Source organism: Rhinoderma darwinii, chromosome 1, assembly GCF_050947455.1.
Source record: "Rhinoderma darwinii isolate aRhiDar2 chromosome 1, aRhiDar2.hap1, whole genome shotgun sequence".
NCBI lineage: Eukaryota > Metazoa > Chordata > Amphibia > Anura > Rhinodermatidae > Rhinoderma > Rhinoderma darwinii.
The window spans coordinates 453,752,796-453,868,134 of NC_134687.1; the positions used below are offsets into that span (position 1 = coordinate 453,752,796).

General features: G+C 42.7%; 1 protein-coding gene across 2 annotated transcripts; it reads left to right on the forward strand.

The window, feature by feature from the left end:
- Nucleotides 1-22,386: 22,386 nt before the first annotated feature.
- TOP3B (DNA topoisomerase III beta) lies at nucleotides 22,387-99,308 on the forward strand. 2 transcript variants are annotated; one of them, XM_075832330.1, is made up of 18 exons: nucleotides 22,387-22,464; nucleotides 25,066-25,200; nucleotides 27,861-27,992; nucleotides 30,604-30,710; nucleotides 35,490-35,564; nucleotides 35,657-35,853; nucleotides 41,678-41,834; nucleotides 44,763-44,876; nucleotides 45,490-45,580; nucleotides 64,927-65,081; nucleotides 70,029-70,134; nucleotides 72,424-72,570; nucleotides 81,344-81,517; nucleotides 83,514-83,642; nucleotides 86,090-86,239; nucleotides 86,539-86,639; nucleotides 97,062-97,263; nucleotides 98,793-99,308. In XM_075832330.1, exons 1-18 carry the CDS (start codon nucleotides 22,419-22,421, stop codon nucleotides 99,260-99,262), a joined length of 2,688 nt encoding a protein of 895 aa, XP_075688445.1. In that variant the 5' UTR covers nucleotides 22,387-22,418; the 3' UTR covers nucleotides 99,263-99,308. The 2 variants fall into 2 exon arrangements, with proteins under 2 accessions (XP_075688445.1, XP_075688449.1); XM_075832334.1 differs by lacking the exon at nucleotides 22,387-22,464 and adding an exon at nucleotides 22,486-22,790.
- The last annotated feature ends 16,031 nt before the right edge of the window (nucleotides 99,309-115,339 follow it).

A 115,339-nucleotide genomic window follows, 5' to 3' on the forward strand; every position in this document is an offset into this window, starting at 1 on the left:
TGAAAGGTCTTTAAAAATAATTTTAGGGAACTAGGAGAGAAGCTAAAGTCCAGGACCTCCAAGGTAGTGTTCTCAGAAATACTACCAGTGCCATGAGCGTCACTAGAAAGACAGCGGGAGATTAGGGAGTTGAATAAGTGGCTTATAAATTGGTGCAGGAAAGAAGGGTTTGGGTTCATGGAGAACTGGGCTGACTTCTCTGTTGGCTACAGGCTCTATGGTAGGGACGGGCTGCATCTAAATGGGGAGGGGTCAGCTATGCTGGGGGAAAGAATGGTTAGATGGCTGGAGGAGCTTTTAAACTAGGATCTGGGGGAGGGAGAGTGAGGAAACACAAGCGGGGTTAGATAGAGTACATAGGGAGTGGGATACAGAAGGGGATAATGGTGATTTAGTGGGGGCTGGGGTTAGCAAGCCGAGTAGGGAGGTGACTACGAATAAATACGGACCTAAGAATATTAAAGGTGTCGGTAAGATTAAATGTATGCTGGCGAATGCAAGAACTCTTGCACGTAAAGTGGACAAGTTGGAGATTCTAATGACTGACATGGATTATGACGTAGTGGGCATAACAGAAACCTGGCTGGATGAGAGCCATGACAAACAAATGTGGGAGGGGCTATACCGTATTCAGATGAGATAGAAAAGATTTTTAAAAAGTTGAAGGGGTTTGTCTGTTTGTAAAATCCAGCCTAAGACCAGTCCTGAATGAAGACATTGGGGAGACTGTGACAGTGTGAAATCTTTATGGGTAAATATTCATGGAACGGTTAATGACGGTAAACTACCGATTGGAGTTTATTATAAGCCACCGAACATAGCGGAATAGGCTGAGGATGAAATGCTGCAACAAATAGAAAAAGCAGCAAATAATAATGGGGTCTTTATTATGGGGGACTTTAACTATCCTGACATTAGTTGGGACATTGAGGCTGCTGGATGTGCTAAAAGCTGGACATTTTTATACAATATTTAAGAGAAGTATTTCACTCAGTTGGTTAATAAACCAACCAGAGGGGATAATGCGCTGGATCTGGTCTTATCTAATAGACCAGACACAATATCAGATGTGGAGATCTGGGAGCACTTGGGCAATAGTGACCACAATATGGTAAGTTTTAATATAATTTTCAATAAAACAATATGAAGGGGAGCAACAAAAACTTGGAATTTTAGGAAAGCAAAATTCAATTGACTTAGGGAAACACTTAGTCTTGTTGACTGGGATCATGTAATGCTAAATAGGAATACTGAAGATAAATGGAGAGCTTTTAAAGATAGATTACATGAATCGTGTAGTAAGTTTATACCCACTGGTAACAAAATGTCTAGGAATAAAAGGATGAATAGAGTAGAAAAAATTGGGACCACCGGCGCTGCTATATGAAGGTGAGCAATATGAAGACTTAGGCAACCATCTAGATAAAGGACTATATTGTCAAACAGGCTACGCGTTTCAACACCGAACCGGTGTCTTCCTCAGGCCAATACAGACTGTGCGGTTCCAGCAGGTGACGTCTTCTCAGATTGAAGTCACTCACTTTTACCTTTTCTTCTTCATCCAGCCAAAACCGCAATGACAACTTCTCCCGGACACGATTTCCTAAGCCATAGAATACAGGCTACTCCAGCCTTAGTAGTCTCCAGTCTGAGTCTGGGGTGACAAAGGTGAGCGTAATTGTCACATCTATCGTGGTCCTTTGTTTTACCTGGCTTTTACTTTGCACTATGTGGCGCCGTGTTCTTTTTTCTATTTCATTTTAGTTTATATCAGCTGGACGTGTACACGGAGTCCTTTTGTGTGTTCGTTCCTGGCAATCGAGAAGCTCATCTATTGGACACAGTTTTCTGACTGTTTATGAGCCTCGGACACTGGCTGCCCATACAGTCCATCTTTATCCGTACACCTGCTGGAACCGCACAGTCTGTATTGGCCTGAGGAAGACACCGGTTCGTTGTTGAAACGCGTAGCCTGTTTGACAATAAAGTCCTTTATCTAGATGGTTGCCTAAGTCTTCATATTGCTCACCTTCATATAGCAGCGCCGGTGGTCCCAATTTTTTCTACTCTATTCATCCTCTCAACTGACAGCAAATTTCGTTTGGCTGTGTTTTGGACCTGGCTGCAGCTTTCCATGCCTTTATGACACGATACTGGTGTCCACTACCCGAGGTGAGCGTAATTGTCACATCTATCGTGGTCCTTTGTTTTACCTGGCTTTTACTTTGCACTATGTGGCGCCGTGTTCTTTTTTCTATTTCATTTTAGTTTAGGAATAAAAGGAGACCAATATGGATGAATAGGGAATTACTGAATATAATAAGACAAAAACAAAAATCATTCAAAACATTGAAGGCTGAGGGCTCAGCAAAAGCATTCCAGAGTTACAAAGATCTCAGTAGGAAATATAAAAATGAAATCAAGAAAGCTAAGTTATCTACAGAAAAACAAATCGCTAACGACATTAAAATAAATCCCCAAAAAATTTACAAATATATTAATGCCAAAAAGAACAAATCTGATAATTTTGGCGCTCTTAAAGATCAGCATGGGAATACAATTGTAGAGGACAAAGGGAGGGCTGAGATCTTAAACAAGTATTTTTCTTCTGTGTTCACTGATAAGCTGCCAGTACCAGATATTCAGGGGGACAGTGATAAAGGTTCCCCACCCAATATTACCTGCTTAACACAGGAGGAAGTACAGCTACATCTGAGCAAATTAAATATTGATAAATCCCCTGGCCCAGACGACATTCATCCACGAGTTTTAAGGGAATTAAGCTCAGTATTGGACAGACCATTGTATCTCATCTTCTTAGACTCTCTTGTAACAGGATCAGTGCCACAGGATTGGAGGACGGCTGATGTTGTACCAATATTTAAGAAGGGTAAAAAGGTGGAACTGAGTAACTAACATCAAGTAAGTTTGACATCTGTGGTATGTAAAGTATTTGAGGTTATTCTAAGAGATGAATTACAAAAGTATATAGCAGAGAAAAGTCTAATTACTGATAACCAGCATGGATTCATGAAAAACAGGTCGTGCCTAACCAACATGCTCGGTTTCTATGAGGAGGTAAGTGCAAATCTGGATGTTGGTCATGCGGCTAATGTGATTTATTTGGATTTTGCAAAAGCATTTGATACTGTTCCACACAACAGTCTTGTTCTGAAGCTACAGACACAGGGATTGGGGGAACTTGTATGCAAGTGGGTAAAGAATTGGGTAAGGGACAGAAAATAAAGAGTTGTTATAAATGGAACTTACTCAAAATGGGTTGAAGTCAGCAGCGGGGTACCACAAGGATCGGTGTTAGGCCCAATTCTTTTTAATCTCTTTATTAATGACCTTGTGGATGGGATTGATAGCAAGGTGTCAGTTTTTGCTGATGATACAAAACTTTGTAGGATACTTAAAACTCAGCTTGACTTTAAAATATTACAGAAAGATAAGTTGGCAGCATGGGCAAAAACATGGCAGATTAATTTTAATGTTGATAAATGTAAAGTAATGCACTTAGGATGGAATAATAGTATTAATTCATATACGTTAAATGGAATAAAACTGAACTATAACGGAACAGGAGAAGGACCTGGGTATTCTGGTAAGAAATAAGCTAAGCAGCAGCACTCAATGTCAGGCAGCAGTTACAAAAGCAAATAGGATTTTAGGGTGTATAAAAAGAGAGATAAAAACCCGGATTCAAATGTAATATTACCACTCTATAAATGCCTTGTAAGGCCAGATCTAGAATATGGAATTCAGTTTTGGGTTCCACATTGTAAAAAGGACATAGGAGAGCTGGAGAGGGTTCAAAGGTAGGTGACTAGACTATTAAATGGGATGGGAGATGTCGCTTACAATGAAAGGCTAGAAAAATTGGGCTTGTTCAGCTTGGAAAAAAGACATCTTAGAGGAGATCTTATTAATTTGTATAAGTATATGTGTGGTCAATACAGAGAACTAACACATGATCTGTTCCTTCCAAGGACTATACAAAGGACCAGGGGACACCCGTTGCATGTGGAAGAAAGACGTTTCAGACATCAATAGAGAAAAGGGTTGTTCACGGTTAGAGTGGTCAAGCTATAAAATGCCCTTCCCCAAGAGGTAGGGATGGCAGATACTATGTCAGCATTTAAAAAAAGGCTAGATGCTTATTTATTTCTGAATAACATTGAGGGTTATAGTTAATCAAGCAATGAATGACGGGTAATTTATTGAGAAAGGTTGAACTTGATGGAGCTATGTCTTTTTTCAACCTATGTAACTATGCAACTATATACAAGGGGGGTGGCGCTGTGTGGCACTATCTATAGGGGGGCTGTGTGTGATGCTATCTACAGGGGGCTGTGTGTGATGCTATCTACAGGGGGTCTGTGTGGCACTATCTATAGGGGGTCTGTGTGGCGCTATCTACAGGGGTTCTGTATGTGATGCTATCTACAGGGGTCTGTGTGACGCTATCTATAGGGGGCTGTGTGGCACTATCTACAGGGGAATGTGTATGGCGCTATCTACTTGGGGGCTGTGTGTGATGCTATCTACAGGGGGCTATGTGTGATGCTATCTACAGGGGGGCAGTGTGTGACACTATCTACAGGGGGGTGTGTTGCGCTATCTACAGGGGGTGTGTGTGATGCTATCTACAGGGGGGCTGTGTGTGTGACGCTATCTACAGGGGGTATGTGTGCGGCTATCTACAGGGGGTTTGTATGATGCTATCTACAGGGGGCTGTGTGTGTGGCGCTATCTACAGGGAGCTGTGTGCGGCGCTATCTATAGGGGGCTGTGTGTGGCGCTATCTACAGGGGGCTGTGTGTGGCGGTATCTACAGGGGGCTATGTGTGGCGCTATCTACAGGGGGCTGTGTATGGTGCTATTTGCAGGGGGCTGTGTGTGGCGGTATCTCCGGGGGTCTGTGTGTGGCGCTATTTACAGGGGGCTGTGTGTGGTAATATCTACAGGGGCTGTATGTGACAGTATCTACAGGGGGCGGTGTGCGGTGCTATCTACAGGGGGCTGTGTGTGGTGCTATCTACAGGGGGGCTGTGTGGCTCTATCTACAAGGGGAGTGTGGCTCTATCTACAAGGGGAGTGTAGCACTATCAACAGGAGGTGTGTGTGTGGCACTATCTACAGCGGGTGTGTGTGTGGCGCTATCTACAGGGGGGGTGGCGCTATCTATAGGGGGTGTGTGGCAATATCTGCAGGGGTGTGTGTGGCGCTATCTACAGGGGGAGTGTGTGTGGTGCTATCTACAGCGGCTGTGTGTGGAGGTATCTACATGGGCTGTGTGTGGCGCTATCTACAGGGGGCATTGTGTATGTGGTGCTTTACTTTACAGTGTTTAACGTAATTATATTCAGAGGCACAGTGTTTGGTACTATTTTATTCAGGGGTGCAGTGTATGGTGCTATTATATTTAGGGCAGTGTGTGGCACCATGATAATGTTATCTTCGTTTTGTCACGTAGGGTTCGTGGACCCACTGCACCGTACCGCCTTGGCGGTATGACAGCTGGCCAACAGGGCGCAGGTCAGAGTCTATAGTTTATATAGGGTACCTGTGGCAGCTCGGACAGTAGCAAGGCAGGCTTGGCAGGAACTAGGCAGCAAGTAGACGTCAGACGTGGAGAAAAAGGACAGGCGTGGTATACAGCACAGCACGGCTACAGCCAAGCACGGCACTAGATTTGGATACAGGTTACAGGATACAGGAACAGGGAACACTGGGAGCAGGAAACACTAGGGGACCATTTGCAAGACAGACTTGGAATACAACAACAAAGCTCAGGCGTGGGAGGATGGGGCTGAGACCTTCTTATAGCCCAGGATGCTCTGGAGCAATTGGCTCAATCACCAGCATGCGTGCGCTCTGGCTTCTTAAGTCTGGACTGAGCTCGTGAGCGCATCCTCGTGGTCACTGTGGAGCAGGACGGCCGTATGTGCAGACATCTCTTGAGAGAAGGGCGTCGACTGGATGGAAGGAGTTCGTGGTCAGCGACCACGGACGTTACACGTTTATAGGTGTGGAAATTTTGGAAAAGTGGGGAGCCATAGACATCTGAGAGGCAAATTATGCAGAAACGGGTCATGGACGGGAGAAGTCGTCATGAAGTCTGGACCGGATGGAGAAGAGGAAAAAATACGACTAGAATCTGAGACGTCATCACTTGTGAGTCACTAGATTTATAGAGAATCTGTTACCTCTCCTGACATGTATATTATAGGAAAACCTTGTATTTCACAAAAAGTCTTAGTGCAGTCCAGGACTGATAGACAAATGCGTGTTACCATTCCCCATGTCAGGAGGATGTGTCCCTGCACAGCGTGATACTGTCAATGATGGTTGGAGAATGTCAATATGTAGGGACACAGCCCTGTGACAAGGGGAATTGTAACACCCAATTGTTAATGCTTGCACAAAAAGGTAGTGTTAACAATAGTTATGGCGCGGCAGGGCGGCGGCGGAGAAGGGAGGCCCAAGTTTGGGTAACGGCCCAGGGCCTATGGTCTACTTAATCTGCCACTTGTGATGATGTAAGGAGGGGGTGATACCGGGGGAAAGACGATGCAAGGAGGGAGATGAAACTGAGGGGAGATGATGTGTGGAGGGAGATGATACTGGGGGGAGATGATGTAAAGAGGGAGATAAAACGGGGGGGGGGGGGGGGATGATGTGAGCAGGTAGATCTTGGCAGGAAATCAGCACATGTGCAGATAGATACCAGGAAGTGAAACCACATTCAGGCATGGTCGAGACTGGTCACATGCTCCTACATGTCATGAGGATGGACGAGAACAGCAAGGCAGATGGGAGAAAGGTTTCTCTTTACTAGGCGGCGTGTCTTACAATAGGATGTAAAAAACAGCGGAACAGGTAATGAAGGTATATTAGTATGTGTAATATTTTCCTGCCTGCCACAAATTAGAAATAAGTCCAGCTAAAGTGGCCAACCCCTTTAACATTGGTTATATTAAAGGGGTATTCTCAACTCACACATGTATAGCATAGCCACAGGATATGCCATAAATGTGAGATACCTGCCGATCCCACCTCTGGGACCCACATCTATATGGAGAACAGGGTTTCCCCAACTTGCTTTTATTCAGTTATATGGGAGTTACCGAAACTGCCAAGCAAGCGAGCTCGACTGTTTCCGTAACTCCTATAGAACTGAATGAAAAGAGCTGCGCACATGGGACCCCATTCTCCCCATAGGTTGGAATCCAAGAGGTGACAAAAAAATTATATTATTATATCTATCTAGTACTAGAACATAAAAAACCTTTGTTATTGACGTATTCATATCGACCCTAAGAATAAAGTTAACATGTTATTTATATTGGATAATAAACAGCATAATGACGCAAATAATAATGATGGAATTATTGGGTTTTTTTCCATTCCCCCCTAAAAAAAGAAGAAAAATTAATTAATAAATTATATGTACCCAAAAATGGTGCCATTAAAAACTGAAACTCAGCCCAAAATAAAAATAAAAAAGTTATGGCTCTTGGAATGCGGCAATAAAAAAAATAACAAAAAATTGCTTGGTCCTGAAAACTTAATGTTCCTTATTAGACTATAAGCCCAAGAGAATACCTGAAAACGAGTGTAGACAGAACTCGGGTGTAATTTCTGGGGTCGGTAACCCAGAACAGCACAGCATACCAGGAACAGACTTCAGTGGCACCATGCAGACTTGTCGGAGAAGAGGTTTGGCAGCAGGCAAGGGCACTAAATGACTGGGACCGTTATTGGGTTGGTGTAGGCTAACCTGAAGTACAGAATCTAAGCAATCCACCGTTTCTCACCCTTAAACCCCACAAGACGTTATGAAACTTGCCGTTAGGATTCCCAGGTTGTGGTTCCCCGGATAGTCCCCAATAGATGGGTTAGTAAATGGATAAATCACATCAAGCGGAGTCAAAACGAAAAGCACAAAGTAGGTATGTGGGACACTCACCGATCCTTAAGATCAATTATTTTATTCCATTATCTTAAAATACAGGCATAGTAGATGCATGATAACCTATATAAATATATTTCTTGCTAGTTCATTATACTCAAGATACCACAATATTCACATATTAAACCAAAAAAGGAAATCTTGATATCATGCAATTATATTCGCCAAAATACTATTTTATTAAACAAATTTACAATTTATTACACATCAGTACAAGAGTACAAAAATAACCCCCCTCCCAAGTATATACTATAGACATTTAAAATATATTAAAAGAAAGCCAGGTGACTCCTAATATAATATCGTAGGTCATGAGTAGTGATAACTCCTCACAAAATATATATACCCCTCAGGTAAAATTCAAATTGAATACCATGTGTGTTACTGTGTACACAAAGTACAAAACATGATCAATTATAACAATCGGAATATTTGATCCATAAAAATAGCGTGACCATACTAGTAATCCTATTTCAAAGCAGTGTAAGAAAAAAGATGACAGTACAATTGGTAACACACATCGATTTAAAGTTACTGGTGGTGATAATTCAGCATACCTGAGGAGGACATAATGAGAGTGTGGTAAGGCACCTGGACACCGAGCACCTCGACGCGCGTTTCGCAACCTTCGTCAGGAGTGTAATTGCTACTCTGACAGTTCCAGTTTAAATAGTGTAGGAAAACCCCAATGACCAATGGTGCATCGCGAACCGCTCACGCCCACCAACGTCCCACCGTCAGCGTCATGACGAGAACCACTGAATGCAAAGCATCAGCGATGTCCGTCATTATCCTGACTACTTCCGGTCTAAGAGTGGTGAGTACCGCAGCGCGCAACGCAAGCGCACCATAATCAAACATCATAATTATACAAATGCATCATTAATAGGGTGATATCAACAATATATCTACAAAAGATTATAAGACAAACATTGACATGAACATTTTTAGATAGTTAAATATATATCAATGCATCCCATACTATGCAGTCATTAGTATGCATAACTAGTTACGTAGTGCATATAGCAAGATTGCAGATGATATTATTAGAACTGGATTTAAAACCATATAGTATCAATTTACAACACACAGATGATAATCAATGTGTGGATATATTGATTTACTTGTGCCAAAGAAAATATATGCATATAAAGCATGTATCTACATGTATAAATAAAAATATATATATAGAATAATAATAATAGACAATACAACTTGATCATAATGAAAAAATAATAATGAAGTGAAAAAAATACACAATACACAATTTTATATACAACATCATTGTGTTACGAAAATTGGCTATATATTATATAGCCAATTTAAATTAATGACTAGTGTATGAAAATATGTTTATATATAAAATATAATTTAGTTTAATAACTGTGAAAATATAAATATGCAATAATTTCATGGTGAGACAAGGAATGCCGCAGTAAAAGCCATGAAAGTCCCACAAGGGGCGGACACACGGGATATCCACCAAGCGGGGGCCCTCCGCTCAGGAACATATACCGGGACCAACCCCACGCCAGACAGCCAAGCCATCGCCGAAACAGTCATATCCAAACCAAGAAAAAATATACATATAAAAGATATATATATAAAAAAAAATATCTATGTGGGGATGACCACGAGGGAGTTAAAAGTGCGCGTGATGGAGCACATTCGGGACATTAAGGGAATCACCAATGGAGAATTCGATCAAGGTTTTGGTGATCGGAATAAGCCATTGGCTAGGCACTTCAGGGACCACCATGACAGGAATTGGAGACAGCTCAAAATTAAGGGGATTGATCGGATCTATCAGGGGAATCGTGGGGGTGATGTCTTTAGGGACCTTTTGCGGAAGGAGACTAAATGGATTGTGATCTTGGATACTATGTCTCCTAAAGGCCTTAACGAATCTCAAAGTTTTGCATCCTTCTTGTAAGTATTGTGTTATATTTATGTTTTTTAATTGATATATTTTTGCTACTCTGATTAGATCCCGTTTGACTGACTCTGTCATGAATTCAGTTACCGTTAACCTATACTATCATTAAGCTATACCATAAGTCTGTTGTTATGCAATTTCATCCACGTATGGTACCTGTTTTTTGACAGAGTTGATATTCGTTTTGTTATTTGTAACATCTATTGCATAAAGTTTTGTACTGGATTGGCAATTGGCTATCATATGTATTCACCTCAATGATATTATGCTGTATCTGTTCATAATGTATTTGTGTATTGTGTGTGTAATGTCATTATTCATATTGTTACTTTTATATTTATGAATGTATATGCATGGTGTATACATATTTTTGTAATATCAATTTGGATTCTGTGCCTAAAATATGTGTATATATGTGTGGGTATTTATTATACACAATATAAAATAATAATTTTTTTGTGTGTGTTATTTTATTTTAATTAATGATGTATATTGACTATGTAATTTGTGAAAATACATTTGAACTAATTTCACAGTGGTATATGTGTATGGTATGTGCTTGGACTATGCACAACCATATATTGTAATTATATGTTTGTATGTATGTATCGTTTGGTGCACATTTTTCACTTAACACAATAATACAAAATATTATATTATATATATATATTTTATATATATATATATATATATATATATATATATATTATTTTTTTTATATATATCTTTTATATGTATATTTTTTCTTGGTTTGGATATGACTGTTTCGGCGATGGCTTGGCTGTCTGGCGTGGGGTTGGTCCCGGTATATGTTCCTGAGCGGAGGGCCCCCGCTTGGTGGATATCCCGGGTGTCCGCCCCTTGTGGGACTTTCATGGCTTTTACTGCGGCATTCCTTGTCTCACCATGAAATTATTGCATATTTATATTTTCACAGTTATTAAACTAAATTATATTTTATATATAAACATATTTTCATACACTAGTCATTAATTTAAATTGGCTATATAATATATAGCCAATTTTCGTAACACAATGATGTTGTATATACAATTGTGTATTATTACACTTTTTGTGTATATATATATATATACATGATTGATTTTTTGTTCACTATTTTTTTGTTTTTGTTTTTTTCACTTAATTATTTTTTTTTAATTATGATCAAGTTGTATTGTCTATTATTATTATATATATATTTTTTTATTTATACATGTAGATACATGCTTTATATGCATATATTTTCTTTGGCACAAGTAAATCAATATATCCACACATTGATTATCATCTGTGTGTTGTAAATTGATACTATATGGTTTTAAATCCAGTTCTAATAATATCATCTGCAATCTTGCTATATGCACTACGTAACTAGTTATGCATACTGATGACTGCATAGTATGGGATGCATTGATATATATTTAACTATCTAAAAATGTCCATGTCAAGGTTTGTCTTATAATCTTTTGTAGATATATGGTTGATATCACCCTATTAATGATGCATTTGTATAATTATGATGTCTGATTATGGTGCGCTTGCGCGCTGCGGCACTCACCACTCTCAGACCGGAAGTAGTCAGGATAATGACGGACATCGCTGATGCTTTGCATTCAGTGGTTCTCGTCATGACGCTGACAGTGGGACGTTGGTGGGCGTGAGCGGTGCGCGATGCACCATTGGTCATTGGGGTTTTCATACACTGTATTGTCAGAGTAGCAATTACACCTCCTGACGAAGGTTGCGAAACGCACGTCGAGGTGCTCGGTGTCCAGGTGCCTTACCACACTCTCATTATGTCCTCCTCAGGTATGCTGCTTTAAATCGATGTGTGTTACCAATTGTACTGTCATCTTTTTTCTTACACTGCTTTGAAATAGGATTACTAGTATGGTCACGCTATTTTTATGGATCAAATATTCTGATTGTTATAATTGATCATGTTTTGTACTTTGTGTACAGAGTAACACACATGGTATTCAATTAGAATTTTACCTGAGGTGTATATATATTTTGTGAGGAGTTATCACTACTCATGACCTACGATATTATATTAGGAGTCACCTAGCTTTCTTTTAATATATTTTAAATGTCTATAGTATATACTTGGGAGGGGGGTTATTTTTGTACTCTTGTACTGATGTGTAATAAATTGTATATTTGTTTAATAAAATTGTATTTTGACGAATATAATTGCATGCTATCAAGATTTCCTTTTTTGGTTTAAAATAGTAGATGCATGAACAGTACAAAGGGAATGGCCAGTTCATGTTAACCGCGCTTCCTTAGGACCTCTGAGGCAAAACGAAAGCTTGGTGAAACACAGGAAATCACATGGAACAACAGAAAAAATTACAGGAAACTTGCCCCTTTAAGGTCCAGGAGGAGTGGAGTCACAAGTCGCGCCACATCCTGCGGCTGGAACCGCACATTGCCAGCAGTGGTGATTTGTCTGCTTGTGAATATTTATGACGTGGCTGACAAAGTAGCACAAGTGAAGTGTCAGCTAGAAATCATTCAGTTCCTCCAGAGGATCTTCTTCTGCTTGGATGCCTTCCAGCCGGCACCTGCTCTACATCCAGTAGTACTTGCACCTTCCCTAGTCTGCATCTTCCTGCTCCCCAGACATACAACGGTGATCTTAAGACCTGTGTTCTCTTTACTTTGAAGTCTGTGCCGCGAAATTTCCCTCGAATAGGGCTAAGGTCACCTACATTATTTCCCTGCTCCCTGGAGAGACCCAGATCTCTGGAAATGTAATGACTCTACTAGCTCCTCACTACAACTTTCCTGATGACCTTCCGAAGGTTGTTTGAGGAACTTGCGTGCACATTTAGGCCCCATACACATGACCGTAGATTCTATCCGTAATTACGGACCCATTCATTTCTATGGCCGACGGACACCTTCCCGTATATTTACAGGAAGGTGTCCGGGCCGTAGAAAGTTTCAGTGAAAAATAGGACGTGTCCTATTTTTTTATTTTACGGACCGTGCTCCCATACTTTATAATGGGAGCACGGCCTGCAAATGCGGGTGACTATTCGCGGTCGGCTGTGCCCATAATCACAGACCATGATTACGGGCACGGTCGTGTGCATGGGGCCTTAGAGCTGCTTTTGCGATGTTTCATATCAAGCAAGGACCTTTATCTGTAGGGCAATATACCATCAAATTCCGTATCCTGGCTTCTGACTTATCCTGGAATAATGAAGCTTTAGTGGCTGCCTTCTTTGAGGGGCTGGTAGGCCATATCAAGGATGAACTGAGCGGCGTGATATTCCCTCTTCCCTGGATGACATCATTACTCTAGCCACCCGGGTTGACATCCTCTTCAGATAGAATGCTCAGGAGAAGCATTTCTGTCGCTTTCCATTTCTTTCTCCTTTGACACGTCCGACTCCTGTCCAGAGGATCCTACCGCCCATTATAGATCCTCAATGTATGATAGCTCATTACCTTCCTCCTAACGGTCTGACCTTTGTACCACCTGATTTGTGCTGGGCACATTCCTCCATGTTGTCTTGTCACCCAGGCAGGTTATACCCTACGCATCTCCTTGCAAGATTCCATTGGTGGCTCCATTGGAGACGAGATGTTACAGACTTCGTTCCATCTGTGCCCAAGTCAAGCCTTTATAAGCCGTTTTAAAAGTATTATAACTGACAGCCAGCACGGAATTACTAAGGACAGAAGTTGTCAAACCAACCTCATTTGTTTTTATGGCAGAAGTGCTTGTGTGAGCACTGAGTCGTTTCGTTAGACCGCTATATTGATTTCCTGGAAAAAGCCGAACAGAAACAAAGCGGTTGAGCACTCACACGAGCACTTCTGCCGCTCCATTTTAGCAATTGGTGGGGGTCTCAGTGCTCGAACCCCCATCAATCAAAACTTCTGACGTGTCAGAAGTTTGTTGAAGGTTTAGTTATCCTTTAAAAAAATTAAACCTATTTAGCCTTTCCTCTGATACATCGCTATATTGAATTGCTGATTTATTTTGTATTCACAATGGACATGTTGTCTATACATCTCAATGCTCCGTATCTACCTCTGATGTTTTACAATAAACTTTAATTGTGAATTTAACAAAAACCTGATTAGTCTTGAAAATAGATGACTAAAGGGGGGGGGGGGGCATGATTAACTTGTATAAGTATATGAATGACCCATACAAGAAACATAGTGAAAACCTGTTCCATGTAAAATCAGCTCAAAAGACAAGGGGGCACACCCTCCATCTAGAGAAAAAAAGGTTCAATCTCCAGATGCAACAAGCCTTCTTTACTGTGAGAACTGTGAATCTATGGAATAGTCACCGCAGGAGCTGGTCACAGTAGGAGAAGTAGATGACTTTAAAAAAGGCTTCGATAATTTCCTAAAAAGAAAAAATATCAGCTCCTATGTCAATGAACAGAATTCTTGTTTAAATGTTGATCTAGCCAGATTGCCACTTGGGATCAGGGGGGAATTTTTCCTTTTTAGGGAAGATTGATTACTGCCTTACAGGTAATTTTTATATTTACAGTGAAGGAAATAAGTATTTGATCCCTTGCTGATTTTGTAAGTTTGCCCACTGTCAAAGACATGAACAGTCTAGAATTTTTAGGCTAGGTTAATTTTACCAGTGAGAGATAGATTATATTTTAAAAAAATAAGAAAATCACATTGTCAAAATTATATATATTTATTTGCATTGTGCAGAGAAATAAGTATTTGATCCCCTACCAACTATTAAGAGTTCAGCCTCCTCCAGACCAGTTAAACGCTCCAAATCAACTTGGTGCCTGCATTAAAGACAGCTGTCTTAAATGGTCACCTGTATAAAAGACTCCTGTCCACAGACTCAATTAATCAGTCTGACTCTAACCTCTACAACATGGGCAAGACCAAAGAGCTTTCTAAGGATGTCAGGGACAAGATCATAGACCTGCACAAGGCTGGAATAGGCTACAAAACCATAAGTAAGACGCTGGGTGAGAAGGAGACAACTGTTGGTGCAATAGTAAGAAAATGGAAGACATACAAAATGACTGTCAATCGACATCGATCTGGGGCTCCATGCAAAATCTCACCTCGTGGGATATCCTTGATCCTGAGGAAGGTGAGAGCTCAGCCAAAAACTACACGGGGGAACTTGTTAATGATCTCAAGGCAGCTGGGACCACAGTCACCAAGAAAACCATTGGTAACACATTACGCCGTAATGGATTAAAATCCTGCAAGGTCCCCCTGCTCAAGAAGGCACATGTACAGGCCCGTCTGAAGTTTGCAAATGAACAGCTGGTTGATTCTGAGAGTGATTGGGAGAATGTGCTGTGGTCAGATGAGACTAAAATTTAGCTCTTTGGCATTAACTCAACTCGCCGTGTTTGGAGGAAGAGAAATGCTGCCTATGAACCAAAGAACACCGTCCCCACTGTCAAGCATGGAGGTGGAAACATTATGTTTTGGCGGTGTTTCTCTGCTAAGGGCACAGGACTACTTCACCGCATCAATGGGAGAATGGATGGAGCCATGTACCGTCAAATCCTGAGTGACAACCTCCTTCCCTCCACCAGGACATTAAAAATGGCTCGTGGCTGGGTCTTCCAGCACGACAATGACCCGAAACATACAGCCAAGGCAACAAAGGAGTGGCTCAAAAAGAAGCACATTAAGGTCATGGAGTGGCCTAGCCAGTCTCCAGACCTTAATCCCATCGAAAACTTATGGAGGGAGCTGAAGATCCGAGTTGCCAAGCGACAGCCTCGAAATCTTAATGATTTACAGATGATCTGCAAAGAGGAGTGGGCCAAAATTCCATCTAACATGTGTGCAAACCTCATCATCAACTACCAAAAACGTCTGACTGCTGTGCTTGCCAACAAGGGTTTTGCCACTAAGTCTTGTTTGCCAAAGGGATCAAATACTTATTTCTCTGTGCACAATGCAAATAAATATATATAATTTTGACAATGTGATTTTCTTTTTTTTTTTTTTATATAATCTATCTCTCACTGGTATAATTAACCTAGCCTAAAAATTCTAGACTGTTCATGTCTTTGACAGTGGGCAAACTTACAAAATCAGCAAGGGATCAAATACTTATTTCCTTCACTGTATTTATTATTTTTAGATTTCATTTTTTAAAACCTTCCTCTAGATCAATAGGGGTAAAACCTTAAGTTCTACAATTTCTCCCTTCCCTTTCTCCAATCCCCTGGTTGAACTTGATGGACATACTGGTCCTTCTCAATGAATTAGAATATCATCAAAAAGTTAATTTATTTCAGTAATTCAATTCAAAAAGTGAAACTCATATATTCTATAGATTCATTACACACAGAGTGATCTATTTCCAGCATTTTTTTCTCTTTTAATGTTGATGATTATGGTGAACAGTTAATGAAAACCCAAAATTTAGTACCTCAGAAAATTAGAATATTATATAAGCCCAATTTCACAAATGATTTTTAATACCGAAATGTTGGCCTTCTGAAAAGTATGTACAGTATTTGCCCTCAATACTTGGCTCCGACTCTGCATCAATGCGGCGTGGCATGGAGGCGATCAGCCTGTGGCACTGCTGAGGTGTTATGGAAGCCCAGGTTGCTTTGATAGCGGCCTTCAGCTCGCCTTCATTGTTGGGTCTGGTGTCTCTCATCTTCCTCTTGACAATACCCCATAGATTCACTATTGGGTTTAGGTCAGGCGAGTTTGCTGGCCAATCAAGCACAGTGATACACTATGGTTATTAAACCAGGTATTGGTACTTTTGGCAGTGTGGGCAGGTGCCAAGTCCTGCTGGAAAATGAAATCGGCATCTCCATAAAGCTTGTCAGCAGAGGGTAGCATGAAATGCTCTAAAATTTCCTGCTAGACAGCTGCGTTGACTCTGGACTTGATATAACACAGTGGACCACCACCAGCAGATGACATGGCTCCCCAAACCATCACTGACTGTGGAAACGTCACACTGGACCGCAAGCAACTTGGATTGATGCCTCTCAACTCTTCCTCCAGACTCTGGGACCTTAATTTCCAAATGAAATGCAAAATTTACTTTCCCCTGAAAACAGGACTTTGGACCACCGGGCAACAGTGTTGGTCCACTGTGTTATATAAAGTCCAGAGCCAACGCAGCCATCTACCAGGAAATTTCACAGCACTTCATGCTTCCCTCTGCTGACCAGCTTTATGGAGATGCTGATTTCATTTTCCAGCAGGACTTGGCACCTGCCCACACTGCCAAATGTACCAATACCTGGTTTAATAACCACAGTATCACTGTGCTTGATTGGCCAGTAAACTCGCCTGACCTAAATCCCATAGAGAATCTTTGGGGTATTGTCAAGAGGAAGAGGAGACACCAGACCCAACAATGCAGACGAGCTGAAGGCTGCTATCAAAGCAACCTGGGCTTCCATAACACCTCAGCAGTGCCACAGGCTGATCGCCTCCATGCCACGCCGCATTGATAACACCTCAGCAGTGCCACAGGCTGATCGCCTCCATGCCACGCCGCATTGATGCAGTAATTCATGCAAAAGGAGCCCCGACCAAGTATTGAGTGCATATACTGTACATACCTTTCAGTAGGACAACATTTCGGTATTAAAAATCATTTTTGAAATTGAGCTTATTTAATATTCTAATTTTCTGAGACACTAAATTTTGGGTTTTCATTATCTGTTCACCATAATCATCAACATTAAAAGAAAAAAAATGCTGGAAATAGATCACTCAGTGTAATGAATCTATATAATATATGAGTTTCACTTTTTGAATTGAATTACTGAAATAAACTTTTTGATGATATTCTAATTCATTGAGAAGGACTAGTATGTATTTTTTTGACCATACTAACTTTGTAACTATGTAATATGGGTAGTGGTAGACTGTTCTTCATGGATGGCTCATTTTATTCCCCTGCAGAGATTACCTTCTTCTCCACAACTGGCCAAAAAGTTATTTCAAAAGACATTTCACATTCATGGCATTCCACAACATATATTTTTATCATCAGGGAGTCCAGTTAGCTTCTATGTTCTGGAGGTCCTTATGTAAACGTCTAAATATATCTCAAGTTATCATCTTCAGACCAATGGGCAGATGTAATGGACCAAGCAGTCGCTGCAAAAATGTGTGCGCTCCTACAACATTGCACACCAAGATAACTAGCCTGATCACCTGCCAAGGTCAGAATTTGTCCATAATAACCATGTCTCCTCAGCTTCAGGCAAATCCTCTTTCGAGGTGGTTCTCTAAATCCAACCTGGTCTTCCTCTTTCTTTGTACCGTCAGTCCACTTTACCCACGGTCAATGCCCCTTGCAAGGATCTAAGCGCCATCTGGAAAGAAGTACATCTGGGACTACAACATGCCCCAGTTCAAGCAACAACAAAAAATCTGCAGATAAGCATCGTCGGCCTGGTCTTACCATTTCTCCTGTGGAGATTGTTAATCAACCAAAAATATCAAGCTAAGAGAACCCTCCTTCAAGCTGGCACGCCATTTCGTTGGTCCCTTCGACCAACACGTTAATCCAGTCATTTATAGTCTTCAGCTCCCTTACAATTTTCCGCATTCCGACAGCTTCCATATCTCTTTGCTACAATTTCTGGTATTGAACAGGTTTTCAAAATCTTCCATGACTTCCAGACCAACAAACACTATCTCCTCTTCCAAGTTTGAGATTAATCGGATCCTTGACACCAAGTTTATGCGTGGAAAACTCTACTCTTTTAACTGATTGGAAAAAGATACAGTCCTGAGGAAAGGTCGTGGGCACCAGATAGAGATGTCCTCTTACCCTTACCTCAGGAGACAAAGAATGTATTGGGAAGGACACGAAGAGGGGGGGGGGGGGGATACTGCTACATACCTTTCACAAGCGCCAGAGATGCTCCTCTGTGTCTCACCAGCATGTGCAGCGCGTTGCCTGAGTATCAGTTCCTGTTCTTGGATACTGTCTCTAGTCTGCATATATCTTCTATAGCCTGCCTGTTTTGACCCAGCTTTTAATATTCTGGATTTTGCCTCTCGTCTAGCTCCTTGGATTAGGGGGACATAAGCATGAATTAAGCGTACTTCCCCCCCTATGGTATCACGGCACCCCCCTCTTTCCTTTGATTTATTTGGTAGGTTCCGTTCCCACATCTGCTTTTGGTTTATACTTACCAAGTCAAATTCAGGTCATCGGTGCGGACAGCATGCAAACCCTTTAGAATGTTTCTGGCCGTCTCAAGCGAGATTCTGATTGGATGTCAGATGTCCAGTGGTGGGAATCCAGTGGATAAATAGGAGCAGTTTAAAACTGGATAGTGTTCGCTTTAGAAGACCAGCAGCTGGATTACACCCAGACTTCCCTCATCGCAGCCCCTATAAGGGAGGGTTTAGCCACCCAGCTTTACTGTGCGGAAATGTTCATTTTATTTTGATGAGATTAAGTTTATTATTATTTTAATATGATATTTATATTAACACCTTATTGACCAGGCCTGAAAAGACCTTAATGATGATTTTTTTCATTTTTACCTCTCTCTACATTTCACACTAAATAACCTGTTAAATTAATTATTTTGGTTATTACGGTCATGTAGATGCCTAATGTGTAGGTTATTTGTAATGTCTGGGCAATAAAATATATTTTATGCAAAATAATGACTTTTTTTTTGTTACATTTTTAATTCCATGAAGGGATAACTTTATTTTATACTTATAATGTAAGCATACTCCTGTATGTTAATACATTACACCCGTGTCACTATGACACAGCCTGCTGTTAGGACAACACATAGTGTACCTTAAAGAGGCTCTGTCACCACATTATAAGTGGCCTATCTCCTACATAATATGATCGGCGCTGTAATGTAGATAACAACAGTGTTTTTAATTTAGAAAAACGATCATTTTTGACGGAGTTATGACCTATTTTAGCTTTATGCTAATGAGTTTCTCAATGGACAACTGGGCGTGTTTTACTATATGACCAAGTGGGCCTTGTACAGAGGAGTGTATGACGCTGACCAATCAGTGACCAATCAGCGTCATACACTTCTGTCCATTCATTTATACAGCACATAGCGATATAGCTATATCGCTATGTGCAACCACATACACAAACACTAACATTACTGCAGTGTCCTGATAATGAATATACATTACCTCCAGCCAGGACGGGATGTGTATTCAGAGTCCTGACACTTCTCTGCACGTCTCTGTGATTTACAGCACAGCAGGCGTAGTTTCGCGAGATTACGCTGTAAACTGTAATTTACAGCAAGATCTCGCTGTGCTGTGCTGTGCTGTAAATCACAGAGACGTGCAGAGAAGTGGCCAGGATTCTAAATACACATCCCGTCCTAGCTGGAGGTAATGTATATTCATTGTCAGGACACTGCAGTAATGTTAGTGTGTGTGTATGTGGCTGCACATAGCGATATAGCTACATCGCTATGTGCAGTGTAAATGAATGGAGAGAAGTGTATGACGCTGATTGGTCACTGATTGGTCAGCGTCATACACTCCTCTGTACAACGCCCACTTGGCCAAAAAGTAAAACACGCCCAGTTGTCCATTAAGAAACTCATTAGCAGAAATCTAATATAGGTCATAACTCCATCAAAAATGATTGTTTTTCTAAATAAAAACCACTAATCTACATTACAGCGCCGATCACATCATGTACAAGATAGGGCACTTATAATGTGGTGACAGAGCCTCTTTAACAGCAGGCTTACAGAAAGGACAGCCCTGGGGTCCTTTCTAGGTTCCCAGGGCAGACTGCAGAGGGTTCCCCCAGTCTCTCATCGTGTTACCGAGTTTCCCGTGATGTGATTGAAAAGGGGAGTCTCTTTTGTTTATGCCGCGATCACGTACCGTGGCGATCCTAGGGTTAAACAGCTGGGGTCGGAAGTGTGCGCTCATATGCCTTATCTACAGCTACGCCAAAAGACGTACATGTAGACTGGGGACCTGCATCGCCCGTTGTCAAAGGACACCGGGCAGTTGTTAAGAGATTAAAGGTTCAGTGGCTTATTTGAGGTCAAGTCATGATTCAATTTAGAGGTATAGTGTAACCCCTTAATAGACTGCGGCCATTTTTATCCAATTAATGGTGTCCGTGTTTTTATATATTAAAGTGAAAATCTATGGTTTTATGAAAATTTTAGGTTGTGGCGCATGTGATACCAAATAGTTTCACAATTTCCCTGAAGATTTGAGAGGTTTGAACTGCTGCTGGGAGACCCTTTAGGGAAATTAAAAGAGCCATCTTAGTGAACTGGTCAACAACCACAAAAATCACAGTATTCTTGAACAACTGGCAGATCAATAATAAAATCCATAGAAATTGAGCTCCGGGTTTTGAAAGGATCTGGAAGAGTTAGGAGAAGCCTGAGCAGTCTGTAATGTGAAGACCTGTTCCCAGCGCAGACTAAACAGGACCTGATGAATGATCTAGATTCAGAGACTAAACAAAACGAGCAAAAGGTTCTGAAGACTAGTTTGGTGGTTTTCTTGATACAACCAAAGTATTCGATTTTAGAAAAACGAAATTTCAAGGTGAATATTTTAAAAATTAATTAAAAGGGTGGAATAAGGCTATGTTCACACGGAGTATTTTGGGGGAGGAATATCTGCCTCAAAATTCCGTTTGGAACTTTGAGGCAGATTTTCCTCTCCCTGCACGCCGATTTTCGCGCCGTTTTTCGCCCGCGGCCATTGAGCGCCGCGGGCATAAAACAGCGCGAAATACGCTTTCTCTGCCTCCCATTGAAGTCAATGGGAGGTCAGAGGCGGAAGCGCCCGAAGATAGGGCATGTCGCTTCTTTTTCCCGCGAGGCAGTTTTACTGCTCGCGGGAAAAAGACGCCGACGCCTCCCATTGAAATCAATGGGAGGCGTTCTCGGGCCGTTTTTGCCGAGTTTTGCGACGCGGTTTCCGCGTCAAAAAACTCGGCAAAATACTCAGTGTGAACATAGCCTAATAAAACAGCAGGCGTGAGAGACCAGTGTACACTATTAAAAATGGCTACTGAGCATCTAAGCTATATGTCAAATAAATTAGCAAAGGTCAAAGAAAGAAGAAAATACCATGGTTTACTAGAGAAGTAATATAGTAAAAGATGTCTGCCTATAAACTGCGGTATTATGCAGCATTAATGTATTGTGGATACTTTTCCACCGCTCCCGCCACTTTCTAAATAATGGGCTGAGGATAGTAAAGGGGGCCACACGGATCAGCAAATATACCATTATTCACGCCGAAAGTGGCGGAAGTTATAGCGCAAATCTACTTGTTTGTAGCTGGACCGGATTTGACTTTCTGGCGCACAGAAATGCGCTTAATTTATTAAGAGGCGTGCAAATGAAACGCTAGTCATAATCAATTTCCCCGTGTTTTTTAAGATGTTCACTCGCTGCAGTTGTTCAGGGGGGGCTTTGAGTGGTGACATATTGGGGAAAAGGTAACCTTGTTGCCATAGCAACCATTTCACTTCCAGTGCAGTTCAGAAAATGAAAGATGAACTCTGGTTACTATGGACACGAAATTCCCTTTTCTGGGACAGGTTTGTGACTTATTGCTATGTGAGACTCTGTATATCCTTGTCCTCGGTTACACCCGCCTGGTCTCTACTGTGTCACGTTGTGTCGCCCGCTACCTACAGAGCGACATCTTTCTGCTACATGTATTAGTATAGTACATGTGTTGCCACCACTGTGAGGAGCCAACGGCAAGGCCGGATGTACGTCCCAGGAAGTGATGTCGTTCAAACATGGCTGCGCCCTTGTCGCTGAAGAATTTCCTGGCTTTCCTGTGCGATATCAGCGCTACTGTGAGAAGCGCATGATGTGTGAGGGGAAGACGCACCAGTGAGGAAAAGCCGGCACATAAGTAAGAGAGTGCTGCGTGTACGAGCGTGGAGAGAGACTGGCGTAGCTGCTGGGTGCCGGGATGTCTCGCCTCATAGCTTTAGCGCCACATGGTACATGCGTGCGCCTAATGATCTCACAGGAGAGGTCCTGAATAGATCGGATGGCGCTAACGTATACATGCTCCGATATTCCGCCAATAAAACTGATCATGAGAAGTCCGGACTATAACACACGTCTGTGGCGATGGCATGAACGTCATCAACTGATGGAAACCTTTTCCATTGTAGTCAGTGTTATGAAAAGAAAGTGTGGGGACATTTTATCCAACACTATAAATAAGAGAAACGTGTATACACCTTTACAACCATTATTTATGTTGCTCCAATGCATCTAAAATTAAAAGAATTGAAGCGACTTTGCAAATAGTCTTTATTAAAAAAAAGTCATACCGTTTTGTGTCTACAGCTCCTATTCAGTCTTATGTGTCTCCATGGTTACAGACTACAAACAAATGCTGTGCAGTCTGATCCTGCCATACTCACTCGTGATTCTTTCATTGCTCAAATAAAATTACATAGTAGATTATTACCAATCATGTTAAACAGGTTTTCTGGGAATAATGTGAAATCAGTGGGGGTCCAACCCCCAGGTCCCCCACTGACAAGCAAAAAGAGGGAGCCCTGCGCGGCTCATCCTTATGTCCGGTTTTACCTGGTCCTGCAGCTAGGCACTATTCAAGTCAATGGGGTTGAGGTGTAGTACCAGGCAAAGCTGCATGCAAGGTCTGACTGGCCTATCAGAGGACCAGGGGATGACCAGTCTATGACACAATAATGGGCTCCTAATATTACAAGACCCCAAAGGTTCAGCAGAGGACAGCCCCAATTGAAACTGACTTTGAAGCCAATCACTTACCACAGGGGGATTTATCAACAGGTGTACGTTAGCATTATGGGGTTAAAAAGACGCAACTTATGGGGCATTCCATGTTTGCGTAAGAATTTGCGCTTTTATGCTATGTTTACGCCAAATCTGTCCTTTTTTTAAATAAGGGGGCGGGCCACGGCCTGACATTCACTATACTTTACGCCAGCGTAAATTATGGTGGAAATCTACGTTAGATTGTAAATAGATTTTCCTTCCTGCCGCACAGACGGCCAAAGATGTGCCTAATTTATTATGAGGTGCGCAATTGAAACTCCAGTCTTAATAAAAAAAAAATCCCCACATAGCGTGTGTGTGTGTGTGTGTGTGTGTGTGTGTGTAAGTTTTGTGTTTTGGTGTTTGGAAGAAATATTTATTTTTGTATGACAAGCCATTAGACTTTCAACAGAGATAACTTATAGCCCAGGATCACACACGCGGTTTTTGGCTCTGTTTTTTTTTAGCCAAAGCCAGAAGTGAAGGAATGGTGTAAAAAAAAAAGACTGATGCATCTCCTTTCTGTTGTGTCCACTCCTGTGTTTAGCTAAAAACCCAGATACAAATTGATAGTATATTCTGTACTTATGACTACATTATATGACAGCTGCTGTGTGCTTCTCTGCATGGCAGGAACGTTCTGTGACTTCTGCTGGGATAGATGGAGCTTGATGCAGCATCTAGGTTCATGCATTTTGCACTGGTTGGAAGCAACGCGTCACCAAATGCATAAAGGGCCGGGAGAGATACCCTGTCACTGGGATATGATTTTCCAGTTGATGAATGTCTAAGGATCTGTTCACATCTGCGTTGGGGTACCGTTCTGACGTTACGTCGGAGCCCTCCGTCAGAACGGGACCCTGAGCAGACACGAACTGACCCAGACGATTTCCGTTTCCATCACCATTGATTTCAATGGTGACGGAGTCGGTGCCCGTGGTTTCCTTTTGTCTCTTTTGTGCACCGGATCCGTCGTTTTGCCAGAAGCAATAGCGTAGTCAACTACGCTATTGCTTCCGGCAAATCTACGGGTCCGGTGCACAAAAGAGACAAACGGAAACCACAGGCACCGGCTCCGTCACCATTGAAATCAATGGAGACGGAAACCTCTTTTTTCCGTCAGTGTCAGTTTGTGTCTCCTCAGGGTCCCGTTCTGACGGAAAGCTCAGACGGAACGTCAGAACGGGACCCCAACGCAGATGTGAACAGAGCCTAAGATTGTCATATCTTGTCCATGAAGTGTATGTAAAGTAGCTTTGATTTTCATTACGTCTAAGAGAAAAAAGGGGACTATTGTCATCTGTGGAAGATGTTTCATTAGTTATTCATATAAATCATTACTGTATTTATAATGTTTATGTTTTGTTCCTAAGGATATTTGGATATCTGTAAAACCAAAGTAATCATTGAAAAGTGGGGAAGTTGCTTGCCTCTAAGAATGAAGACCGTGCTTATGGTAGCAGAAAAACCTTCATTGGCTCAGTCTATTGCCAAAATCCTTTCCAAAGGTAAAGAAAACATTGTTGGAATAGTTAGGGTATGTTCACACGCAGAGTCATAAACCTCTCAAAATACGAAGCTGTTTTTCAAGAGAAAACAGCTCCTGATTTTCAGGCGTTTTTTGTGCCACTCGCGATTTTTGCTGCGTTTTTCGCTGCATTTTTTACGGCTGTTTTACAGCCCGAAAATAGGCCGTGAACGTACCCTTAGATTAAAAAATTCATACTTTATTCTGCCCAGTAAGGCCTCATGCACACGGCCGTGCCCATAATCACAATCCGCGATTGCGGGCATGGCTGGCTGGCAGTGGCCCCGGGCCGCAGCCCGCATTTTCGGCCCGTTCTCCCATACAAAGTATGGGAGCACGGCCCGTAAAATGCAAAAGATAGAACATGTTTTGCGGTATTGTTCCACGGCACAGATACCTATCCGTAGCGATACGGAAAGGTGTCCGCGGCCAATAGAACCGGGATATTTTTTACGGTCATGTGCATGGGGCCTTAATGTCTTATCGGGTTAATATAGTGTATGTATAGTTGTTATGTTTATTGGTTGCATACAATTGTACAAGTTCATGTTTCGATATCACTTGCCAAATATCCTTAGTCTACAGTACACCTACATATATATGAACATTTGTAGTAGGATATTGAGAGGCGATAACTGGGTTATAAAACGAGCAAAACGAATAGAATAGCCATGATTGTAATGACACACATATGACTACAGTGGCCCTACTTTTCTCTATCCAGTTTTTAGCACGCTTGACAAAAGTAAATTCCATTGTCCATCTCTGTTCTACAAAAATGTATAAAAAACAATGGAACACGAGTGTCGGGCGGTCTAAAGACAACCGGACACCTGCACTAATGGGTGGGATCGATTTCAACATTGATCTCACCTGTTTAACCCCTTAGATGCGCTGCTCAATAGCGACTACTGCATCCAAGTGGTTTTGGAGGGAGGATGCTCCCTCTCTCACCCCATCGGCACCCTGCGATTGCAACCGTAGGGTGCCAATGGCTTCTTTGGCAGCCGGGTTCCTAACAAAGGCCCCCAGGTCCGCCTGTAGTGGATGCCTGCTAGGCCATGCCTGAGGCATGACCTAGCAGGTGCCTGTCCGTTTTACACTGATGACCTAGCAGGTGCCTGTCCGTTTTACACTGACAGGGAATAATATGCTGTAATACAGAAGTATTGCAGTGTATTATAAAAGCGATCAGAAGATCGCATAGTAAAGTCCCCTAGAGGGGCTAAAAATAAAGTTATCAAAAAGTTTAATAAAGTTAATAATAAATAAATAAAAATCCCAAATAAAAAAAATGAAAAACTCACTTTTTCCCTTATAAAATACTTTAATATGGAAAAATAAAAAATGAAAACATTACACATATTTGGTATCGCCGCATCCGTAACGACCCCACCTATAAAGCAATTACATTATTTAACCCGCACGGTGAACGCTGTAAAATTGCTGTTTTCTGTTTATCCTGCCTTGAAAAAAATGTGATAAAAAGTGATCAAAAAGTCGCATGTACTCCAAAATGGAAGCAAAAAACAAAAGCCCTCATACAGCTGCATCGGCGTAAAAATAAAACCATTATGACTCTTAAAACATGGCGACACAAAAACAAATCATTAAAAAAAAACGTTTTTACTGTAAAAGTATTAAAACATACAAAATCTATATAAATTTGGTATCGCCAAAATCGTAATGACCTGCTGAATAAAGTTATGTTATTTATACCACACAGTAAACGGCGTAAATCTAAGACGCAAAAAAAGTGTGCCGAAATGTATGGGGTTTTTTTCCATTACCCCCTCAAAAAAGTTAATAAAAGTTAATCAATAAATTTTATGTACCCCAAAATGGTGCTATTAAAAAATACTTGTCCTGCAAAAAACAAGACCTCGTACAGCTATGTCAACGCAAAAATAAAAAAGGTAGAGCCCTTGGAAGGCGACGAATGAAAAATGCAAAAAATAGCTTGGTCATTAAGGTCTAAAATAGGCTGGTCATTAAGGGGTTAATTTGTTGGATTTTTGTTTTGTACATTTTATGTACCTTTTGAAAAAAATAAATTCTAGTCCCCTTGAACTTGTAATCTCCTGATCGTTTCTATAAGACATTGCAGTACTTCTGTAAGGGGTAGTCCCATGCCGAACATTTATGACATATCCACAGGATAGCTCTGGGACCTGCTCCTATTTTAAGAACGGGGGAACCCCGACTTTGTCCCTGCCTGGTGAGATAGCTTCTGGCTTCGTTACTCCCAATCTCCGAAAACAGTGTAGCTTGCTGCGCTATATTGTTTCCGTAACTACAATTCATTTCTTCAAGAGTTACGAAAAAAGCATAGCTCTGTAAACCCGGCCAGCTGGCCATTGAGTTTCAATCTGGATGCAGCGGCCAGCAGCCGCCTCACCAGATCTGGGACCCGCATCTATCAGACATTTTTGGCATATCCTGTAGATAATCCATAAATGTCTGAGATAGGAATACCCCTTTAAGATCAATGGTTCTTACTAGATATCTCTCCTTGCAATTGGAAGTTCACCACATTAGGCAGTTGACTACGGAACAGTGTCGGTTGAAAGCATTTCTTGTTTCTCGACTAAACAAGTGGTACAGGGGTGGCACTCTCATTTTGGTTATCTTTCTGTCTAGGTTGTGCGACCTCTCGGAAAGGCTTGAATGGAGCATGCTCTGTACACGAGTACACAGGATCTTTCATGGGACAGAGTGTGCGATTCAAGATGACATCTGTCTGTGGCCATGTCATGAGCTTGGACTTTATAGGTATGTCATACAGCACGTTTACCTGTACATCATAATAAGCTCACCTGAGAGCTCTGAGACATTTTTGGAAACATTAAAAAAAACTGTTGTTTTGTGTCAACAAAAAAGGCTCCGATTTTATTTTACATGCATCATATTCTTAAGGTGTCCATACACATTAGACTAACGTTGGCTGAACCCGCAGATTTCGGCAGGACTGGCTTGTTATCTAATGTGTATTATATGTTTTTCTGACGTCCATGTCGGCAGATGTCGGAGGAAAAAAAAGAATCATAAAAAGCAGAATAAAGCTCCCTGTATTTCCATAATACCCAGGAGGTTCTTGAGAACATTTTCCTTATTACTACAAAGAAAAACCATTGGGCATGTTGAATTTCAACATGCCCAATCCTTTGTTCTCATGGGAGATAAGCCACTTCCAGAATTCTTTGGCAGAGGCTTATTCCCCTTTCCTGGGAGGCCGGGAGGAATAGTTGTCGTTGTTCGGCCAACAGATATTGAAGGTGTATGACCACCTTTAGAAATAGTGCACAGACAATATGTATCTAAAGGCCCTTTTACACTGGGCAATTATCGGACAGACAAGCGTATAAAGAACACTCGTTCCCGATCATTGTCCTGTAAACAGGGCAGCGATCAGTAAACGCTCCTTCATCGGCTGATTGTATCGTTCATGAAGCCTAAAATATTATCATTGTCGGCAGCACATCTCCCTGTGTAAACGATGATAATGTATGGGGACGAGTGATCGGAGTAACGACCACTCGTCCCCATACATAGCTCCTTGGGACAGGAGCAAACGAGCGCCGATCAACAAGCTGTCTTGTTGAACGGCGCTCGTTGCAGCGGCCAAAATTGGCCGGTGTAATAGCGCCTTTCTTTACCCTCCCATTTGTCCCCCTTTCCTTCTCCTCCCCTTCGCTCCCTATGTTATACTAAATACTTTGTCAAAACTAAATAAAAACATTTAAAAAAACAAAATAGTGCACAGACAATTGTGAGTTTAGGACTACTTTTTATTGCTGTGCACAAGCCATTGACTTCGAAAACATAGAATGTTGCAGCAAACGGTAGCAGCAACAAAGCTATCAAATAAATATTTTACAGGTATGTCGGACATGGTTGAACATTTCGATCATACCTATGTGTAAGAGCAAAATCATTTATATAGTTATTTGGCACTAAGAAAAAAAAAATCGTGTCTGCTCCATTTTTGAATGACCCGCCCTGCTGTGTCTTTGAATCTCTGACCCTAGTCTCTACATACACAGGAAGCCCGAGCTTCTGACTTCCAAACCGTTTCCCGTATTATTACGGAGATGACTGACCTCTTAAATCGGTATAGCCCATTCGAGGCCCCGCTATCATGTTGTACTGCACGGCAGTTTTAAAGGGATTCAGTGCCAATATCTATTTTTAACAATGTTCAAAACTAGTGGTACAGAATTTTCTCCGTCTATTATCGTGGTTGATATAATGGTATAAACAAAACAAACCATGAAGCCATTAGCATACATCCATGCATCTCAAATTATAAAATAAAAGTGTAATGTAAGCACTTTCCCTGCATTAATTGTAGTGTGACCACAGCTATTATTCTAGTTGAGCAGTAAGCATGGTGCGGAGGCAATTACTTTGCTGCCTTGCTTCCCATGCATCTCTGTGTAGTCTACGTGCAGGAAGCACAGGAAGAGGTTTAATGAGGTAGCTCAGCATGTAGCAAGGCCCTACATGAGGTCTTAATAAAAAAGGAAGGGCAGGTTTCGCAGCCACGTGTTGCATGTCTGCAGAGAGAAAGAGGCAGCAAGTCACAATCTGTGAGGTGTACAGATCTAATGGATGGGAGCGCCCTCTACTGGCCCAACCATGTTCTCTATAGATACTCTAATGGAATAGAACAAAACTATGTCCAAAGTTCTATTTATATATCGCTGTACAATCTGGTGGGTTATTTGCTGGTTGGAGGCACTGCTTGTGTAAATATTCATAGTTGACAATTTTGGGAATTATATGAAATGTGTAAGATATAATTGCCACATTTGATTATAATGCGTTTGGTTCTCTTTTATGCTTTCCATTCCAATAAATCTAGACTTTATAAGGTAATCACACTGAATTGAGTGCTGGTTTACACCCGACCTTGTCATTGGCTGGATTAGTATTCCAGACAATATAGGCTGCTGATTGAAAAAGAGAAGTTTCTAGGTATAACACTTTATTATAGAGATTAGGGCCTGTTCACACCTGCATCTGTGTATTTCGTTGTTTTGCTCCGTCATAGGAGCAGAACGACGAAAATACCGGAAGCGCCGGTTACGTTGTATGATGGACGCCATTGGTGCCAGACAGAACCCATTGACCCTAATGGGTTCTGTCGGGTTTTCGTCATGGTGTCCGTGGTTTTACCGAAAGCAATAGCACAACATGCTAAACTATTGTATTTTTAATCGAACCTGTGACGAAGGCCCCTAATGGAGCCTCTAACGCAGACGTGAACAGGATCTTAGTCATTAGACCCAGATATTTTTTCACTTTTTTAATGCTATCTACATTAAAGGTTTTATGTGCCTTGCTGATCCAGCATTGTATAGCTATGAACTGCTTGTTTCAGGAAAATATAACAACTGGGATAAAGTGGACCCAGCAGAGCTGTTCAGCAAAGCACCCACAGAGAAGAAGGAGGCCAATCCCAAACTCAGCATGGTGAAGTTCTTACAGGTGGGTAAATGATACTCAAACTTTGCTATTGGTTAATGTACAGTCCCATCAAAGTCTATCGGTGCTGAAGGGTTACAATGTCCAGTTGAAAAACTGGAGGTACACTTTAAAAAAAAAAAAAAATGCCACTTCCCTCAGTTGTACATTGCTGCCCCAGTTACAGGAGACAACTATAGTGTTATAAGTAACAGTTAAAGGGGTTTCCCAAAATCAACAGTTATCACTAGGTGATAATTGTCTGATCGCTGGGATCCCCACTGATCGCAAGAACTTGTTTCCTGAACCCCAAGATATTCCTCATTGCACCCCCCCCCTCCACAGACAAGAGAAGCTTGAATGGAGCGGCGGTCAAGCATGCACCCGTCGCTCTATTCAATGATTATGGCACTGATGGAAACAGCCGAGCGCTGTACTTGGCTGTTTCCGTCATTCCCATAGAAGTAGCGTGGCAGTGCACATGTTCCACCGCCGCTCTATCAATTTCCTCACTACTGTCAAGCAATGAGGTGGAACAGGGGGTCTGGGATCCCCGTTCTCACAATTAGTGGAGTCCTAGCAGTTGGGACCCCAGCAATCAGACAATTATCACCTTTACGGTGGATAGGTGATAATTGTTGATTCTGGGAATACCCCTTTAAAGAACATCTCAGTTGCCATAGATCAAAGAACTCTGACATAATAGTGATGTACTGAACACATGATCACTGGGAGTAGTACTGTCACGGGGCCCGTGGATAGAGACACTATCATGGGGCCTACAATGGTTTGAACCCACAGTGTTGCCAAGGGATTTACATGGGGTTAAAACAGGAAGCAGAGTCTAAGGGGACCCAAGTTATTTACCCTCTAACCCCGCTGGACTTCCCTGCTGTGGAACTCCAGGTCACTAACATCGGAGTAGTTTTCCTTGGCAACGGCCGACAAAAACAGGTGTGGTACAGAAATAGCAGACAGTATCCACAGTCAGGTATAGCAAAAGTCAGGGCTGGCGGAAGACTGCCACTCATGGTTGGTAGAGAAAAAGGTCAGGGCAGGCAGCAGAGGTTCGTCGCGGGTAACAAGCAAGAGGTCAGGGCAGGCGGCAAGGATAGTCAACGATATAGGCAGAGGTCAATCACAGAAAATCCAAGCAAAGTATAGTGCAAGGTGTCAATAGGAAGGAACCTAATTGCTCAGGAAGTGTGTCTAGGAAAGGGCGGTCCCTTTTTACTTAGGGAAAGCGGGTGGAGTCACAGAAGCCAGGCCAAGTGGTGAGCGTTAGCGGTGTGGCAGGACTCGAGCAACAGAGACCAGAGGAGAGGAGTGGTGCTGGCCAGGAGCCAGAAGAAGCCAGGATCTGGTAAAAATACACCAGCGGCTGTTACAAGTAGAGGACGTGGCAGTATTAAATCATGTACTCTATACACTGCTTGTATATTAGGCGAATAAGAGAACAAGGGGTTAAAAACGGATTCTACTTCTCTGAGGTCAGACTATCACTGGCAGCCCACCCTATTATTTGTGCAGAGGTAGCCACATCTGAATAAAGCCCCAGCCTGACCACAGGTATCAGAGGCTTATTTCCTGATATTATTGTTTCTGTCAGCATGTGCATATTCACCAAATGGTTAATGTGTAAAACTGGCATTAAACAGACGCTTTGAATGGGTCAGCACCCAATAGATCTTCCAACTGTACTTTTGGCTGCTGCCACTGCAAAAATACATTAAATATATATTACATTCTGCAGGAAACAGACCATAAACTACATGCTACGGTCAAATACAGTCTGAAAATATCTAACATGACATCAGAATTTTGACAGATTATCGTTGAATAGTTGTTTGCATGTAAAATTTTGGCCACGTAAGGACAGATAATTGGGGAAGCACTCAAAATCAGCCATATCCACTGACATTTATTTCATTCACATGGCCAGTCAAAGGCTGTCTTCCAACCAGTTGCATATACTATAGGCATCCAATAGATAACTCTATGTAAATTGCCACAAAGTCTTATGATAGTGAAACTTTATTTAAAGATATACATGAATACATGTTATAGGGGTTGTGCAGGATTAGAAAAGCATTGCTGCTTTTATCAAAAAACCACAATACATCTGTCCATAGCTTGTGTTTGGTATTGAAGCACATCTCTACTGAAGTGAAAGAGGCTGAGCTGCAATACCACACAGAACCTGTGGACAGGTGTGGCATTTTTTTTCGTAAGAAAGCAGCCATGTTTTTAGAATTCTGGACAATCCCTTTAAGGCCTTATTCACACGAACGTATAATACGTCCGTGCTACGCGTGTGATTTTGACGCGCGTCGCACGAACCTATGTTAATGAATGAGGCCGTTCAGACTGTCGGTGAATTTCACGCAGCGTATGTGTGCTGCGTGAAACTCATGACATGTCCTATATTTGCCCGTGTTTCGCGCTGCACGCACCCACTGAAGTCAATGGGTGTGTGCAAATCGCGCTCGGCGCAGGGAAGCACTTCCGGGTGATGCGCGCTACAGTAGTAAAAACTATGAATGAAAACAGAAAAGCACCACGTGCTTTTCTGTTTGTAAACATAAAAACAGAGTGTCATAATGATGCCGGCTGCGCGAAAAACACGCTGCTGCGCACCATATGCTAATGACACACGGACCTTCTGCGCGCGCAAAACACAGCTTTTTTTGCGCACGCAGAACGCACACGCTCGTGTGAATCCGGCCTAAGACTGAATAATAGTAAGATGCTCTCAAAGTAGCAAATTTTGTCGACCTATAATGCTGACTCACCGGCAATACTCTATCGGTGTGATTTGTTTCATCTCCGCTCAGCTGCATCCATACATTTTTAAACCTTCTCATTATGGGCAGCTGTGTCATGTGATCTTAGTCTAAACACCAGACCAGAGCATGTAAACCGGAAGTCAGTCTCCTCTGTGTGACTGGCATCCTGTAAACTACAGGATTACATCAGCATCCCTCATGCCCCCCAACGCATTTAGACAACTCCCCTCCCTACCAAGTTCTGCCGCCTTTTTTCCTCTGTATATGTTTGTGTGACCATGCATAGAGTGTTGCTGATTATTTCTGCTATTATTAAGTTATCAGGAGTGCAGTGATATAGTAGTGGAGTTCCAGAGTTATTAAACTCTCCTGACTTACACTGCCTTTTTCTACAATCTGATGTGTGCCAGAAGTTCAGTGTATTCATATGAGATTTCACACTACTCTCCCCTGCCTCCAGCTTGTAAGCCTGAGGCATGGGACAGCAGCATAAAGCTGCATCTCATTGGATTCCACTGGACTCTGCACAGAGCAAATAGCAGAGAAAGGCAGTGTGAGTCAGGAGAGTCTAATAACTCTCATCATTCTAGGCTGCTGCCTCCTGCTTGTGAATAATAGGCATTTCTTTGTCAGCTCTTACAAGCAGTAGGCAAGGGAGAGCAGTGTGATGTGGCATCTCATAGGAATACACTGGGGATTTTGCATACATCACTCACAGATATAAGAGAAATGCAGTGTGTCTTAGAAAACTTTTATAACTATCATCATCCTAGGCTTATGATTGATAGGATTCTCCCTGTCAGCTTTTACAAGCAGGAGGCAGGGGAGAGCAGTGTAAAGCTGCATCTCATATACAATGGAGACTCTGCAGTGTGAAGCAGCATCTCATAGAATACGGTGTAAGTCTGAGAATTTTAAAGGACAATAGTTCTATGTCAGTAAGCTCTATAACTTGCTGCACTTATATAGTACTCAGGGCAGAGCAAGTGCAGTTTAATGAGACTCTGCCCCCCCCCATTCATTTCTATGGGGCCATGCACACGACCGTGGTTTCCACGGTCCGTGCATGGCCCAGGAGCTCATAGGAAATAATGGACAGCCCGTGATTTGCAGGTGACACTCCGTGGCCGGCCGACCCGAAAATCACGGCCGTGCACATGGCTACGGCCGTGTGCATGAGGCCTAACATTTGCAAAGATCCTTTATTAGATTAATCTGAACAAAAGTTGTTTGCAGGTATAATTAATAACATCTTGTTAATTTTTTTTAGACTTAATAATTTTCTTCTAAGACAATTTTTTTTTACTTAAAATGGTTTTCTGGGATTTTAAAATTGATGGCCTATCCTTAGATTGGTGGTGGTCCGACTCCCTGCACCCCCTCCAATCAGCTGTTTGAAGGGGCCGAGGCACTTGTACGAGGGCTGCAGCCTTTTCAATGTTTACATTGATTTAATTTTTGTTCGTACTTGCACATGTCGTTACATTCATAGCAGCTGTGCAAGGTATTGCAGCACTATAGCACAGCGCTTAGGATAGGCCGTCAATTTTAAAATCCTGGATAACCCCTTTAACTTAAAATATGTACGTTTGATATCTTCTTGGATGTAAGATTTAACACAATATTGTTTTATTGCAGATTGTCTGTGTATGTTTAGACAATAATGGCCACATGGGGCAGTTTTTGACACAGTTTTTTCAAGGAACAGCACCACCATGTGGCTGAATTATATTGTAGCTGGTTAGCTAATAAAAATATATCATACCTACAATGCTTTTGTCTTTTTTGACACAAAAGTATTTAACATTGCATAATTGTTTCTGGCTAACACGTACTACACTATTTTTTACTGTACTACTGTAGGGAAAGAAAGGATTTCTTTACATAGCTAAATAGTTCCTTTTTATAAAGCATCTTTCACACATATGAGGACTCTGTCGGAAAGTAATACAAGCAGATCTTTTTTTCCCATAGTAATAGATATATAATATAGATATATATTCCCCCTTTTACTCAGGTGGAAGGACGTGGATGTGACTATATAGTCTTGTGGCTGGATTGTGACAAGGAGGGAGAAAACATCTGCTTTGAGGTAACTTCATGTCATTCCGTCAGCTCTTTAGCTTTTATTGCTTCTGTTCTATTCTTTAGATTTATATTATTTTGGTCTTTACTTTGCTTTAGGTGCTGGATGCAGTGCTACCAGTGATGAATAACACACACTCAGGGGAGCTTACCGTGTACCGTGCTAAGTTCAGTTCCATCACAGATACAGATATTATGAATGCTATGAACAGACTTGGGGAGCCCAACAAGAATGAAGCACTTTCTGTCGATGCTAGACAGGAGTTGGACCTCAGGATTGGCTGTGCCTTTACAAGGTGCCTTTATGTTCTTTTACCTTTAAAGGGCTTATCCCAAGATTAAATGTTATCCCCTAACCACAGGATAAGTGATAACATGCTAATCGGTGGGGGTCCGACTACTGGGGCCCCCACCGATCACAAGAACGGGAGTCCCATTACTCCGATTGAATGGATCGACAGGTCGAGCACGTGCCCTGTTGCTCCATTCATTCTCTATGGCACTTTCGATATATGGCTATCTCGCCGTCCCATAAAAAGTGAATAGAGCGGCAATGCGCATTCTCAATCTGCCACTCCATTCGTTTGGAGGAACTGGACCCCCATTCTCATAAACGGTGAGGGTCCCAGTGGTCGGACCCCCACCAATCAGCATATTATCACCTTTCCTATGGTTAGGGGAAAACCCCTTTAAGGAATTGTGTGATTGTTGTTTTTTTTTTTGCTGTATACTTTTTCCACACTCAGTACAGTATATAGGAAAATTGAGGTTCCTTTACATTTTAAAGGAGTTTCTTGATTCTAGTTTGTTTACTTGCATACAATATAAATGTGAGGCACTTACTTATAATGACTGTGTGATCTTGCTCCTGATCCACACTACAGAATACCTGCATCATATTTGGGCAATAAGGCTAGGGGTAAAGCTCATTCAGAAGGGTTAGCATTTTCCATTGCCCTAGACTCTGTAGGCAAGTCTACTCATGCGCTAAAGGGTTTCATGCATGTGCTTCAGCATGGCCTGAGATAATCCACAATGCAGTTACATATCTTTATTACATGGCCATTACATGTGGATTCCATATGAATGACATTTACCTGTTGCCATATTGTTTATATATGGCATAGATCTTTTGCAATGTGGACCATGGGCAAAATGAAAACAGTTTATATTAGTAAGCGTTTTAAAGAGATTAGAAAAAAGGGTCTGCTCCCCCCCCCCCCCCCCCGGAAACAATACCACGCTCAGCCCCATTAACTTAACCCCTTCAGGACCCAGCCTGTTTTGGCCTTCAGGACACACGATTTTTTCAAATCTGACGTACTTTATGTAGTAATAACTCTGTAATGCTTTTACCTATCCAAGTGATTCTGAGATTGTTTTCTCGTGACATATTGTACTTTATGTTAGTGAAAAAATTTGGTTGATAAATTTGGTATTTATTTCTGAAAAACACCAATATTTAGAGAAAATTTTCAAAAATTAGCATTTTTCTAAATTTAAACGTATCTGCTTGTAAAACAGATAGTAATACCACACAAAATAGTTACTAAATAACATCCCCCATATGTCTACTTTATGTTTGCATCGTTTTTTGAACATTCTTTTATTTTTCTAGGACGTTACAAGGCTTAGAACTGTAGCAGCAATTTCTCATATTTTAAAGAAAATTTCAAAAGGCCATTTTTTCAGGGACCAGTTCAGTTCTGAAGTGGCTTTGAGGGCCTTATATATTAGAAAATCCCCATAAATCATCCCATTTTGAAAACTGCACCCCTCAAGGTATTCGAATCAGCATTCACAAAGTGTTTGAACCCTTTAGGCGTTTCACAGGAATTAAAGCAAAGTAGAGGTGAAATTTACAAATTTTATTTTTTTGCAACTCAATATTTTATTGCCCAGATTCTGCAGTTTTTAGAAATATCCCACATGTGGCCCTAGTGTGGTAATGGACTGAAACACCAGCCTCGGAAGCAAAGAAGCACCGAGTGAATTTTGGGCCTCCTTTTTTTAGAATATATTTTGTCAGGTTTGAAGAGGTCTTGTGGTGCCAAAACAGTGGAAACACCCCAAAAGTTACCCAATTTTGGAAACTACACCTCTCAAGGAATTTATCTAGATGTATAGTTTGCACTTTGGCCACACAGGTTTTTCGCTGAATATATTGGAATTGGTCTGTAAAAATGAAAATCTGAAAATGCACCCCAACATTTGTAAAGCAATGTCTCCCGATTACGGCAATACCCCACATGTGCTAGTAAACTGGTGATTGGACCCACAGCAGAGCTCAGAAGGGAAGGAACGCCATTAGGATTTTGGAGCACAGATTTTGCTGGATTGGTTTTCGGTGCCATGTCGCATTTGCAATGCACTGGAGGGACCAAAACAGTGGAAACCCCCCAAAAGTGACCCCATTTTGGAAACTACACCCCTCAAGGAATTTTTCTAGGGGTATAGTTAGCATTTAGACCCCACAGTTTTTTGGCAGAATTTATTAGAATTAGGCCGCAAAAATGAATATCACAATTTTTTCCACTAAAATGTTGAATTTTCTCATTTTCACAAGGGATAAAGGAGAAAAAAAACAACCAATTTTTGTAAAGCAATTTCTCCCGAGTACGGAAATACCCCACATGTGGTCATATATTATTTTTTTTTCATTAGAAATGAATTAACCCTTTCAGGACTGATCCATTTTTTTTGCTTTCTTATTTTCGGTTTTCACTCTCCACCTTCCAAGAACCATAACTTTTTTCTTTTTCCGTCATTAGAGTGGTGTGAGGGCTTATTTCTTGCGGGGGGAGTTGTAGTTTCTATTGACACCATTTAAAGTACCATAAAATGTACTGGGAAACTGAAAAAAAATTATTTGCGGGCTGATATAGGAAAAAAAATCTGATTCCATTTTTTGGGGGTTTTGTTTTTACAGTTTTCGCTGTGAAGTAAAACTTTTCTTTATTCTGCGGCTCAATACAATTACGGTGATACCAAATTTATATAGTTTTTTTTTTTATATCATACTGCTTTTACAAAGAAAAATCGAATTATTAAAATAAAAATTGTTTTGTTTCTTCCTACCTGCTCAGCTGGGAGAGGGACTTGGGCCTAACATTTTCTGCAGAAAATTAGGACCGTTTGTTTACAATGACACATAAATCCTCCATGGCTAGCAGATTTCAGGAGGCGGGATTCAAGATCTTATCGCGATGGTATAGAGTGCCTTCCAGATTGTATGCAATGATCCCTGCGGTCTCACCGTTGTGTTGGAGATGTGGAGAACAGGTGGGCACGATTTGACACATTTTCTGGGAGTTCCCGCAGCTGACAGATTTCTGGTCAGAGGTGTGACGAATCTCCTCCAAATTCACGGATTGCCCCCTCCCGTGCACGCCGGCCTTTTTCCTGCTCCATCTGTACGAGGTTACATTATCTACGTACCGACGCTCTGTGGTTCGCCATCTGGTGAACGCAGCTAGAGCGTGTATTCCTGCGCTGTGGAGACAAACTTGCCCTCCATCGGTTGGCATGTGGTTCGGCAAGATCCAGGAGATTATGAGAATGGAGGATCTCACGGCATCCATGATAGGGACTCATGCTAAATTTCTCAAAACATGGTATCACTGGGTCAGATTCCAATCTTCTGTTGAGTTCAGGAGCATCGTGACTTCTTGAATATAATCCCGAGGTATAGGGGGCTATGTCAGTTTTCTTCCCTCCCTTTTTCTCCCTCTGTCTCATCTCCTCTTTTGCTTCTCTCTCTTTTTCTGATATGTCCACTCACGGACCAATGTGCATGGCTGCGTGTTCAGGATGCATAGGTCGTCCGTTTCAAGTACTGTATCAGCTGTGCGCTGTTGTTCTTCTTGCACTTACTGTAGAAACATATACTGGCCTGCGAGCCGATGTTTGTGCTGCTTATGTTTGCACAATCGTGTTTGTGTTGTGGAAAACGGAAAATAAAAGAATTAGAATTTTTTTTTTCTTGTTTCACCACATTCTGAGAGCCGTAACTTGAACCAGCGATCATTGGATCGCTGGTACAATATACTGCAATACTAACATTAATATAGTATTGCAGTATATTGTTATTTTTACAGGCTTCTGTAACCGCACGATCGCTGTTCCTGTCCGTTAGTCCCGGGTGTCAGCTGTAATACACAGCTGACACCCGCAGTGTATGGAGCGGGCTCAGCACTTGAGCCCACTCCATACATCAACCCCCGCACCATGACGTGCAATTAAGTCATAGTGCGCAAAGGGGCTAATGCACAGCGGATGGTTCAAAGTGAATATTGCAATTTTCCACTGATGTGCCATTTTAATGCATAATATGTTGTGCCCAGTTTGTGCCACTGAAGACAAATACCTCATAAAACGTTAAGCGGGTTGTCCCGGGTATGGCGATGCCATATATGTGGGTTTTGCTTGGTAGTAGTTTTGTTTGGGGTTTTACTGGTATTTCAGTTTATAATGTGGGGGCATGTGTTATCTGTGCGGAGTACATGAGGGTATAATAATGCGGTAAATAAATAATATTCCATAGATATGTGGCCGATGTCGCACTGATAAATGGCGCCCGATCTTATCCGCTTTTGGAACACTGCACATTTTGCATAGCCATATTCTGAAAGCCAGAACTTTTTTATTTTTTCTCCACCGGAGCTGTGTGAGGGCTTTTTTGTTGCGGGACAATCTGTGGTTTTCATTCGTACCATTTTGGGGTACATGCGATTTTTTTGGTCACTTTTTATTCCATTTTTTTGCAATCCTGATCAAAAACCAGGAATTTTGACAATGTTTTTTAGTTTATTTTTTTGCGGCATTCACCGTACACTATAAATGAAATTTTTACTTTATTCTGCGAGTCGGCACGCTTACGGCGATACCATATGTATATGGGTTTTTTTATGTTTTGCATCGTTTGCACAATAAAATCACTTATTTATAAAAAAAAAAAAATTTTGTGCACCATATTCTTTTTAATTTTTTAGTCAAAAAAAGCTGTGTAAGGGCTTGTTTTTTGCGGGACGGATTGTAGTTTGTATTCGTACTTTTTTTGGGTACATGTGACTTTTTGATCACTTTTTATTCTTTATTTTGGGAGGGGTGGTGACCAAAAAAATAGCGATTCTGGTGTAGTTTTTTATTGATTTTTTTTTGGGGTGTTCATCGTGCGGGAAAAATAACATTGTTTTATAGTTTGCGTCATTACGAAAGCGGTGATACCAAATATGTGTACTTTTTTAACGTGTTCATTTTTTTCCTATAATAAAAGTCTTATTAAAGGGGAAAAAAAAAAGCATTTTTTGTTTATGAAACTTATAACTTATTTTGATACTTTTTTAAAAACATTTTTATCACCTTTTTTAAACTTTATTTACTAGACCAACTAGGGGACACTTAGACTTGCAGCTTTGATCGCTGCTGGAGTACATTACACTACCTATGTAGTGTAATGTGTTATAACTGTCATTGTGACTTGACAGTCACACTAACAGGAAGCCTCGGAGGACCCGCCCGAGGCTGCTTCTCCGAGGCTTCCATACTTGGCAACCCGGAGGCTATTGTCTGGCCTCCGATTGCCGCAACAAGCATCGGCAGCCCCCACAATCACTTCATGGGGGCTGCCGATGTGCTTCAAACTCCTTAAATGCGGCGAACGCAATCTGTCACCGCATTTATGGGGTTAATTGCTGAAATCAGCGGCGATGGTCCGCTGACCGGCAAGGCTGGAGTGTCAGCTGTCGGGGACAGCTGACCTCCCGGTTCCCGGACACTGTCCGTTAAGACAGTGGGCGCCGGGAACCGCTCCCCTACTGCACGTCCTGGTGCGGAAAGCAAGCCTTCTGCAGGACGTACATTTGCGGCGCAGCGCGGGAAGAGGTTAAATGGGATTGAGCTATAATAACAGACACAACCTATGGACAAGCATGGCACTGTTTCTGGAAAAAAACAGACCCTTCTTCCTAATCCCGGACAACTCCTTTAATATTTAACTATATGTTGATAGCAAAAGATTTTTATAGAAAAGGAAAACACCTTTAATTTTTTATGTATAACATATTACTTGATACTAGCCTCATATTCTTCGTCTAGTTTATGAACATTGTTTTCACGCAGGTTTCAAACAAAGTATTTCCAAGGCAAATATGGAAACCTGGATAGTTCTCTAATTTCTTTTGGCCCCTGCCAAACCCCCACATTAGGATTCTGTGTGGAGAGACATGATAAGATCCAGTCTTTCAAGCCTGAAACATACTGGGTCCTTCAAGTCAAGGTGAGCCATCCATGGAATTATACTTCCAATATGCATTGTAGTGATTATAGTGTTTTCTGAGATATGATTGTGACAAATACTTTCAGGGTAGCTATCTTAAAGGCCCTTTAATACAGGCCAACGATTGGGCAAATGAGCATTCATTGGCTGATCGTATCTTTATGCAGCACACAAATATTATCGTTGTTAGCAGCACATCTCCCTGTGTAAACAGAGAAATATGCTGCTGACATGATGGAAATGCACGGGGACGAGCAATCGTAGCGATTGCTCGTCCCCGTATATTACTGATCAAAACTCCTTGTGAAAGGAGCAAACGAGCGACGATCAACGAGCTGTCTCGTTGATCGCCGCTTGTTTTTATGGCCAAAATTAACTGGTGTAAAAGGACCCTAACAGTGAAGATTGTTCATGTTTCTGTAGAATATTATGTACACTACCGTTCAAAATTTAGGGTCACTTAGAAATTTCCTTATTTTTGAAAGAAAAGCACAGTTTTTTTCAATGAAGATAACATGAAATTAATCAGAAATACACTCTATATATTGTTAATGTGCTAAATGACTATTCTAGCTGCAAACGTCTGGTTTTTAATGCAATATCTACATAGGTATATAGAGGCCCATTTCCAGCAACCATCACTCCAGTGTTCTAATGGTACATTGTGTTTGCTAACTGTGTTAGAAGGCTAATGGATGATTAGAAAACACTTGAAAACCCTTGTGCAATTATGTTAGCACCGCTGTAAACAGTTTTGCTGTTTAGAGGAGCTATAAAACTGACCTTCCTTTGAGCTAGTTGAGAATCTGGAGCATTACATTTGTGGGTTCGATTAAACTCTCAAAATGGCTAGAAAAAGAGAGCTTTCATGTGAAACTCGACAGTCTATTCTCGTTCTTAGAAATGAAGGCTATTCAATGCGAGAAATTGCCAAGAAATTGAAGATTTCCTACAACGGTGTGTACTACTCCCTTCAGAGGACAGCACAAACAGGCTCTAACCAGAGTAGAAAGAGAAGTGGGAGGCCCCGCTGCACAACTGAGCAACAAGACAAGTACATTAGAGTCTCTAGTTTGAGAAATAGACGCCTCACTGGTCCTCAACTGGCAGCTTCATTAAATAGTACCCGCAAAACGCCAGTGTCAACGTCTACAGTGAAGAGGCGACTCCGGGATGCTGGCCTTCAGGGCAGAGTGGCAAAGAAAAAGCCATATCTGAGACTGGCTAATAAAAGGAAAAGATTAATATGGGCAAAAGCACACAGACATTGGACAGAGGAAGATTGGAAAAAAGTGTTATGGACAGACGAATCGAAGTTTGAGGTGTTTGGATCACACAGAAGAACATTTGTGAGACGCAGAACAACTGAAAAGATGCAGGAAGAGTGCCTGACGCTATCTGTCAAGCATGGGGGAGATAATGTTATGGTCTGGGGTTGCTTTGGTGCTGGTAAAGTGGGAGATTTGTACAAGGTAAAAGGGATTTTGAATAAGGAAGGCTATCACTCCATTTTGCACCGCCATGCCATACCATGTGGACAGCGCTTGATTGGAGCCAATTTCATCCTACAACAGGACAATGACCCAAAGCACACCTCCAAATTATGCAAGAACTATTTAGGGAAGAAGCAGGCAGCTGGTATTCTATCTGTAATGGAGTGGCCAGCGCAGTCACCAGATCTCAACCCCATAGAGCTGTTGTGGGAGCAGCTTGACCGTATGGTACGCAAGAAGTGCCCATCAAGCCAATCCAACTTGTGGGAGGGGCTTCTGGAAGCATGGGGTGAAATTTCTCCCGATGACCTCAGCAAATTAACAGCTAGAATGCCAAAGGTCTGCAATGCTGTAATTGCTGCAAATGGAGCATTCTTTGACGAAAGCAAAGTTTCAAGGAGAAAATTATTATTATCATTATTTCTAACCTTGTCAATGTCTTGACTATATTTTCTAGTCATTTTGCAACTCATTTGATAAATATAAGTGTGAGTTTTCATGGAAAACACAAAATTGTCTGGGTGACCCCAAACTTTTGAACGGTAGTGTATGTGCTGGTTTGGCATAAAGACCAGCAATGGCTTTTTTGCTTAAAGAGGCTCTGTCACCAGATTTTGCAAGCCCTATCTGCTATTGCAGCAGATCGGCGCTGCAATGTAGATTACAGTAACGTTTTTATTTTTAAAAAACGAGCATTTTTGGCCAAGTTATGACCATTTTCGTATTTATGCAAATGAGGCTTGCAAAAGTACAACTGGGCGTGTTGAAAAGTAAAAGTACAACTGGGCGTGTATTAGGTGCGTACATCGGGGCGTGTTTACTACTTTTACTAGCTGGGCTTTCTGATGAGAAGTATCATCCACTTCTCTTCAGAATGCCCAGCTTCTGGCAGTGCAGATCTGCAGGTAAGTAGCTACATGGACTTACCTGGAAACGCCGATGCTGCTGCAGAATCATCTGTAGCCTCTGGTGCCGACACGATGCAGGACCTGTGAGTGACGTCACAGATCTGCACTGCCAGAAGCTGGGCGTTCTGAAGAGAAGTGGATGATACTTCTCTTCAGAAAGCCCAGCTAGTAAAAGTAGTAAACACGCCCCGATGTACACACAATACACGCCCAGTTGTACTTTTACTTTTCAACACGCCCAGTTGTACTTTTGCAAGCCTCATTTGCATAAATACGAAAATGGTCATAACTTGGCCAAAAATGCTCGTTTTTTAAAAATAAAAACGTTACTGTAATCTACATTGCAGCGCCGATCTGCTGCAATAGCAGATAGGGGCTGCAAAATCTGGTGACAGAGCCTCTTTAAGTGATTTTACTTACAGATATTGTAAGGAGTAACTAATATATTCAGTGAAGCGTACTGGGGCATCTTGTCAGTGTGTTAAAGTGTCAATTTACTTCTATTGTATTTTTTTCCTTTAATTCAGGTAAATCGCGGCCAAGAGCATCCTCTTACTCTGGACTGGGATCGTGTTCGGGTCTTTGACAGAGAAGTTGCTCAGATGTTCTTAAATCTAACAAAGACAAGCAGGGAGGCAAAGGTAACTGCACTATTTCTCTTGGGATATCAACACCTGTTAGAGTTTATAAGTAAAGCTAAACATTTTCTTATAAACACTGATTTACTGATGCACAAAGTATATTGGAAAATTATAGAAAAAAGAAAAAAGAAAAAATGATCCAGGAATATTGGAAAATTGTATAACTTTTTATTATACAATAAACAAGCTTTATTTGCTGAAACTGGAAATGATTAAAAACCTGCCCAGTAACCATCAATCAGAACACGGCGTACATTTCAAATGTAAACCCTTGCCTAATAATCTCGGGGAAAGGGGGGTGTAGATGCAGGTGACCACATCCTGGATGTCTCATCAATGAAGTTCTTTCCCATGAACATATGTACATTGGAGACCCCTTCCCTCTTTACTTGTATTACTCATGTTAATGTGTTTAGTTCTATTTTCAGCACTAAGTCCAATTCCTACCTCATGGACAGACTTGTTTGTGCCATATTATGTACTATGATGTATTTTATCTGTGTAGTATACTTTCAAATGCATTTAGCTAAACCCACTCCTTATCGCAAAATATTACGTTTTATCTGTGTTGTGCTTCCTGAAGCAAACTTTTAATAAGATGTGTTTCCTGCAGGTAGAATCTGTCAGCAAAAAGGAGAAGGCCAAGCAGAGACCTCAGGCATTAAACACTGTGGAAATGTTGAGAGTGGGCAGTTCAGCTTTAGGTATGTTCAATATAAGGGCAGAGAATTCTGTATGTTCTAGTACAAAGTAAAACCATGCATTGAAAGACTGGCCATTTAACTACTTGAAGGGGTTTTCCCATCTTTGACTTTTTTTTTTAATTCACAAATAAAGTTTATTGTAACATCAGAATCACATACAGAGTATTGAGATGTGTAAACAACATGTCTACTGTAAGTACAAAAGAACATAGTAATTCAATACAGCAATGTGACAGTGGAATCACAAGTAATAGCATACAAGGCAGTATAAGGCAAACAGGGTAACTGGAAGCATACGCTCCTCAAGCAATTATCAACCAGTGCGCAGAGCCTATCTCGGCCTAAGGCATAATATAAAGAATTAACTAGGAACTCAAAACAGTTTCCACAAGTACAAGTGTATAATATAACATAAGTATGATCAACAGGTAACATTCAGCGGATGATCAGGACCAATATCTATACAGCATAGAAAGTGAAAGTGTATATATGGATTGAAAGTAGGGTGAACTGAATATGGGCCAAGTAGGAGCCACGTCTGATAGAAAACAAATTCAGGGCTCGGGGGTGTGTAAAAGATCTATGTTGGGAGGAACAGACCGTGGCAGGAGACTGCAGCCATCTGTCCCAAATTTTGGTGAATTTGAGAGGACAGGTTCTATGTTGGTATAACCACTTCTTGTGAGGTAGCATACTACCAACAATGGATAGTCATTCTGCAAATGTAGGGGCACGGCAAGACAACCAGGTTTTGGCTAACAACTGTTTGGCGTAATATAATGTCTCCACAATAAAAGTATGGATATGACGTGAGTCATATTCCGCAGAGTCAGGAGTGAAGAGACAAGTCTTAGGGCACAGCGGGATAGGAGTCCCCATGTCAGCGTTCAGACATTTGATAACCTGATCCCAGAACCCGGCTACCTTAGGGCAGGAACACACCAGATGATAAAAAGTACCCAAGGTAAGCCTACATTTAAGGCATTTGTCAGGGTATTCAGAATGGAATCGATGCAATCTAGAAGTGGTATTGTCAGGGTCATTGTCAGGGTAACTTCCTTTTCCCTGTTATTTCACACCGAATAGCCACCTTTGTAAATTGGAAACTGAGTGCATGCATGGAAGAAATATACCAGGCAGACAAGTTGGTACACATCCTCCCTCAGTGAAGCAGGAAGTAAGATTAAACTTTATTGAACAAAGAATGTACAAATCTCCTCCCTAGAGATGTGGGACGTGCTTAAGCCCTATTGGCTCTATTCAGCTGTGAGTTCATCTGTACACTCCTCTTGCATTCCAGGGGCAGTGTCTCCATAGGCGTGTTCCTGATTCAGGCTCCATTTTGTTGCATTCGAGCTCTTTGTGGAATATACTGATATAAAGTAATAATGTTTTTGCAAGCAATATACAGGCTAATGATCCCTGACAGTCCCCACTAAAAATATTATTACTCTATCCCTGAGTCTTGCCCAGCAACCTACTACTGACCACTCGAACCAGGTGGGTAGGGGTTTTGGATTTCTTCACCAGCTTGAGACGCGCTACTCCTTATGAGTAACCCCCCCTTTGTACCTGGGCTTCCAAGGTTTCGGAGTGGTCCTAACTTTCCCTATTCTACTCAGGATACAGGATGGTTGTCTTTAAAGGGACTGTCGGTGTCCCCTCGTCTATTTGTGTAAAGATAGTGGGCACAGGTGAGGTGGGCCCTAGTTGGTCGGCTAACCCTTGTAAAGCATCTCGGGTATAATTTACAAACTGCTGCTGGTTGTAATATATATATAAATAATCCAGTCTACATTTTTATTAACGGTGATATTTGGGATAAGAGACTCAAATTCAAACTGGTATGTAGCTACGTGTCTATTAGAAGAACTATGCCAAAAAGTGGTCACCCCATCAGCCTGGGTGATTGCTACATGTTCCCCCTCAACACTCTGTGCAATAACACGAAAAAGGATAAGGATGTATATGGTGATAGTCATTCTTTGGAAGAGACCCTCTTGCAGTGCCATCCATGTTGGCCTTCCTTCCGGCTTAACTGCAGTGGGCGAGATCAGGAGGACCTAGTATGGACCCTCGAATCTGGCTTCTAAGCCCCTCGCATTCTTTACTGTTAAACCTACTAATATTGGCTATAATCCAAACTTCTCCTCCACGGCACTTGTATTGGTCATAATTGTCGCACTGTCACTTACTGTCCTAATGGGACTTTTACCCCTGCAGATATAACAGGTCATGGGCAGCATCTTCCTCAAACCTAAAGACACCCAGATAACATAACCTCCGGGCTCTCATTGCTGTGACAACAACCAGTGACCTTCACATCACACCTCCACATAAAACTCCTCAGATTGTAATTTGCAGTACCGTGGCATATTTACACACATTATAATTATAAACCTCAGACAATATAAACAATAGGGCCTCAATTAATAATATAATGTTATCACCAATCTCATGCTATCACCCTCAGGTTTTGGGTCCCATCAGTTCATTGCAAGTCCTGTACATCATCGTCTTCTTCTTCTGTCTTCTGCTCTTCTGTGGAGTCAGACTGTACAGTGGTGTCCAGTGGGGGATTTATTATTATCCTCCTTTTGGTCACTTACTTATTAAAACACTTGATACTGCTGACGGATTCGCTCAGGTCTTTGGTCTTTACTTCACTTTGCTGATGCCATCAGGACTTGGTTTTGACCTTCTCGTCTGTCAGACACCGTCTCTTTTAGTATACGTCACCGGGCTGTACATAGCACCTCATGCTGTGAGCCTGTGGTGAGTTCCCACGTAGACGGAGTAGTGGAGTTTTATTGTGACTACCACAATCCCTCCGCATCTGTCCTCTTCCTCTGGCAAGTTACTTGTCTGGGCGGCTGCTTAGAATTGTGACACTGCCGTCAGTTCATGATAAACGCGTTGTACTGGCTCAGGCTGCGCCTGCCGCATCTCAGTGATGGAGTTCATCATATTAAAAGTCTTCTAGTTCATGTTTACTGGCACTTGCTGGGGACCCCCAACCCTTGTCAATTGTTAAAATAAATACTAATCTGGTGATAACATCATCCGCATACATTATAAACGTTGTTCTAAGTACATACAATAATAATGACAGGCCCTTAAACGACATCAAACAAACAGCTTTATGTAAGAAAAACGTCTCTGTTCCACTGGACAGGGCACCTAGAAGATGTGTAATTACTGGGTACATTGTATTTGCACTTGGTGTTACACTTTTCAGCAGGATTTGTGCCTTGATCTCAGCTGATTACCTGGAACATCTCCTACTCACAGAAATATACACAGATTTCACATGTTTATCTGACAAGTGTCTCAAACCAATTTTTCTCCCCCTACTCTGGTTCGTTTTACCTGAGAAGGCCTCTCAACGTCTGTTCTCTTCGTAGGAGGAGGGTATAATAAGGTTGGCACCGGGCTGCCAGGACTGTTCTGTAGGCAAATCAAACCGCTCTAACAGAATTTACCAGCCTCAGCTGTAAAGCCTGGGACATACCAATTAGATCTTACCACATCGATCCTTGCAATCTTGGGGCATATGTGAGGTCATACACCATCAATGCAAGTGCCATCAAGAATGCCTTGGGTGCTACCGATTTACCTTCCTTTATCTGTCCACATTCTGTCAGAATCTGGTTCTCACGCCTTCCGCTCCCAGTTGGACACTTCCTGTGGAGAACAATCTTTTCATCGCATAATCAGTAATTGATCTTAATCAGATAATTAATTTGAAGAAAAACTAACAAATAACATCTTTACATTAAACGTTCACACTGAGCAATAACTAAAACTGATACCTACAAACTGATTCTCTATCTCTTTATATACATATATTCAAATGGGAATCTACTTGCACCAAGAAGTTATCATCTACACAAACATAATACTGACGCATGCCTACCATATGCTGAGGCTGGTCCAGAACTTTACATAAAACTTAACCTGAGTATTTAATATTCTCACAACACTTTCTAAATATCGTTATTAAACAAACTAACTTTGGAATAACATCTGGAGAACTGCTGACATCTTATCATTGTACAAACACCAGGTCAATACTTGGGATAAGCACTGTTCCCCTGTCACAACACACAATGTCTGCAGTGGGGAAGATACCGGGCGGGCTTCAGGCCCCCCTGAGAACAGGTCTACACACACGAGCACATTGTCATACACTTCTACCTCGGGTAGTTGTATGTTTTGCAGTCGCTGGGACAGGTAATCTGGCCGGGCTGCACTTTTCACAGGTACCTTTACTGTTTTACTTATGTCATGCCGTGCGCATATCATGCAGGCTGCTACAAACCTAGTGGTGGCATTATTGTATCCAGGGACAAGCCAATTTACTGATACCTGGCTGCGCATACTCTTGTTGTAAGTTCTGTCTTCTCTTGCTCTCTTAATTGGCTTACCCGATGATCCAATATAGTTCCTACTACCAATGGGCCCATAATTGTGGGCGATGCCAAAAGCGTACCTAGAGTCAGTGTAAATGTCGGCCGGCTTACCTTCTGCCAGGTTACAAGCCTCAGCAAGCACCTCCAGCTCTGCTCCTTGAGATGAACAAGAAGGTGAGAGTGGTTTCTGGATGATTTACCTGGTGCCTCGTATCCTGTCTTGTTCATACTGTATATGATGAAGTATTTCTACATTACAAATTTACATTAAAAACCCATGTCACATATAGATAGAACATTTCAAACGGATGGCATCTTCATTCTCTAAAATAAAAACAAATGTTATACACTTCTCCACACTCATCTGATAATCCAGAACACTTTGAGAATCTCACTTTTATCAGGTTCTGTAAATACTTGATTAATACAAAAACAAATATAAATTATTAAAATCTTTACATAAAATTAACAATGCTTAGATAATTTTCACCTCCTTCCCTACTAAATCTGTAAAGACTCATCTGTGAGTGACCTCGGCCTCTTGTGTAAATTTGCTGGAGGGGAATGGTCTCTTACACATTTTGTAGATCTCCTGGAACAAAATTCATTAATTCAAAACAAACCAAAATTGTACCCGATCAGTCCCTTCACCATTCCCCCCTTTTTGGACTCTGCGAAAGTAATGTAGCAGAGTTCAAAACTACATCTCAACATAATAAGGTTGGACACTCTATCTGGGGGGCACAAGTTTAACCCCCTGTAATACACAACAGCCTGGAACAAAAATGACTTCTGACAAAAATACATTTTATCTTAAAAATGACTTGCAATCGTTTACCTGTAAAACATCATATTATCAAAAATAACATTTAGGCCACACTACAGCACGCGCCTCGTGTGAAAACAAAAACAAAACAATTGTAATTAGTTATCAAATAAAACAGAAAATAATATATCTGCTAATATTAATTACTGCAAACCAATAAACTGTATATAAAAATAGGGAACAGTGGGGGTATATACATTTTCAAGACCCCATGTCTCACAATATCCGTATTTTAATTCATTTGAATTAACATCAAAACATTCCAATATGAAATCTTATCACATCATAACACATAAATGTGCAGCGTAACTTTTATCTTTTTGCAGACAAATCCAGCGGTCTGTAATATTTTCCTCGCTTGGTGTAGTTACGGACAACAGCTCATGCGCAAAGATAAGAAACTTTCCTTTACCCAGAAAAAAAATAAACAGATTTTAACCCCATACACAAAACACTAAGAATATTTTAGACTTTACTGCTGTTAAAAATAAGAGCATACAATATAGATCTAAAATCAGTGCAATATTGTAATCACTTGTCTCATCAGTCCATGCTCTATATACAAGCTTATACCAGTCTGCTTCTCAGACTTCACACTGCACACGTTACATCAAATTCTACAGGGGGGGGGGGGTCACGCACTCACTCTTCACAGCTTCTGTTCTCACAATCTTAACAATTTCAATGCCGGCAAAAATTCTCCCATACAATGAACCTCCAAGAGTCACACATCTGTACAATAACCCAAGAAAACGTACATATCTAAAATCATTCATCACACTATTATATAGGAATTATCTACGTTCAACACATCAAACACATAATCTGTAACAGTGTCCAATCTGTCGGTCACTATCTCTATATTATGATGACGAGTCTTTTCACCAGTGCACAGTGTCCTGCACCCCTGGGACGGAATCTAGAATAGAAGAAAACACTGCAGCATGTGTTACTGTCAAGTCTTTACTGAGGGAAATTACAAAATTAACAAGGCTATCATTTCATACTGATTTGGTTGGGCCGGGCGTGACCTCATCAGGGGGTGGGGGTGCGGCCTCTCCCACAGGAAACACATTGCTCAGTTGTGAGGGGGGTTTTGCTGCCCACAATGAGGACACACCCAATATGAGGGACTGCCGCCATTATAGGGCGGTGGCTGATCCTGTGGTTTCTAATACATATAACATAATACAATGCCTTTATTATTTCCAACTTCCCTTTGTTCTCTCTGAATACCTTTTGCCCAGTCTCCGGCTTGTAGCCGCTCTCCCCTATGCAGCCCGCACACTTCCATCAATTTCTTCGTTTTACTCACATACGGTTTCCCTTCGCTTCACCAAATCATACGAATAGGATCGTCCGGGTACGGGTGATCCTGATGATTTGAATATGGACCGTAAACCATCCATTCTAACCTTCTATATCCTTCACGTAATTTATATAACAATTTTCAGTCTGCAACTCTCTAGGTCTGGCCGGAATATTACAATTTCTCAGTCTGAAACTCACTAGGTCTGGCTGGAATATTACAATTTCTCAGTCTGCAACTCACTAGGTCTGGCTGAAACATTACAATTTCTCATCAGACGACTATATCGTGTCCCTGTATAAGACAGGTTATATTTTCTATCTAGTCCTTAATTACCCAGAGGATGGTTAGTCGGGCGCGACTAATTTCGTACGGGTTCGTGACCACACAGCTGGGATGTTGCTCCTGTCGCCTGAGCTAATACAGGCAATCAACCAGGGTTATACAGATTCCCACAAGACCGTCCACTAACACAGATAAGTCGAAGATTTATAAAACCAACTGACTTAGCGTGTTATTGTGGAGGTGATCAGGCTCTTTCAGTGGGCAGTCCCGGGTCGTCTGTTTCACCCTGTGATTGTCGGTTGTCCGGATTCCGAGATCCCCTCGAGTGTGGCCCCACGTTTTGGGTGCCAATTGTCAGGGTCATTGTCAGGGTAACTTCCTTTTCCCTGTTATTTCACACTGAATAGCCACCTCTGTAAATTGGAAACTGATTGCATGCATTGAAGAAATATACCAGGCAGACAAGTTGGTACACATCCTCCCTCAGTGAAGCAGGAAGTAAGTGTAATGGCAGGGGGTAGGGAGACGGACAAGTGAGCCCTAATCTACCCGCCACTCTGTCCCTGCCTACTTGCAACGACCCGCCCTAGGCGACGGGGTACAACTGGGCGGCGGTCCCTGCGCTCAGTAAGTGCACGACAAACATACAAGGAACACAAGCAAGGAAAAGGCCCCGTTGCCCACGGCAACACCGTGAGCAACCAGAGTGGTGAACGAGCCGAGTCAAGCCAGGAGTGTGCGAGGTACAAAACGAAAAGCAGAAGAGTAGTCGGTAAGCCAGGGTCTGTATGGAGCAGGATCAAAAATAGCAGGAGCTGTAGCTGGGCCAGGAAACCACAAGGAGGGAAACACAAGCAATAACAAGCACCGAGGGACAGGAAGTGCAGGCTTAAATAGACCGAGGGCGGGAGCTAGCTGAGTCTGGCCAGGTTACGATAGGCTTAGGAGTGGGAGAGCCTGCCAGCCTGAATGGTGGAAGCAGGAGTCAGTCTCAGGGATGTATTCTCAGGTGCTGACTGATTAGTTCTGGGAGTTAACCCCGCTGTGCCTGGCAGATCCTTTACAGTAAGATTAAACTTTATTGAACAAAGAATGTACAAATCTCCTCCCTAGAGATGTGGGATGTGCTTAAGCCCTATTGGCTCTATTCAGCTGTGAGTTCATCTGTACACTCCTCTTGCATTCCAGGGGCGTGTTCCTGATTCAGGCTCCATTTTGTTACATTCGAGTACTTTGTTGAATATACTGATATAAAGTAATAATGTTTTTGCAAGCAATATATAGGCTAATGATCCCTGACAGTATAATAAGCCCTATGTAGTATATAAAATTGTGTGAGTCGCTCATTATAGTTGCATGATACAGATTTAGTGTAGGAGAGAGCTCTATCCCACTCATCCTCAGTCAATGGACCCATATCACCCTCTCGTTTTACCTTCAGTGGGGAGAGCATAGATTCTCTAAATAGGCTATAAAGATTGGAAATCAAGTGTTTAGCAGGGGGAGAGAGCATAAAGTTGGGAAGTGGAAAGCTTTGGTACGATATCTCTCCGGGGCCCACTCAAGAACATGTTTGAATCTCAAATAGGAGAACAATTTGAAGGAGGGGAGAGTAAATTCCTCTTATAGCTCTGGGAATGTCTCGATACCATAGTCAGAATACATACGGGAGTGATACCAAATACCATTTCTATGCCAGATGATATCAAGGGAGAGCTGCAATAGTTCTGGGAGAGCTTTACAGTGCCATAAGTGTGTATGCCAAGTGAAGCCAGTGGAGTAGAACATGCGCTGGGACACATCCCACACCAGTAAGGCCTGTTTCAGGATCGGGTGGTCACGTAAGTTTCCACCAGTATATTGTCGGCCACAAAAGAATATATGCAAGGGGTGGGTATAATGGATACCGAATGGGGAAATAAGTAGAGTCTGAACTCTCACACGTTCGGCTGTGCCCCATCTCGCTAGGTGAGATAACGGACTAGCAATATAGTAGCATTTAACACTGGGGAGAGACAAACCACCTTCATCCCATGGGGTGTACATATGCCAGCTAGCAACCCGGGATCTGCCATTGTTCCAAACAAAGGAAGTGAGAATAATATTGATACGCTGTAATAAATGGGCTGGGAGGTATATGGGGGATTGCTGAAGAATATACAGGATTTTAGGAATAAGGTTTAATTTAACTAAACTCACGTTTGCAGCTGTAGATAGGAGCAATTGGTTCCATCTGGCAATCTTAGTGCGTAAAAAGCCAATTAAAGGGGTATTATTTAATGCCTCAAATTCAAAAACTGATCTGGAAATTTGTATACCAAGGTATGTAATAGAAGTTGACCAGAGCAATAGGGTAGAGATCGCCGATGCAGCAGGGGTCGATATATCTAATGGTAAAATATGGGACTTAGACCAATTAATGGATAAACCAGACATTGAACCAAAACGTGTCATTATAGAAAGTACTATGTGAAGAGAAACCCCAGGGTTTGCGAGATTTAACAAGGTGTTATCGGCATACATGCTGACCTTTTCTTGTAGGGGAGGAAATTTAAAACCAATAACACTGGGTTCTTGTTTGAGTAGCTCTGCAAGAGGTTTCACTGCCAGAGCAAACAGTAAAGGGAAAAGAGGGCAACCTTATCGGGTACCTCTATACAAAGGAAAGGGGTCCGAAATCCAACCATTTACTGCCACTCGTGAGGATTGTGCAGAATATAATAATTTAACCGATTTTATAAACTCGGTTCCAAATCCAAGTTTCGCAAGAGTTAAAAATAAGAAGTCCCATTCTATTGAGTGAAATGCCTTAGCAGCATCCAGGGAAACTACGTCACGAGCGCCAACATCTCCATGAGTGGTTTGCAAATTAGTGAACAGCCGGCGAAGATTGATGGCTGAAGCTTTGCCAGGCATAAAGCCTGTCTGATCCGGGTGTATCAAAGACATTATAACCGTGTTAATTTGTCTCACCAAAAGCTTCGCCATGATATTTATGTCAGTCTGGAGGAGTGAAATGGGGCGGTAGGAATGACATAATAGAGGGTTTTTACCCGGTTTAGGCAATACAACTATTGTCGCCTCCAGGGTGTAACTAGGAAAGACTGGGACCCATGGCAAACTTTGGACTGGGGCCCCCCCTCCCCTGGGTGTCACACAACCCCCCCTTGTAGATAGTGCCTTTTTTACAGCCCCCCTGTAGATAACGCCATACAGCCCCCCTGTAGATAACGCCATACAGCCCCCCTGTAGATAACGCCATACAGCCCCCCTGTAGATAACGCCATACAGCCCCCCTGTAGATAACGCCATACAGCCCCCTGTAGATAACGCCATACAGCCCCCCTGTAGATAACGCCATACAGGGGGGGTCTGTATGGCGTTATCTACAGGGGGGTCTGTATGGCGTTATCTACAGGGGGGTCTGTATGGCCTTCTCTACAGAGGGGGCTGTATGGCGTTATCTACAGGGGGGACTCTGTATGGCGTTCTCTACAGAGGGTGCTGTATGGCGTTATCTACAGGGGGGACTCTGTATGGCGTTCTCTACAGAGGGTGCTGTATGGCGTTATCTACAGAGGGGGCTGTATGTCGTTATCTACAGGGGGCTCTATGGCGTTATCTACAGAGGGGGCTGTATGGCGTTATCTACAGGGGGGGGCTGTATGGCGTTATCTACAGATAGGGCTGTATGGTGCTAACGCCATACAGCCCCCCTGTAGGTAACGCTATACAGCCCCCCCTGTAGGTAACGCTAAATCTGACCTACAGTGTGTCCTACAAAAGACATGTATCCCCTATCCACAGGATAGGGGATACATGTGTGATCGCTGGCAGCGATAGGGAGAACGGGGGACCAAAAGTCCCCCGAAGTTCTCCATGACTAACCTCTGACTTCCGGAGTCTGCGCAGCTCAATAAAAATGAAAGGAGCGCTGGTCACGCATGCGCACAAGCGCGACCGGCGCTCCATTCATTTCTACGGAGCTGCCGACAAGTCCGAGGTTTGTGATGGAGAACTTCAGGGGACTTTCAGTCCTCCGTTCTCCCTATCAATGCCAGCGATCACACATGTATCCCCTATCCTGTGGATAGGGGATACATGTCTTTTGTTTAATGGCAGAGCGGGGAGATACCTCCCTGCTCTGCCGTAGTGTTCAGTGGCGTCCCGCTGTAGCAGCCATAGCGGCAGCTAGCGCAGCTTCCGGCCATGTTGGGGACACGGGCCCCCTCATGCCGCGGGCCCCGTAGCTGCTGCTACGGCGGTAGTTACGCCACTGGTCGCCTTTCTTATTGAACGGGGCAGTTCTCCACTGTCCAATGCTGCCTGGTAAGCATCCAGGAGACAGGCAGCTAAAAAATCAGCATGAGCCCTGTAAAATTCAATAGGCAGGCCATCACTTCCGGGTGATTTAGATGTCTGGAAGGAGATCATGGACTCCAGAATCTCCTGCACCGTAATGGGGCCATCCAAATAATCACTGTGAGCAGTTGACCGTGAGAAGAGGGTCCCCTGTTCTAGATATTCAGAGATTTCTGTGGAGGAGGCAGAAATATGTGAGTAATATATAATGTTTCATAATACGAGCGTAAGGTAGATAAAGTTACCTGTGGGTCAAGGGACTGAGTACCATCTGGGATCTCAAGCAGTGATCTCACAGGGGGTTGCCTATCACTCTTAGCTATACAGGCTAAAAGCTTACCACACTTTTCACCGTGTTCATAATATGATTGTTTTGAAAATAAGTCTTTTTTCTAAGCCTTATTATTTAGAGAAGTGTGGTACAAACGAACCTTGCAAAGCCACTCCGACTTATGATCCCGGGTGGGATCATTGACATATTGGAGTTCAGCTGCCAGAGCGTGATTAGCTACCTGGAGTTCATTATGCGCCAAACCCCTCTTCAAATCATTAATCACCACAGAATGTGCCCCACAAGCAAATTCCTTGAAGGAGTCCCACACAACTAAGGGAGAAGCGCTGCCATCATTGTCAAGAAAATCTGATGCCACTTAGTCTGAAAAGAATTAGATGTGGGAAAAATTTTCAGCCAGAAGGGGTTCAATCTGCAATTTTTAGGGGGTATATTTGGAAGTTTAATACATAAACGGCCGGGGGAGTGATCTGAAATGGACCTGGAGAGACACTCCGCAGTGTCTACAGCTGTAAGGAGGGATGTGTGTATAAGCATTATGTCTATACGAGATAGGGCATCAAATTGGGGGTGAAGCAAGAAAATTGTCGGGTAAGGGGGTTCCTAGCGCTCCATACATCTGTAATGTTAAATTCTAAAAGGAGGGAGTGGGGGGAGCTGGATGTACAGGGTTTTGGCCAGGGTGGAGAAATCTGTAGAGGTGCTTATCCCAGGTGGAATTGAAGTCACCCAACCAGATACTAGGTACAGATGGGTGACTTGTTACAAACGATAAAGTGACAATAGTGGCAAGGGAGGAGGACCGTAAACCCCTATGAGGAGAAATATTTTATAGTAAAGAAGAACAAATTTACCATCTGGGTCTAAAGTCCTATCGATCAGCTGAAATTGGACAGAGCATTTGATCAATATTGTTAAACACCTGGCCAGATTAGTGAATGTGGAATGGTATGACCACCCAATCCAGGGTCTATTTAGAAGACGAAGCCTGTCACCCATCATGTGGGTCTCCTGAAGGCATATAATATCACAGTCATGTTTTTACAGCTATCGAAATACAAGGGCTCTCTTAATTCAGTCATTAAGACCCATCACATTCCATGTTAAAAAAAGATATTACGTCAGCAGACATATTAAAGGTAAAAAGTGCATGTCTAGGCCCAACCATCCAGGATGGACCAGTGTATGAGTAGCAGAATATACCAGTGATCTAAAAAGAAAGATAAGTATGATAAGCATTGTGGAAACAAAGATACAAAAAAAAAAAACACGTAAAAACAATTCCCCTCTTCCCGCCCTACTATCATGCAGGCAGGCATGAAGTCTTGGATCCCTTAAACTAGAATTAGTCGTAACAACAGTAGCACAAACTGTAGAAGTTGTCAAATAGCATTTGAGAGAGGGGTGCAAGGGTGCAACCACCCCCCAGTAAAAAAAAGGATACAGGAAAATTAAGGTGTTCATACTGTGAACAAAAGATCTGCAGTTCCATAACAGAATGTCAGAGACTAGAAGCATTCCAAAAGTTTGCAGGATAGCAGAGATATACACCAATTAAACATCTGGATGTCGAGGAGAACCAGCTTGACCACGAGGATGAGCCTCCAACCAGTCGAGGACTTCCTGAGGAGTAGTGAAGAAATGCGATCTGCCATCCGCCAAATCTTTCAGCTGCGAGGGGTACATCATAGCATATTTGAGATCAAGTTCCTTGAGCTTATTTTTTGCAGTGAGGAATAGAGCTCTCTTATTCTGGACTTGAAGAAGTCAGGGTACACTGTGTCACGGCGTGGGGTGTGGACCCACTGGGCCGTACCGTGTAGCAGGATTGCAGCTGGTCAAACAGGTATAGGCAATGTCTATAGTTCTGGAAAGGGTACCTGAAGCAACGTAGACAGTAGCGGTGGTTTCAGGCTGAGACGAGGCTCCGGCAGTAGGCAGGCACCAGGCTGGGTGCAACACAGCAGATGCAGGCAGAGAGCACAACACGACCCCAACTCTCTAAGGTACAGGAACAAGGTAGCACGGGATACAGGTAGCAGGAACAGAGAACACTGGGAACTGGAAAACACTTAAGGGACCATTTGCAAAGACAAACTAAGGTAACACAACAACGCTCAGGCAATGAATGGAAGGACATAGCCCTTTTTATAGTCCAGAGGCATTCTGGGCTAATTGCATATATTCTGCATGTGCGCATACTGGCCCTTTAAGACCGAGCACACGCGCGCACCCTACGGGAACCAGTACCTTGATGCGGAAGTGAGTGCTGGCGTCTCCCAGGGGGATATGCTGCCCAGCACTCACTCGTCCATGGCCGTGGCCGTCAGGGGGTAAGTCAGGACGACGATCTGTGGCCATAGATGTTACATACTGAAATCAGTGAGTAGGCATATGGAATTGATCCTCTCTCTCTTGTGAGTTTAAGGATAGAATGACTGTGCATGGTGGAGCCCCTGGAGGTGGGGGTTTGGATAGAATAGGATATGCGCCCTTTCTACTGCAAACATCACAGAGAATTTCTCTCTGCCGAAGGTGGTAGTGAGCAGATTTTCCAGGAAGGATTCAGGAGAGGGGCCTTCCGTACCTTCTCGCAGGCCTATAAAGCGCAGGTTACAGCACCTTATTCTGTTCCCTTGATCGTCCAGATGTTGATGTAGTCTGGTGAGGCCTTGTTCAACGTCTCCAAGATGTCTAGTGAGTGGTGGGACTCGGTCCTCCAGGGTACTGACTCTGTTTTCAACCTCCGTCACTCTTTCTCTAGTGTGCTGCACATCTTGGCGTAGGAGGGAAATATCCTTTAATCTCCTCAATGCTCGTGGTCAGGGTGGTTTGGCATGTATGGATGGCCACCAGTACTTCCAATGTGTCCGGATTAGAGTCTGACAGGGCAGAGGTAGGCTGATTCGAATCAACCGGATCCATAGGCTGTAAGTTAGAAGAACTAAAAGCCAAGAAGTGTGCTCTATGAAATTGGTCCAGCTTACCAGATGATTTGGTTTGCGATTTCGGAGGCGCCATATCTGAAAGTTAAATAGCTGTGGATGTAGAAGTACGGAACACCAGTGTGCAAGTATAATCCTGAGTGGGAATTCGGCACCCAAATGATGTTAAGGTGTTACATTAGACTTTAGATATGCAGCTGTATAGGAGTCCGTTAGTCGCACTCCAGAGCCAGCAGACCGGGTCCCAGGAGCTCACTGGCCGCTGATGTTAAGGATTTACCGGAGCACTGGATGAGCAGGGAAGGATGTGGCGGCCACCACAAATTTAGGACGCAGCTTCAGGCCGATTAATAGGCCGCGAGTGATAGGGATGGCCAAAACGTCCGGTAGCCGGTTCAAATTGCCGGTGGCAGCGGGGAGGAATTATAACGGCACCATGGCCGAGTTGCAGCGGTGGATGGCTCCAGTTATGAGCTAGTGGTGCAGAGCCTTCACCATATGCGACCTTCCAGTCTTGCTGTCAAGCCACGCCCCCCTCCCATCTTGGACATTTATGGCATATCCACCTATCTCTGGAATGAGGTCCCCTAAACCCCGCTCTACCTTTCTCGGCTCCCGCTGCCTTCTGGCCACTTCCTGATTAGGTAGACGGGATTTACAGAATCACCCAAGCTCAATGAGCTACGCTGTGTCCGTAACTCCCATAGAAGTGAATAGAAGTTACGGAAACATCCTAGTATGGCGAGTTACGCTGTTTTGGGAACTCGGGAGCTACGGAAACAGCTTAGTTCGCCAGGCTGTTCATTCCCTTCTCCTGTGGAAAGTTATTGTCTTCGTCCAATCCTGGACTTGAGTATTTTGAACCACTTCATTCACATTTGATTGTTTCATATGGAATCGTTAAGGTCGGTCATCGCTATGCTTGAACAGGGAGAATTCCCCTCTTCCATCGATATTCGCAATGCATACTTTCATATCCCCATTGCAAGGACCCGCCAATGTTTCTTGCATTTCACGGTGAGTTCCCTACATTTCCAATTTGTTGCTCTTCCTTTCCTCTGACCTGTTTGTGAAGGCACCCTCCAGAGAGGACAATCTTCACAGTCTCCAAATCTCTCTGGACACCTTGAGAAGGTTCTGAGGGATCATCAAAGAGGAAAAATCCTCATTGGTCCCAACTTAGAGCATGGAGTTTTTGGGAATGATACTCAACACCAGGACAGCAAGGGTCTCCCGGTAGTCTCCATTTGCACCAAAGTGGCTCGTCTTCACCTGGATACTTTTTCATCTATCCGTTTTTGCATGTGAGTGCTTGGCAGAATGGTGTCGACCTTTGAGGAGGTCCCATTTCACAGTCCCATTTCAGATCCTTTTAGAGGGCAATCTTTGCACGTTGGGACAAGTCTTAGGAGTCGCTATCCAAATTGATTCTCCTGGCCACTCGGGTCTGTCAAAAGTTGCGATGGTGGCAGTTTCCTCTGACCATTTTGATGGGTCGGTCTTTTTCAACGGATGCCAGTCTGTCCTGGTGGGGTGCAGTTTTTGGTGCTCACACAGTTCAGGGAACTTGGTGGTAGGAAGAAAAGTCCTTGCAGATAAACCTGTTAGAATTGAGGGCAATCTTCCTATCCCTCTCCCACTGGACTCTTCTTCTTCAGGGTTGACCAGTCAGGATCCAGACCAACAACTCCACGGGCGACTTCACGAGCAACATACTCCATTTCTGTCAGCGGTCTACACACCAGAAGTGGACAACTCGACCTCAGATTTTCTCTGCCAAAAAAGACCACATCCAGAACAGTGGCCCCTAACCCAAGGGTATTTCATTAACTTTGCCAGGATATAGGGCTACCCGGATGTGAATCTCTTTGCAACCCATTTCAACCACAAGGTTCCAAACTAGGTGGCCAGGACACAGGATCTCAGGGCCATTCGAGCTGTTTACTCCATGGAGAGAATTCTCTTTCCTGTATCTCTTTCCTCCACTTCCACTCTTGCCCAGAGTGCTCAAAAGGCTCAAGAGGGGGGCGTTCCTGCGATTCTGGTGGCTCCGGACTGGCCGTGCCAGTACTGATACGCAGCTCTAAGCTACCGTCTTACAGACACTCCATGGCATTTTCCGCTTTTTCCTGACCTTCTTTCCCAAGATCCGATAATCCCATCCCATTTTACCTCAGATGCTTTTAACCCCTATCCACACCACGACGTAATGGCACATCGTGGAGGGGGGGGGGGGTGATGTTTGGAGCGGGCTCACCCACTCAGCCCCCTCCGTACTAAGTGGATGTCAGCTGTGTATTACAGGCTTAACATGAGCCTGTAAAAATGACAATAATCTGCAATACATTAGTATTGCAGTGTATTGTACCAGCGATCTAACTGGTTCAAGTCCCCTAGGGGGACTATTAAAATGTGTAAAAAAAAAAAGTTTAATAAAGTTTTTATCAGTATAAAAATATATATATATTAAAAGTAAAAAAAAACAAAAAAACCCTTTCCCATTTTTCCTCTGAAGTAATGTAAAAAATATACAAAATTGGTATCGCTCCGTCCGTAAAAGTCCAAACTATTACAATATAGCATTATTTTTTTCATATTCAATATTTTTTATTGATTTTAATACAAACAATTACACACACAATCGGGAAAAATGTGTCCCCATAATAAAAAGAACATCACAAGCCATAACAAGCGCAAAATACAGTCACGGCAGTCTGAGGAAGCTGAAAGGAATGAGCATAGTAACAAAAAGAAAAGAAAATACACCAATCCAGCCCCCCAGACCTCCTAAAATGTAATGGTAAAAGCATGTATGTGCAATCACACAATAGAGCATTATTTAACGTGCCCGGTGAACGGCGTAAAAAGAAAAAAATATAAAACGCCAGAATCGCTGTTTTTTGGTCACTACATATCCCACAAAAAATTTAATAGAAAGTGATCAAGAAGTCGCCCCGCAAAATATAAGCCCTCATGCCGCTCAATTGACGGAATAATAAAAAAAGTTATGGCTCTCCGAATGTGGCGACAAAATAGTTAGTTTTTCCTTGTAAAGTTAGTAAAACATAAAAAACCTATATAAATTTGGTATCGCCGTAATCGTATTGACCGGTATAATAGAGTTAACATGCCATGTTTACCTACGATGAAAGCCGTAAAAACAAAACCCCTCAAAAGATTGAGGAATCACTGTTTGTTTCCTATTCCACCCCACAAAGAATTTTTATCCAGTTTCCCAATACTTATGTGGTACAATAAATGGTGGTGTGCAAAACTACAACTCGTCCCGCAAAAAACAAGCCCTCAAAGTTATGGCTTTTGGAATGTGGGGAGGAAAAATAAAAATGAAAATCAAATAAATGGCTGTGACAGGAAGGGGTTAAAGGTGTGGCTGTTGAAGCCAAAGTTCTGGGGCTCAGGGGCTCTCTGAGCCAGTCATCCAGACAATGTTGAAGGACAGGAAACCTTAATCAGCCAAGGTGTACCACATACGGGGAAGGCTTATTTCCACTGGTATAAACACAATAATTTCCATCCTATGAAATGTTCCACACCTAGAGTCCCATCCTTCCTGCAATCAAGCCTTGAACAGAGACTTGGCTTATCTTCTCTTATCTTCTCTGATTTATTTCTCTACATTTTAGAACCTTAACTTTTCGTTCTCAGGTGAAGACTTTTATTGAGGTGGCTTATAAAGTCCCTCTTTTCTGAGCTTTCGGGTGACTCCTTTCAAACCTTTGAGAGACATTTCGCTGCGTCTCCTTTCCTGGAAATTAGCTTTTCTTCTGACTATTACCTTCATCATGCAGGTTTCAGGATTTGCTGCCTTGTCCTACAAGTAACCTTTTTTGGTTATCCATAAGGATAAGGTGGTGTTCCGACCTGTTCCGTCTTTACTATCGAAGGTAGTCTCTGCCTTCCATATTAATAAGAAGATTGTTCATTCGAGGGAGCGGGGTTTACATTGCCATGATTTGGTAAGAGCAGTCTGAATCTGTTTGACTGTGACTTTTCGTTTTCGGACTCCGATTATTTTTTTTCGTTATTTCTGAAGGGCCACATAAGAGTTAGGCAGCATCCAAGGCCAGTATTGTGTATTGTATCCGGTCTGTGATTTTGGATACCTATCAAGTCCAAGGGTAAAGTTCCTTCCCTTCGGGTTACTGCCTATACTACAAGAGCTGATGGTGCTGCAACTTGGGCTTCTGTGCACACTTTCACTAAGGTTTACCAGATTCATTCTTTGGTCTCTGCTGATGCCAGTCTGGGTCGCAGTGTTGCAGGCAGCAGCGTGTTAGGCCGGTCGCTTGGCTCTACTTTTAATTTGTTTTTTTCCCATCCTCTGGGACTGCTTTTGAACATCCCATGGTGCTGTGTCCTCCAATGATTAACGAGAAAACAAGCTTTTTGAACTCACCGTAAAGTCTATTTCTCGCTTAATCCATTGGGGGACACAGATTCTGTCCCCATGGTGCTGTGTCCCCAATGGATTCAACGAGAAGTAGATTTTACGGTAAGTACAAAAATCTTATTAATCTTATCTTGATTACCATTAAAAATTAAAAAATTACAAAATTTTTTCAAACTATAAGTCTAAAAATGAAAAATAAATTGAAAATTATGTGTATACAAATTATATGGAACAAATAAAACAACACCACAAAAATCAAGTTGCTCGCTAAACAAAGTTATAGTGATTAAACTAATTTGTAATAAAAACTGTAAACTGAGTCTGGTCTTGAAGACCAAAAATACCCTAGACCTGAACTTAAGCACCAATTTTTTGCTCATAAAAGAGAAATTGAAAGGTGAGAATTTGGGACACTGCCTAAGTTATTGCCATAGTAAGATGATCTTTTAGTATTAAAAAACCTACATGTTAAATGTTGTATCATTGTCTTTCATGTTTTTTCAGGTATGGGTCCTCAACATACAATGCAGATTGCAGAGCGATTATATACTCAAGGCTACATTAGCTATCCCCGCACAGAGACCACACACTACCCTGAGAACTTTGATCTGAAAGGTACCCTGAGGCAGCAGGCCAACAATCCATTCTGGAGTGATACGGTGAGCAAAACAAAAAGTAATAGTAGCTTTTCTTAATGTTTTGGGCGGTGCCTTTAAAGCCAGTTATTATACCCCACAATCTGCAGAATTGGATTAGATTTCCATGGCCAAGGAACCACACGCAAGCCTGACACTATGCACAATACTAAGCATCAGCTGTAGTGGTGTTAAAGTACTTGTTCATTCTCTGGATGAGATGAATAGCATATCACCATTTTGACAGTCTGAAAGACAAATCTCATCTGAGCCCCTTAATTCTAGTGAAAGGAAATCTTAAAGCTACAGAATGCAATGCCATTCTAGATAATTGTGTGCTCTCAACCTTGTGAAAATTATGTGGGAGGCCCACTTCTATTTTACCATGACCATTACCTTGTGCACAAAGCAAACTCCAAAAGAAAAAAAAAATGGTTTGCTGTGGTATAGAACTTGACTGGCCCGCACATAATATTCAACCTAAAGGGGTTTTCCCATAAGGGACATTTATGACATATCCATAGGATATGTCATAAATGTCAGATAGATGCGGGTCCCACCTCTGGGACCGGCACCTATCTCTAGAACGGGGCCCCTAAACCCCATTCTACCTCTATGTGTGTCGGCTGATTTCCGACCATGAAGGTGAAAACAGCATAGCTCGCTGAGCTACCCAGTTTTCATAAGCGCCATATAACGGAATGGTAGTTACGGAAACAGCGTAGCTCGCATTCTGCGCTACTTCCGTAACTGCTATTCACTGCTAAGGGAGTTACGGAAAAAGTGTAGCTCAGCGAGCTACGCTGTTTTCGTAACTCCCGACCATAAAGTCAGGAAGTGGCCGAGAGTCAGCGATAGCAGACATAGCTAGAACAGGGTTTAGGGGGCCTCGTTCTAGATATAGGTGCGGGTGCCAGAGGTGGGACCCGCATCTATCTGACATTTATGACATATCCTATGGATATGTCATAAACGTCCCTCGTGGGAAAACCCCTTTAAGTCCACAAACTATTTAAGATGAGTTAAAGTGAAATATGGGCAGTATCGCCGAACATCAGTCACTGACCTTACACTTGTGGCTGGAAGGATGCAAATGTCCTCAAAACAAAGAAATACCAGAAGAGTTAAAGGGGTTTTCCCATCAGAGACATTTATGACATATCCACAGGATATGTCATAAATGTCAGATAGATCTATCTCTGGAATGGGGTTCACTAAACCCCGTTCTAGCTTCTTGTGCTCACGCTGCCTCTCGGCCACTTACTGATTACATGGTCGGGAGCTATGCTGTTTCCGTAAGTCCCATAGAACTGAATAGTAATTATGGAAACAGCGTAGCTCGCATGCTACGTTGCTTTCGTAACTGGCATTCACTAGTATGGGAGTTAGGGAAACAGCGTAGCTCAGGGTGTTACGCTGTTTCCGTAACTCCTGACCATGTAATCAGGAAGTGGCTGAGAGTCAGTGGGACCCGCATCTATCTGACATTTCCGTCATGGGAAAACCCCTTTAAGGCTTTTATATCTTCACAGTGAGAATCAACTCCAGATTAATGCAAAGAGTCATATATGTACATGATGTTTGGTTGTCCGCATACTTTTGCCTGTGTAGCAGTGGCATAACTACCACTGTAGCAGCCATAGCGGCTGCTAAGGGGCCCGTGGCATGAGGGTGTTGCCCGTCGGCATGGCCCCCCCATGCCTGGTGGCGCCACTTGCAGCTGTTATGGCTGCTACAGCAGTAGCAATGCCACATTCAATAGTATCTGCGTCTTTAGAACGCAGATACTGTTGAACACTATGGCAGAACAGGCAGGTATCTTCCTGTTCTACCATTTACTAGGCTATAGGCCACGTTCGGCCTGCAGCCTGTCAGGTGCAGAGACAGGATCCCTGCGCAGGCTGGCGTGATGACGTCACTGTATCACGCCGGCCTACGCAAGGATCCCGTCGGGGTTGATGCTTTGGAGCAGCTATGTTAGTCACGGAAACGGGGCCTAGGTGAGTATGACTTTTTTTTTTGGCCACTATCTACAGTGGGGGTTGTTTGGCAATATCTACAAGAAGGAGGTGGGGGCTGTATGGCACTATCTGCTATCTGCACGGGGGGTTGTATGGCACTATCTACAAGGGGGAGGTGGGGGTGCTATCTACAGGGGGGCTGTATGGTGCTATCTACAGGGGGGGGCTGTATGGCGCTATCTACAAGGTGGCTATATGGCATTATTTACAAGGGGGAAGTGGGGGGGCACTATCTACAGGAGTGGCTGTATGGCACTATCTACTCGGGGGAGGGGCTGTATGGCTCTATCTACAAGGGGTGCTGTATGGTGCTTTCTATGGGGGGCTGTGTGGCGCTATCTACAGGGGGGCTGTATGGTGCTACCTACAGGGGGGTTGTTTGGCACTATCTACAAGGTGGAGGTGGGGGGCTGTATGGCGCTATCTACTAGGGGGCTGTATTGCGCTATCTACAGGGGGGCTGTATGGCACTATCTACAGGCGGCTGTATGGCACTATCTACAGGCGGCTGTATGGCACGATCTACAAGGGGGAGGTGGGGGTGCTATCTACAGGGGGGCTGTATGGCACTATCTACAGGGTGGGCTATATGGCGCTATCTACAGGGGGGCTGTATGGCACTATCTACATTGGGGGCTGTATGGCGCTATCTACAAGGCGGCTGTATGGCGCTATCTACAGGGCGGCTGTATGGTGCTATCTACTGGGTGAGCTGTATGGCACTATCTACAGGGGGCTGTATGGCACCATCTACAAGGGAGGCTGTATGGCACTATCTACAAGGGGGGTTGTTTGGCACTATCTACAAGGGGGAGGTGGGGGGCTGTATGGCACTTTCTACAGAGGGGGCTGTATGGCGCTATCTACGGGGGGTGTATGGCGCTATCTACAGGGGGCTGTATGGCGCTATCTACAGGGGGCTGTATGGTGCGATCTACAGGGGGGTTGTTTGGCACTATCTACAAGGGGGAGGTGGGGGGCTGCATGGCACCTTTCTACAGGGGGGACTGTATGGCACTTTCTACAGGGGGGCTTTATGGCAGTATCTACAAGGGGGGGCTGTATGGCACTATCTACAAGGGCAGTATGGCGCTATCTACAGAGGGGCTATATGGCATTATTTACAAGGGGGAGGTGGGGGGCGCTATCTACAGGGGAGGCTGTATGGCGCTATCTACAGGGGGACTGTATGGCGCCATCTACAGGGGAGGCTGTATGGCGCCATCTACAGGGGGACTGTATGGCACTATCTACTGGGGGGGCTGTATGGCACTATCTACTGGGGGGGTTGTATGGCACTATCTACAGTGGGCTGTATGGCTCTATCTACAGGGGGCTGTATGGCGCTATCTACAGGGGGGCTGTGTTGTTTTATCTACAGGGGGGTCGTTTGGCACTATCTACAAGGGGGAGGTGGTGGGGGCTGTATGGCACTTTCTACAGGGGGGGGCTGTATGATACTATCTATAATGGGGCTGTATGGCACTATCTACAAGGGGGGGCTGTATGGTGCTATCTACAGGGGGGCTGTATGGTACTATAATCAGGGGGGTTGTTTGCCACGATTTACAAGGGGCATGTGGGTGGGTTGTATGGCACTTTCTACGAAGGTTGGCTGTATGGCACTATCTACAAGGGGGGCTGTATGGCGCTATCTACAGGGCGGCTATATGGTGCTATCTACAGGGGGTGTAGGGCGCTATCTACAAGGGGGCTGTATGGTGCTCTCTGCAGGGGGGCTGTATGGCGCTGTCCACAGGGGGGCTGTATGGCGCTATCTACAGGGGGGGGCTGTATGGCGCTGTCTACCAGGGGTTGTTTGACACTATCTACAAGGGGGAGGTAGGGGGGCTGTATGGCACTATCTACAAAGGGGGCTGTATGGCGCTATCTACAACGGGGGCTGTATGGCGCTATCTAAAGGGCGGCTGTATGGCGCTATGTACAGGGGGCTGTATGGTGCTATTTACTGGGTGGGCTGTATGGCACTATCTACAGGGGGCTGTATGGCACTATCTACAGGAGGGGCTGTATGGCACAATCTACAAGGGGGGTTGTTTGGCACTATCTACAAGGGGAAGGTGGGGGGCTGTATGGCACTTTCTACGGGGAGCTGTATGGCGCTATCTACAGGGGGCTGTATGGCGCTATCTCCAGGAGGCTGCATGGCGCTATCTACAGGGGGGCTGTATGGTACGATCTACAGGGGGGTTGTTTGGCATTATCTACAGGGGGGAGGTGGGGGGGTGGCTGTATGGCACTTTCTACAGGGCTGGCTTTATGGCACTATCTACAAGGGGGGCTGTATGGCGCTATATACAGGTAGCTGTAAGGCGCTATCTACAAGGGGCTGTATGGCGCTATCTACAGGGGGGCTGAATGGTGCTATTTACAGGTGGGGTTATTTGGCAGGGGGAGGTCGGGGGGACTGTATAGCACTTTCTACAGGGGGTGGCTGTCTGGCACTCTCTACAAGGGGGGCTGTATCTACAGAGGGGCAATATGGCATTATTTACAAGGGGGAGGTGGGGGCGCTATCTGCATGGGAGGCTGTATGGCGCTATCTACAGGGGGGCTGTATGGCACTATCTACTGGGGGGCTGTATGGCACTATCTACAGGGGGCTGTATGGCATTAGCTACAGGGGGCTGTATGACAGAATCTACGGGGGGGGCAGTATGGCACTATCTACAGGGGGGCACTCCCGAGAAGGGGGGGTTGTGTGTCGCACACAGGGGAGGGGGGACCCAGTCAAAAGTTTGCTATGGGGCCCAGTATTTCCTAGTTACGCCCCTGCTGTGTAGTATACTATGGAATTGCTGTGTATTAAGTTCCCTTATAGGATCACCAAAATTAAACATACACTAAATAGGCACACCTATCCAAATTCATGGCACCTTTCCATTGATAATAGATCCTGTGTTGAGTTTTCACTACTCTGACTTTTCAGGTTAAAGCTTTGCTTGCTGAAAGTATTAACCGTCCCAGAAAAGGAACAGATGCTGGAGACCACCCCCCAATCACACCAATGCGTTCAGCAACAGAGGCAGAGCTTGGTAACTATTTGTTCCTGAGATTGATATATACATTTTTCCTTTTTTTTTAAGATGGGTTTCTTAAAACCTTATTTTGTGTTTTTATATCTACCCTTGAAATCTATTTTATTTTTTCAATCCAATTAAAAAATTCTGTGATGCTTAATTTCTTCATATATTTTTATAGCGGTCAGAGTTCCATTTTTACGTTACAGAGCTCCAAATCCTCTGGATAGACATAAATAATACAATTCTGGCCACCTGCAGCCACTATTAGGGGAGGCTTAATGCATATACCGTAAGTTATACATCAAGCTCTATAGTAAAAATAATATGCAGTAAGGTCATGTGAATTTTATAATTTAGATGGGTTTTTCCAGTCCTAAGAAATTGATGTCCTATCTTTAGGTGCATCGGCAATTCACAGTACGAGCAGATAAGAAATGAAGGGGAAGCAGCGCTCGCACAAGCGCCTTCAAAACAGCTGATCGATGGGGGGTGCCGGGAGTCGGCGCCAACTGATCAGATATTGATGGCCTATCCTGAGGATAGGCTATCAATTTCTTAGGACTGGAAAACCCCTTTAACAATATCTATGAAGGGGAGTAGTGGGGCTCTGTATCAGAAAAAGGTTTCCCACTTCTGTAAAGCTATATCATACAATTACTTAGTATAGAATGTTGGACCTAATAACTAAATGGTGATAAAAAGCGCACATTCACTTTAAGGTTGCTACATGAATTTCGAGATACTACTTTCTGATTTGTATCATTCTGACTACTATGGAGCCTAGTAACAAACATTATCAGGATCTCTACATCTACTTTTAGGTTTTCCATTTTTCCTAATATTTAACAATGTGTGTGATGTTGTAAGGCCCCATGCACACGACTGTAAAAATCTACGTAAGTCCGTCTACTTTGTCCCACAGTATTTTTGTAAATATTTCAACTGAGCTTACATGTTAATGTCAGCCAAACAATCACTCAGGTTACGGTTATCCTATGTCCATTCCAGCTTTTTTTACTGCAACTCTATCCCCGAAAACATATTTGGAACCAGTTTCAGCTTTGACCATTTTCCATAAGGCTCCATGCACACGACCGTATTTTCATCTATCAGTAAATACTGTCCGTAAATACTGATCCGTAGGCATCCGTATTTCATCCGTATTTACGGAAGGGTGTCCGTTAATACGGTCCGTATTGCATCCATATTCCATTCGTATATATGGATCCGTAAAAAAAAAGAGGGAGGCTGCAAATGATGTAATCGGAATGTTGCGTAACAACGCTTCCGTAAATACGGACGGTTTACGGATGCACATCCATAACCGTCCATATTTACGGAAGCTTCCATAGACTTTTATGGGAGAGTCTTTGCCGTAATTACTGACAAGAATAGGACATGTTCTATAATTTTTTCAGCACGGACACCTATCAGTAAAAATACTGAAATGTGTTCATGGCCAATAGAAATGAATTGGTCCGTAATTACTGATGAAGAATACGGTCATGTGCATGGAGCCTAAGGCTTCATGCACACGAGCGTACCCGTAATTACAACCCGTAATTACGGCCGCGGACAGCCGGCCGTTTTTACGAGCCGTGCTCCCATTATAAAGTATAGGAGCACGGTCCGTAAAATGGAAAAATAGGACATGTCCTATTTTTTTCTGCAGCTTTCTACGGTACGGACACCCTCCCGTAGACATACGGGAAGGTGTCCTTCGGCCATAGAAATGAATGGGCCCGTAATTACGGCCGATTTTACGGTCGTGTGCATGGGGCCTAATCAAGATCATTCTCCATTCTACGAACACCTTCAGGAAAATCAGTCTTACTATACATACTGAAATAATAAACTTTCTGCTGTCACATTGGACAACAAGACCTAGATTGGAGTCTTAGGTCACAATACTTTAGGCCCCATGCACACGACCGTGCCCGCGATTGCGGGCACGGCCGGCCGCCGACTGCCACCCGCATTTTCGGGCAAAATGCAGAAGAACGGACATGTTCCATAATTTTCGGAACATTTTTACGACACGGACACTCATCCGTAGCGCTACGGAAAGGTGTCCGCATTCAATGAAAGTGAATGGGTCCATTTTTGCGGTCCGTAAAAACAGAGTTTTTTTACGGTCGTGTGCATGGGGCCTCAAGCGGACTCACTTCAGACTCTCCTTCATTAACAACAAAATAGTGATATCCACTCATCAATCATTGTCTTATTTCTCTAACTCATGTAACAAGGTACATGTAACTTTCCATACTTTCATAATTAAATTTCCTTTTCTTTTTCGTTAAGGTGGTGATGCGTGGAGACTATATGAGTATATAACCCGACATTTCATTGCTACCATCAGTTATGACTGCAAATATCTCCAGACAACTATTTCTTTCAGTGTAGGCTGTGAGAGATTTACATCCACTTGCAAGGAAGTTATTTCTCTTGGTGAGTAATCGGCAAAAATATAGTTGTGCAGAATAAAAATATAAGTTTTTAAAAGTCTTTTTTTATTAATTATTTTTAATGGCTGTGTCTATTGCTGCAGTATATGGAAAGAAATAAAGGTAACAGATTTCCTTGACAGTGTTGAGTTGTTCCTAACACTTATGTGCAACATACAACAGTATTTATTATAAAGTATGGCTGGGAATATTACTTCATTCTTGGCATTTTAAGAATACTGGATTTATTTTGAGATGATTTTAAAACACAATTCAAATTCCGTCGGTTTTCTAAACTGGTTTGATTTCCTGGGCTATATAGGAAACTTTTTTTTTAATGTTTTTTTGCGTATATTAAGTATATTACAATGTTTGTTTTTGCCACAAATCCAAATGGTTTGATATACAGAATGAATATCCAATCTTTGCTAAAATAAATGTGACACAATTTGTGCAGATTCAGATAAAGCTTTTCTATTAGGTTTTGCAACTGTTTTCCACCCCCCTGGTAATAATAAGTCTCATTAAAGGTGTTCTTGCAGGAGAATATTCTTACCAAACCCAAGCTAGAGGCTCTGGATCTTTTAAAGTATAATATTTAAATGGGTTTTCCCAAAATCATAAATAATCACCTATCAACAGGATAGCTGCTAATTTTATGATCTCTAGGGATCCCACCGCTAGGACTCCCACCAATCATTAGAACGGGGCTCCCGTACCCCCAGAGCCTTCTCACTTCTCTACTGCAGTGAGTAGGACATTGAATGGAGCGGCAGTCGATCATGCGCCCTGCCGCTCCATTCAATGTCCATGGGAATGATGGAAATATCCGAGTACAACGCTATTATGTTTTCGCTATTCTCATAAAAATGAATAGAGCAGTGGGTGCATGCTCGACTGCCGCTCCATTCAAGCTTCTCCTTACTGAGGAGAGTGTATTGAGGAGGATCTGGGTGTTCGGGACCCCCAGCGATGAAAAAATTATCACCTATGCTGTGGATAAGGGATAATTTATGATTTTTGTGAATACCCCTTTTAAAGATGATTTTCATCCGAAATGCAAAATTGGCCATATATTAGTAAACTATGTGCCGAGTGTATATTTTTGTAAACCCTAAAAATGTATTGAAACGTATAGCACACGTACAGAAAGGGTCAAACTTAGACCAAAATAGCATCCGTTTGGTCTATGTTCGTCATGGTTTATGTTTTTTGAAAGTACTGAAAAGCATAGTCTGCTACGCTATTCTGTATTTCTCAAAAAGGATATACGCGCCGTAATGTTTTTTTTAAGCATTGATCTCAAAGGACGACGTATGCAAACGTAATGCTATACGTTGGTATCTGATTACAAACAATAAATCTATCCGTTTTTGTTTTTTTTCTATCAGCGTTCACTTACGGTAAAAAACTGACAGAAACGTTTACCGACGTAGGAGTATACCCTAAACGTACACGCTATAAAAAAAACAGACTTAAGCAGAAAATGGTACACGTTTGTATATGTTTTCAATGGTCCACGTTTTTATAAAAAAAAGTATACACTCGGCGGATAGCACAAACGCGATGTGAATGGGGCCTAAATCAGAAGTTTAACCCGTTAGTGACCGCCAATACACCTTTTAACGGCGGCCACTAACGGGCTTTATTCTGATGCATATGCCTTTTTACGGCACTGCATCAGTATGAGTAAACAGAGCAGGGAGTGTCAAATCTCCCTGCTCTCAGCTGCCAGAGGCAGCTGAGGGCTGGGAGCGTCCCTGCTCTGCCGGGTGAGATCGATATAAGTATCAATCTCACATGTTTAACCCCTCAGATGCGGTGCGCAATAGCGAGCACCGCATCTGAGTGGTTTTGGAGAGAGGGACGGAGCTCCCTCTCTCTCCCACCGACACCCGGCGATAAGATCGCCGAGTGTCTGTGTCTTCTATGGCAGCCGGGGGCCTAATAAAGGCCCCCAGGTCTGCCTGTCATGAATGCCTGCTAGATCATGCCTCTGGCATGACCTAGCAGATGCCTGCCCGTTTTAAACGGACAGGCAGTAATACACTGCAATACAAAAGTATTGCAGTGTATTATAATAGCGATCGCAGAATCGCATATTATAGTCCCCTAGTGGGACTAGTAAAAAAGTTAAAAAAAAGTTTAATAAAGTTAATTTAAAAAAAAATGAAAAACCCGCCTTTTCCCCTTACAAACTCCTTTACTATTAAAAAAACAAAATAAATGAAAAAAGTTACGCATATTTGGTATCGCCGCGTCCGTAACGACCCCGACTATAAATCTATTACATTATTTAACCCGCACGATGAACGCCGTAAAAAATTTAATAAAAAACTATGGGAAAATTGCTGTTTTCTGTGAATCCTGACTTTAAAAAAATGTTATAAAAAGTGATCAAAAAGTCGCATCTACTCCAAAATGGTACCAATAAAAACGACAAGTCTTCCCGCAAAAAAAAAGCCCTCATATAACTGCATCGGCGGAACAATAAAAACGTTACGGCTCTTCAAACATGGAGACACAAAAACAAATAATTTTGAAAAAAAAGCGTTTTTACTGTGTAAAAGTAGTAAAACATACAAAAACTATACAAATTTGGTATCGTTGCAATCGTAACAACCCGCTGAATAAAGTACAATATAGTGTCTGTGTACTGCCAGAAGCTGGGTGGTAACGAAGAGAAGTGGATGATGCTGATTCGTCAGCATCATACACTTCTATTCACAACGCCCAGCTAGTAAAACAAGTAAAAACGGCCAGATGTACACACATAATACACGCCCAGTTGGACATAACTTTAAACACGCCCAGTTGTACATAAGAAAGGCTCATTTGCATAAATATAAAAATGGTCATAACTTGGCCAAAAATGCTTGTTTTTAAAAAAAACAAAAAAACTTTACTGTTATCTACATTGCAGCGCCGATCTGCTGCAATAGGAGATGGGGGTTTGAAAATCTGGTGACAGACCCTCTTTAAAGGGCTAGTATTTAGTGGGATTCACTAGCTCGTGTCACCCACTCATACTACCTCCTTTATTGGGGTCACTAGGGTTATGCCTAGCTCCCCCACATATTCTTTGTATAATGCTTATCTATTTGCCTTTCTACTAAGTGTGTGTGTACGCGGTGATTCACGACACAATGTATTGTAAATAAAGCTTTATTATTATCACAAATCACACTAAGATATAAAACACAAAATACACAACACAGTAAATATATGTATATATATATATAGCAACAAAAGAAAACAGCAGCACTCACTAGAGAAGATGCACAGGTGCCAAGCAAGCCATGCAAGGACTAGGTAGTATATAAAAGTAGAGATCTTGCAGCACTCAAAGTGGTGAAAATAAAGTGGTTTATTCAGCCAACAAACAGCAACGTTTCTGTCCAACAATAGGACCTTTATCAAGCATGATTGATAAAGGTCCTATTGTTGGACAGAAACGTTGCTGTTTGTTGGCTGAATAAACCACTTTATTTTCACCACTTTGAGTGCTGCAAGATCTCTACTTTTGTATATATATATATATATATATATATATATATATATGTATATATATATATATATATATTCACGGGATAATATCAGTATACCGCAATACACATAATAACTTAATATGAATTAGGTATACTAATACTACATGCGACACAGTACTAGTACAATACACGCGGCACAGTACTAGTACAATATATTACAATACCATACTAACAGTACTCAATCCTATGCTACTACCCACCCACTTACCTAAACATGCATATAAAATACAGTACGCTTATGCTTTGATCTATGTCCCACCCCCACCTGACTCTAACTGTCCCTGTAACTAAGGGGTTAATCTTGTACACAAAAAGTGGTGTAGGGAAAGAGAGTTGCAGCTGTATGGCAGTGAAAGGGTTACAGTAGGGAGGTTTTGGTAGTGTAGGGTTAATACAGCTTCTGCTGTATTTGTGAATGTGCAGGGTTAGGGGAGGTTTAATGGTAAAACCAATGTGCAGGTAGTGTAGGTTTAATGTGCAGGGCTATCAGAGGTGAATATACCAGGGGACCAGGGGAAATGCTCGTGTATAGGGGGAGAGAAAGAGTTAAGTACAGCTGCTGGAGCACATGTAGAGGGCGAGGACACTTAGTGGTGATCCGGAGGGAGCAGGAAGTCCTTCATTGGTGGTGGTAGGGAAGCAAGAGAGAGCTCAGCAGGCCTGCCTGTCTTTTTAAACCCTCTCCGTGCACTTCTGTATGACATTACTGTGCTAAACTCATTCTCGGTCAGGGGCATATGTATTAAAACAACCCTATATCTGATGGGACAATAGATACATATACTTGGTGGTCACTCGAACCTTTGAATACTAATATATGGAACTTTTTCCTGTTTGGGTGCTTTAAAGTATTGGTTCATCTTCGATGAACCTAAATATATAAGGTAATTTGCTAGTATATACTTATCAAAATGAGGTGTTAAGTGTTGTGATAATAGAGCAGAACAATCTTATGGTAGCTACATAAGGCAGATAAGGAGGCTTTCAAGTGATACATATGATGTTTGTTCGCTGGAAACAATAGTTTAAAAGAAATAAAAATCTGACGGATCATCTAGAAAATGTATTGGCCCTGTATGAACATTTTCTTTGCCGGAAGACAGTTGTAATGAAATCATTGTGTATTATGGAACATTTAACCCCTTTAGGACACAGCCTGTTTTGGCCTTGTGGACACAGATGATTTTTTCAAATCTCACATGTGTCACTTTATGTGGTAATAACTCCGGAACGCTTTTACCTATCCAAGCGATTCTGAGATTGTTTTCTCGTGACATATTGTACTTTATGTTAGTGAAAAAGTTTGGCCGATAAATTCAATATTTATTTGTGAAAAACTTCACATTTTAGCAAAAATTAACATTTTTCTAAATTTAAATGTGTTAGCTTGTAAAACCGATAGTAATACCACACAAAATAGTTACTAGTTAACATCCTCCATATGTCTACTTTATGTTTGCATAATTTTTTTTCACGTACTTTTATTTTTCTAGGACGTTACAAGGCTTAGAACTTTAGCAGCAATTTCTCATATTTTCAAGAAAATTTCAATAGGCCATTTTTTCAGAGACCAGTTCAGTTCTGAAGTGGCTTTGAGGGCCTTCTATATTAGAAAGTCCCCATAAATCACCCCATTTTGAAAACTGCACCCCTCAAGGTATACAAAACCACATTCAGAAAGTATTTGAACCCTTTAGGTGTTTCACAGGAATTAAGGCAAAGTAGAGGTGAAATTTACAAATTTCATTTTTTTTGCCGAAATTCATTTGTAATAAAAAAAAAACCTGTAACACAGAAGGTTTTACAAGAGAAATGCAACTCAATATTTATTGCCCAGATTCTGCAGATTTTAGAAATATCCCACATATGGCCCTAGTGCGGTAATGGACCGAAACACCGGCCTCAGAAGCAAAGGAGCACCCAGTGGATTTTGGGGCCTCCTTTTTTTTAGGAATATATTTTAGGCACCATGTCAGGTTTGAGGAGGTCTTGTGGTACCTAAACAGTCGAAACCCCCCAAAAGTGACCCCCATTTTGGAAACTACACCCCTCAAGGCATTTTTCTAGGGGTATAGTTAGCATTTTGACCCCACAGTTTTTTTTACAAGGAATAAAGGAGAAAAAGCAATTTCTCCCGATTACGGCAATACCCCATATGTGGTCGTAAACTGATGTTTGGACCCACAGCAGGGCTCAGGAGGGAAGGAGCGCCTTTTGGATTTTGGAGCGCAGATTTTGCTTGATTGGTTTTCAGTGCCATGTCGGGTTTGCAACGCCCCGGAGGGACCAAAACAGTGGAAACCCCCCAAAAGTGACCCCATTTTGGAAACTACACCCCTCAAGGAATTTTTCTAGTGGTATAGTGAGCATTTTGACTCCACAGGATCTTTTTTAGAGCTAAGGTGACCAAAAAACAACGATTTTGGCGCTTTAAATTCTTTATTTCTTACAGCGTTCACCGTGCGCAATAAATTACGTTTTACTTTATTCTGCGGGTCGGTACGATTACGCCGATACCATATGTGTATAGGTTTTTTTTACATTTTGCAGCGTTTGCACAATAAAATTAAGTTTCTATAAAATAATTTATTTTCTGAGACATGCTATTCTGAGCCGTAACTTTTTTATTTTTTCATCCAAAAAGCTGTGGGAGGTCTTGTTTTTTGCGGGACGAGTTGTAGTTTTTATTGGTACCATTTTGGGGTAAATGCGACTTTTTGATCACTTTTTATTCTGTATCTTGGGAGGGGTGGTGACCAAAAAATAGCGATGCTGACATAGTGTTCCGTTTATTTGGTTTGCGGCGTTCACCGTGCGGAAAAATTAACATTATAGTTTCATAGTTTGGGTCGTTACGAACACGGTGATACCAAATGTGTACTTTTTTTTTTTAACGGTTTCATTTTTTCCCTATAATAAATGAGTTATTGTAGGAAAACAAAAACTTATTTTTACGCTTTTATAAAACATTTTTATTAACTTTTTACACTTTATTTTTTTGTTTATTAACTTTTCTTTTACTTTTTACACTTTATTTTTTTGACCTGCAGCTCTGATCGCTGCTAGAATACATTACACTACCTTGGTAGTGTGACGTATTCCAACTGTCACTCTGACAGTTGGTCTACGAGGATCAGCAGAGGCTGATCCTCATAGGCTTCTGTACATGGCAGACCCGGAGGCCGTTGCCTGGCCTCCGGATGCCATCACAAGCATCAGCAGCCCCCACGATTGCATGGGGGCTGCTGATGTTCTACAAACCACCTACATGCGGAGATCGCAATCGAGCCCAGCATGTAACGGGTTAATTGCCGAAATCAGCGGCGATGAGCCGCTGATCGGCAACACTGGAGTGTCAGCTGTCGGGGACAGCTGATCTCCAAGTTCCCGATGCACACCTTGTCGCCGACAGTGTGCATCGGGAACGACACAGTGACTTCCTGTCACTCTGACAGGAAGCCTATCAGGACCAGCCGAAGGTTGGTCCTGATGGTTTTTCGTCCATGGCAGACACGGATTTCGGACCGGGGTCTGCCGATATGTTAGAAACCCCCAAAATTCAGCGATTGCAACCGATCGCCGAATTTAAGGGGTTAATGCGCCGAAATCAGCGGCAAAGGACCGCTGGCCGGCAAGAGTGGAGTGTCAGCTGTCGGCGACAGCTGACCTCCTGGTTCCCGGTGCACACTGTCGCCGACAGTGTGCACCGGGAAAAACTCAGTAACTGTACGTCGTCGTGCGGGAAGTAACCTCCCGCGACAACGTACAGTTACTTCCTCGTGCGGGTAGGGGTTAATTTCCACAAGATTACATAGGACACAGGAATTTGCTTACAAATGGTCCAAATGGCTTGCTTTTAGTGGTTTACAGCTCCCCTCATAGATAGATAGATGGCGACCTTATAGAAGTTTATTAGGGTTCACATGTACATTTCAAAATCCTAGAGCAGGGATTTTATGTTTGTTTTTATTTATTTTCAAATATTGGATGTTTGCAAAACAGCTAAATTATATTTGTGGAGGTTTAGCTTAATGTCTATGCGACTTTAATATTCTGGTTACATTAATAATTATTGATACTATGTTTATTTCATTTTGTATCCAGTGTGTTTTCAATGCATGTATGTGTACATCGATCTTTGCATTGATTTTACATTTTTATGCTTTTGGTGATCTCCTAAGGCCTCATGCACACGAACGTATTTTTTTCCTCCCGTAAATACTGGTGTAAATACGGGTCCTTAGTCACACGTATTCGACCCATATTGCACCAGTATTTACGGACCCGTACCCGTAAATACGGGTCCGGTGTCACCAGTATTCCACCCATATTTACGGGCACGTATTCGCTGCAAAATTGTACTGTACTAATCGGCAGCCCCTTTTCTCTATCAGTGCAGGATAGAGAGAAGGGGCAGCCCTTTCCGCAGTAAAAGTAAAAGAAATTCATACTTACCCGGCCGTTGTCTTGGGGACGCGTCCCTCTTTCGATATCCTGCCCGACTTCCCTGGATGACGTGGCATTCCATGTGACCGCTGCAGCCTGTGATTGGACTGGAGGAAGAAGCAGGGAGTTCTGGGTAAGTATGAACGTCTTTTTTTTTTTTTTTTTTTTTTTTTAACAGGTTGATCTATATTGTGATCGGTAGTCACTGTCCCGGATGCTGAAAGAGTTACTGCCGATCGTTTAACTCTTTCAGCACCCTAGACTTCTATGGGCCTGCCTGTGCCATTATTACGGCCTGAAATAGGACTTGTTCTATATTTTTCAACGGCACGGGCACCTTCCCGTAAGCATACGGGGAGGCCCGTAATTACGGGCGTTTTTACGTTCATGTGCATGAGGCCTAACTCTGTAAACTTCAATACGTTCATTGTTTTTGTTTATTGTTGTATAACTTTGAAAACCTTCAATAAAAATTTTTTGTCTAGAAATCATTGTGTTTCTACTGCAGAATCTTCCTGCAGACAAAGGCTGTTTTAGAACGTTCTGCTCACTAACTTTCAGGGCAGGAATCTTGAAGTCCTCTAGCCCCCCTGAGGATTATTGTTGGACCATTCCCGCTTTAAAGAGAGATTAATAATAAGTATATATTTGGGAATTGCTGTTGGATGCAATTCCATGTAAAGGTTGTCAATGTCATATACTATGTTTAGTTTACGTTAAGAATCTTTTTTTTTTTTTTTTAACTTCGAGAGATGGAATGATTTCTTTACTATTTGATTTCAGGGTTTACGGAAATTATGCCTTGGATGGGTATCCCAATGGAGGAAAGTTTTCAGCCATGCGAGAGAGGGGACAAGTTCACTGTGGAAGAGGTAAAGCTTCTGGAAAAGCAGACGTGCCCTCCTGATTATCTTACCGAAGCAGAGCTTATTACACTGATGGAAAAACATGGGATTGGTAGGTAATTCTTTATACAAGTACACACAGACCTAGGAGCATGGAGTACAAAGTGCAATATTTTTGCAAAAATCATGATACAGATCATTTCTGTCAAAATACATAAATTACCAGTTAAAACATTCTTGTATTTGCAAAAATTCTATTGAGTTGTATGGTTTCTGGTGGATGGTTGCAATTACAGCTTTTAACCCATGACAAATCTGCAAGGTTATGCAACATTACACCCCTTCTACCCCAATCACTGCATAACTATGCAGATTTTACATTTAGAAGTTGGGTGACAAACTAGCTATAATGGCAGTTATTAGTGGCTGTCACCTGGAAAACAGTCAGGAATGAAATAACTAATACATGTGTGAATATGTTCCTTAAACACCATAAATCAGACATAACCAGTAAAAGAGGTTAGGTATGTTGTATTTCTTATTTCAAAGTTATGCTAGTATATTACATCTATTAGAGCTGCACGCTGGCTTAGGCTTCGTTCACATCTGCGTTGGGGTCCCGTTCTGACGTTCCGTCTGAGTTTTTCGTCAGAACGGGACCCTGAACAGACACAAACTGACACGAACGTACCAGAGGTTTCCGTTTCCATCACCATTGATTTCAATGGTGACGGATCCGGTGCCCATGGTTTCCATTTGTGTCTGTTGTGCACCGGACCCGTAGTCGACTATGCTATTACTTCGGCAAAACGATGGGTCCGGTGCACAACAGACATAAATGGAAACCATGGGCACCGGATCCGTCACCATTGAAATCAATGGTGATGGAAACGGAAACCTCTGGTTTCCGTTCGTGTCAGTTTGTGTCTGTTCAAGGTCCCGTTCTGACGGAAAGCTCCGACGGAACGTCAGAATGGGACCCCAACGCAGATGTGAACGAAGCCTTAGTAGTTAAAGAGGCTCTGTCACCACATTATAAGTGCCCTATCTCCTACATAAGGAGATCGGCGCTGTAATGTAGGTGACAGCAATGCTTTTTATTTAAAAAAAACGATCCGTTTTCACCACTTTATTAGCGATTTTAGATTTATGCTAATGAGTTGCTTAATGCCCAAGTGGGCGTGTTTTTACTTTAGGCCAAGTGGGCGTTGTACAGGGGAGTGTATGACGCTGACCAATCAGCGGCATGCACTTCTCTATTCATTTAGTCAGCGCATAGGGATCCTTTTAGATCGCTATGTGCTGTCTTATATTAACACATTAATGATACTGAAGTGTTTAGACCGTAAATAGACATTCCACGGGATGTCTATTCACAATCTCTGCACTTCGTTACTGTTTCTGTGGTAGTTACAGCAGAGCAAGCATAATCTCGCGAGATTACGCTGTAGATGACAGGTTACAACGAGATTACGCTTGCTCTGCTGTAACTACCACAGAAACAGTAACAAAGTGCTGGGATTGTGAATAGACATCCCGTGGAATGTCTATTCACTGTCTAAACACTTCAGTATTGTTAATGTGTAAGTATAAGACAGCACATAGTGATCTAAAAGTATCCCTATGCGCTGCCTAAATGAATGGAGAGGAGTGCATGACGCTGATTGGTCAGCGTCATACACTCCTCTGTACAACGCCCACTTGGTCTAAAGTAAAAATACGCCTACTTTGGCATTAAGCAACTCATGAGCATAAATCTAAAATCGCTAATAAACGTGGTGAAAATAGATAGTTTTTTTAAATAAAAAGCATTACTGTCACCTACATTATAGCGCCCATCTCCTTATGTAGGAGACAGGGCACTTATAATGTGATGACAGAGCCTTTTTAAGGTTACTGTTTTGCACTGCATCTTTAGCCTTTCATCCAGTTAGGCCTGTTGCAAATAGGACCTACCTTGCAAGTGACATGATGACGTCACCTGCTGGTGAGATTAAGGAGTCAGGGAGGCACGAAGGGCAAAACTTCTAAACAAGAGTACAAGGAGCTATTAGCATACTGTAATGTTTTAATTGCATGTAACAAATATAAAAATGTTACCCTTTTAGGTACGGATGCAAGTATACCAGTGCACATCAACAATATCTGTCAGCGCAATTATGTAACAGTAGAAAGTGGCCGCAGACTGAAGCCTACCAGTTTGGGCATTGTTTTAGTACATGGCTATTACAAGATAGGTAAGTACAATAAACGTTACTGCAATGACGAGTATACTGTGGTTGTTGCAGGAGGATGTTGACTCCTAAAGATAATTGCTTTCAATATTCATCACAATCCAATATTATGGAAAAAGCACACACAATAGGTGGCTATTCATTCCAGATTGTCCAAATGTATATTCCAACCACGCGTATACAGTCTAGTAGTATAAACAGGTACCAGCCAGGAAAGATTTTAAAGCATAACGACTAATTGATTCAGCCTAAGAAACAAATTCCAACAGCGTAAAAAAAAATGTTGACTCAGAGAACAGCAATTTTTGCTCCATCCCTTTCGTTAAAAAGATTGTCCCATGATTAAATTTTAATTTACTCTGCTGGGTCTTGCAAATCATAACAAATTTTACAATTGGAAACATTTGAAAAAAAATGCTCCTTTGTCTAGATCCTTTTACATACTTGTTATGGCGCCCCCTGGTGTTCTTTTGATTTTTTCTTAGAAAAACCACCTAATGTGTTGAATGCTGATGAGAAAAAGTCTGCTTCTAGCGTGCAGATTATTTTTGGCTGGTCTGCACAATAGCAGGAATCACTCCGCCACCCATGTACAAGATGATTCAGGCAGTGGGAATGAGTTACTGGGCGCGTGTGACCTACGGCACAGGACACATTGCGTGGATGTTCTGAGAGGGAACCAAAGATCACCAGGGGGGCCATAACAAGTTTCTAATTGCATTATCTAAAGACCGGAATGTTTTTAGTGACTCAAATGGAAAAAGTGTCATTTTTTGCAGTATCTAAGGCTTTGCTAACACGGAGTGTATTTGACACCTTTTTGATGCATTTTACGCGCCGAAAAACGCATGAAAAATTGTCATGCTTTTAAGCTTCCCATTGATATCAATGTGAAAATGCATTGTAGTGCATAAGACGTTTTTTTTTTACACGTGCGTGTTTAAAAAAACTCTATTGCTTGGTAGTTAATAAAATAGCTTTGAAGACAAATTTCTATGTGATGAAGACAAAATTCTATGTGATGGACCTGACAGAATAGTCCAAATTTTCCTACAGTGAAATTAAAAAAATGCCTAAAAAAACCTGAAAAGTTTTATGTATTTACCTCCTTCGCTATGAAACCCCTAAATAAAATCTTGTCAAACCAATTAACTTCAGAAGTCACATCCTTAGTTGAATAATCAAAGTGTCACATGATGTCAGTATAAATACACCTGTTCGGAAAGACCCCTGAGTCTACAACATGAAGACCAAGGGGCTCTCCAAATAGGTCAGAGACAAAGTTGTGGAGAAGTATAGATTAGGGTTGGGTTCTAAAATAATATCCCAAACAAACCTGACAGAAGATCGCCCACCAAAACTCACAGACCCGGCAAAGAGGACTATAATCAGAGATGCAGCAAAGACACCAACGATAAGACTGAAGGAGCTCCAAAGATCCACCGTGGAGATGGAAGTATCTTTCCATAGGACCACTATAAGCCGTACACTCCACAGAGTGGGACTTAATGGAAGAGTGGCCAGAAAAAAAGCCACTGCTTAAAGAAAAGTATAAGAAAACAGCACGTGGCAGACTCCCCCAGCACATGGAAGAAGGTTCTCTGGTCAGATGAGACTAAAATTTAACTTTTCACCCATTTTGGGAAACGCTATATGTGGCGCAAACCCAACACCTCCCATCACCCCAAGAACACCATTCCCACAGGGAAGCATTCCCACAGGGAAGCATGGTGGTGGCAGGATAATGCCGTGGGGTTGTTTTTCATCGGCATAGACTGGAAAACTGGTCAGGATTTCAGAAAAGATGGATGACCGTAAATAAAGGGCAATACTTGAGGAAAACCTGTTTCAGTCTGCCAGAGATTTGAGACTGGGATGGAAGTTCACCTTCCAGCAGGACATTGACCCTAAACGCTAAACCTACACTGGACTAGATGTGCTGAGCTATACCCCAAGAGACTTGCATTTCTAATTGCTTCAAAAGGTGGTTCCACAGAGTATTGACATTCAGGGGGTGAATACTTATGCACTTTAAGGTTATCTTTTTTCTTTTTGTCATAATCATTGTTTGTTTTACATTAAAAAATATTTTGTACCTTCAAAGTGGTAGTCATGTTGTGTAAATTAAATGGTACAGACACCCCCTCTTCCCGAAGAAAAAACACCAAGGCAAGTAAATAATTTTGCCAGGCACTGTGTAAAAGCTTTTGGATTTTTGTATAAAAAAAATAATAATTATTTACCAAAACAATGTATTTGGATAAATCTCATTCGCTGTGTGGCACATGTGCCCAAAACGTCTTACTGACATCTTACTGCTGGACGTTCTCTTTGCATCTTTTAAGGTCTCAACCTCTGTAACAGCCAAACTTCTGTAATAGCCAAACTTCTGGATTTTACAGCATATTTGTTTTTCACTAAATGTTTCACTGTTTGGTTCCTATTCTTAGATGCTGAGCTGGTTTTACCCACTATACGCAGTGCAGTTGAAAAGCAACTTAATCTGATATCTCAGGGGAAGGTAAATTTCCATCAAGTCTTGGAACACACGCTGGATATCTTCAAGAGGAAGTTTCACTATTTTGTAGATTCTATCGCAGGTGAGCTTTTAGCTTTCTATAAACTGGTTTATTTGGAAATCCTGACCAAAAGTATATATACCATATCCATGGGATATTATATAAATGTCTGATTAGGGGAGGGTCCCACCTCTTGGACCCCCACCTATTAGGAGAACAGGGATCTGCCACTGCCAGTCTTGAATTGCAAAAATTGGGGTTCCCTGAAGGTGGTATTTTATGGAATGTTTTGTGAATATAACATAATTTTTGGGAGTCAATACCCTTTTAACTAGGTTGTTTTTACAATGAATCCTAAGTTTGTTGCGCTTTTTCCTAAGGTATGGATGAGTTAATGGAAGTATCCTTCTCACCTCTGGCTGCCACTGGCAAACCACTGTCTCGCTGTGGAAAATGTCATCGTTTCATGAAGTATATCCAGGTATGTATGAAATTATATATTGTCATTGTTTATAGTTATGCCTTTATATGTGTGAAATAGGAATTTCAAAGAAAAATTGTCTACATACATGTCTACTGTAGTCAGTAAGGTGTAAAATGATGACCATACTGCTCATATTATTTCTGTAACACAAAAATCTGCATAATTGCTATTTTAACCCCTTAATGACCGGGCCTGAAAAGACCTTAATGACCAGCTCAATTTTTTTGTTTTTGCCTCTCTGCGTTTCAGCAGCCATAACTTTTTTATTTTTTCATTGACGTGGCTGTATTAGGCCGTGTTTTATGCGAGAGAAATAGTATTTTTTTTTTCACACAGTTTGGGGGTATGTGGTTTATGTGCAGGGTAATGAACATACAGACAAGCAGTAGAAGACTGACTAAGGGCTGAGCATTTAATTGAATTCAGTCTTCTACTGCTTGTCTGTATGTTCATTACCCTGCACATAAACCAATCACGTTCTCCGAATATTCACAGCGCAACCAATCTGAAAGTTTACAGTGCTTGGGAATAAGTGACTGGGGTAGAAGAGGATGGAGGCGCAGCTTTATATAGTGGATCGGGTTCCCCAGCAGCATTTAAAAAAAAAACAGGATCCTGACCTGTCCACAGAGTTTAAGGCAGCACAGAGTATTTCAGGAGCCGCGTTCTGCTCCCGTAGGTAAACGGGGTAGCAGCACTGCGAAGACCGCACGGAGAATTCACCGGCGGTCAGGATAGAACGTAGTAGCTAGATGAGGGGAACACACCCAGCTGCTAAGTGAGACACAGCAGGGCGCGCTTCCAACACAACCGTGCGGTTAGCTATACAGCTGACGGCTGTCAGCCGTGCAGTAGGATCTTGTGCGGAGTGGTGACTTGCCAATCATGTGAAGGTGTTATTGAGGACAGGAGTGGAGGAGAGGTAACAGACTGAGAGCTACGTAATGGTAAGAGCAGAGTTCACAGCAGCACAGAATATTTCAGGAGAGGAGCGTGCAGATGTTGAGGAGTGTATGATGCTGACTGGTCACGGATTGGTCAGCGTCATACACATAAACACGCCCAGTTAAAAACACAATACACGCCCAGTTGGACATAACGAAAAAAGAACGCCCAGTTGTCCATTTCAAAGCTCATTTGCATAAATATAAAATTGCTCATAACTTGGCCAAAAATGAACGTTTTTTTAAAAAAAAAAAAAACGTTGCTGTTATCTACATTGAAGCGCCGATCACACGCAATAGGAGATAGGGGTTTGAGAATCTGGTGACAGAACCTCTTTAAGCACCTGCACCGCCTGACGTCAAAAGACAGTGGGCGGTCGGGAAGGTGTTAATTGTTATTTTATTTTAGTATTGCCTTTGTTTACAGTATGTTGCCAGTTTAAGAGTAACTTTACTTTCAGAAAACTTTTGATATGTCACTGCACTCTTGGCTGTGATCGTCTCTCCTTGTTAGGCTGAAGACGGCTCACATAGAACATCTATGTCGCCTGTCTTCAGCCTAACGAGTAGAGTTGATCACAGTCGAAGGTGCTGAGCGCTTCTGCACCTCCGTTTCAGCGTTGATGGGGGTCTTTCCTCTTCTCCCCCATCCCCCAAGGGTGACTTCACACGCGCCATATTTTACTGCAGAAATTTTTGCAACTAAAAAACTGTTTATTCATCTGGATGGGGTTGTTTTTTTATGCAGCAGGTGCATGGATTTCTGCAAGTTCCAGTTACATGAATAGAACTGATTTTCATTTGAGACAATTTCTGCAACAAAATCTGCCGTGTTTGACTGCACCTTAACTGTTCACTTACTCTGAATTAACTGCTTTTTCCATCTTCTGAAAAGGAGACGGAATGAGGGATCAGGTTACAGCTGCCCATAGAAGTCTATGGAGGGGGGAGGAGGAAGCAGGAGCAGAGTGAGATAGAGGCAGAGAGACACACAGATGCTGCAGAAGCTTCCAGTAAGTGTTGTATCTCCCCCTAGTGCTCAGTTTACAGCTACACTGCTCATTACTGCTGTTTGATCTCACCCCAATGTTGGATTCTCAGCTACACTGCTCATTACTGCTGTATAATCTACTCCATGCTGCATCTTCTATATGTGTGATAGATAGAGATAGGAGAGCAGGATTCTCCTCCTTTATGTGTGCTGTGTATAGAAGACATGATAGCAGTTAGGCTCCACCCACTAGCTCAGAGAAAACTGAGAATTAGAGATAGAGCTCGCAGAGGGGAAAACTTCTAAATAATGCAGAATACAAGTCATATAAAGACCAAAAATAATGTTATTCCTCATGTACACGCATATGACAGCTTGTTCTGAAAAGTCTCCTGAAAGGTTTGGTGCGCTTAACCCCTTCCTGCACCTTGACGTAACTGCACGTCAAGGTGAGCAGTAACTTCGCGCACCTTGACGTGCAGTTACGTCTGTACTTTGACAGTTAACCGCCGCATTCCCTGTTTCGGCAGTTAACCCCTCAGATGCGGCGTTCGATTACGATCGTCGCATTTAAGGTGTTTAGCGCAGATCGGCAGCCATCTTGTGAAATCACGGGGGCTGGCGATGGTACCCATGACAACCGGACGCCAGACAATGGCTTCTGGGCAGCCATGTACAGAAGCCTATGAGGACCAGCCTCCGGCTGGTCCTCATAGGCTTCCTGTCAGAGTGACTGTCACAATGACAGAATACATTACACTACGTAGGTAGTGTAATGTACTCTAGCAGCAGCAGCAAGTAATGTACTCTAGCAGCAAGTCTAAATGTCCCCTAGTGGAACAAGTAAAAAAAAAAAGATGATAAAAATGTTTTATAAAACTTTAAAAATAAAAGTTATAAGTTACATAAACAAAAAATGATTTTTTTCCTATAATAAGACTTTTATTATAGGAAAAAAATTAACACGTTAAAAAAGTACACATATTTGGTATCACCGCGTTCGTAACGACCCAAACTATGAAACTATAATGTTATTTTTCCCACACGGTGAACACTGCAAAAAAAAAGTAAAAAACAATGCCAGAATCTATATTTTTTGGTCACCACCCCTCCCAAAATATACAATAAAAAGTGATCAAAAAGTCGCATGTATGCCAAAATAGTACCAATAAAAACTACAACCCGTCCCACAAAAAACAAGCCCTTACACTTCTTTTTTGACTGAAAAATAAAAAAGTTACGGCTCTCAGAATATGGTGACACAAAAAATTATTATTTTATAAAAAAGTGATTTTTATTGCGCAAACGCTACAAAACTATATACATATGGTATCGCCGTAATCGTATCGACCTGCAGCATAAAGTAAAATTGTCATTTATAGCCCAGGGTGAACGCCATAAAAAAAAAAAGAATAAAAAACATATAGTCAGAATTGATGGTTTTTAGTCCCCTTTCTTGCCAAAAAAGGGAATAAAAAGTGATTAAAAAAAAATCACATGTACCCCAAAATGGTACCAATGAAAAATACAGATTGTTCCGCAACAAATAAGCCCTCACACAACTCCAGTGGAGAAAAAATAAAGAGGTTCCGGCTCTCAGAATATAGCGATGCAAAATGTGTAGTGTCCAATGTGCCCTGATGTACTCCGCACAGCTTACATATGCCCCCACATTATAAACTGAAATACCAGTAAAACGCCAAACATAACTACTACCAAGCTAAATCTGCGCTCCAAAAGCCAAATGGCGCTCCCTCTCTTATGAGCCCTACAGCGTGCCCAAACAGCAGTTTACGTCCACAGATATGGCATCGCCATACCCGGGAGGACCCGATTAATATTTTATGAGGTATTTGTCTTCAGTGGCACAAACTGGGCACAACATATTGTGCACTAAAATGGCATATCAGTGGAAAATTTTAATTTTGACTCCTCACCACCCATTGCGCATTAACCCCTTCGTGCACTACGACTTAATAGCATGTCGTGGTGCGGGGGGTGATGTATGGAGCGGGCTCATGTGCTGAGCCCGCGCCATATGCTGCAGGTGTCAGCTGTGTATTACAGCGGACACCTGGGACTAACGGACAGGAACAGCGATTAAAAATGACAATATTCTGCAATACATTAGCAATCTAATGAAAAAAATTAAATAAATAGTCCAAAAGAAAACCCTTTTCCCAGTTTTTTCGCTAAAGCAATGTAAAAAATAAAAATATACACAAAATTGGTATCGCTGCGTCCGTAAAAGTCTGAACTATTACAATATACCGTTATTTAACGTGCACGGTGGACGCCGTAAATAATAAAGAATTTAAAACGCCTAAATCGCTGTTTTTTGGTCACCTTAGCTCTAAAAAAAAATGTTAAGAAAAAGTGCTCAAAAAGTTGTGCATACCAAAAAATGGTACAAATAAAAACTACAGTAGGTCCCGCAAGAAATAAGCCCTCAGATGTCTCTATTGATGGAAAAATAAAATGTTATGGCTCTTGAAAGGCGGGGAGTGAAAAACGAAAATAAAAAAGCAAAAAATGGATCAGTCCAGAAAGGGATAATTAGTTTCTAATAAAAAAACATTTATGACCACATGTGGGGTATAGCCGTACTCGGGAGAAATTGCTTTTGAAATGTTGGGATTCTTTTTCTTCCTTTCTTCTTTGTGAAAATTAAAAAATTCATCATTTTAGTGGAAATAATGTAGATTTTCATTTTCACGGCCTAATTCTAATAAATTCTGCAAAAGGCCTGTGGGGTCAAAATGCTTACTATACCCCTAGATATATTCCTTAAGTGGTGTTGTTTCCCACATGGGGTCACTTTTGGGGGGTTTCCACTGTTTTGGTACGTCAGGGGATTTGCAAATGCGACATGACACCCGAAAACTATTCCAACTATATTTGAGCTACAAAAGCCAAACAGCGCTCCTTCCCTTCTAAGCCCCGCTGTGTGTCCAAACAGCAGTTTATTACCACTTATGGGGTATTTACGTAATCGGGAGAAATTGCTTTACAAATTCTGGGTGTTATTTCTCCTTTATTCCTTGTAAAAATAAAAAAATTCTATGTTTTTTCAGAAAAAAAGTAGATTTTCATCTTCACAGAGTAATTCAAATACATTTAGGGTATGTGCACACGATAGCAGGCATTTACGTGTGAAAAGACAGACTGTTTTCAAGAGAAAACAGCTGCCTTGTTTCAGACGTAAATGCTCCTCCTCGCATTTTGCGAGGCTTCTCTGACAGCCGTAAATTTTGAGCTGTGCTTCATTGAGTTCAATGAAGAACGGCTCAAATTACGTCTGAAAGAAGTGTCCTGCACTTCTTTTGACGAGGCTGTATTTTTACGCGTCGTCGTTTGACAGCTGTCAAACGACGACGCGTAAATGACAGGTCGTCTGCACAGTACGTCGGCAAACCCATTCAAATGAATGGGCAGATGTTTGCCGACGTATTGTAGCCCTATTTTCAGACGTAAAACGAGGCATAATACGCCTCGTTTACGTCTGAAAATAGGTTGTGTGAACCCAGCCTTAGCAAAAAAACTGTGCGGTCAAAACGCTAACTATACCCCTAGATAAATTCCTTGAGGGGTGTAGTTTCCAAAATGGGGTCGCTTTTTTTTAATTTTTTTTTACTGTTTTGGCCCCACAAGACCTCTTCAAACCTGACATGGTGCTTAAAATATATTAAAAAAAGAGGAGGCCCCAAAATCCTCTAGGTGCTCCTTTGCTTCTGAGGCCGGTGTTTCAGTCCATTAGCACACTAGGGTGACATGGTGGATATTTCTAAAAACTGCACAATCTGGGCAATAAATATTAAGTTGCATTTCTCGTGTAAAACCTTCTGTGTTACGGAAAAAACTGTATTACAAATGATTTTTGGCAAAAAAAAATGAATTTTGTAAGTTTCACCTCTACTTTGCTTTAATGCCTGAGAAACGCCTATGGGGTTAAAACACTTTCTGAATGCGGTTTTGGATACTTTGAGGGGTGCAGTTTTTAAAATGGAGTGATTTATGGGACTTTCTAATATATAAAGCCCTCAAAGCCACTTCAGAACTGAAGTGGTCCCTGAAAAAATAGGCTTTTGAAATTTTCATGAAAATATGAGAAATTGCTGGTAAAGTACTAAGCCTTGTAACATCCTAGAAAAATAAAAGAATGTTCAAAAAACGATGCATACATAAAGTAGACATATGGGATATATGAAATAGTAACTATTTTGTGTGGTATTACTGTCTGTCTTACAAGCAGATACATTTAATTTTTTTTAAATGCACATTTTTGCAAATTTTCTCAAAATTTTGGTGTTTTTCACACATAAACATACTTTATCGTCCAAATTTTTTTACTAACATAAAGTACAATATGTCACAAGAAAACAGTCTCAAAATCACTTGGATAGGTAAAAGCATTCCCAAGTTATTACTACATAAAGTAACACATGTCAGAAAAAAAAAATCGGCTTCGTCCTCAAGGCCAAAACAGGCTCAGTCCTGAAGGGGTTAAAGTCGCTGTTTTGGAACAAATACATGTATTGCTTTACCGAATTAGCTACTGTCTATGGCTTTTTTGAGCAGACAGTTTGCATTAAAGGGAACCTGTCAGAAGTTTTAAAGGGAATGTGTCGCAAATTAAACCTTTTTTTTTAAGTGTCATTACTTATTTCTATTATATTTTTTAAGTTTTTTGCTGTATTTATTTTTTTTTTCCGTATGGTGGAAAGTATTAAAAAGTAAATAATAATTTGACATGTTTTCCAATGTTGGCCACCAGGGGGAGCACTTCCCAGAATTACAGCAAGGTGAATAAGGCAAAGCAACCTGACTCACAGCTGCTGTAAATGTGGGAGGGAACCTCACCCCCCCTCTCTCAAGCCAGGAAAAGGTGTCTTCAAATTGCTAAGCAGTGTCCGGCAGCCATATTGGGTGTAATTCTGCAGCTGGAAGAAGTTATAGGACACACCAAAAGGCTAAGTGTATGTTCACACGCTTACTAAACAAAGGGAAAACAGCTCCTGATTTTCAGCCATTTTTTAATCAAACTCGCGTTTTTTAACGGCCGTTTTTGTAGCTGTTTTTCTATAAAGTCAATGCAAAACGGCTCCAAAAACGTCCCAAGAAGTGATGTGCACTTCATTTTGGTCGGGCGTCTTTTTACGTGCCGTTTTTGGAAAACGACCACGTAAAAAACGCCCTGTCGGAACAGAACGCCGTATTTCCCATTGAAACCAATGGGCAGATGCTTGTAGGCGTTCTGCTTTTGATTTTTCAGCTGAAAACATTGTGTGTGAACATACCCTTAGGGTATGTATACACGCTAACTGCATTTACGTCTGAAATGACGGAGCTGTTTTCAGGAGAAAACCGCTCCGTCATTTCAGACGTAATTGCTCGTACTCGCGTTTTGCGAGGCGTCAATTACGGCCGTAATTTGGAGCTGTTCTTCATTGAATTCAATGAAAAACTGCTCAAATTACGTCCCAAGAAGTGTCCTGCACTTCTTTGCCGAGGCTGTTATTTTACGCGCCGTCTTTTGACAGCGACGCGTAAAATTACAGGTCGTCGGCACAGAACATCGTAAAGCCCATTCAAATGAATGGGCAGATGTTTGCCGATGTATTGGAGCCGTCTTTTCAGGCGTAAATCGAGGCGTAAAACGCCTCGTTTACGCCTGAAAATAGGTCGTGTGAACCCAGCCTTAGAATGATGAAAGTGAAGTGAATGACTTTTCAGTTGACCGGTTCACACGCCGTGTATTTGACATGTTTTTTTTTTGCACATTTTACGTGCAAAAAAACACATAAAAAACGCTTGATTACACTTTATTTTGCGTGTTTGGGGGATTTGTGTGTGTGTGTGTGTGTGTGTGTGGGGGGGGGGGTTCTCGCCGCTGATTCTTCAAAACAGCTGATAAGCGGCTATGAAGTATCAGCGGCGCCCGTGCACACTCCGCTCTGCCACACACACACACGGGAAAAGTCTTAAAGGGGTCGTCCAGGAAAACATGGCGCCGCACCTGTCCTCAGGTCGTGTGTGGTATTACAGCTCTGTCCTATTCACTTCAATGGAGGTGAACTGCAATACCAGACACAACCTGAGGACAGGTGTGGCGCTGTGTCTCCTATCCGGACACCCCTTCTGTCCTGAGATGACCCGATGGGGGAGGCGGGTGTCAGAGCCACCCACCGCCATCACAGCAGACAGAATCACACAACTACGGCATGAGGGCTGGGCTTGTCCTGAGTGCACTGTCTCTTGTTATGGACAGATTTATAGTCACATGAACCCCGTCTGATGAACCGGTAACCTAGGTCCGATCACATGACAGAGGGGGATCACCAAAAACCCTGTGCACCCTCAGCCCGTCCATCCAGCCCTTTCCTGGTTATATCTGCGTCTGGGAAAGCTGGGTGACCACCATTACCCCTCATACTGGAGTGTGTTTGGGGATGTGACTAATGAACCTCTCACACTCCAGTAGGAGGGGTAATGGTGGTCACCCAGCTTTCCCAGACCCCTGAACGATAAATCTCTCTAATTGTGCTGAGACTGAGAGATTCATTAGTCACATCCCAAAACACACTCCAGTAGGAGGGGTAATGGTGGTCACCCAGCTTTCCCAGACCCCTGAACTAGTTGTGCTGAGACTGTTTGGGAATGTGACTAATGAACCTCTCAGTCTCAGCACAACTAGAGAGATTTATCATTCAGGGGTCTGGGAAAGCTGGGTGACCACCATTACCCCTCCTACTGGAGTGTGAGATTCATTAGTCACATCCCCAAACACACTCCAGTAGGAGGGGTAATGGTGGTCACCCAGCTTTCCCAGACCCCTGAACGGTAAATCTCTCTAGTTGTGCTGAGACTGTTTGGGGATGTGACTAATGAACCTCTCAGTCTCAGCACAACTAGAGAGATGTATCATTCAGGGGTCTGGGAAAGCTGGGTGACCACCATTACCTCTCCTACTGGAGTGTGTTTGGGGATGTGACTAATGAACCTCTCACACTCCAGTAGGAGGGGTAATGGTGGTCACCCAGCTTTCCCAGACCCCTGAACGATAAATCTCTCTAATTGTGCTGAGAGGTTCATTAGTCACATCCCCAAACAGTTTCAGCACAACTAGAGATTTATCGTTCAGGGCTTTCCCAGTACAGTTTCATCAAGTGTCCTTCATACAAGGGGGGGCCGTTAGGGGGGGGGCCCGTCAGGGGTCACGAGAGCGGGGGTCTGTGAGATAGAGAGTGGGACATGCGGAGACACACATCTTACCTGCAGTGCAGCTGGTCTTCAAGATGGCGCCTGCTCTCTCCCTGCAAACAGCTGCTCTGCTCTGTGTAACTGTGACCTGCGTCTGCGCAGTACAGAGCCATAGAGCAAAGTCAATGGAACGGCTCCCGTTCATTGACTCCTATGCACTGTAGCTGCCGTATTCCATCTCTAAGTGTCGTTAATCGACACATACAGAGATGAAAAACAAAATGGCAGCCCCCATAGTGAAGTAAAAGTTAGAAAAAAGTAAAACACAAACACACACATAAATAAAAGATTTAATAATAAAACACTAAATGCAAATTGATATAAAAATAATTTTTTTCGTGACACTCGTCCTTTAAGGCCTCAAAATGGCTGGCAGAGCGATAAAGGGGAGAGGGGAGCATTTTAAATATACCCTAAGATGTCCCCGTCATACCAATCGCAAGTGCCACTAAGGCAGGACTTGATGTGCAAGGGCTGCTGCACTTCATGCTGCAAACCCCATCCCTCTGCTCTGAGTGATGGGCTCTAGGGGTCTCCTGATTGGCAGCTAGAACCGTCACTCAGAGCAGATAGTGGCACTTGCGACCGCGGCACAGGGGGAATTAAAATGCCATGTTCCTCTCCTATATCGCTCTGACACCATTTTTGATGCCTCCAAACTGCTGACAGGTTCCCTTTAAAGGGGAATTTGGGTTTTAGGCAGTAAATGTTATCATTTGAATAATGATAAGTTATGCAATTCTCCAATATTCTTTCTGTGCCCATTTCTATTAGTTCTCAACATCTGTGCTTGCAGTCACTCATTAGGAACATTCATTGATTACTTCCAGGAGATACAAATCTTTCCTGGTCACGCGATGGACACACAGGTGCAGGACTGGTTACAGTACACTTATCAGAGCTGTGACGATCCCAGCATCTGTAAGACATCACATGATAATGAACAGATTCGTAACCCCTGGTTGTAAACAATGTAAGTTGATATTGAATGACAGTAAGCAGAGATCTTGAAAACAATGAGGAATTGATACAGAAGGTATATTGGAAAATTGTACAACTTTTCATTATAGAAAGAATAACTTTTATTTGCTAAAACCGGAATGCTCTTTTAAGGTTGTATACTGTCTATTACTTAGTACATCTTAAGTGCTAGCATAATGCAGTCATTGTGATATTATAGCACATTTCTTTTGTTTAATTCTAAGAATTTATGTTTGTCACTAGGCTAAGCCCAGCCGCCTGCATTGTTCCCACTGTGATGAGACTTATAGCTTGCCCCAAAATGGAACCATCAAGTTGTATAAGGAGTTGCGCTGTCCACTGGATGACTTTGAACTTGTACTGTGGTCTTCAGGTTCGCGGGGGAAGAGCTATCCACTGTGCCCATATTGTTACAACCATACTCCTTTCAGGGACATGAAAAAAGGTTTGTTTACAAATCAAGTTGCCACTTTCAGTTCATTTTTTATATATATATATATATATATATATATATATATATATATATATATATATATCAAGTTTATTCTAGGCCTGGACAAACCCCACTCAGATTTAGCGGTCAGCTTGAAAAATTAGGATACATGAAACAAAAAATGGTCTGGTCTCAGGGCTCAAACCAGAATAACATGCAAATTTTGACACTGGTTTAACCCACTTAAATACAAATTTGTGGTATTTCCATGGGGATTCCTCAGAATAGAGTTTGTTGCAAATTTATTGCGGAATTGTCACGGTGCGGGGTGTGGACCCACTGGGCCGTACCGCGTAGCGGGATAGCAGCTGGCCAAACAGGTACAGTACAAAGTCTATAGTCCAGAAAGGGTACCTGAGGCAATGTAGACCGTAGCGGTGATTCAGGCTGAAGATAAGGCTCCGGTAGGAGACGTCCACCCGGCGGGTGTGACACAGTAGATGCAGCGGAAGACACAACTCGACTTCAACTCTAGAAGGCACTGTAGCACGGGATACAGGGTACAGGCAGTAGGAAAGGGTAACACTGGGAACTGGAAAACACTAGGAGACCATTTGCAAGACAAACTTTAGGTACACAACTCTCAGGCACTGATCAAGAGGGAAGAGCCTTTTTTATAGTCCAGCAGCACTCTGGACTTGATTGCAGATTTCTGCAATTGTGCGCGCACTGGCCCTTTAAGGCTGTGCACGCACGCCCTGCGGGAGACAGTCTCTGGACCAGGAAGGGAGTGCCGGCGTCTCTCTGGAGGGAGATGCCGCCGAAAACTCACATGGCCGCGGCCGTCAGAGGGTAAGTCAGAACGACGGGCCGTGGCCATAGACGTTAGTCATTCCCGATACTGGGTGAGTGACCCCAGTTACAATGACATCAGAGTGCCTAATAAAAAACATTGCCATCATGGTGGTAGCAGTGTTTTATTTACTGTAGGTGATATTTAATTTCATAATGTGTGTTTTTAGGGGTTGGAGCTCCGTTTTTCTTATACACATCTCCAAATTCCCTTCATGCAGCCATAGAAGTAAATTATAAAATTGTGGCTGTTTGCAGCCGCCACTAGGGGTAGCATACTGCATAGATAGTTACAGCGCTTCCATTGAAGTCAATAAGTGCAGCTGCAGTATGTATGCAGCAAGTTCCCCCTACTGGTGGCAGGAGGTAGACAGAATTTTATAAATAAAAGGGTACGTGCATCAGTTGTGATATTCTAGTCCATGGTGACCTGGCAACAGGGATTTGTCCAGCCCTAGTTTACACACTACACTATACTAAAATTGACCCCTGTCATATGTAAACTTTTGTAATATGTCAGTTGACTTTCACTTGGCAGGGATTATTGTCTACTGAAAACCCAACCTTAGTCCTTCTCTTATACAAGTTTTTTTGTACACCATGTATTTTCTTGGTATTGCAGTTTTTTACTATTGTATTTCTTTAAATTGCCCTTTGTTGATCTTTATTTCCCCTCTGTCTTTCTATAGGGATGGGGTGCAATGAGTGCACTCACCCAACCTGCCAGCATTCACTTAGTATGCTTGGAATTGCCCAGTGTGTGGAATGTGAGAATGGGGTGATGGTCCTGGACTCCACCTCTGGTCCTAAATGGAAGATGTCCTGTAATAAGTGTAATGTCATTGTGCACTTCTTTGAAAATGCTCACAGGGTGCGAGTCTCTGCAGAGACCTGTGAAGTGTGTGATGCTGCCCTTGTGCTTGTTGACTTTAATAAAGCAAAGAGTCCCCTTCCTGGAGACCAAACTCAGCATACAGGCTGTGTATTTTGTGACAATGTCTTTCAAGATCTGGTAGAGCTAAAACATGCCACTATGAGACATCCAATGCACAGGGGTGGACAAGGAAGAAAACAAGGAAGAGGAAGGGGTAGAGGTCGAAGAGGTAATCCCAAAAAACCAAAGGACAAAATGGCTGCATTGGCAGCATACTTTGTGTAACACGGTTTTTTAACATGTTCAATAAAATCTTGTTCTGAAAAACGTTTCTGATGTGTGAAAGAGCTTTTTATGTACTATGCCAAGTTCTGTCATTAGTGGGTATGACATGTTTCGGAAATGCTATAACTTCTGTGATAAGACATGTTCCTGTTCTAACACCGCCCTTGAACTCCAGTTCAGCCGGTGCTATCCTTTCATTCTATAGGAGAGAAGAGAACTATTGCTTTAAAGGGGTTTTACTATCAGGAACATTTATGACATATCCCAGGGATATGTCATAAATGTCAGATAGATGCGGGTGCCACCTCTGGGACCCGCACCTATCTCTAGAACGGGCTCCCTGAACCCCGTTCTACCGCTCTCTGTTCCGGCTGAAGCGTGTGATTCCCGACCATGAAGTAGAAAACAGCATAGCTCGCTGAGCTACGCTGTTTCCGTAACTCCCATAGTAGTGAATGGCAGTTACGGAAACAGTGTAGCATGCTGTTTTCATAACTACCGTTCAGTTCTATGGGACTTACCGAAACAGCATTAATAAACAGGTCAGTCAGTGTGATGAGTGCAACTTTTTAATTCATCTTTATTAAAAATGTGGTTTACTTTTTTAGATACAGCTGCTCTGTATTCTGCATACAGGGCAGCCATATGTAGCGCTAAATCCGGTTTCCGTCAGGTCCGCAGGACTGGCAGTTTCAGTGACGGCGGGTTCTGTATGTCTCTGACTCGCAGGATTCACCTGTTATCTATCACATCTAAGCTTAGATGTGATAGATAACAGGTGAATCCTGCGTGTCAGAGACACGCAGGACCTGCTCACACTGAACCCGTCAGGTCCGTGGGACTGACAGATTCAGGTCCGCGGGACTGACGATTCAGGTCATAGCGAAAGATACAGCTGCTCTCTATACAGAAAATAGAGTAGCTGTATCTCAAAAAGCAAAACAAATTTTTAATAAAAACACACTGACTGACCTGTTTATAAAACCAAAAATGCAACTCAAAAGCGTACATAGCCTTTAATGCTGTACCGGTCTGCAGAGTTTGGAATGTTTAACTCTTAAAGGGATTTTCCCATCAGGGAAATTTATGGCATATCCACAGGATATGCCATAAATGTCAGATAGATGCAGGTCCCACCTCTGGGACCCGCACCTATCTCTAGAATGGGGCCCTCTAAACCCTGTTCTACCTTTCTGTGTTCCCGATGCCACTTGTGATTTCCAACCATGTAAGATGAAAACAGCGCAGCTCGCTGAGCTACGCTGTTTCCATAATTCCCATAGAAGTGAATGGCAGTTACGGATATGTCATAAATGTCCCTGATGGGGAAACCACTTGAAACTCTTAAATAATTTGCAGATCAGCCAACTTAGGGGGAATAGTGTTTACAAACTACAAATTGATTTGTAGTATTTTTCACAATAATTTTCAATGGTTAGATACAATTCTCTGGTGTGTCCAGTAGAGGGAAGCAGTATCAGGATTCAAGGATTCAAATTCAGTTTCACCTGCATCACCTAACAAGAAATGTAACCCCTTAATGACCTGCCTATTTTAAACCTTAATGACCAAGCCATTTTTTACGTTTTTCCATCGGCGCATTCCAAGAGCTATAACCTTTTTATTTTTGCGTCGACATAGCTGTATAAGGTCTTGTTTTTTGCGGGACAAGTTGTATTTTTTAATAGCACCATTTTGGGGGACATATTATTTATTGATTAACTTTTATTACTTTTTTTTGGGGGGGAATAGAAAAAACCCTGAAATTTCGCCACTCTTTTTCGCGTCTTAAATCTACGCCGTTCACCGTGTGATATAAATAAAACAATAACTTTATTCAGCGGGTTGTTACGATTGCAACGATACCAAATTTGTATAGTTTTTGTATGTTTTACTACTTTTACACAGTAAAAACGCTTTTTTTTCAAAATTATTTGTTTTTGTGTCTCCATATTTGAAGAGCCGTAACGTTTTTATTTTTTTGCCGATGCGGTTGTGTGAGGGCTTTTTTTTTGCGGGAAGACTTGTAGTTTTTATTGGTACCATTTTGGAGTAGATGCGACTTTTTGATCACTTTTTATCACATTTTTTTTAGAGTCAGGATTCACAGAAAACAGCAATTTTTCCATAGTTATTTATTACATTTTTTACGGCGTTCACCGTGCGGGTTAAATAATGTAATAGATTTATAGTCGGGGTCGTTACGGACGCGGCGATACCAAATATGTGTAACTTTTTTACTTTATTTTGTTTTTTTAATAGTAAAGCATTTTGTAAGGGGAAAAGCTGGGTTTTTCATTTTTTTTCAAAAAATTTTTTAAAATTAACTTTATTAAACTTTTTTTTTACTTTTCTACTAGTCTCACTAGGGGACTTTAATATGCGATTCTGCGATCGCTATTCTAATACACTGCAATACTTCTGTATTTCAGTGTATTATGCCTGTCCGTTTAAAACGGACAGGCATCTGCTAGGTCATGCCTCCGGCATGATCTAGCAGGCATTCATTAATGGCAGACCTGGGGGCCTTTATTAGGCCCCCGGCTGCCATTAGAGACACAGACACTCGGCGATCGTATCGCCGGGTGTCAGTTGGATGAGAGGGAGCTCCCTCCCTCTCTCCAAAACCACTCAGATGCGGTGCACGCTATTGTGCACCGCATCGGAGGGGTTAAACGGGTGAGATCGAGACTTATATCGATCTCAGCCGGCAGAGCAGGGACGCTCCCAGCCCTCAGCTGCCTTTAGCAGCTGAGAGCAGGGAGATTTGACGCTCCCTGCTCTGTTTACTTTATCCTGATGCAGTGCCGTAAAAAGGCATATGCATCAGAATAAAGCCCGTTAGTGGCCGCCGTTAAAAGGCGTATTGGCGGTCACTAACGGGTTAAAATCCACAATGCGTTTTGCCACGAAAAATTTGCTTTTTGACCTCACCATGTGAACCCAGACTTAGGAGAGGTGTCAATTTATGCAGTACTATCAAATTGCGGTTTAGTGGCTCGATTATCGCAAAAGCGTGACAAAATGCCGTGGTTTGGTGCGATATCGCAATAACCATGACATTTTGCGGAAATGGCAGCACTAAACCGCAATTTGATCACACCATGTGTATATAACCTAAGGCCCCATGTAGCTGTAAAGGATTTGCCAGACACAGCTTCTGTGTCGACGCCCGTGGTTAATCAGTCTGCATCTGCTCCCAGGTCTGATAGAGTGACTCGATCTGCTACCACTCAGGCTGGTAGGCTGAGGAGTGGGAGAACCTATCACAGCCTGGCCAGACGGAGCTAACTCCCACCCTCAGTCTATTTATTCCTTCATTTCCTGCTCCTCCTTTGCCTGTAATTCTGTCTTGTTTCCTGGCTCTGCTGTCCTGCTAGTTCTATTGACCTCTGCTTCAAATTGACCCTGACTTTACTGACTACGCTCCTGCTCTCGTTTGGAACCTCGTACTCTCCTGGTTTGACTCGGCTCGTTCAATTCTCTTGTTGCTCACGGTGTTGCCATGGGCAAATGCCCCTTTTCACCTTAGCTTCTGTGTACCCTTGTCTGTTTGTCTGTTGTGCACGTATTGAGCGTAGGGACCGTCGCCCAGTTGTACGCCGTCACCTAGGACGGGCCGTGCAAGTAGGCAGGGACTGAGTGGCGGGTAGATTAGGGCTCACCTGTCTGTCTCCCTACCCCGTCATTACAGTAGCAGCTTCAAATCAAGCCACCATGTGGATTTGCCGCAAATCTGTGCACCTTTGGAATGCTTTTTTATGTCTGCTTGTTTTTCAGGTTTTTGCACAGACATAAGCAAGCATTCCAAATCCACACCAATTAGTGGTAAAACTGCATGCTGCCACGCTTTGAGGTCACTATGTGTGGCTTTTTCTTTTTACCTAGATTACTGGGTTTTTACCATCAGGGACATTTATGGCATATCCACAGGATATGCCATAAATGTCAGATAGATGTGGGTCCCACCTCTGGGACCTGCACCTATCTCTAGAACGGGGCCCCCTAAACCCTGTTGTATCTTTCTCTGTTCCTGCTGCAACTTGTAATTTCTGACCATCTATATAGAAAACAGCGTAGCTTTTCGTAACTCCCATAGAAGTGAATGGCAGTTTCAACAATTGCCATTCACTTCTATGGGAGTTACGTAATCTACTTACATGGTCAGAAGTTACAAGTCGCAGCAGGAACAGAGGAAGATAGAACGGGGTTTAGGGGGCCCTGTTCTAGAGATAGGTGGGACCCGCATCTATCCGACATTTATGGCATATCCTGTAGATATGCCAAAAATGTCCCTTTACGGAGGCATAAAGAGGGTTTTTTCTGTCTGATTTAACCCCTTAATGACCAAGCCATTTTTTACGTTTTTCCATTGTCTCATTCAAAGCTATAACCTTTTTATTTTTGCGTCTACATAGCTGTATAAGGCAACAACTGATGTGCCTAGGCACAGTGGTCCCAATTTCCCAAATACTAATAGAATTAAATAGTAATTAAAATATAACTTTTAATGATGAAGTTAAGACTAAACAAGAGACGTACAACATATAAAGGGTTAAAAGTTATACAGAGTCGGCTGGCACGTCATTAGGGATGAGGTATGTACAGCGTGTCTTATAGATGCAGTGTGACTGAAACGGTCAGCAGCTGCAGACTGCTGTTTTACCACTATGTCACACTGAGGTTAGGTGAAACTGCTATGCCGACGGTGAACATTAAAATTGCAATAGCCCCCCTGACATGTTTCACTGCAAAAGCAGCGTCCTCAGGGGATAAATCAGGGCTAGTAAGCGCGCATTCGATTTCCGTTTCCTTTTATAATCTCGGACATGTTTCTCAAGAGCGTGTTCCCGTGTGTGACAGCCAATCAGGGCTCGTAGTAAGGGACGAACCTCCATGCAGATAGAATGGCATACTGAGTGACCAGTAGAGTGAGTCAGCCGAGTATCCAATCCTTATGCGTTCTGTGCGCATGCGCTTCACGGCTAAACCGGATGATAGTCAATCTTATAGCAGTCGCCAAAACAATAAGTGTTTCTGTGTTAGTTAATTTGTATAGGCAAAGAGATGCGTGATGTGCGCATGCGCATCGCGTCGAGTCCTGGTGAGATCCGTTCTTACAGCCATCTCCAAGATGATAAGTATGCTTCTGTTTAAGGTGAATGATTTATATGTAAGAAAGTATTAGTTGCCAATTAAAGGATACTAGAGACCATCTAACATAGTAGGTAGGAACGTTAGCCTAAAAAGACTGTGCTGTCAGTGACTGGATAAATGTACGTGCATATTATTATTATTTTAGTAGAAGCACTATTAGGTGTCACTACTGGATTTTAAAGTAGCAAGCCACATCTGTAGTTGGAATTAGTGGTAGTTAGATAACATTAAAAGAAAGGAAGAAGAAACCTCTTCTTAATGTTGTACGTTGATGTCGAATCGTATAGATAATTACTAATATCATGTATATAGATATGTGAATGTATACCAAGTGTACAGTGATAAAGTAGATGCGTCATTTTTAATAATTTTATCGAAGTGGTTGTCTATAATGTCAGTACTGGTGTAATTTAGAGGTAAAGTTGATAAAGAGTTTGAGCTCATAAAGGGAATCTATAGGAAGGCTACAAAAGTAAAGTGTTCATTCAGTCCGTTGGGACTAAGAGAACTATGAATCCAACGGGCTTCCTCCTGCAACAGCTTCTTATCTAGATTGCCGGCCCTAGGGCCCAGTTTGACTTGGGTGATGCCCCAAAATTGGAGAGTGTTGGCATTCCCCTGGTGGAAGGATCTAACATGTCTCGAGAGGGGTGTATCCTCTTTTGTATTAATAGTACTAATATGTTTAGAGATCCTTCACCTGAGTTGTTGGATGGTCTTGCCAACATAGAGCTTGGGGCAAGGGCATTTGGCGGCATATACAATGCCACTGCTCTGACAGTTAATGAATTGTCTGATGGTGTAGTTTTTTTCCATCATAGGGATTACTGAAGATCTTAGTCTTGGGCATGTACGAACAGAATGAGCATCTGCCGCATGGAAAGGATCCATAAGTGGGTGGTGGAAGCCAAGTGTTCCGAGGGATTGGGGGTTTGGAATAGTGGCTATGCGTGAGAAATTCCCGGAGATTCTTACCTTGTCGATAAGTGATGTTCGGGGTACCAGAGATTACATCAACTAGATCTGGGTCGGCCCGTAGGATAGGCCAGTGTTTCTGTAGAATATTGGAGATCTGAGAGGAACCGGTATCGAAATTCCCTATGCATCTAATAATGGAGGATTGTTTATCATTATTTATTGCCAGCCTCTTGTTGCCATATAATAAGTCTTCTCTTGGAGTGGCCCTAGCTCTGGCATATGCTCTGTGTAGAGTCTTCTTAGGATATCCACGTGCCAGAAATTTTTGAAATAAGGTGTCACATTCTACTTAAAAGGTCTGTTCCTAAGAGCAGTCCCTCCTAGCTCTGAGGTATTGCCCTATGAGTATACACTTCTTAAGTGCCGGTGGGTGAAAGCTTCCCCAGTGTAGGAAGCTATTCATGGCGGTTGCTTTTTGAAAAATGTTAGTGTGGACACCGCCACCAGAATCCAAGGAAATTTTAAGATCAAGGAAATTAATTTCATTGGTGTGTATTTGATGGGTGAATTTCATCCCAATATCATTGTTGTTTAATATGTCCATAAAGTCAAGAAAGAGTGCCTTGTCACTGTCCCAAAAATGAGTATATCATCAGTATACCTACACCAAAATAAAATGTGACAAGTGAAAAAAAGTAAATCCTCATTGAAAATCAAAGTGTCTTCCCACCACCCCAAAAATAAATTGGCATATGTGGGTGCGCAAACTGTGCCCATGGCTGTGCCTTTAAGTTGGTGATAAAATTTACCGTAAAAAAGAAAGTAGTTGTGAGTGAGTAAAAATGTAAAGAGTGATAAGGTAAAATCATTATGTGCCTGGAACTGAATCCCTTTAGTGTTCAAAAAGTGTTGAACTGCTTTAAGGCCTAAGTCATGCTTGATGTTCGTATAGAGTGACTCTACATCGATACTGGCTATTAGGGTAGTGGCGGAAACATTAATCTCTTGGATTCTGGTGAGGGTGTCTTTTGTATCCTTTAAGAAGGAAGGTAGGGCTTTGACGAATGGTGACAGAATCTCATCAACATACATACTGATTCCCTGTGTCAAGTTGTCATTACCTGAAACGATAGGTCTACCAGGTACGGGTATAGTATTTTTATGAATTTTAGGTACTGCATAGAATGTTGATAGAGTAGGAGTGGGGTTGAACAAAAATTTATACTCATCTAAGGTGATTAATTTCTTAGATTTGGCATCGTTGAGTAGAAGATGTAGCTCCGATAAGAAGCAATCGGTAGGGTTGTTCTCCAAGACAGTATATGTCGACGTATCATCCAGTAGTTTGTATACCATAGAGGCATAGTTTGCTCGATCCATGACGACGATATTGCCACCCTTATCAGATGATTTCAGTACAATTTCGCTGTTATTGCAAAGTGCATCTAGTGCAACTTGTTCCATTTTACTGAGGTTACCCGTAACCCTGGATTTTTGTGTTTTGAGTTTACTCAACTCCGCACTTACCAGTGTCACAAAGATGTCAATATGTGCATACTGTGAAAATGGGGTGTCATTCGTGACCTGGGTCGTAGAGAGTAGAAAGGGCCTGTGGCTACATTGACTCCATATTCGTTTTCATTTGATAGATCCTCTAAAGCACGCAGGGTCCTAAGCTCAGTACGGTCAAGGGGATCAGTGTTATTGGTCTTAGTCTTAAAATATCTATGCAGAGCAAGTTTTCTTGCAAAAAGGTGAATGTCCTTTGTCCAGGTGAACTCATCAAAGGCATAGGTGGGGTGTAGGATAAACCTTTACGTAGGATGTGGGTTCAACTGGACAGATGACAAATTGCAAATCTGCAAATTATCTGACATATGATTCCCTTGATTTGTTACTTGATCTGATTCCATGGTGTATTCCTAAAAAAGGAAACGCGTTTGAAAGGCCCGTTGTTAGAGAGCCTGTATTCGCTGTAGCCACAGGATTTCTCCCAGATTCATCTGCATTTGTCCCCATGGTTAGTGGGGTTAATGGTGTGTTTACTGTCACAAATGTAGATGAGGGATGCACAAAAGAGGAAACTGGAGTAGGCATAGAGGTAGTGATGCGTTGTCCGCTGTAATCTGGGCATGATGCAACGACTTTTTTGGGAATAGTAGGTGTTCTTTTTGATGGATTGTATTTATTATTTGAAATTTTTCGTTTTGCTCCCAATCTACTATCATCTAAGGGCGGTCTAGTGTCGTCAGTGCCAGAAACGTCTGATTCCGAGATATCCTCAGATCTATAAGCACGATTGGGAAAGTGGGTGGAGGAGGTGCGGGTACGTTAAGTATATACCTGTCCCGTATCGAAGTCTCTTCGATCCCGTATGTATTTTCGGTGTTTTCTTTCCTTAATCTCTTTTTGCAGATGTTCTATGTTTTTTTGCAATTTAGTTTCGCAGTCAGTGAATTCAGGCTCTGAATTGAATGTTTGGATGTCAGCACGCATCTCTTTGCCTATACAAATTAACGCACACCTGAAACATTTATCGTTTTGGAGACTGCTATAAGACTGACTATCATCCGGTTTAGTAGTGAAGCGCATGCGCACAGAACGCATAAGGATTGGATACTCGGCTGACTCACTCTACTGGTCACTGACAGCACAGTCTTTTTAGGCTAACGTTCCTACCTACTATGTTAGATGGTCTCTAGTATCCTTTAATTGGCAACTAATACTTTCTCTTACATATAAATCATTCACCTTAAACAGAAGCATACTTATCATCTTGGAGATGGCTGTAAGAACGGATCTCACCAGGACTCGACGCGATGCGCATGCGCACAGCACGCATCTCTTTGCCTATACAAATTAACTAACACAGAAACACTTATTGTTTTGGCGACTGCTATAAGATTGACTATCATCCGGTTTAGCCGTGAAGCGCATGCGCACAGAACGCATAAGGATTGGATACTCGGCTGACTCACTCTACTGGTCACTCAGTATGCCATTCTATCTGCATGGAGGCTCGTCCCTTACTTCGAGCCCTGATTGGCTGTCACACAAGGGGACACGCTCTTGAGAAGCATGTCCGAAATTATAAAAGGAAGCAGAAATCGAATGCGCGCTTACTAGCCCTGATTTATCCCCTGGGGACGCTGCTTTTGCAGTGAAACATGTCGGGGGGCTATTGCAATTTTAATATTCACCGTCGGCATAGCAGTTTCGCCTAACCTCAGTGTGACATAGTGGTAAAACAGCAGTCTGTAGCTGCTGACCCTGTCAGTCACACTTCATCTATGAGACACGCTGCACATACCTCATCCCTAATGACGTGCCAGCCGACTCTGTATAACTTTTAACCCTTTATATGTTGCACGTCTCTTGTTTAGTCTTAACTTCATCATTAAAAGTTATATTTTAATTACTATTTAATTCTATTAGTAGTTGGGAAATTGGGACCACTGTGCCTAGGCACATCAGTTGTTGCTTTATATAATCCTATCCCTGCCAACTACTAGGGTCCTCCAGTTGTTCTCGACATAGCTGTATAAGGTCTTGTTTTTTGCGGGACAAGTTGTAATTTTTAATAGCACCATTTTGGGGTACATAGAATTTATTGATTAACTTTTATGAACTTTTTTTTGGGGGGGGAATAAAAAAAAAACAGCAATTTCGCCACACTGTTTTGCTTCCTAAATTTACGCCGTTTACCGTGTGGTATAAATAACACAATAACTTTATTCAGTGGGTTTTTGCGATTGCAACGATACCAAATGTTTTACTACTTTTGCACAGTGAAAACACATTTTTTTCAAAATCATTTGTTTTTGTGTCTCCATATTTGAAGACCGTAACGTTTTTATTTTTTCGCCGATGCAATTGTAGGAGGGCTTTCTTTTTGCGGGATGACGTGTAGTTTTTATCGGTACCATTTTGGAGTAGATGCGACTTTTTGATCCCTTTTTATCACATATTTTTTAAGGCTGGATTCAAAGAAAACAGCAATTTTTGCATGGTTTTTTATTTTATTTTTTACGACGTTCACCGTGCGGGTTAAATTATGTAATAAGTTTATAGTTGGGGTCGTTACGGACGCGGCGATACCAAATATGTGTGACTTTTTTACTTTATTTTGTTTGTTAATAATAAAGCAGTTTGTAAGGGGGAAAAGTTGGTTTTTCATTTTTTTTTTCACTTTTTATTACAAAAATTTTTTTTTTTACTTTTTTTACTAGTCCCACTGGGGGACTTCACTATGCGATTATCCGATCGCATTTATAATACACTGCAATACTTCTGTATATCAGTGTATTATGCCTGTCCGTGTAAAACGGACAGGCATCTGCTAGGTCATGCCAGAGGCATGATCTAGCAGGCATTCATTACAGGCAGACCTGGGGGCCTTTATTAGGCCCCCGGCTGCCATCGGAGACACAGACACTCGGCGATCTTATCGCGGGGTGTCAGTGGGATGAGAGGGAGCTGCCTCCCTCTCTCCAAAACTACTCAGATGCGGTGCACGCTATTGAGCACCGCATCTGAAGGGTTAAACGGGTGAGATCGATACTAATATCGTTCTCACACGTTTCGAGCAGGGATGCCCCCAGCCGTCAGCTACATCTGGCAGCTGAGAGCAAGGAGATTTGACAGCTCCCTGCTCTGTTTATTTATTCCGATGCAGCGACGTAAAAAATCTATTGCATCGGAATAAAGCCCGTTAGTGACTGACGTAAAAACACTATGGGGCGGTCACTAACGGGTTACAAACGTTTATTTTTGACCAAGTTATGATCGTTTTTAGTTTTATGCTAATGTGTCCTTAATCCCCAACACTGTGACGGGACTTCCACAGGACCTTCACCAGAGCGATGGAAGAGTCAACAGGCATCGCCTCCAGCCGTGCCGGGACGTTTATTCGAATCTGCAGCGGCTGGAGGCGATGTCTGTTCAGTCTTCCATGGCTTCGGTGAAGGACCTGTGGGAGGAAGTCCCGTCACAGCGTGATCTTGCGTGATCATGCTGTGCTGTGAAACAAGCTCGGCATGAATGAAGATAAGTGTATGATGCTGATTGGTAAGCGTCATACACTTCTCTTTACAACACCCACTTGGTGAAAAGTAAAAAAAATACCCACTTGGGCATTAACGACAAATTAGCATAAAACTAAAAATGATCATAACTTGGTCAAAAATGAACGTTTTTACAAAAAAAAAACAAAAAAAACTGTTGTTATCTACATTAAAGCGCCTATTAGATTAGGTAGGATATAGGACAATTATAAACTGGTGACAGAGCCTCTTTGAGGCTTTAGAACTGCTGCGATTTGGGGAGGGAAGGGCATTGTAAAGTTGCATAATAGAGAAAACAAGATTTGATTTCCCCGGTGCGGCGTTCGCAAGTGCCACACTCTGCTTTGAGTGCCAATTACATTGCTCACCCTGATAACTGTGCCAACCACAAGAAAATACTGTGTCATGTGCGTGGCTGCGGGCTGTCAGCTCCAATCTCCTCCTGACAGCCGCAGCCACGAGTCGGCAAGCGCTGGCCCCAGCCTCCGCAGTAGATGCCAGCGCTCGCTTCCGCTCACCTCAGCCGGATCCCGTAGGGCGCTGCCCCTTTAAGTGCGGGCACGAGCGCGCACACCGGACTTTGATGAACATCTGGCCGCGAGTACCCTGGACTATAAGAGGGGTCCAGCCCCCTGCTTTGATGCCTGAGCGTTGTTGTTGTTTCCTAAGTTTTGTCTATGTGATGGCCTCCTAGTGTGTTCCTGTTCCCTGCATTCCGTACTATCCTGGTCGAGTACTATGCTGAGCCAAAGCCGTGCTGTATACCACGCCTGTCCTGCTTCACTACGCCTGAGGTCTGCCTGCTGCCAAGTTCCAGCCGAGCCTGCCTTGCTACTGTCCGAGCTGCCACAGGTTCCCTATACGAACTATAGACATTGACCTGCCCTGTTGGCCAGCTGCCATACCATCAAGGTGGTACGGCCCAGTGGGTTCACAGACCCTTCCTGACAGTACGCTCAGGCCATGGACCCCTCAAGAGATGCCGGCGGATATGCTAGACCTCCGGTCTCGACAGGACCAACTCCTTCAAGTGTTGAACATTCTTGCACGTCGGCAGGAGGCACAAGCTGCCGTTCCTCCTACTACACCTCCTGGCAGTGTTGATCCTCAGACTACACCTCTTCGCAGTGTTGACCCGCGTGTTTCTTTGACACTTCCTCACCGCTATGATGGACACGCAAGTACCTGTCGTGGATTTCTGAATCCGTGCCAGATCCACTTCAGCCTGTATAGTAGGACATTTTCGTCTGATGGTGCAATGGTTGCTTTCATCATCTCTCTCATCTCACTGGCAAGGCTCTTGCATCGGTGAACCCTATCTGGGAGAGACAAGGACCAGAGACCCGTGACTTCCAAGCCTTTCTCCGGACTTTTCGTATGGTGTTTGAGGAGCCTGGTAGGGTCTCATCTGCAACGGCCTCTTTGATTAACCTACGCCAAGGAGACATCTCCGTGAGTGAGTACGCCATCCACTTCCGCACCCTGGTGGGAGAACTGTTGTGTAACAATGAGGCCCTGGTGGCTGCATTCTGGCATAGACTGGCTCCTAAAATTAAGGACGAACTTGCCGCTCGAGATCTGCCGTCTACCCTGGATAACCTCATCCTTCAGTCCGCCCGGATTGATATACGGATCCGAGAACGCCTCCAAGAAGTTCGTCGGGAGGGAGTTCTTCCTAGTCTGGCTCCTACTTTGCAGCAACCCCTGCTGTCCTCAGATGTCGATCCTCCTAAGGAGTCTGTGATAATGGACCAGTGTAAGCTATCCACCCAGGAGAGACAACGTAAACGCACTTCTGGACTCTGTCTTTATTGCGGCCTCGGTGGCCATCTTGTGCGCCTGTGTCCCCAAAGATTCCAAAGCCTAGGGTTGCTTGGAGTGACAACCTTGGGTAAGAGAGGACTTCCGTCTAAATTGTCCATACTTGTGACCATAGTGTCCGGTGAGAGAATGCATCAGGTCTCTGCGTATCTGGACTCTGGATCCGCTGCTAATTTCATCCGTAGAGACCTGGTGGACCTTCTTCAATTACCTACCACCCCTCTGGAGAGCCCGTTGACAGTTGCTTCAGTAAATGGTCTACCTCTGCCAGACCCAGTTATAGCTGTGAACAAGCCGCTGAGGCTCCAAGTAGGGGCTCTTCACTCCGAACTTCTGTCATTCTATGTCCTATCCAAAGCTCTTAACCCTGTGTTGCTGGGCCTGCCTTGGCTCCAACTGCATGCCCCAGTCCTGGACTGGAATTCTGGGGAGGTTCTCCAGTGGGGCCCATGAGTGTCAAAGCTGTTGCCTGGTGCAGATTCGTTCGATTCAGCCTTCTCTGCCTAGGTTATTGGCCGAGTCATTATGCTGCATTTTCGGGCGTCTTCAGCAAAAGGGAGGCGGAGACCTTGCCTCCACATGGGAGTATGACTGCCCTATCAAACTGATTCCTGGTGCATCCCTTCCCCGTGGTAGGGTATATCCTCTCTCCTTGCCAGAGCTTCTGTCCTTGTCCGCCTATGTGAAAGAGAACTTGGAGAGGGGCTTCATACGAAAGTCTTCCTCCCCGGCAGGAGCCGGGTTCTTCTTCGTCAAAAAGAAGGATGGTTCTCTTCGTCCTTGTATCGACTACCGAGGTCTCAACCAGATCACGGTGAGGAATAAATATCCGTTGCCACTGATCTCTGAACTATTTGATCGTATACGTGGTGCCAAGATTTTTTCTAAACTAGACCTGCGTGGGGCTTACAACCCAGTCCTGATTCACCAGGGTGACGAATGGAAGACTTCATTTAACACTTGTGATGGACACTATGAGTATCTAATAATGCCCTTCGGCCTGTGTAATGCTCTCGCGGTCTTCCAGGAGTTTGTTAATGAAATTTTCCGTGACCTCCTTTATGTTTGTGTTGTGGTCTATCTTGATGACATCTTGATTTTTTTCTCCAGATCCTATAACGCACCAGAGACATGTCCGTCAAGTTCTGCTATGGTTAAGGGATTATCATCTGTACGCCAAGTTGAAGAAGTGCGTGTTTGACAGAGATGCTCTACACTTCCTGGGCTACATGGTCTCGAATCGAGTCCTCGAGATGGATCCTGAGGAGGTAAAGTCTGTCCTTGAATGGCCACGTCCTCAAGGCTTGAGTGCCATACAGCGCTTTTTGGGATTCGCCAATTTTTACAGACCGTTTATTCTAAACTTCTCCTCACTGACTTCTCCAATCTCTAACCTCACTAAGAAGGGCATGAACGCCAAGGTATAGACACCCGAGGCAGAGTCCGCATTCAATAGCCTGAAGAGTGCCTTCAAGTCAGCCTCTATCCTCCATCATCCGGATGTCTCTCTGCAGTTCTCATTGGAGGTGGACGCATCCTCTGTCGGTGCTGGTGCACTCCTGTTCCAGAGACGTCCCAAGGGCAAGTCAATGGTATGTGGATATTTCTCTAAGCTCTTCTCTTCCGCAGAATGCAACTACTCGATTGGGGATCGGGAGTAACTGGCCATCAAATTGGCTCTGGAAGAGTGGAAACATCTACTAGAGGGCGCAGCTCATCCAATCCTAATTTTTACAGACCACAAGAATCTGACCTACCTCCAGACGGCCCAACGGCTGAACCCTCGTCAGGCCAGGTGGTCACTGTTCTTTACCAGGTTCCAGTTTGAGCTCCATTATCGCCCGGCCTACAAGAATGTGAGGGCCGATGACTTGTCCAGGTCTTTCAAGACGGAAGACACCATGGAGTATCCACAGAGTATTATTGATCCGACTTGCATTGTCTCTGTCAATCCCCTGCAAGTTGGGAACATTCCTCCAGGGATTGTGTTTGTGTCTAACGTCTTACCCTTTGATGGTCGCGGCCATGGACATGTGAGTTCTCGGCGGCATCTCCCTCCAGGGAGACGCCAGCACTCACTTTCTGGTTCAGAGACGGTCTCCCGCAGGGCGTGAGCACGGCCTCAAGGGACCAGTGCGCGCACAATTGCAGGAGATCTGCAATCAGTCCAGAATGCTGCTGGACTATAAAAAGGGCTCTGCCCTCTTGATCATGGCCTGAGTGTTGTTGTGTACCTAAAGTTTGTCTTGCAAATGGTCTCCTAGTGTTTTCCAGTTCCGAGTGTTACCTGTTCATGCTGCCTGTACCCTGTATCCTGTGCTACCGTGCCTCTGTGCCGTCTAGAGTTGAAGTCGAGCTGTGTCTTCCGCTGCATCTACTGTGTCACACCCGCCGGGTGTCTGTCTGCTGCTGGAGCCTGATCTTAAGCCTGTATCACAGCTACTGTCTACATTGCCAGAGGTACCCTTTCTGGACTATAGACATTGTATTGTACCTGGTTGGCCAGCTGCGTTTCCGCTATGTGGTACGGCCCAGTGGGTCCACACCCCGCACCGTGACAGTGTGCAATAAAGCTGTTGAGATTGAGAAACTGTGGATGCGCTTAAGGCCTTATTCACACGAACGGACCTATGTTAATGAATGGGGCTGTTCAGACTGTCAGTGAATTTCACGCAGCGTATGTGCGCTGCGGGAAACTCATGACATGTCCTATATTTACCCGTGTTTCGCGCTGCACACACCCATTGAAGTCAAGGGGTGCGTGCAAATCGCGCTCGGCGCAGGGAAGCACTTCCGGGTGATGCACGCTACAGTAGTAAAAACTATGAATGAAAACAGAAAAGCACCACGTGCTTTTCTGTTTGTAAACATAAAACCAGAGTGTCATCATGATGCCGGCTGTGTGAAAATCACGCAGCCACGCACCATATGCTGATGACACACGGACCTTTTGCGCGTGCAAAATGCGTTTTTTGCGCGCGCAAGACGGACATGTCCGTGTGAATAATGCCTTACACATGCGATATTATGCAACCCATTATTGGCCGCCATATGTTGCCGCAGTGCCCTGGCCTTAATGGGAAGGTCCACATTTGCAACCAATAAAAAAAAAACAAGG

What these genes read in the sequence shown, in the direction of transcription:
- TOP3B (XM_075832330.1), top strand. Translation starts at nt 22,419, where the DNA reads ATGAACTCTGGTTACTATGGACACGAAATTCCCTTTTCTGGGACAG. An exon ending in TGCCAAAATCCTTTCCAAAG is followed by an intron (nt 25,201 to 27,860) that starts GTAAAGAAAACA and finishes CTTTCTGTCTAG; the next exon opens with GTTGTGCGACCTCTCGGAAA. An exon ending in GATGGAAAAACATGGGATTG is followed by an intron (nt 81,518 to 83,513) that starts GTAGGTAATTCT and finishes TTACCCTTTTAG; the next exon opens with GTACGGATGCAAGTATACCA.